Source organism: Varanus komodoensis, unplaced genomic scaffold (assembly GCF_004798865.1).
Source record: "Varanus komodoensis strain SLA01 unplaced genomic scaffold, ASM479886v1 scaffold28, whole genome shotgun sequence".
Taxonomy (NCBI): domain Eukaryota; kingdom Metazoa; phylum Chordata; class Lepidosauria; order Squamata; family Varanidae; genus Varanus; species Varanus komodoensis.
The window spans coordinates 1,121,174-1,263,420 of record NW_025335727.1 but is presented as its reverse complement, the minus strand read 5'-3'; the positions used below and the strand labels follow the sequence as shown (position 1 = coordinate 1,263,420).

The window sequence follows — 142,247 nt, the reverse complement described above, 5'->3', positions numbered from 1 at the left end:
TGTTCAATTTTCAAATGTGAGCACAGGTTGGAGGATCTGCAAACATTTTGGAGAATATGTTTTGCTCATTCTTGAGACTCCAAACGCAGCACGTTCGATCCTTTTGCAAGTGCAAACAACCCTACACAGCCACTGAGACTTAGGAAAAGCATGTAATCCTTTTAGAATGGGCAACAACTGCACAAAAGCCCAGGAAACGCCAACTGATTGCAAGCTGGAGGGGAAAAAAGGTGGGGGGGTGGCATCTGGAAAACTCCCAGCCAGCCAGATTAGGAGCTCAGGTGGGCTGAATGCAACCACAGACTTGAGAAAAGGAAGAGACCAAGTCTCTGTTTATCATACTGCGTCAGACCCTCTCAGCATGAGAAGCAAAACACTTGGATCTGGGCAATATTCCGGGATAGGACAACTTTCTGCAGCAGAAAGAGCCAGAGGCTCGCTCTTTCCTGTGGCAGTGGAGAAAACAGCAAATTCCATAATTTGCACAATTAAGAAAGGAATAGAAACTGGAACTGCCAAGATCTTCCTGCCCTTATACAAACCACTCCTATCTGCTGCAACTTCACTTAGGATATTGTGCACAATTCTGGTCACCGCACCTGGAAATGTTATTGTAGAGTTGGGGAAAGGGTAGGAAAGTAATTGAAATGATGCTGGTGCATTAGCCCTTTAAGAAAAGGTTACCATTGCTGGGATTGTTCAACTTATCTAAAAGGCAAGTAAGGGAAACACAGTAGGGATGTTCAGAATGATGTATGGTGTAGGCAAAGCATTCTGATCCAGGTGGGCTCTGCTTCTGTTCTCGGCGGTAACCTGCTATTGCTCCATCAAAGCTACCTTCAGAAAAGCAGGGAATACAGGAGAGCGCCTGGCCAGAGCAGCTTCACTCCACCGCATCCCCAGCTACCTGCCTCTAGGAAAAACTCTGAGGTCCCACCTTCGTGTTTTCTTCTAGCGTCCCTTTCAGGTTAACACCCTGGTCCGCAGGTCCGTGTACACAGCAGTGACCCACAAAGGTGGGGCCAGAGTGAGGTTGTGGATGTTTCTCTGCCAACGAAGTGAGCGACTGACATCTTGGAAAGGAAAAAGTGTATAGACAGATGTGCAGGACAAGTCTAAGAGGGTTAAAAATGGGTTTCGCCAAAAGCAGCACCAGCAGACAGGGGAAATCAGAGGGCTGGTGCCATCCATGTGCCCAGGGATGGGAATTTTGAGTAAGCAGGGCGACAGGGGAGAATGGATGACCCACCGTCCATCCAGAGGGTCTTGTGAAAAGCCCCCTTGTTTCCAGTCTGCTATACCTGCGAAATGGGCACAGGGCTCCCAACCCTCTTCTGAGCCCGCGGTGGCACCTTGAAGTTAGCAGTGTGTGAGGAACCTGGCTTGAGGGTTGGGAATCTACCAGATTTCCCCAGCTTGGCTCCCTGGACTCTGGCCCTCCTTCTGCCTGCTCTAAGCCCACTTCAGGCCGAGCGTTTGCATGGGTGTCTGGCAGAAAATGAGCCCAACTGAGCCCAGTTTGTAAGAGTGCTGCAACCGGACACAGAGTCGTAGAATCACAGAGCAGGAAGGGGCCCGAAGGCCATCGGGTCCAACTCTCCACTGGTGCAGGACACCACGTTGCACCACCCCATTTAGATGACAGCCTAAGCATTTTCTGAATGTCTCCAGCAAGGGAGAGCCCACGGCTTCCCCAGGTAGTCGACTTGCAGGCTTTATATATTTTGCACAAAGGACTGCATCCTTTGAGCAAAGACGCTGCTAGCATCCCTGGGCATTTGTGGACTTGATTTCAGCTTGGCTCACTCTCTGGCCAGGACTGAGAGTGGGAAAGAAAAGTCCAGTGAGCGTAAGAGAAGATTCCAGTCTGATCTTTGCATCCCTGCTGGAGGTTTCTAGTGATGGGTGAACGAGCCGTGCCTTCGTTCCCACAGATTTTCTAGCCACCTGGTTGATGTTCTTGCTTCCAGTGGCCATTGGAGATCTCTGTTCAATTTGCATGAATGACGGATTTGCACAGAGGTAATGCACTGGAATGGACCGTCGTGCAAATCCGAAGCAATTTATCAGAAAGCCATCCTAAAAAATGTCTGTAGTTGCACCATGTTGAAATTCCACCACTACAAACTTCACATTTGATAAAACACTGCAGTTTTCAGATGTGACCGCATGCTTGTCAACTTCGGAATATTCTTCCAAAGTCCCTGCTACTGTTGGCGTTTGAGGTTAAAAATGGGACATCCGTGACACTTCTGCAAGCTCAGCTGCTTCTCCTGTGTCCCTAACCATTCCCTTCTTTCTTGGTTTTGCAAAGGGCAGGCCCTTGAAGTTCTTGCATGCATCCTGCAGCCCCGCTCTGCTCCACCCCACGGCCCGTGCCGGGCAGTGAAGGACAGTGTCCTGCCACAGCCTTGCTTCGCCCAGGCTGTGCGTCCCATGGGAACCCAGCGCCGCAAGAGGGTGTGGGAAAGAATCTATTTGCTGTGAGGCTGGGCCTTTCTTTGATGAAGGCTTGCTTGATTTGTTTGGGATTTGGTGCCAAATCATTCCCAGAAGGGCTGCAGCCCAAGCCAGGGCAGCACACAACAAAGCAAGACTTGCCCCAGCTGGGGTTGCCTTCAGGTGCTGCCCTCTTTCTCCTGCTGTTTCAGATACAGCCCCAGCGTCCACCTTCATTTTGCCCTGGAATCTCCAAGACGTCCCCTGTGCCTCTCAGAGGTTTGCAAAATTCCCCCCCCCACCTCAATCTCTCCCCTTCTCTCTCCCTCTCTCCCCCACCCCCTCTCCTGTCTCCCACTTCAGTCTTGTTATGCCAAAGGAAAACAGTTCTCAAGTCAAATCTCGGAGTTGCAGCATGCAGGCTAAAACTCATTTGACTTTTAAATCAGTGAGAACCAGGGATGGATCTTCTCTTCTGATGCAAACAAACATTTTAGGTAGAGGCAGCTGATGTCAGGCAGGGAAGGTGGGGGTGGGGGTGGGAAAATGCATCCATTTTGACCCTTTCTTTCAGTTTTGGGATGGGAAAGATGCTTTTCTTTAGTGTTTCCATCTGGTCCTTTAGACACACGGAGTGTGCATTCCAGCTGGAGTGATTGGCACCTCTGCTTTCCTTTTTATTTGCTCTTCCTCATAGCTGGGCTCTTTCCCTTTTAAAACCGATTGACTTGCAAAAGCTCAACAGGTGACAGCTTTCGCTTTTATCATGGCTGCAATTCCCTGCCTGCACACCTTCTGAATTTTCACCAGATATGGAAAATGGTGGCAACCGCACCTCAGCTTACCCTGGAGCCCGTGCCTAGGCCAGTGGTGAGGAACACCTTTCTGCCCAAAGGTCAGTTCAGTTTCGGGGAAGGTGGGGGCTACCTTCCCATAATGCAGCAAGGCCAAATTTTCACTGCTCCTGCCAGTAACTGAGCCTCAAGAGAGGCATTTTAGCCTTTGAGAATGGGGAAATATCCGCAAAAGCCAGGAAACCACCAAGCAATCCACGGCTGGGGGGAAATGGGCAGAGTCATGGAACGAGGAACCCAAGAAGGCTGGTTTCGATCCTCAGCCTGCAGTTCCCCACCCCCAAACCAGGATAACACTCTGTAGTCTTTGATTACCTTTTTGAGATAGAGTTACTCATGGAAGCCTCTGAAGAGAGCCCAGTTAGTTGGAATGGATCAACGCTTTGTGGAATCCGCCCTTCCAGCATGCATGAATTTCCTCTCATTCTTGGTCCTGCCTTAGAAAGCGAGCTGAGAGGAAGTCCGTGAATGCTCACAGAACGGAGCTCGTGCAACTGGCAATCATGTGCAGCAGTTCCAGCAAGAGAAGAGGGGTGCCCCTTGTGCACTGCACACGGCTCGGTTCCTGGTGACTGTTGCATGAACATGCGGTGTGTGTGCCAGGATCACAGCTACATGAAACGGACTGGAGTCTGGGGAGCTGAGCCCAGGGAATCGGGTGGCTATGCACCCCAATGAGATTCCTCTCCTACGTATCTCCACCTGCTACATAGTCCAAGGTGCCATCTGCATGCACCCATTTCTTTTCGTCAGGCACCTGTTTTCAGTGGAGGCTGGAGGTGCCGGTGCCAGTGGAGTGGAATCCCCACTCTGGGGTTTAGCCTGGACTTTATAGGAGCTATCCCTGGTGCTGAACCCAAACTAGGTTCCACTAACTCCTTAAAATTTGGACTGAACCGCTGAGTGGCTACCCAGCCTCCATTTCTGGAAGGAGCCAATCCCGTGGTCGTTCTCTCTCTCCCTGGGGCAGGGATGGGGAACCCAGCAGGCCAACTTCTCTTTCTCAGGGGCTGCATGCTGGTGGTGGGAGGAGCTGAGGACAAAAGGGGCGTGGCCACAGTTAAAGGAGTAGAGACAGAAATACTCCCCGGCCTACCTGCATATGGCAGCTGAGAGCGCGTCAGTCTCAAGAGAGGCATTGCAACCTTTGAAAATGCGCAGGAAACATGCACAAAGGCCAGGCCGTTGCACACGATCCGTGACTGGGGAGGAAAGTCAGCTGCAGGAGAGACGTGGCCTTCTGGGGAACCTGGGCAGGATGCCCAGACATGGCCACTGGGCTGAGATTTGCCACCTTACCCAGGGTGCGGGGCGTCTTCTTTGCATCGGACTGGAACAAGCCTTACCCTGTGCTCACCAGCTCCTCGTGGGAAGCTGTGCTCTCACTTCTGAAATCAGCAGACATTCTTTTCCCAGTGCTGCTGCAGAGTGGTTATTTTAGGACAAGCGATAGCAGTGTTCTTCAAACACATTCCGGGAGGAGTTTTTATATAATATGTTTAATTTTTATTTTATTTTTCAAAATTTTATGACTAGGAGACAGAGCAATGAAGAAACAAGAACGCCTAATCACATTAAGGAACCTTGCAGGCTTTGAGGAAGCATTAGATAACTTTATTAAGGATAATATGCTATTTTATTTTCTGATCATTCAGATAATTTATACCGGAGGATCCTTGGGGCAGAGACCTGCCTTTTATGTAGGTTTCTCTGTCAAACTGCACAAACATCAAGGATACTATTGTCAGCCTTTGGGTCAAGCATAGGGGAGGTCTTGGGAGCCACCTTTTCTATCATGGCTATGCAGAAGGAGGGGAGCAGGGGGAGCGAGCCAGCCCGAGGATCATTCCTGTAGCCCCAAACTGTGGTTTAGCCTTATGTGTGAATGCACGACATAGGTTTCCTTCCCAAATTGGCCACAGTCTTGGGATTTGTTTGTTGTTGTCTGTCTTCCCCTACATAGCTTGCCTTATTTGCATGAGTTGCATATAGGGACATGCGTGCATACATAATTCATGCAAATCAGACACTTGTTTATTTATTCATTATTTATTTCTAGGCTGCCCAAGAACTGAAGGTCTCTGAGTGATTTTCAACAGTTCTTTAAAATATGTGCACATGTGTGCAAGCATTTATGCATAGATACAGAAATATATTCATTTTTAATCCATACGGACTAGAAATTTGCTTTCTTAAAAGAAAGAAGAAAAACCTTGAATGCAGAAATCCCGTCTTTCGATTTCTTGACTTGGGTTTAAAGAACTATAGCAACTGCCTCGAGTCGTGTGCACTTATACATGGTTTCAGGAATGTGTCCTTACTAAAAGTATAACCAACTTACCTTCACCGTACCTCCCATGTAGCAGCCATACAAGAGACCTCATGGTGGTCAACAAGGAACGAGCAGACCGGAAGTGACCCTCCCGGAGGCCGAAGAATGGCAGGGCGACTTCCCAGGAAAAGTGCTTGGAAATCAGCTGCATTCCCCAAAGACTTCCAGGGGGTTCGTCTCCTCAGCAGGGTGTGTGGGGCTGGGCTGTGGTTTTTTGGAGCACAACCTGCTTTTCCCAGGACTGAACTCCACTGTGCTTGAAGGGTTTTATGCCTAAGCAGCTCATGCACTTAAGTTAGTGCGAGAACTAGGAAAGAGAGTTAGCATTTAATTACTCCCACAGCAAGGCAGGAGATGAAAGTAGCAACTAGTTGGAACTAGTGGGTTACTTCCATTTGTAGCTTGTTTCTGACTCATTCTGGATAAACTGTGTTTGTGGGGTGGGGGAGTGATCACATCAAAACATACCTGGAAAGAGGAGTTGGTCCCTGCCCCTCCTCTGCCTCTAGTTTATTACCCCTCACTTAGGCGCAGCTTTTGATATGAACATTAGGCCTCACCCTCTGCTTAGTCCGGAGGTGGCTGGCTTGCCAGTTACAAAAATAACTCCCTTCTCGGGATGTGTAAATCAGCAAAATTTGAGCTCATTGTGGTTCTCCAAATTCCAACTCGAAGTATGTTCTGACTCATGACTTTATCAGACCACAAGCTTTTCTCTTTTTTTTTTTTTTTTAGGGTGGGGGGGGGGCAGAAGTTTTGCACAAAAACTCTGTACATGAAATTTCATGCATATGCACATGCATTTCTGCACATTGTGAAAGGTACACATTTTTCTCCCATGGGTTAAAGTGTGGTTCTGCATTCCCCCCCCCCCCAAATGTCAGCTTGCCCTTGGGAACATGTGCATGGAGTTCACACAAGCAGGAGCAACAGCTGTATCTGCAAGGACTTGTGGCTTGTCCTGACCGATTTTGCACCCGCATAATTAAGATGAGGGAACATCTCGGTTTCCCCTCTGTTCTTCCCCCTGGACGTTCATGCATCTCTCTAGCTTTGCCCTTTCATGTCTGGGTCAGACCTCCAGGAAGTGCTTAAGCTGCACCAGACGTTTTTGCCAGCTCTGTGATGCCTGATGTGTCACCAAGAGCTCATCCCGAGCCTTGCACAATTTCTGCAATTATTTCCTGGATTTCCTCAGACCAGTTCCAGCAAGCCTTTTCAAAATGCTGTGGGTTTTCCCCAGTATTTACCCTCCACATGTGCTAAACTTGTGGTACTGTTTGGGGGCCAGGAGGAGTGGACTCAGTAGGCTGGTGAGAAGGAGGAAGGGTTCTTTGGAGCTTCAGCAACGAAGCAACAACCTGCTGCTGATTTTCTGTCTCTTGAATTTTCACGCCCCCATGGCCCATGACCTCTCTCCTCCCCACAACTGGCCAATACAGTGCTGGCTCCCCATCACCTCCCCTGTCCTTCGCAAAAATAAATTTTGCAATGTCTTTGCAAGTCTGAAAATGTGTGTCTGCTCAGGAGTAAATTGTGCACTCATCAATGGCCTTATTTACAAGTAAATTAAATTGATGTGGCTGGAGCGAACTCACAGAAAGCCAGTCCAGCAGAAGGGCTGCATTTGCTTTCTGGAATTGCTTTTGGCGGGAGGGGAAGGGGAGCGCTGAACTGTCTGGCTTCACCCCATGGAGGGTGAGAGGAGAACACTCCACCTTTGCAATGGGGTTGCAAGGGGGCTGTCTTTGCAAGGGGGCTGTTGATTTTCTTTTTCTTAAAAAAAAAAAAAAAATCTGCTCCTTTGCAGAGGCAATTAGGCTAAAAGCAAACAAACTCAGACAAAAATGAACCTTAAAGGACCATCTCCATGCACACATCCCCATTCCAGTCTCTCTGATGTTTCCGCCAGTTGCATTTATGTGTATCACAAGATTGCTCTCTCTGTCTCCATTCCCACATGCCCTGACTCTGATAGTGGGATGTGCACCTTTGAAGGGCCCCTTGGAAACACGGGTCCTATCCCATGAGATCCAGGGTGGTGTGGTGGTTAGAGAGTTGGACTGGGAAGATCGGGGTGGGTTCTCGTCCCCTCTTGGCCACGGAAGCATAAAGTAGAAGAGCTGGAAGGGACTAGAATGCCATCGGGTCCGAGCCCTGCTCAGTGTAAGACACCAAGTTAAACCATCCTTGTCAGACGGCTGTCTAGCTGCATCTTGAATGCCTCCCACCACCTCGCTAGGTCATGGGCTCCACTGTCAAACTGCTCTAACACTCAGAATTTCCCCCCGGTATCTAGCTGGAATCTGGTTTCCTGTATCTTGAGCCTATTATTCCATTTCCTGCACTCTGGAGATCTTGATGAAGAGATGCTGTCCTTCCTTTGTGCGACAGCCTTTCAAGTACTTGTAAAATGCTATCATATCTCCCCTCAGTCTTCTGTTCTGCAGGCTAAACATGCCCAGCTCTTTGCATCTCTCCTTGTGAGGCTTTGTTCCCAGTCCCTGGATCATCCCCGTTGCCCTCCTCTGAACCCTTTCTGGCTTGCCTGCATCTTTCTTAAATGGTCGTGCCCAGAACTGGACACAGGACTCCAGATGAGACCTAGCCAGTGCTGAGTAAAGGGGAACTCAGACTTCATGTGATTTGGAAGTGATACTTCTATTAACACAGCCAAACTAGCACCTGCCCTTTTTGCAGCCATATCACATTGTTGACTTGTGTGCAGTTTGCGATCTACAACAGTTCCAAGAGCCTTGTCACTCGTAGTATTTGTAGCCATCTATCAGAGATGCTTGGATTCGGAGGCCTGTTTCAAGCAGGAAACAGCCCGATGGCCTTTTTGGCCCTTCCAATTCTACTAGTCTATAATTTTATGATCTGCAAATCTAGGAAAACCAACCAGATTCTAAAAAGAAAATTAAGTGCAACCCTAAGCATAACATAAACTCCATATATGCCTGCCCGCCCCTTGAGATCGGCGGGGGAGGCCCTTCTCCGGGATCCCTCCGTGAAAGATATTAGGAGGGTGAGTACCCGGAGGAGGGCCTTCTCTGCGGTGGCGCCCCACCTATGGCATGCGCGCCCCAGAGAGGTCCGCCTGGCGCCGTCGTTATTCGTTTTTTGGCTCCAGGCCAAGACCTTTTTATTTAAACGTTATTTTAATTAATTTGTTTATTTATTATTTGGTTTTAACTTATTGCCTGGATGTTTCCAGTTTTTTATGTATTGTATTGTTATTTATTTGTTGGAAGCCACGCCGAGGCTTTGCGAATGGGGCGGCATACAAGAATCCCAAATAAATAAATAAACATTCTAATCACTTCAACAGCAGATGTTGCATAATCAATATCATCTCAGCACTGATGTCAGGCATTTCAACAGCTGGAACCACTTCTGGAAGGCCAGTCCATTCCCAGATCCAGCACCTGGGAATGACCATTGAAAAATGCCCATCAAAACCCAGTGTATAAAAATAGCCCATCATAGAAACTGTTGAAAAGTCCCATCAAAAGTCTCCCTTCATGTTCTTCTGGAAGGTCAATCAGTTTTCAGATTCAGATCCTGGCAGCAACCATTGAAAAAGATCCGTCAAAAACCAGTCCATTCAAGAAGGCCCATGAAAAGCTGGCTTGGCAGAAATGTTCCATCACAGAATCCATCAAAAGCCTCTATTTACGTTCTCTCGGAAGGTCAATCCAATTCCAGGTCCAGACCAACCAGGTCCAGAGCAACCATTGGAAAAAAACCCCACCAAAACCCAGTCCATGCAAGAAGCTAGGCAAAACCGTCAAAAACCATTGAAAGGTTTTCAAAACCAGCCCAGCAAAGAAACCATGGAAAAGACTTATGAAAAACTGACCCATCGAAAGCAGCAAAAATGATCTATCATAGGAAGCCTGGAAAGGTCATGAGAAGGCTTTCTCTACATTCTGGAACTCCAGTCCTCAGTCCAGAGCCTGGAAGAAACCATTGAAAAGGCCCATTATTCCAAGCCTCCAACTCCACTGCATGTGAGGTAAAGGGGAAAGAAACGTTTATGTGACTACCTAAACCTGCCCTTCTTGGCCAGGTGCGCTGGACTGTGCATCTCACCCATCCCAGCCAACAACTGAGCTTCCTCTTTGGCATTTCTGGAGGGGGCCAGGGCGGGTGGGGAAGGTGAATCCAGATGTTCATAACTGAGGACGCAGGCCTTCAAAATCCATCTAGGGGAGTGCAGTAGAACCTGTGACCCACAAGCTCAATTTGGCCTGGCTGGGGCTCCCCGGCTGGCCAGCCCCTTCAGTCCACTTTCCCCCAGCATCTTTACAGTCCCCCACCTCTCCTTAGCACCAGGAAGAACATTTAGCTAAACTTATTCTGGTACTTTGGTCCTGCCAACTTTTCCTTTGATCGCACAGCATTTTGCCAAGGGCCTCTCTCCATACTGGAATGCAGCCTCCAAAAGCTCCGGGACTGAACAGGTCTTTAACCAGAAAGAGGTGATCAGTCCCACTGAGAATCCTGGCAGCTGCAATGATGACCCTCCTGGATATGGGACTTCTTGAATAACGAATCAACAGAGACATCCTGACTTAGGTCATTGTGTTTCGAAGAATGCCCTGCATGTTTAGCTGGAGCTACCAAGCCGGCCTTCTCTCCATCCAGCGCTGCACCTGCCCCACATTTCCACTTGGAACCAGGATCCAGGTGGGAAGCCTCTGAAGTGACGCGGTTTACTCTGTCGTTCAGCGAAGGAAGGAAAGACTCGGCAGTGTCTGCCTTCGCTCCGTTTCTCCAAGCCTCAGCTTGGAGCTCTGCTCTCGTTCGCTTTCCACAAGCACTCACAATCGCTGTTTGATTTACGCAAGCTGCAGAACTGAACGTGATTGGAGGGGGGAGCAGTCCAAATCCTAGGGTGCATCACCCCTGCCCCAAAGATTGACATGCGAATTTTTAAAAATATGCATGTTCAACAGGCTTTTCTCTGTAATTTGTGTTATTTCAAGCAGTGGCACATGTCTGAGAGTTTGCAGGCTTTTTCTGGGCATGGGTTCTCCTACATCTGCTTGAGGTTGCCCACAAGGCAGGATTGCGTGTTTTGCAAGAGCAAACAACCTTCTCATATGTCCCTAGGAAAGAAATTCCTGTTCTGAGCTTGTAGTTTCCAATTCCTTTTAGCATTTTATACAACGGTTGTTTCTCTTTCCTTTCTCTTCCCCTTTTCCCTTTCTTGAGGTGGCTTAACATCTTCATGACATTTTCCCATCCAGCTAATCTGAAGGGATCTGGTTACTGGCCTTGTGTGTCACGAAATATATCACCGACCTCGTTGCGGTGTGGCGTGGCGTATTGCGTTTTGTGGTGCACAAGAGGATTAGAGGAAGCTCTTTGCCGACTGCCCAAGCTTGAAATCGGTTACTTTCAGGAATTATGAGCAGCGATTTTATCGGTGCTGCAGGCAGGTTGCTCGCCACAGTTTGACCGAGAGTGCTCCGTTCTTCCCACAGCCGCCTCACCCGCCACCTTCCCACGCCACCTCTTCCCCCTGATCTTCTGCTGTTTCACCAAACACACTCGGTCAGAAACATTCTCTTCCAGATTATCCCCAGTGGGTCCTTTCTTGTTGAGCGAGTTCATTCTGCCACCCCAGAGCGGGTCTACCCGCTTCTTCCAACTGCCAAAGAGTGGAAATCACAGCAGGTGAAAATATGATCGGCTTTTTTAAAGGGTGGGGGAGATAGAAAACCTTCCGCTCAGCAGCTTTTGCAGGCAAAGCTCGGATTGAGGCCGGGGTGTGTTGTGGGGGCGGGGGGGGGGGGGCCTTAAGCCTAGGCTTAACTACCTGGAAGTAGACAGCTTTGACGACCAGGATATTTACTTCTTGGAGAACGTGCATTTTGGTTGCATGTTTGCGGAAGAAACCTATCCAGCCATTCTGTCCCAAGAATGAGGACTCTGGGGAAGCTGATAACAATAATAAAAAAAAGCTCACAATAGAAGCATATCAAATGAATTAGATGAACACTTGAAAAAGCACCGAGAGCAACAAAACAACACCGCAGAGAGCACTTTTTGGTTGGAGGATGGCTCTCGCGCCGTCCTTTTCAATCAAGGCGTGCTGGAGTTGCAGAAGGTTTGCACCGGGATATTACCAACTAGCCGTGCTCCTGCGAGCTTCCTGCAGACAAGGCTTGAGGGCCGGATTTCCCCTTGCCTCGGATGATGGATCCAAGCTTGCCTGGTGCAGGGCTTCAGTGCTCACCTGACACACAAAGGTACCTGACTGAGGAACACGCGGTCTTCTCCTCTTCCTTGAAGCAGTGATTGCTTGGGGTAAAAGCAGCGTAGCAAACGAAGGCCTTGCCGAGCTTCCAGGGACCCTTTGAGGCAGGCCAGGCAGAGGGTCAGTGACTGGCCCAAAGTCACCCAGTGATTTCACAGCTGAGTTGGCACTAGAACCCAGCTCTCCCAAGCCCCCACCTAACACTCTAGCCACTGCACCACACAGCCTCCCAGCTGCAAAGTTGTACAAGAAAGCGCATGCACAGGTCTGCCCCTTAGCCTCACTGTCAGGCAAGCACCAGAGCCCTGCATGCTGAGAAAATTCTCCCAAGTCGCACTCCCGCTGTTTCTTTCCACCCTTGCTTCCCAAGGAAGGCTCAAAATTAATGAGATCGGGACATTCAGCATGGTGCTGGGTGCAGGCCCTGAGCTGATGGCCTGATGGCCTGATGTGACTCAAGGCAGCCTTTCTGTGAAAGAGAATAGCAAGCCATCTCCTCTTCTTTCTCTAGTGGGGTTGCCAACAGTTTTATCAGCCCCAGCTCCCATGCTTTTTCACAGTGGCCCAAGCGGCAGATTCATCAGCAAACATACTTGCCCTAGAACATGGCAAACTGAGCAGGTGCATCTTCTTTGCCAGGCACGAATGCACCCTCTATATGCACCCTTTTTGAAATGTGCATATGTTGCCAAAGAAGTTTGGGGTCTGTGAATCACACTGAGAGATTGGGAATGTATAGACCTCATCACATCTTTCCTTGGAGTCTGTTCAGTGAACTAGGTAAATCCTGTTCAAAGCTGAACTGAAATGCGTTTCCCAGACACCCCCAGGTTGCACTCATTTAATGGGGTTTTGGAGCAAGACAGAATTATGCAAACAAGCCTATTTAGCAGAGATATGGGCCGATTCCCCTCCCCAGGAGCTGTGAGTTCCCCATCGCAAGCAATCTTCCACCCACTCTGTCCAGACAATTGTGAACGAAAGTTGAGTGTCTTCGCTTCCTGTGGCTTGCAAGCAGTTTTGCTCTGTCCTACATGGGCCTAGTTGTGAGCAGAGCTACCCTTGTGGTTGGCTGGAAGAAAGCCTTCGAGCTACTCGACGGTGGACAAATTCCCCGCCCCACCTGCATGCATGTGCACTTTGGAGACAATCTGGTGTCTACACGTTTGTGACTGAAGGTTAACATTTGCTGCAGGTGACTCGCTGGAGTGAATATAATCTTTCTTGCTTTGCGTGTGTTGACTGTGTAGAGAAAGAGAAAAATGATGCTTGCTCTGTGTGTGCTGTTTAAAAAGATGGAAGGAGAGGGTAGTGATGCATGGAAGATGCTTTGTAAAACTCCTAGAATATGGCAGGACAATGACCCTGTAAAAGCCTCATCTTGCAAGTGCCCCAGTCATGCACCCTTCTGCTTATTTATTGTATTTATATCCCACCTTTCTCCTTTCAAGGAACCCAAGGTGGCTTACATCATTCCCCTCCTCCTCTCTGTCATACCCCACGACAAGAGCTCTGCTGTGTCTGGGACTGGCCCCAAATCATGCAGTTGCCTCCATGGCTGAGCGGGGACTAGAGCCCGGATCATCGGAGTCCCAGTACTGCAGTCTTAAGCGCTGCATCACACCGGCTCTCACGAATGACAAAGTTCTGCACTGAGAATTCAGGTGTGAAACATCTGCATTCAGAATCTACAGCCTGAGCAGTTAGAATGGGCGGGTTTGCACGATAGGATAACCCACATGCCAGTCTCTCTCCCTGCCACTGTGCCAAGCCCCGCCTCTGCCTGGGCGCTATAGACTCAAAATAAGCTACCCTGGCGAACTCACCTGGGTTCACATGATGCAACAACCCACTGTGGTTTCTATGAGACGCTAAAACTCAACTCCCTTAGAAGCCACGGTGGGTTGATAGGCATGTGACCCCCAGGCGATGCCTCTGAGCATTCCTGGCCATTGTGAGCCGTCCCGAGGCTATAAGCGATGGGACGGCATACAAAAATTCTAAATAAACAAACAAATAAATAAATTGCAGCATTTCAGCCAAATACCAGGAGAGGACCCAGTGGTGACTGGCAGGTGTGCCTGGTTTTCTATCCGCTAGATGATTCTTAAAACCCTCTTTTCCTCTGAAAGCCAAAGCTTTTCAGCCAAGAACGTGGACGAAGCAAATTCTGCCATACCCATCCTTTTCAGGGCTGCAAGAAAACAACCAGTCGAGGGGAATGCCTTTAATTTTGGGCTGTGCTTAGCCAAAGGGGTTTATTCGGAGCAGGGGAATGCCCGCGAGGTTCCTGTTTGGGCTGCAGAAATCACCTTCTTTTTGGTTCCAGGAGAAGGGGCTGTGCCTGCAGAACCGGGCTTCTCCCCACCTGGTCGCCTTTCTCTCCCCTGCCTTTGTGGGCCTCAGGTTTCCTGCTTGCTCATGCTTCCCCCACCCACTCCTCTCCCCTTCACCACTTCTGCCGGGCCTTTCCAGCCTGAACCAGGAAACTATAAAACTTTACAGAGTGCGGCTGGAGAGAAGCAGCAATCGCTGGCGCAGATGCCAGAGCGGGCCAAGCACGGCTCACACAAGATTTTCCAGGGCTGGGGCTCACCAGGAAGGGATTTATCCACCTAGGAGGAGCCATAAAAACTAAAATTAAATTCTTCATCTTGGAATAATAATAATAATATTTTTAAAAATGCCGACTCCACGCCAGGTCCCCGTGCACCATGGGAGGGATCTGATGGATGCACCTGCTCAGGAATCGTTCCCGGGTGGAAGCCCCTCTGGTCAGCGCGCTGGTGTAGAAAAGTGGGGGTGGCACACACACATCCTGTCCCGCTCCCCTGTCCCTGCTCCTGCCACTGATAGGGGACTGGTGGCATTCGAGGGAGGGCCTGATTCAGCCGGCACTTGTTCAGGCCTGCCTCCGCAGCGAGACCTCGGTGGCCACCTGGCCTGAAGCTGGGCAAGCGCTGTGAGACAGCCAGGAAAGCACCTGGTCAGAAGCAGGACACCTGTTCCGGTGGCAGCTTCAGGTTGGACCAACGGCAAGCGACTGGCTTTCCGATGCTCGCCGTTGCCCCTCCTTTGGAGGAAGAACCTCGACTCTCCCGCCGTGTCCCCAGCTGAACTGCTTTTTTGCCCTTCGTCCGCCGGCCAGCAGCGCAGCCGATGCAAGGCCCGTCTGCAGGCTCCCCAGCCTGCACCCCGCAGCAGCTTGTGGCAAGGCAGGGACTGGTCAGTTCCAGCCCCATATGTTGGATCCCTTCCTGTGGAACACCAGGCCTCCAAAGCGCACCGAGACAGCATTGCTTTGCACTCCTCCCAGAAGCGTCTTTCTTTTAGGAAGACTTCTTTGCTTGACCAGCCACAGTTTTTATTGATTCCTTTTTACCAAGATTCTTTTTAATATGGTCTTTCGATCTTTAAAACTTTTCCCTCTTCTTTATTGTTCTTCCCTCCAGAAGCTGAATAAATATAGAGTGGCATATACATGCCAGAAATAAATAAAATGAACTAATGAGCTGATTGCAGTATTTTTAAAATCAATTTCTTCCTTCTCCTTTTTCCTTGACCTCCTCCAAGTTCCTTTCAGACAATGCTGGCCTTCTCAAGCACAGTTGTGGAAAGACTAGGACAGAAGCCATGTTAAGAAGCAAATCCTCCCTCTGTTTTGCCTTGTTATGGCTTGCATGATTGTGCTAAATACACTCTCCTGGTGCATGAGATGTAACGCAAGCCCTGGTGCTGCTGGTGTGTCCACTCTACAGGGCTGGAGGGGACTGGAGACCACTAGGTGGCCTGAAGAGATTCTGTGACCTGCACCTTTCCTATCTCCCTCTGCCCCCCATCCCACACACAATGGGTGTGTGTGTGTGTGAGCTGTCTCCCTGGGCATTTAGAGATGAAACTCCTAGAGGCGATGCTGTGGGACGCTGTGTCCTCTTCAGGTTATAGTTGGAACTCTAATGAACTATCCATGGTTCTGAAGCTACTTTGGGTGGGGGAGTTAGGGGTTCAGCACTATGGATAGCTCCTGTAACTTCAGGCTAAAGCGCAGAGTGGATGCACTCCTCCCTCCCCAACTTTGGCATCTCCAGCCTTCATTGGTGTGATGATCGTGAGGAAGGGCGCGCAACACACCCTCTATGTGCAATGTTACAACATGGCTGTTGAGCCTCAGGCCTTGCCTAGCCCTCTGGAGGGTCCGGAAGTCGTCCTCCGGGGGTTCCAAAAAGGCCTCACCCCTTTCCCCAAACTGCTGATGATTTTGTTGTTCCCTAGTTTTGTACTTTTTTCTCCTGTTCCAAAAGGCTGAAATGCCTCTCCTAAAACTTACTCCCTAGCACTGCTTGAAGTTAAAATATGTTGGGAGTTTGGTCCTTTCCCTTTGATCTTTGACTCACACTCTTTTCTCTCCAGCCTGCTTACCATGAGAATGCAGCCCTGCGAAAGCTTCACTATAGTTCAGAGCTTCTGCAGATCTTGGGCTGTGAGGAAGCAGGAAAAAAGCAGAAAATAGGATGGGCTGTGTGGATAAGCAATTTTTCTCTGTGTGTTTGTCTCCCAATCAAAATCCAGGATCACGCAATCCTGGATTGGCTCAATTGGATTTCACTAAGCCCCTCGGCTTTCCCCATATATCCGACCAGGCCCATGGGCCCCGTTTCATCCCTGCAGGCCTCTGGAAGGGCAGGGCTCCATGCCCTGCCACAGGACCCTCTCAGTGGCTGCCCCAGGCAGCGCTTTCAAATAATATTTGCCTGGCCCTCTGGAAGTCTTGGAACAGCCACCATTTTAATTTCCCTCCATGCTGCAGATGCAGTGCTGCTGCCAGGGCATTCTGGGAAATCAAAACCATCATGGCTTCCACATCCTGCCCACCACCAGAGGGCAACTGCCACCAGGTAAGTCCTCAGAGGTGGCCCATGGAGATAGGAGGTGGCCCATCAGGCTGCACTTTTCTTTGGGGCCCCAAAAATTGACATCAATGTGCAATGCCAGTCAGTGGGGAGTCCCCACCACCTTAATTTGATCCCAGCAAGGCATGTGTCTGCATGCCAGAGCCAAAAACACAATTCTAGGAATGAGCAGCCACAGCTGGTCCAATTGGAGTCCATTCACCCACCCGGAATGTGATGCTCAAGTCTCTCAAGGTGTCCCTAGTTCCTCCTTGCAGCATGGGGCACATGGCTCGTGTTCCCAGACATAAGCGTCTTTTTTCTCATTGGGGCAGTTTTGATCAGGGATGATGTGCGTGTTTAAAAAAAAACAACCCAAAATACAGAAGGGATGGGGGGACATGCATTTTCAGAAGTGTGTCCTTGAACAAGTGCAAATTTTTGAGCATAATTTATTGTTAGCCATCCCGAGATGTCAAAGTGGTGGACAGGGTACAAAAGTTTTAAGTAAAATAAATAAAGAAACAAACAATGCCAGGTCAGGGACTTGCAGGAATTTCTCAGACATTGCTCACATGATCATTTGGGAGTGAAGGTAGGACTGCTTTGCATGGATTGCAAAACAGAACAGAATTCTCCTTCCTCTCTCTATCTTGCACATCTAAATCAAAAGACGGAAGTTTTTCCAAACTGCCCAGGGGCTCCAGCCAGCAAATGCCGTGTAACTATGTGCCCTCCATAATTTCATTTCTGAATATTAATTTCCGATTGCACTGACCCTCCCTTGCCTCCCTTGTTCCTTTTGTTGAAATTTAAATTGTAGGGTCCTTGGGGCAGGGATCTCTCCTCTGCTTATTTTGCTCTGCAAAGCACCAGTCACACCGATGACACCCGCTAAGTGAGTAACATCAAGCATGACCATAAAATCCTCACAGCAGCAGCACAAATTCCAGCCATACCATGATCTCGGGCAGCACACGGAGCCAAATTTATATTTCATCAAGCATGAGAGGAATAAATTGGACTTTGGCATTTCGCCCTCTGTCTGGTGTGGAAAAAATGTTTACGGGGAGGTTTCCTGCAGCTCAAGGTCGTGCCCCAATTTGGAAAGGGTTAGTCTGGGAATTAACCCCTCCTGTGACACTTCCTGGTTCTGTTTCTGTATCCAGCATCTCATTCATTGGGATTCTGTTTTATCCCAGCTGGTTCATCTCTCAGTTTCTCTTATTGATTCTGGTTTTCTCCCCTTGTTGCTCTCTCTCCGAAGTGCGCCCGTGTGCGCAAGCAGCCTGTGGTTATTCTCCGAGCGGCAAGGGGGTGGGAGAACCTGGAAACTGCAGGAATGGAACTGGCTGCAGCTGGAAACGCCTGTGGATGCTGCAGAAGTGACCCTGGTGCCGTGGATGATGGTTTAGTCAGGGCGGGGGTAGGGGAAATGGGGTGTGTGCCCCAGCTGCCACAGCCCAGCCAAGATGGCTCCCCGAAGGGGCTTATGTGATGCCGGGGGCAGGAGGCCCTCCGTGGGCCACGTCCTGCAGCCAGGTTTGCACTGCTCCTCCTCTTCCTCCTCCCTCCCACTGGCTGCTTGGCTGGCAGAGAGCCAGGTAGCAGGAGGGCCTGAGCACCCACCGCTCCAGCCCTGTCGGCTGGGTCGGAGCAACGGGCAGGTGCAGGTCGCCTGGGGGCAGAGCCGCTGCCAGGGGCAGTGAGTGCTTGTTAATGGGCCCCCACAGGGCTGGAAGGAATTCAGAACACTCGGTTATGCATCCATTTTATTATATTTCTAGCTCACATTTTTCCTTCCCTGAACTTCGGGCAGTTTACAAATCCTCGTCCTGCTCTCCATCTCACCTTCACAACAGCCCTGAGAGGTAGGCCAGGCTGAGAGTCTGTGACTGGCCCACAGTTACCTGTAAACCCTCTGGCTGAGTGGGGGCAAGAACCTGGAGCTCCCAGATCCTGGTGACAAGCACCATTGCACTGCACTGGCTCTCATTATGAATTGCATTCACTCAGCTTTGGCCCCAGGTTTGCAAGAAGGGGGTAAGAGGAACTGTTCTACCTTGCAGTGTTGTTGTATGCCCTGCTGCATGAATTCAGGGATTCCCAGAATAGGCTGCAATGAGAGTATTCAGAATGCCGAAGGAAGGAAGGGGGAGGGGGGAAAGAAAGAAAGTTATTTAGTTAGTTTCCAGCTCTGTCCTTACTAACCCTGGTGGCATGCTTTGTCTTACTCTCAGGAGCCGAGCATTTTAAGAAGGTCGTCTTCACATGGTGATGCCTGTCAGGATGTGATCTTATGCATATTTAGAAAGGAAAAAGTCCAACAAAAATTTCAGCATGGACTCTTTTCTGCCTAAGCATGATTATTACATTGCATTTCTGCTCCACCCTTTTTTCTCGTGGAACCCAAGGTCGCTATACAGACCCGCTCCATCCCATTCTGCCCATGCAACAGCAACCCCGTGAGGTGGGCTGGGCTGCAAGCGAGTGACTGGCCCAAAGCCACGGCCAGGTGGGGACTCAGACCCCCCAGGCCCCACCCACACCTGGGCCCTCCAAACACACATGGGCTGCAACCTTCCTTCACTTAATCCCGAATGCCACAGGCCAGGCCTGAGAGGAGCCCCAGACTTCTGCCCCAAAGTCCGGCTTAGGTGGCCCTGGTGCAGTTTGTGTGAGATTTTGGGGCTACAGCCCAGGGACACACAGCCCAGTGCCCTCCCCCAGCCCCATGACCCACCTGGAGCACATCAGGCAAGGCGGACGCTGGGGCTATGATGTGAGATTGAAATGAAAACCTGCCTCACTCAGAGCATGTGACTTGGGACCGGCTGCTTCGTTGCTGTTGGTCAAACATGCCGGGAACTTAAAAGTTGCTTTAAAGCATGGAATGGCTGTTGGCAGGGAGAAGGGAAAACTTTCACTGTGCACTTCACAACTGCAGTAATGCCTGTGGCCATTCGAAGGGAGACCCCCAAAGCCCCATAAGTCTAGGGTCTAAAGTTACTTCTCTGCACTGCTGCCACCTGATCCTTCAACTCGAGAAGCTGCGAGTGCCTCGTGGTGCTCAGGACGTGAGCTTTGCCACTGAGCTAAAGGTCCCTCATCGACTCCTAAAGTGGGCCGGGGAAAGAAGTGAGGGCTACGACTGAGGAGCTGAAAGGTGCAGGACGGAGGAGCTGGGCTTAAGGCATACGTCGGAAGTTCTGAAAACTTACGTTTGCTGGACCAAAGCGGTGGCGTGGGCCGTACGGGTAGCAATTCCCAGGCACTTCTTCTGCAAGGTTCTGGCATGCCTGTCATATTTTTCTGCAGGTTTGCAGGAAAATGGTGACATGCAGAGACATAGAAACATAGAAACAGAGCAAGTCAGAAGGGGTCTCCTGGGCCATCTAGTCTGACCTCTGGCACCAGCGCCTTCCTTCCACCTGCTGCGCAGCCCTGTGTGGTCCTCGGGCTACTGAGCTCCATTCCTCTTTCAGGCAAGCACAGCTAGGTCCGTCACCGTGGTTAACCCCTCAGACTGGCAAAGAGTACGGGAGATGACAGGCACTGCCAATGGCAGCCCGGCAAGGAGGCCATCGCATCTGACGGGGGACTGGAATTCCCAGCCTGGAAAGGTGTGTCTTGCTTCCCAGGTACTTGTGCCGCCTTCGAAGAGCAGGGAAGGGATGGGACTTGGCAGCTTGACGCAGGGGACTGCAGGGCTCATGTCCGCAAGGCCCGCAGTTTGCTCCTCGGTGCCCGTGTCCCATGTTGTCTTCTCAGTTTAGATCCAACCACAAGCAGCTGCTTGCTGCAGGAGAGATGCAGGGCTTTCCCTCCACTGGGCAAAGAACAGCTTGGAAAGGGTTTTGGTTTTCGCTGGGGAAAATAGTGCAGGGGGAAGGGCCCATCCCATCTCCCTCAATGCGGTGGTCCCCAAATTGCTTCTTGGGCGGCCCCTTCTGTATTGCTCCCCAAGGAGGAAATGCCTCGAGGGAAAAGGGGAGAAACGAAAGCCTGGGTTTGCATGACAACGGCATACTCTGAATGTGCAGGTGCTCTCTTAAAAGTAGTAAATATAATTCAGTCGGAAAACGGTGCATGTCAACATAGTTTGGGTGACGAAGACTTGGATCTGGACAAGGTCAATGGGACTTGAGTTAGTCATGATTAGTTTAAGCCTTATTAACCTCAGTGGATCTAATCTTATGACTAAGGCCAGATCCAGTCCCAGGGATGCCCCCCGTTTGATTGGCTTTCCAGATGTTAACAGCTGATGGGCAACTTTCAGGCTTCTGGTCTGCACTTCCTTTCTACTGGACCTGGGCAGGACGGTCCTTCTAGCAGAGGACTGTCCTTGTAAAAGAGATGTATGGCCACCCTAATCCCTTCCCAGGCTGATTTAACTTTTGTATCTGTAGAGGAAAGCAGTAGACGCTGTCCCTGGGGCTCCTGCATCGCATCTGGCTTGGCCCTGGGCAGCAGAGGGGGAGCTTCTCCCAGACAGAACAGGCAGTCCTGGGGAAGTGGGAATTGTGGCCCAAATCAGCAGAACCCAGCTTTGCACAGCGGGGGGTTCCTATCACTTCTGGGCCTCCTTGTCACAAGATGTAAGTGAGCAACAGCTCAAATCACATTTTAGGAGCTCAGAGCAATAGTCCTCAACCTCTGGGGAAATAACCAGGCCCCGCATTTAAACTGCAGTGGCCATGTCCTTAAAAAAATAATAAATAAAATAAAATAAAAGAAGGCCACCATTTATTTGAAGGGCTGTCTTGTCCAATTCTGGCTTAAGGTTAAAGAATTGTAAGCATGGTTGCTCATCCACCACCCACACCTGAGGAGGTGGGCAGGTGCCCAGGTCTGCTAGTCAGGATCCTCAGCACTATGAAGAGAAGTCCTGGACTTCTATTTAAATCATAATTATTATTTTTAATCCTTATAATTTTATTTTTAATCTATGCATATAAATTAGCATAGGGAAATATTGGATCCCTCCCTTCTCTCTCTCTCTCTCTCTCTCTCTCTCTCTCTCTCTCTCTCTCTCTCTGTCTCTCAGTGAGGCACTTCTCCTTTTTGGCAATTTGGAGAGCACCACCATGACATTAACGCAACTTCCCGCAAAGAGCATTTCTGTATTATTCGTCCTCCCTCAGCCCATCTTTCTTCTTTGTTTAAGTTGTCTGCAGGCCAGGGCCGCTCCACCTTTGATACTGCTGAAAGTGAGGAAGCATCGGAAGACACAGAACTCTGTGCTCCGGTTAGAAAAACCGCACAAGGATCTTGCCCCTGTCTCTGCGCCTGCTATGGGCCAAGAAGCCCTGCTGGCTTTTCAGCAGCCAGCCACCCTTTCAGGCATGGGCATGGGCGGCCCATGGGTCCCGCATCACGTGCAACACAAGTGGCATGAACAAGTCATGGGACACCACCGTGCCACCTCCGTCAGGGGTTTTCCTCTTCCGTTATGCGTCGTGCCAGACCAGTGAAGTTTCCCTGAGCTGACCTGCCTGGGCTCCAAACCCTCAAGGGCTTTTGCTTTGCTCTTTGGAAATTGACACGTGTGGCTGTGTGCGCATGTCACAACACTGGCGCTGAGGAGGAGGCTGGGGGGTTGTGACAAGGGAGCAAAAACACACAAGGAAAATTGCTTGACATTTGATCCGCTCGTATTGACATATGGCAAAATCAAACAACGGTGCAGCAAAAAGCAAATATGTTCTTGCGACTGGAAGAGGCGGCCCCTTTGAAAATTGGAGTGAGTCCTGGGATCCCGTAGAAGGCCAAACAGGGGATTTCAGAAGCATAAGGAACAATCAATTAAATGTAGTAAGAAGAATCTATCTATCCATCCATCTATAATTTGACTTGTGACTATTTTGTTGATTATTTTTAAAGTCATGAGCTAAAAGTATAGCATTCTACATTCTTATGAAACAGGCTCTAAGAATAAGAACACTTGTGGGCCCCAACTTTTTTATAACTTTTTTTTCTTTTATATTTTATATTTTTTATTTATTTTATATTGTTAATTTTAATTTTATATTGTTATTTTTGTATTTTATTGTATTTTATTGTGTTGTAAGCCGCCCCGAGGCTTCGGCAAGGGGCAGCATAGAAATGTTCTAATAAATAAATAAATAAATAAATAAACTTTCACCCCAGTGTCCTCTAAGCTGTGCTGTTTTCATTCCCATTTCACAGATGGAATAATAGTGACCCATTCAGGATGTGCAGACAACAACCCTGCCCTAATGGAAAGAAGCAGGTTTATGTACTCTGTTCCCATTCCTTGCCATTGCTATGTTGTTCCCCATTGTCTTCCACGGCCAGTGCGCCTGGCCAGATTCTTCGGAGTTCCCTCTCAGGACCAGACAGAAATTTGCTTCTAATCTATGTATAGCAGCTCTTCCTTCCTTCCTTCCTTCCTTCCTTCCTTCCTTCCTTCCTTCCTTTTTATTTTTGCTTTGCAGGAGATGTGATACAGATCATCCAAAAAGCCCCAAGCCACCTGCACTACCATTCCGATTAGCAGCCCGGCAACTGTCCTGCAGGGAAAACGCGGCAGGTGGGGTGCGGGAGATAAGACTGCCAAGCACAGGTTGTAAGAAAGATTCTGTTCTAGCCCTCAACTGGGAAGGGAAGCCATGGGAAGCAAGGGGGTAGGCAAAAGACTGCAGGATCTGATATGGATCATCCTGGCAAAACTCTCGCACCTCTACCAGGCAGGAATTCAACAGGTGAAGTCTTTGCACTGACTATGTCTCCGTGCCTGAAGGAGCGGCCTGCCAGTGGGTCCCCGCTAGGCTGCCTTTAATATGCACAGCATCTGTGGAAGCAGGCCTGCCAAACTACACAGAGCTGCAGGGGAGGTTCCTGGGTCCCCATGGGACACCCCGGGGCACAAGCTCGTGCTCGGGCTGCATGCATCACTTTTTGCCAGTTTTCTATTGGCAACTGGTCAAAAGGAGAAAAAGTCAGGTGAGCCAGTAAAAATTCTGACTGGAGGGCAAGCCGAAATCAGGCTTCCATTCCAAGCAAGCAATGATTGCAAAGCAGGAATGTATTTTATTACATTGTGCAGCAAACATACAGATGCGGTTTCCAAATGAGCATGCGCGGTTCAGATACATGAAATACCTGGACTGAGACTTACCTTGCCATGAACTGACGAAGAGGATTCTTGCATCCTCAATCTCCCCTCACCCCACCTTGCCACCCTCTGCAATATGGGCACAATACTGGCCTACCTTGCAAGGTTCTTGTAAGAGCATGTGTTCAGATGTCAGACCTATTTACATAGAAACAGAGCGAGTCAGAAGGGGTCTCCCGGGCCATCTAGTCTGACCCCCAGCTCCAGCCGGCTCCGCTCATGACATGCCTCCCATGTGCATGTCCAGCCTGTCCTTGAGCGCCCTTACAGATGAGGCTTTTAAATGCTCTGAAGGCCCTCATGAATGCACAGTAGTGTTAGTACTCCTATGCTGAGTGTTTGCTATTAATTAATTAAACTATTCACCTAGGAGCCCCCAAAATATTTCATAGGCTCCCCCTCCTTTCTGAGAATGCAGGCATTCTCCGTTTCTGTTCTCAGCTACTATTTCAATGCTCCGCCCCTTGATAGGGGTTTTCTCTCCACTGCATGCTCCCAGCTAATCAGGGATCCTATAACCCCAGTCATTGCTGCACTTGCCAATTGGCTAGCCGGGAAGCTCCTCTGAGAGCTGCCCTTTGCGCCCTCACTCCACCTGCTGTATGCCTTAAAGATCTTCCCCGAGGCTGAAGCAGGTGACAAGCTGCACCAAGAGGCAGCCCCACTCAGCTGGCTCCCCACTGCCCCCTCCGACTCACTCCCACAGGGGACAGAGGCTTCCCATAAATGGGAATAAGGAAGGTGCCAGTGGGAATCAGCTGAGTGACTGTGCGCATCTCTGCCCAGCTGATCTTACCCCTCCCACCTGTGCGCTTCTTGAGCTGCCCCGTTGATTTCCCCCACTTTCCAGTGATCTCTTCTGGAGCCGAGGCAGGAGGGGTCCTCTCCACCTCCCTCGTGTTCTCTGCCCTCCAGGTGCCTGCAAGAAGCTGGCTTGCCCACCTGGGGAGCCCAGGTGAGCTGGATTCGTGCCCCTGGTGGGCAGACAAGGTTCTGCACCTCGGCCAGCGATTCTTCGTGTGTGCGCAGAGCAAACTGGCCCGACCCCAGCAGCCCAAGGTGGCTTTCTTCAAATCTACCTTTTCTTTCCCGTGACTCAGCCAATTCAATTTAACCTCCTTAGACTTGCTGCTGTAATAAGCAGATAACATTCAATGGAGGTGGCTCAATTAGAGGGCAAACAAGCCCTTGAGAGGGAGAGGGAGACAGAAAGGAAGGGGACCCATCTGCTGCTTTAAATGCACACCATACCCATGGTGTGGCATAAGCCTACCTGAAAGGAGACTAGAATCCACCCAGAGGCCCAGGGAGGACTTTCATGCACTGGTACAATGAAAAAAATTAAACTGGAGCTCAGCAGGTTTTTCTTCCATGTGGCAAGCTCAGTTTCCTCCTACCTACCTTTGCCATGGGAAGGACGGACGTACTTAACAATGGCAATGAAGGACAGACATACTTAACAATGCAGCTTCACAGGCTGATTTGGTTGTCAGACTTGCCTCTGTATTCACGCTGCCATGTGAGTTGATTTATTTACTTCTTCATGTGTCACCTTGTTATATTTTCTGGAAAAGCACAACTAGTTAAAACTGAGTTGCAAAGCAGAGGAAGGTAAGTTGGTGGTGGCTCAGGTGCCTGCCAATCAGAGCTGTGCATAGAAGCTTGCAGAACCAGTTTGCCCTGAGCTTGGCTCTGGAAAAGGGTTCATTTTGCACCGAGACATTGAGTGTGCTCTTGATCATTTCTGCACACACAGCCTAGGATGTGTTCCTTCGCATCCACCCCCAGGACACACACCCAAAAAGGCTGGTGCAAAGTTCACCTTGTCCTGCATGAAGCCATCAATCACTGCTCCAATTCCAGGTTTATTGTGGAAGAACTGAGTTCCCCCTTCAATGGGATCACCATTTCTTGCAATATTCTGAATAACATTCTGAACACGTACTGGAAAGATCAAATTTGCATGCCGGGAGGCCCCAGTTCGTCACCAAGCCCTTTCCAGTTAGACAGATCTGTTGCACGGGATTAGAGTAGGAAGCCAGGGCTTTCGCTGCAACCATATCTACTCGTGAGTAAGCTCCAAAGAGAAGGGGGAAAATATTGTTTAATGCACATACCTGTAGTCAGAATTCAGAAACATGCCAAACATGAAATTCCCAATCTTCACATTTGTTTCTGAAATTCATGCATAACTTTTAGATTCCTGCAACCCTTTAACTGAAGCTACCTATCAAAAGAATTGAGAAGTCATAAAAAAGAGGCCACAAATTTAAAGATCCCATTAATTGCAACAAGTTCCTGGAAAACTGCCTGACTCTGTTGTTTGGGACATGTTACCACAAGAGACAAGAACTCTGAACACGTCACTTTCTGATGACACAATTGTGGTGCTGCAGAGGATGCAAAGCAAAGCAAAACAAAGCCGAAACCGTGAGGTCCTGAGTCTTCTAAGAGTGAAGAAGGAAATGGATTTCGGCAAGTTTGTCTTGCAGTCCCAGAAAGCTGCACCAACAGGAAAGAAAGTTTCTGCCTTCAACACAACGAAAGGAACACCAAGAGCCAGGATGTTAGGCTGGGAGTCTTGGGTTCAAATCCCGCTAAGCCAACAAGCCTACTATGGGATGGCCTGTGGATTTCTGAAGGACCTCCTTCGCTGAGATAAACCAGAGGTTCACTGGAATCATCCCTGAAGCTAGAAGTTCAAGGCAAGTGCCAGCTGAATGCTGACAAGCAGCCCAAACGCCAGGAGATTCTGATTGTGGCCCCGATCCAACAAGCTCCATAGGCCCTTTGCATGTGGGGTGCTGCATGATGTGCTGACTCCACCCCCCCCCCCCTCAAATCTGGGAGCAATTTCTCACAGTGCACTGCTAGAAAAGGGCCAGTTGAAGTATTTCAGCTGCAAAACCTTTGGGCCAGATCCTGGATGATTTCAATAACTTTTCCAGGAGCTTTGCAAAGTCTTTTCTAAGTGATTTTCTGTCCGTCCTTTCTTCCTTCCTTCTTTCTTTCCTTCCTTTCTTCCTTCTTTAATTAAGGGGAGAATTGTATGAACCATCAGAATTTATTTCCACTATAAGACTTCCTTGATTATTTTGCCACTTTGCAAATTGTATTGGGTTTCTCCTGCAGTCAAGAGATTTTGCATCTGAATAGCCTGGGAGGGGCTCCTTTATCTCTGGCTAATTGCAGTTGGCAAGCAAATCCAGGGCTGTTCCGCAGCCTCCTCTTCCTAATGGCACCCGGTTTTGTCAGTTTTACATTCTTACTGCCACAAGAGGAGTTTGCACTGCATCGAAATTGCCTTCATTTCTCTATCTTCGTGGTTCTTTCCTCTTTTTTCCTTTACACTTCTTCTTTAGATCTAGCACTTGCTCCATCCACATTAGAACATGTGAAATGCCAGTGAAGGAAGATATAACAGGCTTAGCATTTATAACTTTGCAGCCTTTAAAACCCTACACAGAACCCCGATATCGCAGTAGCCTGGGGTGAGGATCCTCTTTTGGCCCGTGGGCCGCACGGCAGCCGTGCGATGCCCCTCCTGCAAGAAGTAAATGGGGTCAGCCCTAAAGTGAGTGGAGCCACCCCACACACAAACACACATTCATACACATCTGCAGAACAACACACATGCACATTCCCACATGCAGCATTCATTCAGAGCCAGTGTGGTGTGGTGGTTAAGAGCGTGGGACTGAGACGATCAGCCAACTGGGTGACTTTGGGCCAGTCACAGACTCTCAGCCCAACCTACCTCACAGGGTCATTGTTGTGGGGAAAAGATGGAGGAGGAGAATGAGGTAAGCTGCCTTGAGCCCTTTGTAGGAAAAAGGCAGGATATAAATCGAAAAATAAATAAAAATAAATAACCATTCATTCATTCGCCCATTTTTGCATGCAACACATACCAGGAGATCCATCAGCCTATGCAGCCACTGGGCTTTGAGCAAGACTGCTCTTAGCTTCCAAGACCAATTGCTCAGAAGCCATTTTTAGAAGCAGGGTCACAACACTTGCTAAGGAGCTGGTCAGTTCTCCCTTTGCCAGCAGCAACCTCCCCCTCAATGCATCCACTCAGAATCGGGATCTTAAACGCCTCCATTGGTATCGGCAAAGTTTTTGGCAGATCAAGTCGTGACACAGCGAGGGACTCGGACTGTAATCCTTGCAATGGCTCCAGGAGTTCTATCATATCAGCATTGCCCGTGGCGTGAGGCATGTATCAATCTGCCACTAAAGGGTTAAATAATTTTGCCGGTAAAACCCTGAAGAGGCAGCATCACACTGAAGACGGATCATTTGATCAGGAGTGGTTGAGTGGATGGAGCACCTACAAGACAAGCCCCCAAAAGACTCAGCTTGAAGAAGTCCGAAGGCCAAATCCACCTGCAGGTCGGCTCTTGCTAAGGCTACCTTGAGAGTTCCTAGCAGAAGAGACATGCTCACACTGGGGGTTTTGGGAAAGGAATCATCACAGCTCCATGACGCTCCAGCTTAATGTGCTGGAGGACTCAGTGACCAGCAGTTTCAGCTGAAGAAGGAGCCAGGAGGAGGGGATGGGAGAGCTGGCCAGAGAAGCGATCTTGGGCTAGTGCCAGGGATCCGCCAGGAGCTGGAGAACAAGCCAGGAGCTGGGGCCAGGCAGGGAGGACTCAGCCTTGCCACTGGGGCTGACGGGAGCTTCCTTATCCATTGCATTCCTGTGCTGTTCTGAAGCCGAGCAAGGTCGCCACAAAGCCCGAAGAAAACAGCCACCCTAATCTAACAGAAGCGTCGCAGCACATTAACATCAACTTTTGAAAGCCATTAAAAAGCCATTGAAGTTGGAACTGAACCTTTGCTCTCTCCTATGCGAGAAGCAGCAAACCAGACCACAAGAAGACCAGACTGCTTGTGCAGGAGGCCTGTTTATATGCTTCCCATCCAGGAGGACCCGATCCGCAGCTAGGAGGGTGGAACCATCTGGGTCAGAGGCAGTTTTCTGGGAGATCACCCCCTGCATTTCCATGACTCACCACAGGTGGCAGCAGCTTTTCAGTGGTCCAACACGCTTCTGGCCGCCAGAAGGACAGAAAAGAGTACAGATTATATTGTGAGTTTTATTAGAAATCCCTTTCAGTTTACTTGGACCAGGATTTACCCACTTTGCATCTTCTGCATAGAGCAGCTGAAGTCCCGACTTTTCCAAGATTGCAATGTGATTTGTGACCCAAGGAAACAAATGTGTTTGACAGCATGTGTACATTTGAAAAATGCACATGAACAATGTGTTGTTTCAAAAAATGTTCATCAGTGAGCTTTAATCAAAGGGAGAGGAGTGTGCGCCGTTCAAAGATGTGCACGGTTGGCGTGCACAACTGGGAAGCACACCAGCTGTTTTCACGTGAGAAGGGAAGAGCTTTGCAGTGGATACGGATTTGAGCCAGAATGAGCATCAAGACAGAATTCGGAGAACTTTGGAAAGTCCTAGTGCTGCTGATGCACACATCTCTAGCAACAGGGTTGCTGCTTTTGTTTATCTTCTTCTGGAGCTATGCCTGAATCTTGTAGGGTGCACAGAGTTCTTCAGAATCTCTTTCTAAGACCCTGTGATCTCAGTGCCAGGACTCCAAAGTCGGGGGCCCTCTGCCCCCTTGCAGGCAGCATGGAAGAACCGTGCCAGCTTCTTGCCCCCGATGTTGCAGCTGGGCCTCAGAGGGAGAAGAAGGGAAGGGAGAGGAGGCGGGGGGGGGGAGATTGGAGCTGCGGATTCCAACTGGTACCCCAGCCTCCTTCCATCCTCCCCCAGTGCTCAGGGGGCCAAAAACAGCTGTCCGGAGAACTGGAGGATACGAGGCAGCTGAGCTGACTGCTGATGCTCCCTGCTCCTGCCACTGGGTGCTGGCAGGACCCCCGTCCCCCGGGGAGGCTTCTGTGCATCAGCCATGAGGAATGCCCGTAACCACCACCATTACCCCTCATCATTCGCTTCTTGTTTTCAGTCCTCTAGGCCAGTGCCCTGGACTAGCAGCCACAAGCTTCCATATGGCCTAAAGTGCCTGATGCTGTCTCATCTTGCAAGCTAAGTGGAGTCAGGCCTGGTTAGAATCAGGATGGGGGATGTGATTCCTGCATGGAACAGGGGATTGGACTCTGTGGGCTTTGAGGCCCCTTCCAACTGTATAATTCAATGGAATGATTTCAGGAGCATAGAACAGGGGTGGGGAGCTTGTGGTACTACAAATCCCATCATCCTTCACTAACAGCTATGTCTGTTGGGGTTGATGGGAGCAGCAGTCCAACACCATCTAGAGGTACGCAAGCTGTGCTCTAGAAAAGCGTTGGTGGCTCCAGCTGCCAGCTAGAGAGGCAGTCCGGCCAGCTTGCTCCTGTGTGTCCTTAAAAGCCATTTAATTAGTGGGAACCCACAGAGCATGATTTCCACCACATGGAAGAATTTTCTAAAAATATTAATTTCATATTGTGTTCATCTATGGAACAAAACTGTAAAAAGAAAAAAATCATGAGGTTCTTACATGGATTTGAATAAACTTTTAATTTGAAACAATCTGAATATATCACTTAAGAGAAATGCATATGAAATGCATATTTCTGTGTTTGTAAGTGTATATAAAATACAGCTATCAATAGTGACAACTTCAAGAAAGCAGACTAAATATCTGTGCATTTATCCATTCACAGATGGGGTCTAAATACCACCTGTTCAAATACTGAAAGCAACATTAGGTCTTCTATCCATTGTAATATAGGAGATGAACGTTCATCCTTCCATTGTTTTAATAGCTGTCAAAAGACCATGGAAAATCCATTTACATTGACCATGCTTTAACTTCCAGATAATTTAAAAGAACATATGTATCAGTAAATATTAAATAATATTCCAATACAAAGTTTATGCATACTATGATCTCCTCCCCAAAAGAGACAGCTATGAGGCACTGCCAAACATATGCTGAGAGAAGCATATTTTTCACTGATTCTTCTATTGTGAAATTCATTGCCTCAAAACAAAACACAAAAAATGTACAAATAAAAAAACACTACAGTTTTCTTACATAAAATCTGAATACATCCATTACAATAAATGCATTGCATTGATGCAGCTATATGTACTTGTATATATTTTGTGAAAAGCATATTGTATATATTTGGAAAAAGCACAGCTATGCATAAGCTTCAAGAAAGGCAGACCAAATATCCATGTGTTTATCTATTCATAGCTTATGAAAGGCCACCTGTTCAAAAGCTGAAAGAATGGTTAACTCCTCAATTCATTGAGTTATTGGAAGAGGCATTTGACCTTCCGATAGTGCAATCTCAGTCCTTCATCTGTCAAAAGGGCACGGAAATCTACTGATGTTGTTCCTGCACTAAGTTCCAAGAAGCAGGTAAATATTTAAGGAGAACGTGTACAGCAGTAAATATCAAAGAGCTTTCATACACAAAGTTTATCCATATTATCATCTCCACTCCGTAATACATAGCCATTGGGCATTGCCAGAACCAAAAGATAAGAGAAGTGTTGGTTGGATTCCATCAACAGTTAGCAGAATTAGACAAGCCCTTCTTAAAAAGTCATGGCTTCCAATGAACGCAGCACAATACGACCACCGATGCTTCTGGCAGAGACGCTAGAACAGTGATCCACTGATTGGACGAGGTCTAATTCCCCATCCCATTCCATGGCATGAAAGGTGTTTGCTGACCAGGTTTGCTGTTCCAGTTGCTGAGGTAATTTTGGCAGCCTACAGAATTTCCAAACCAGATGGGAAGGGAAAGATGCCCTTCGCCAGTTGAGTCTTCTTGAACATTGAGGTCACAAGAACTCGGCTGGATCAGACCAAAAATCTGGCCCAGTGCTGAAATCCCAGCAAGATGCCCATGGGGAGCTCATAAGCAGGGGAAGGAGCTCTAGAGCACCTTCCCACTCCCATTCCCAGCAAGAGTATCTAATGGCATGTCCCCTCTGCTACTAGAGGTAACATCTTACATGTCCTTCTTCAGGACTAGCAGCTTGAAGCTTACTGTTTCTACCAAGTAATGGATTTAGCAAAATGGGTGGAGGTTCTGGTCTTGCATCTGGCTGGCCATCAGTCACCTTTACTGGGGACAGTCCTTAATTCTTCCTGAAATTGTCCAGCCTGTCCTCCAGCCTTGATCAAGCGTGGGGAACAGATGCTGTGGACTCAACTCCCATCAACCCCAGCCAGCATAGCCAATATTGAGGGATTATGGGAGTTGCAGTCCAACATCAGGAGGTCCACATTTGCCCCACTCCAGCCTTCCCGGAGCACTTCACTCCCTGCCTTCCCTGACTACCAACCTCACTTGGCGTTTCCCAGCTGTGGCATTGCTCATCACCCAACCTAAAAGACTGAAACGCCTCTCCTAAGGCTCAGCTACTCCGAGTAACCCGAGTGCCATTTTTGGTGGAAAAGTGGGGTACAAATCAAAGAAGGAAACCAATCAAAGAAGGAAACAAGAGCTTTAGGCTAGAGTATGCTAGCAATTTTATCCCGCTTTAACCTCTGCATCCCTCTGGCACCGGGACATGGCCCCCGGGGGCTTCTCCTCCAAGGTGAAAGTGCCTCTGCACCCTTGCTGCGGATTGACACCTATCCTGCTGCACCCAAAAGGAGTCGAGCACCTGCCCCAGCCGCTTCCATCTTGCCTCCCAAGCGGACGGGGAGTTGAACTGGAGTTGTGCAAAAGGCAGCAGGAAGGAGAGGGAAGCGAGTAAGGCAGGGCGAGTCCTGCTTTACTTTAAGCACAAGCAAGCAAGATTGGCTGTGCCTTCGTCCCAGTCCCTATCAGAGAGTCGGAGCATCTTCTGCGTGGAAGTGGCTTCGGAAGCTGAGGCTTTGAGAAGGAGTGACAAGATGAAGGGAAGGAGGGCTGCGGCAGAGGCTCGCAAGACTAATGAGGGTGTTGAAAGACGGACTGGCTGGGGGAAATCCCCACAGAGCTCCAGAACCCACCATCCTCCAGTCAGATTGATTAGAAATGGGCACAGGACGCACAAAAGGAAGGATTTAATTATACAGTGCATAATTAAGTTATGGATTTTCTTGGCTGGGGTGATCCATTGTCGTGGTCACCAGCTCAGATAGCATTGAAATTGCATGGGCAGGTTTGTGGAGGGCTGACTGCCTGCAGCCAGTCAGAGGCGGACAGATGCAGGATTGGACCAGGGAAAGGCAGGTTCCTCGTCTTGCTCTGTGAATGAGGTTCCCGGAACCCTTGGCTGTCGGCTGCCAGCTGGACCTTGGCCCTGAACCAACTACTCTAAGCAAGTCTTGCCCTCAGTGACTTGGAAAGTGCCTTTGTGTATAGTTGGCAGCAGTGAAACCAGCAGGAAGAAAGAAGAAAATAACTTGTAGTTACTGCTAATTTGGGTTCAGTGGACTCACCTCTTTGCCTTCCTTGCCCTGGATCCAACTCCTGGTCTCGGCACACTGCTGGGTGAGGTTGCAGCCCTGCGCACAGGGAGAAATTAACTGTGCACCGAAATACAGGCCAGCAGCAAGACTTCCTCCCGCTCTTTGTCTTCCCTTGGCCCAGGAGAAACGCTGCTGGGGGCCTGCGCTAAGAGCTGTGCTGGGGAGCTGCGGTCATTTCCCAGTGTTGGAGGAGCTTGCATCCAGAAGCTGCCAGAGGGCAGCCCTCCTTGTGCAGGGCCCTTGGATAAGACGCCCTCTGTGACTCCTCCTTCAGCAAGTCCCCCTTCCCAGTTTCACTGTCACCAGCAATCGTGCTGGTGACCAAGTGGGTTTCTGGGGTTCTGGGGAGGGGATTCCCTGCCAGGGTATGGGCCCTTGGCAGATGCCCATCTCTACTGACCCTTGGTGCAGGATTAAAGATGGGCTGCTCCACCAAGCTGAATCCCACTGAGGGTCTTGGTTTTCCATCTCCACTGCCAAGATCATTCCATCCAGGCATTTTTTCTGCACGTTTTTCAAATGTGCACATTTTTGTACATATGCACCCATAAATTAAAGTGTGCTGGTCCACATTTTAGACTTGAGTCATTTTCTTGCAGGGTTTTGTAATGTGCACAGGCTGTTGAACAGGTTTTTAAATTATTTTTGCAGAATGTATCCTAAGCTAGGAAATGTATGGCTTTCCAGCTGGAAACTGTGTTCAGGTCTGCATTCAGCCCTAGGAGGTGCAAACTGGGTAAATCCCTTTAAAAAAGCTTTGGTGGAACACATTTCCCATTCATCCCTAGTCAAGTTTCAGCAAAAATAACACACGGGTCATTATTAAGACTTCAGTCAATACTCTGTTTCTGACCTTCCATTCTGTAATATCCATTTCCTGACCTGCTCCTTTTTGCCATGTGGTGAAAGAACGGTGTAGCCAGAATGCTCTCTGATTGCCCACAGAGCAAGTAGGATGTATATCTTCACCTATATTTATATTTACCATTTTCAAGTGATTCCAGGTCCTTTTTCAAGTGGTTCTCCCTTTTACCCTCACAACCCTGTGAGTGAGCCTGGGCTGAGGAGCAGTGACCGAAGTCACCCAGAAAGCTTCATGATGTTGGACAGAGCCGAAGCTCATTGTTGTCGCATGACATCAAGTCATCTCCCACTTATGGTGACTCCATGAAGGAAAGCCCTCCAAAGTATCTATCCGTGACAACCCTGCTCAGCTCTAGTACAGTCAAGGCGGTGTCTGCCTTTGTGAAGTCCAGCCATCTCTTATTCGGTCTTCCCTGTCACCTTCAGCCTTTGACTTTCCCTAACAGGATTGACTTCTGAGCCTTGCCCTGTGTCCAAAGTATGACAGCTTCGGTTCTGGCACTTTTGCTTCTAGGGAACGTGCTGGCTTGATTTGATCTGGAACCCTCTTGTTGGTCTTTCTGTTGGACCAGGATGTTTGCAAGGCTCTCCTCCAGCACCAGGCCTTGAATGCATCCATTTTCCTCCTGCCAGCTTTCTTCACTGTCCAGCTTTCACACTTTTACATAGTGAATTGAAATACAATAGTTTGGATTATCTTGACCTTGGTCTCCAGTGAAACATCCAAGCACTGGAGGATTTTTTTCTAATTCCTTTACTGCTGCCCTTCCAAGGCTCAATCTTCTTGGCTGCTGCCTCCATTTGAACTGATGACCAAGCTGAGGTATGCAAATTCTTTCATAATTTCGATTTCTTCCTTGTTGAAAGCAAAGTTCTATAATTATTCTGCAGGCTTGATTTTCATTTTTTTAATGTTCAGCTGTGGTTCTGCTTTTGTACTTTCTTCTTTCATTTAGTAGGTGATCGTCACCAGGATGCCAGTTTCGCTGGCGGTGTTGGCAATGCAGTTCAGGGGGCTCCCTGCTGCAGGCCTGGTGCAGCCAGGTGGCCTGTTTTAGACACTGTATGTGAAGGACTGCACCACCTAAGCCCCATTCAAGATAAAGAACCATTTATTTATTTATATTGAGATTTATATCCTGCCTTTTTCCTACAAAGGGCTCAAGGCAGCTTATATCATCTCTCCTCCTCCATCTTATCCCCACAACAACAACCCTGTGAGGTAGGTTGGGCTGAGAGTCTGTGACTGGCTCAAAGTCGCCCAGTTGGCTCCATGGCTGAGCGGGGACTAGAACCCGGATCCTCTGAGTCCCAGTCCCATGCTCTTAACCACTACACCACACTGGCTCCCGAGTGAGATGGAAAAGTCACAGGGTCTTGAATCTGTCCTGCTATACTTGCTATCTGGACAGTGGACAAACAGGCAAGCATCTGCCTGTCCACAGCCTCCCTCAATACGAAATTGCATTTCTTTTTAAATTAAAATATTTTTAAATGTGCATTTCTGCACAGTATGCATCCCACATGCATTTGTCCTACTCTAAGGCGATCTATTTCCTTGATCTGGATGCTGGGTGATCGCCAGCCCAGCCTTTGCAGGACCTGCTCCCTCTCTTGTGTGCAGAGACATATGAAAAGACGGGCCTCTCTCCTTTTGAAAGCTCTTGACACCTGGGGGCAGGAAAGCAAGGAAGTGCCCAGAACTCGCGCAGTGCCAGGCTGCAAGCCACGTCACGGGCACCTGGCAGATGGATGAGACAGGGCGGTTCCCGTTCGCCTCCGATGAAGGCAGGCTTCCGGGTGCTGTCCGGGCCCCCCGGCAGAGCCGGCCACGGGCGAGGTCTCCAGGAACAGCAGCCGCCCAGTGGCCGCTTTCCAGAAGGCCAGGCGCAGTTCCATCTTTGGCAGCCCCCCTGGAGAAGTTGGGGTGGGGGAGATACTCTCAAGCAACCGAGTGGGCTGCAGTTTGGTCTCTGCACGCGATTCCTAGAAAGGAGCCAAGGCCGAAATGCCACACGGTGGTGTCATTTGTCAGTTGCAAAGCAAGACCAACTTGCTGCCCATTTGGGAAAGACGCTGGGCTGGTCCGGGCACGTGTTCCAAGGCAAGGCCACTGTTAGTATGACGGCAGTGTGAGCCGCCCCGAGGCTTTGTCGCGATGGGGGCGGCACAGGAATGTTTTAGATAAATAAATAAATAAATAAATAAATGCCAGGGTATCTCCAGCGTGGCATTAGATGTGGGCCAGCACTCAGGAAACCTGAGTTCTAGTCACCGCTTTGCCACGAAGCTCTCTGGGTGACTTTGGGCCAGCCGTTCCTTCTCAGCCAAGCCTACCTCACAGGGTTGTTGTGAAGATCAAAGGGAGGGGAGGAGGAGCGTGAAGGCTGCCTTGGATTCCACATAGCTCTTCTAGGAAAATTATTCTGTATGTGTAAGTAAAGTTCCATTGGCCAGTTCACAGAAGGCAGTCTGGCCAACCAGGGGCATTATTCTCTTTCTGTCTCTCACTTTCCTTAAAAACCAAGAACTGAAAATGGGTCAGAGAAACAGAAATGGAATCCATACACACAAGCTCCCCAGACCAGTGCTCACCAGAAACCTTACCCATGCCTGAGAGAGATGATAGCATGTTATTTATTTATTTAAAACTTTTCAATACCATCCCATACTTAAAAGTCTCTGGACGGTTTACAGTAAATTAGTCCCCCTCACACCAAAAAAAAAAAAAAAAAAAAAAAAACAATAACAATTGCCCAGCATCCAATGTCAAAATATAAACCCTCCACTAAAACAAATTAGCAATTATTATTATTATTATTATTATAACATTTCTATGCCGCCCCTTGCCGAAGCCTCGGGGTGGCTTACAACACAATAAAATACATTGAAATACAATAGAACATAATAAATTACCACTAAATACAAAAATCACACTGAGATACAAACATAATAATATAAAATTAAAATTAACAGTATAAAATAAGTAAACAAAGAATTAAAGTACTGGGAGAATAAAAAGGTTTCCGCCTGACGCCGAAAGGATAGAAGCGTTGGCGCCAGGCGAGCCTCTCTGGGGAGCGCGTTCCACAACCGGGGCGCCACCGTAGAGAAGAGCTGGCAGGGACCAGCAAAGTCACTCAGCCCAACCTCTGCCCTGTGCAGGAATCCTGAAACGACACGCTGCTCCTGAAAGGCCTCCAAGCCAAGCAGGACCCACCACCTCCCAGAGAGGTCCGTTCCACTGCTGTGCCACAGCTTCCGTTTCAAGTTTCTCTTGCTGCGTAGCACAGGCCTAGGTCCTACCTGCTTCTCTCACCTGTCCTTGCCATGCCCATTTTTCTCTCTGCTGCATGACAGGCGGTTGCGATATTCGGGGACCACTGTTGTGAGTCCCCTTCTCTCCTCCAGGATCTTTCCACGGGGTTTCTGGGCCCCTCGTGAAGGGCAGCTTAGACCAGCGAACACACTCACCCCCCCAGCCAGAGATCGATGCTGCTCCAGGCTTCCGGGGGAGCAATGGCCCCAGGGGGCTAGCCTGAGCTTTGCCGGCCGCTGCCGTCACGACACATTCCCAAAAAGCCACAGCAGAGGAGGCCTCGTGAACAGTGATTCACACGAGATTTACAAACACTTTCGGTATCGGGGATCAAAAGGGGATGAGATGGGATCTGCCTGGCCCTGGCTTTCAGGGAGCAGGGGCTGAATCAGAGCAAGCCCGGTTTCTCTCGCTGATGCACTCAGGAGAAAGCAATGCATGCCAGCAGAGGTGGGGCAAGTCCGTGTTGCGCAAGAGGGAAGAGCACAGCAGACCCTTCCAGTATCTGTCAGGGCAGCAGGTGGAGCTGGGCCAGAGGAGCCACATTCAGATGACGTGTGTCAGTGGGGTTGCATTTCCTCCACCTGCTGTGTCAACCTGGTCCAAGGATGAGCTTGGCAAGTTGCAGCGGGAGGAACCTTAGGCTTCTCCCAGGTTTCATTGGCCATCTAGATGCCTCAAAGTTTCTCTTGGCTTACCATGTCTCCTCCTGGAACAAAACGGAGGAGTTCCTCTGAGCATGTGCAGGGTACTTTTCCCTCCACCATTCGATAACTACATTCCCCTTTCCCCAAGGTGAAGTGGAACCCTCAGTCCACAACTGGAATAGAATAGCTTTTCCTTTCATCTTCTCTTGGTTCGCTTTTCTCTCTCCTGCCTGTCCTCTCACTCCGTAATATTTCCCTCCTCACTTCATAGGCTGCAATTATACTGCAAGTGCCTCAAGGCAGAGGCCAGTCTTTTGTTTATGTTACCTTGGAACCTGCCATCCCTGTACAGTTGTGGCTGTATGTAAAATAGGGAAAAAGCAAAAACCAGGAATTTATGATGCAGAGATGGACTTCTGGGCAGGATTTAAATTTGGACAAGGACAGGGCCTAAAATCCAATCCCTGGCATTGTACTTTAGAGTCAGTTTAATCTTGGAACCAATGCAGTAAGCATGTGATCTTGCCTCTGAGCGTGTACAGGGTAGTTTTCCCAGCTGGAAAGGCCTGCCTGCATAGCTATCCATCAAGCTTGCTTGTCAAGTCACTTTTGCTAAACTGGAAAGGTGCAGGCCTGCAGCCGAATGGGGGACTCCATGTGGAAGCAGAACTGGGGTTAGACCTGATGGCCTTATAGGACCCTTTGAACTCTACTCCTATTTAATTCTGTTTTATCCATGCTGTCCCGGGGCATTCTCTTCTGCTGAAAAGATGACCAGAACAGCTTCCTACAGCCTGGTACCCTGTTGGCCTACAACTTCCATTGCCCATGCTGGTGGGGTTGATGGGAATTGCAGTCCCCACATTTGGAGGTCACTAGATGACCTATCCTGGGACTAGATGGAGAAGTGATGAGACTTGACAAGTGCTGATCTGGTACGGAAGGAGGGGCTGTGTCCCAGTGGCACAGTTTTCCAGCTATGATTTTCAGCTTCTCCGGGGAGCACAAGGAGAGAACAGTGCCTGGAAGCCTAGTGTGGTCAGGGGCTGGATAGACCGAAGGTGGCTAAGCATGTTTCCCACAATGCTTCCACATGGGGCGTTGTGCACGCTCCTTCAGCACACACCAAGTTGACAGCACTTCTTCCACACTCACCGGTCCTTTGCTGGTGCACAGAACTGGCACGAGGCTTGCAGTTTGTGCTACTGCCTCCCCAGGAGAACGGTGGAAGGGGACTCTTCCCTACGATGCTTTCCTAAGGAGTGGGGGGCGGGGGGCTTCTTGCACCTGTGTTGAAATGCAAACATGGGGAAGCCTCGTGTGCTCTCCGCTCCAGCTCATACCTGCCTGGCCGGGATGGCTGACGAGCATCGGCAGGGGAACTCACAACAACAGCACACCCGAGGAACCGGCTGCCAGATCACATCTGCCCAATTCAGCCTCGCATTTCCTTTCTTTGGGAACAACTTCCGACTCTTCCCTTTCCCAACCTGATGCCTGTCAGATGTGCTGGCCTACTTTTTCCATCACCTCCCAGGCTGCACAGCCATTGGCTGGCTGGGGATGATGGACGTTGCAGTCCAACGCAACTGGGAGGTGCCAGGTTGAGGAAGGCAACTCTAGTTTATTCGATTGATCTCTTCCCCCTCCCCCTCCTCTTTCATCCTTCTTCTATGAATGGGAGTGGAAGAGCTGTACGGGTGGATAATTCCACTCTCAGCCACTAGGTGGAGCGCTCTCCTCGCTGTGCTCCTACTTGGCCAATGGGGGTGGATGAGAAAAGAAAAAGGGCGGAGACAGCTCCCGTTGATTGGCGTAGCGTCCCCGCCTCTTCCAATTCAACTTTCACTAGAGCCCTGCCCCTTGGCCCGAGCCCCGCCTTCGAAGGCGGCAACCCACCGAGAACCCGCCACCCAATCAGCGGGGAGCTTAGCGTTGTTAGGGGCGTGCCCCCAGTCTCTCTCTCGCGCCGAGTGGGCGTCAGGTTGCCAGGGGCGCGTTCGGGCGCGTGATGGGCAGCTGCGCCACGCCCCCTGGGTCTGAGCCGCCGCGGTGGTGCTGGTACCCCCAGTGCGAGAGCGTGCGCGGCTGCGAGAGGATTCCGGAGTGCGGCCGGGGCCAGCTGCGTCCGGAGCTCGGGGGTCGCTGGCAGCCACTGTGCACGCAGCCTCCCGGTCTGTGCACGGCGAAGGACCTACCGCGGCGGAGGAAGCCTCCCACGAGCCCGGGCGAAGGCGCGGGACTCGGGGCCGGGACCGCTCCAAGCCTCCCAGGGATCGGCGCTTCAGCCCCGCCGGCGCTCAGGATCGGGCCAGTCCAGACCGTGCACGAGGGCCCGGAGAAGCCCGCAGCGGGACTGGCCCGGAACGACCGCAGGATCAGCGGCGCTTTTGCCCCCGAGCGGTCCGGTTTGCAACTGTCCCGGATTGAGCAAAGCGGCATGTCTGGCTGGATAAGCCCTTGAGCGGCACCGGCCTGGACCGCTGCAAACGCGCCGGACCCAGCCGAGAAGACGCGGCGTGGGCTGGGCTACCCCGGGCGGCTCGACCTCTCGGAACCGGCGAGTCTCTGGGGAGGATCACCAGTTGGGGAAAGCCCGTCGAAGATCCGCTTGGCAAGAGGCGGGAGCTCAGCTCCGAGGCGCGGGGCTCCGTCCAGCGGCAGGGCTGGCGAGCGAGGGAGACGCTTCTCTCGCGCGGAGTGCGAGCCCCCGTGGGCAGGCGGGCGAGCGAGCGAGCTCGGACTCGGCCGGAGTACCAGACCGACGCCGGAGGAGTGTAATCGCGGGAGTTTAAAGCTGGGAGACTCGGAGCCAGGAGCGGAGGCGCATCCTGCGCTCCCCGCCGCCGCCGCCGGCCGCCGCCAGCAGCAGCGGCGCCGAGATCCGAGCCCACCCGGAGCTCGGGATTGTGTCGCTGCCCCGCCGGGCTTCGGCCTCGCGATGGCCGCAGCCCGTCCGGGGGCGTCCCAGCTGCTGCTCCCGGTGCTGCTGCTGCTCCTCGTCTTGCCGGGCGGCGGCCGCGCCTTGGAAGGTGAGAGCCGCGAAGGGGAGGCCGAGGGTGGGGGGGCCGTGCCCGACCCTGGGCGGAAAATCGCCCAAGTCTCCGCTGTTCGCGCACTGATCCCTGCGCGCGTTTACGTTAGAGTAAGTCCCATGGGGCTGAGCAGCACTTTTTTTCTGAGTGGACGTGCGTGGGGTCGCATTGTGAGTGCCCAGACGTCAATCAGACCCCGCATTTATTCTGCTTGTGTGCATGTGTGTGGGGGGAGGGAGTTGTGGGTGAACCCCCTGGGAATGGCAGCGCCTCACTCCTTCCCCGAGAGGGACATCTCCCTTACCTCTCCCCTTCCATCAGTATAGCCTACTTTGGACTGAGGGGTGACCTCCAGAGGTAAATGCTGTCCAGTGTCCATATACATGCTCAAGAATGCGTAGCCATTGTCTAGGACAGATGCCTGAGAAGAGGCCATTGTCTGTCTTTTGGGGATGGGCAGTGGCTGCCCCCCCCACACATTCCCAAGAGCACCCCATACTTGAGCATTTCTTTCCTTTTCCTCTGCTCCGTGGACTTAGCAGCCCTATTGCAAGAAGCACCCGTCAAAGCAGTGATCTCGGGAGAGGCTCCTGCAAATGTGAAGCTTGGCCAGAGATCCAGCCAAATCCCATCTCTAGTTTACTTGGGCTTTCTGGGTTCTTGCAGGCGAATGGGCACTCGGGTTTCGCTTCCTGACCCCGTGCAAAGAGAGGCACTGGGGAGGGCCCCATCCTCCCATAATCACGAGCTTTTGCTTTGTGACACAGTATTAAACAGCTAGCTTATAAAGGGTGCAAGGGAAGGAAGGAAGGAGGCAGGCTAGCAGTCCAGGACCGAGGCAATTAGTTGGCTTCCCATTGTGTGGGTGGTAGAGTGATGCATTCGTTAGGTTTCGGAGGTGATCGCGCTGTAAGTGGCAGGTGAGAGAGAGGCCTCAATCTGTTGGCATTATCTGTGCATCATTGGCTTACTGTATTTCAACCATGAGCAACGCTAGACTTCTCTGTTACTTAAAATTCAAATTATGAAATGGGTAGATTACTGTGCACTTAGCAGGGCATGGTGTGTTCAGACCAGAATGAGGGAGAAATGAGGAGCGCTGCTACTTTTCCTACATTAAATAGGTGAAGCAAATCAAGTAGTTTATCCTGGGCTTTAAAACAAAAATAGGACAAATTCAGATGCTTGTGTTTAAATTATACTTACTTCTGATGCTCCTGTGAGTTGCAAGCAAACCTCAGAAATAGAAGCTGTTGAAGAAAGCTCCTGACTTCATTCTCATTGTTGATCTTTGTAGCATGGAGAGGACAAATGAACGGATTTTTCTGCCAGTGAAAGTTCAGATTGGGCTACCTGGAGATGGTCTGTGCCATGGCTCTCTCTCTATCCTGGCTCCCTCCCATTCCCATTTCAAGTCCAAAGGACACTTCTGTAAAGTACAGAGTCATTTACTTGAAGCAGGGGGGCTTACGTTCCAAATGGAGACTGTTTCTCCTAATACTTATCTTATCCCCACCAAAACAGCAATAGTTTTATTGCTGGCCTCTCTTATACACGCAGTTAAGTTCAGATTCTTCTCCCTTCTGTTTCACTCAGAAGGCCAGCAGAGATGGTGATGCTCACAAGCCTTGCTGAAATCCAGCGGGTTGATCCTTCAAGAACTGGGAGAACACAGTTTTAACTCCGTTGCATGCTAAACGGAAGCGGTCAAGATGGTGGTGGTCTCTCTTTGCCTCTTACAGTGCTGATGGAAATTTTTTAAACATTAGTGGCTTGAAGGATGCATGCCAGTGAGCATTGCTGTCGGAAAAGGTGCTGGTCATCAGATTCAGCTCAGAAAATCTCCTGGCACATCTTGTTCTTTGTGTGAAGCTGAACCTTAAAGCCAGTGCCACACAGGAAACAGGAGAGTTGAAAGCACGCCTTCAACATGTTGAACAGCAGTAATACAGGTTTTAAGATGTCTTTCGTGAACATATTTGATGGATTATCAGGCCCTGGAACCAGTTTTTAAAGCTCAGCTTGTATTCTCCGGTTGCACACCACCGCCGCCATGGAAGGTTGCTATATTAAAATTGGGTTTGTGGGAATTTTCTGAAATACATCAAACATATCTCGCTGTTCACAGAAAACATCGTTAAACCTTTCAGTATCAGTATTGTTTTGCTTGGGATACGTTCAAACCACGCTTTTGAATTCTTCCTTTTCCCTCCCTGTTTGACACTGGCTTCAAGTTTTCTTTCCCAGATGCATTCTTTTTCAAGGGTAGCAAAGGCACTGCATTTGTGGTGAAATGGACGCCCGTTCGCTTGTGCATGGCAGGGCTGGAGACCAGGCAGAGAGAAAGGAACTTTCTTCACTTCTTCCAAGTTGTCTTGTAACTTAAGAGTTTCCAAGAAAGAAAAGAAAAATGCTTCCAAATTACCTTGGCCGTTGCACAGAGTCACGTTGGAGCTCTTTCTTTCTGTCTAGAAAGAACACATTCTCTACGCATCCAGTCAACGGGGCGATGAGGCTTCAGCGCTGGCACCCCCTTTGTAGACTAGAGATGCCTCCCCCCAGATATTTTCGGGCCTGTGAGAGCATTTCCCTGCAAGGGCCCTTCTGTTTGTGCCTGGCTGGCAGAGTGCTGGAAAAGAAGAGTTTTCCTCATTGTTATCTGGGCCTGGGGCGTGCAAAGAGCACTCGTCCTAGCTCTTACGGCAAAGAACATCTGAAATTCTCCCTACTCCCAAGTGTTTGCTGTCTCTGTGAATACAACACACTGCACTTCTAAAACTGGTGTTGGCGTTTTCTCCTCCTCCTCCTACTTTATACGGCCTTGTTTTTGTCCTGATTCTGCTACATTCCCTGGTTGGCGTGTGTACGGGTATGACCTGTTCCATAGCTTATTGCTTTAATGCTGCGTCTAAGCTGACATGTTGGGAGGCAGACCTGAATTCTTCCTTTTGCCCTGTTCAGTGGGTTGATGGCAGTAACAGATCCGTGAGGGTCGGGGTTTGTGGGCCAAACTTGTTGTCCCAGGTGAAAAAGCGGTGAAGGGCAAGTTGAAGAATATGGAAAGGTCCAGCAATACAGCTGAGCTCTGCGAAAGCTTGTGTTGGAGGTGCCAATTTGGAGGCTATGAACGTGCGCAGGGGCACGGTTCCAAAGTTTGGCTTTCTAACCCACGCTGCTTTATCCAGCTTTTGTTCCAGTCGGACTCTGTGTAAACTGATGGAGTGTGTCTATGGCAGCTGCTGTGATTTCACTTTATGGATCGAGGTTGCTTGTCCCTTAAACCAGCAGGAGTGTCTTGCACTTGCATTTTTTCCTTTTTCATCCTCTTTGGCTGTTTTTTTTTCCCTTTTTTTTTTTTTTTTTTGTACAGGTACCCACTTAAAAAAATGAAAAGAAAAGCTTTTCACAAAGCTGCTTCCTGACGCGCAGTTGTAGCACTGGAGCAGTTACTGTAAATCTAGTGTATACATTACTTTTAATGCTAATAATAAATCCACAGCAGCCATAAATCCATGCGCACGCACTCTGTATAAACCGCAGCTGCTTAGTAACCGAGGATCTCGTCACTTCACTCTGCCTTGTCAAGTTTGGGTGCCAAAAATGTGTAACTCCGAGCTAGTTTTGTTACCTCCTTGCCTCGACCCGTGAGCCCTGGGACTTTGTGGTCGGGGTGTGTGTGTGTGTGTGTGTGCGCGCGCGCACAGTTTTTTGACTCGTCTGGCATTTTAAAAAAATCACAGTGAGGCTCTGTGGCATTGTGTTGCTTCACTGCCCTACACAAATGTCATAAGCTGACCTGCAAGGGTGCTGCGGGGTGTCCAGTTCCTTTGCAGAGGGAGTGCAAGAGTGGGGGGCAGTGGAGGGGCTTGGAGGGGGACCCCCTATCCGCGGCCACTCAGTGAGGGCTTTGTACGGCTGGGCAGAAAATGGTTTCTCCCCCTAGGTTTCTGTCGAAGCGTGCTGGCTCTGTTTGAAGTTACAATGTGTTTTTCTTCTCTGGTTCAGCAGCGCCTCAGCCTGCCGGAGAAGGAATGTTCTGGCCAGAGCAACAGCAGTGGCTTTCTCTGGCAAAGGTGCTTGGCTGGGGAGCCGAGGGCCCCCTAGGAATACGTTTCTCTAGCTTGGCCGGAGAGCCTAGGAGGGAACGGAGCTAGCTCTCCATTTCAGTCTTTCCAGGGGGAAAAATGCAAGCTTTCTTTTTTTCGCCCGCTGTGGCTGGCTCCCCCCTTCAGGCCGGGATCCCCATTCCCCTGTCCCGGGAAGCCAAGCCTCTGGTCTGAGAGAAGAAAAACGAGATGGTATTAATTTAAAGTGCATCAAATCACATTTTCTATAGCTCTTAGTGCTTTTGATGCAATTTCCAGCCGGTGGAGTGGGCCCCCAATGCCCTCGCTCTCCCCGGGCTGAGCACGAGGGAAGGAATTAATGCTGCTCCGGGAGCAAAGGCAGCCGTTCCTGCCAGCTCTTCCTTTGTGCCCAGGTGGGCAGGTATGCACGGGGGCCGAGAGAGAGGCCTGGATCTCGAGGAGGACAGGCAGGGCAAGAACCGCCGTCTCCCTGCCTGATCCTGGCGGGTTTCTGTCCTCCTTTGTCTGGGCTAGCTTGGTGGGACAGGTTTCCGGGGCTGCGCTTTGCTGAGGTTTCCTGTACTCCTGTGAGTGCCTTAACAACTCCTTGCTGGAGCACTGGGAGAAGGTGGCTCTTTGGGATGAACTGGGAGAATACAGTACTTTGATCTGTGTTCCCACGGGCCTGTGCTTCAAAGCACCCACGCAACCCCTCTTAACACCAATAAGTGATATCTTAAGATCCTTTCACCACCGTCACCGTGTTGTGGCAGTGCTTGAAAAGGTGGATTTCCCTTCAATTGCCCAAAACATATTTGTGGGCAAAGCAGGATGCCAAATCAAGCCGCCTTATGACAGAACGGAACTGGGTGATGGGAGAAACGATTCCAGGTAAGTTTAATGCTGAGTGTCCCGGTGGGTACGCGACAAGAGGGGAGATCAATTGCCCTTCTGTGTCACCTCCTCCAAGTTTTGTTGGGGTGGAAATTGAACAGGGAGGGAGAGAAAGATGGGGCTAGGCTTGAAGGAAACATTGAGCCCTGGTAAGTCTGATTCTACAGCATTTTCACTTCTGCACTAAGAGAAATCCCAATATATAAACACGCTTGCGTGTCTTCGTGCACATTAGATTTGGCGAACTGTGCGTCATGTATGAGATGGTACCCTCCCCTCCACGTATCGATGCTGTCAGGTATTTTCTTGATGGGCAGAGATGTGCTTTCTTTTTAATTACAGTTCAGCGAACTGTCTCCTCTCCCAACAGGGATGAGAGGCCTGCTGTTATGTTGATGCTTTAGGATAAAGCTGAGAGAAATCTGGTCACAGAACTCTGGAAGTCCAGGCCGAGCTCATTAAATCTCCGCTTCTTTGCAAGCTGGTTCATCCATATGGGGAAAGGAAGGCTCTTCCTTTGTGCCCAGAGAAGCAGCCTGCTAATTGGCGGCGAGGGCAAACGTGCAAGGCGTATCGCATGCGTTTCTCAGGCCTGCTCCCCACATGCTGTTCTCGGTATTTTTCTTACCCCCTTCATTTTTTGGTGCCTAACGAAGCTTCACCTCGGGTTACACGGGCAAGCACTGAGCCGCCTAGCGTGCTGAAACTCTGGCTAAATTGTCATGTGTTTTCTCCTGGCGTGGCGTATGACGGAGACCTCTTGCTTCTAATGATTCCTACCTCAGTGTTTTTGCTGTGAACTTCATTGAAGGCTGACACACTGCACAAAGCATTTCTCTTTCCACAGGTTGGTTGGGTTTCTGTCGTTGCTGGCGGTTGGGTACTTGGGAGCTTTTAATTAAACATCCCAAGGAATCGGGATGATAGGCTCAGAGGCCGGTGTGTGTGTGTTGTTGTTTTTTTCCCTCCCTGCCTCTGTGCAATTGCAGCTCGGCCTGCCTTGCCACAACAAACTGGTTTGTCTGGAATGAGTGTCTCCTTTTTTGGTGCCAAGCGGGAGGAGAGATGGAGGCAGGTGTCGGTGCGCATGTGTGCGCAGCCAAATTCTTGTCGGTTGGGCACAGGGAGGAGAATGCTTGAGAACCAGCTCGAGTTGGCCCCTGGGTTCCTTTGTTCTCAACAGTTGGGGTTCGCCGTTCTTTGCCAAATAGGCCAGTAGGTTAAACCACCCAGTTTTCCACTTAAGGCTTTGAGCCAAGCTGTGCTTTGACCCTTTAAAGTGGCTGATGGGAATCTGAGAGGTTTGCCAGGACTTGCTGGATTCCCTTATGGGAGTTTGGATTCCCAAACCAGCTTCCACAGGAAAGCTGTTGTCCTGAATGGTGGCTAAGAAATACATTCAGCAAAGAAATGAAAATACTTGGCATGTGTTCCGGAGTTTTATTCTGGGGGATCGAACAGGGATTTTTGTTTTTTTCTGCTTGTTTTTAAAATGTGGGGGCCCTTATGTGTGCTTTTGTGTGCAACACTGCTTTGAGGAGGTATGGTATTAATAGAAAACCAGGTGCCTTATTAATGCACTGGGGATCAAAAGATGGTGGAAATATTGGTCTTATTAGAGGTTATGAGCAGGTAGTAGAGCCGGAGTATGCATGTTTTCAAGACTTGGCACTTTGCTAAAATTAAAAGCCAGAAAGTAGGTAAGAGCCCACTTCGCCTGCTTTCCCCCTGGCAGAGGCAAAGAGATTCTGGAGCCAAAGCTATGGAGGACAGAAATAACAGAGAAAGGAAACACAATCATTTTGTGTTTCTCCGTGGCAGTGGTCTGAATGGCACCACAAGTTGTGTTTGGTTCAAGGAGTACGGGGAGCTTCCAGGAGGCATCCAGGTCTCTTTCTCTGTGGGAAACTGTTGGCAAGGGAAACATTAGTTCTTTGTGGTCTTCGCATCACACACATGGAACTCTGCACTTTTACAAGGCCGGTTGTCGGAAAGATTTCCTAGCTAGCATTGTTTTGCCAGTTGTAACTCGAAAGCACCTATGTTGCGTTTTGCATTGAAATTACACGAGGGGCCAAAAGGTGCATCTCTGAGAGGCCCCTTTGCGTGATGTTTGTGGAATGAGGCAAGTTCCATGGGAAAGGCTTGCTGCTGGGACTTAATTATAGTTCCAGGGTTTCAATTTGGATGCCCCATAACCGTGTTGGCATTTGCCGTGTTTGCTCGCTCATTTACTAAGAGCCACGCTTCATGCATGGAAAAGGAGTGTGTGCGTTGCTCCCACCGGTGTTCCTTCATTTCCAAGCCTTTCCTTTTGAGGTGGGGTGGAGAGATTGCAAGGAACTACAAGTGAGATTTCATGTGGGGGAGCTGGGGGTCAGGGTTCGGAGGCGTAGCCCTTGGACCCCAGTGCTGAAAGCGCAACTTAAGCCGCGTGTTCTCGGTCGTGCCGTTTTGCATGAGCCCTGCATGTGTGCGAGTGTGTTTGCGGTTCCCTCTCCATGTTTCTACAATCCCACAAGCTCCAAACACCTGTTCTGCAGCCCCCACCTTGGAATGCAAAACGTTGGAAATGTGTCGGAGCAAAGACCTGGTATATAATCAGCAACACGCATGTGCTGCACTGTGTTTGGGGGAAGACTGCCCTGCATGGGAAAGTTGCATGGATTTGCCCAGGGACTCAAAGTAATCTTTATACTTCTGGGCAGCCCTCTGTTCCGCCCCCGCTCCCCCTCTTCAAAGATGGCTGGAGAGGCCCGTCAGTCACGGCGGGCCTTGTCATCCCAGAGCCTCCTCTTTCCTTGTGCTATGGGGAGGCGGAGGCAGCTGCTCCGGCATTTGCTCCGGCTACTTTGAGAGTGAAATCCTTTCTGGGGTGGGGGGGGAGGATTTCCTTGCATCCTGCGCTCTTCCCTAGCCTTCTGCCTGCGCCTGTCCAATTTGCCCCCGCAAGAGCGAGAGGGGGAGAAGCTGTTTGTGGGACGCATGGGCACGGGGAGAGCAGAGGTGTTGGCGCTGATGGTGCCGTTCTCTTCTGCACGCACCAGCAGTGTGGAATCTGAGGCCCCCTCTTTCCCCATCCCCCCATTAATGAGAAAAATGTGTAGGGTTTGACCAATTGCCAGGACCAGATTTATTCTAGTTCCCCAGAAATTAAACTGAAAATGAGGAGTGGGGAGAGAGCGAGGGACACAGGCAGGCCTGGCACTCGCCTTTCCACCCCATCTCTGTGCTTGTTTTAACTTTGGAAGAATCCGAGGTTGGACTGGGGGGTGGGGAAGAGAAGGATATTTAGGTTTAAACAGTTCCAGATGGGTTTAGCGTTCGCACATTGGGAGGAAGTGAGCTGAGCGCCGCGTGGAGATTTGGGTAACTGCCCCAGGCACAAGACAGGGTGTGTGGGGGGAAGGCTTGGCAGAGGGTTTCTCGATCCGTGTGCTTGCCAGCTCGGCATTGCCTTGCAGAGCCACGCTGTCTGTGGGTGAGCTTTCTGATAAAGTCTGCTGGCACTGTCTTTTCCTTTCCCCACCTAGAGATGCCTTTTTTGTCTTCCTCCTCCTCCTTCCCTGGATGGTTTCCAGGCGAAGAACCTGCACAAAGAATTGGTGAAGGCAGCCTCTCTCACCTTGCTCAGAAGTTGCCAAGGGGCTGGTAAAGCAGAACGTGGCCAGTGTCTTTGGTGGCCCTCGGATGCCTTCCTTTTGGGTGGCTGTTTGCATGAGCATGAGCCAGGGCAGTGCCGGAGAGTCCTCTGACGGAGCTGGGTGGACCAGGAGGTGTGGATGGATGGATGGGTTGATTTTCACCTGCACAGCCAGCTGGGTGCTCGAGGTGGCATCCACACTGTTCGGGCTTTTAGTCGAACATAATCCAGAAGCTTCCTTGGTGCCTACGCAGGTCAGGCACAAATTGTGACCCAGCTCTGAGAGAGGAGTTAATAAGACGAAGCAGAAGGGTCTTGGGTATACTCCCGTGCTTTGAGGGCATGTGTGACTAGTGGAAACCACGTCTTCAAAAGAACACGGGGTGGTTTTGCAGCATCAGAATCTGCTTCCGACCCTTTCCTTGATTTTGCACCCCACCCGTTGGAGCAACTTTGCCCCAGTTTTGAGACGTGCTGAGCTACAGCACCCATCATCCCCAGCATGCTGTGTGCGGGTGTTGGGAGTTGCAGCCCATCACCTCTGGGGGGCACCAGGTTTCAGGAAGGCGGCATTCGCAAATGCAGGGACTTGGCGCCGGAAGCGTCCACGCGAGTTCTCATGGCTGGGCTCCTTGGATCAGTTGCATCATGCATGGGTCGAATCTGCCCTTGGAGCTGAAAGAGAAGAAGTGGTCGGGGGCCACTGGCCATGGCTGTGTCTTGTGGCAGCAAAACTGGGGACCTGTATTCATTCATTCAAAATATTTCTTACCCTTCTTGCTTCTGTAGTTCAACTCAGTATAATGACATGTATTTTCATGCAGAATTTCCATCGCTCATCTTGCATCTACTGGATGATCAGTATCTTTGTGTGACTCTCAAGGTCTAGAGCTACAATGGGGATCTCTCTGTCTTTACTTTCTCCACATCATGTATAATTTTATAAATCAATCCTCACGGCTGCTCCATGTTCTCCCAAGCAGACTTCCTCTAAATGCGCAGAGTCCACATTCCCTCTTGAGGCTGGTGACGCAGCCCCTGATCCTTGGCAGTTGCTCTTTTCTACCCCTTCCCCTCTTGAACAGTGCTAGAAAAAGCCTTCTGCAGCCTGAATCTCTCCAGACATTTTGTCCTAGCAATGGACGCGTCTTTCAGAGATGTTGGGAGATTTGCCAGTAAGCTCTGTGCACTTCTCAGTAAGAAAATCCAACAAGGGATCTTGTACAGTGCCATCTGTATACCTTTTCTCAGAAAAAGTCCTACTGGGTTCAGCAGTGCTTTCTCTCTATTTAAAGTTCCTTGGGATGGCAGCCCAGGTCCCTTGGCCATACATTTCCAACCCCTCACACCTGTAAGGTGCCCGAAATTTCTGCAACACACCAACCAGAACTGCGCACAAATGTACCCTTTCTGAAGACTGTTGTTCCTGTAGAAATTCTGTCCCTCTCAAAAAGCCCCCAAGCTGGCTGGTGGCAATGAAAGAAAGAGCGAGAGAAGCAAATTGGGAACAAAACAGGAGCAGTGTTAAACTTAAACAATGAAAATCGTTAATGAGGATAACCAGTCAGTACAAAACAGTCTTCCAGCAAAATATTAAATTAGCTAAAAATAGCTGTAAATGCGGCAGCCGGCTACCTTAAACGCCTTCCGTGTTCTCTTTTGAAGCGTTGAAAAGAGGGGGCTAAGCACCCCTTTCGGTTCCAGAGGTTGGGTACAAATACAGGACAAAGCCCAGTCTGCCGCCACCAGCTGGGTCTGGGGAGGCTGAAAGCGTTTCGGCAGGGCACTTGCCCACGGCTGTGGTGCCGTTCCTGTGCATTCATGGCCTGTGTTTCTCTCTTGGCCACCTCTGTGTGCCTGGCCGAGGTCACGTCATTGAATTAGTTCACCCTGGGAAGAAAGGTGCGTGTGATATGCAAGGAGGGGGCCGGTTTCTAACTAACCCCAGCGAAGCAAAATACGGGCTCACAATCCCCGTCCACCATCCACCGTCCACATCCCCCCCCCCCCAATATGGTTGGCGGTGCTACCGTAGCATCGTGGCACGTTCACAGTTCTTTCGACAATTATCAGCTACAGAATGTGCTGTTTCTGCAGCTGAAACCTTAAAAAATGCAGCTTTGTCAAGGGAAACACTCTGCACGGGCTGCAGAGTCAGGAGTGTACTGCTGGCGAGAAGGGGGTGGTGCTGAGTGGCGAGGTTTGGGGACGATGGGGTCAGAGAGCCGAGCAGTAGCCAGGAAGGCCACACAAGTCAGGGTGGAGTGGAATTCCGCACACTGATTTGAATTAACGAGACAGAAACTTGGCTCCTAGTTTCTGATAGTTGCTTGTTTTGCCATACAGTCGAAACAAAATGTGGTTTTGGTGAAACTCGCTGCTTTTGCACCTGCTTGGGTTAGGCGAGCTGTTTCTGTGGTAGAACAGGAGGGAGATGGTGGGGTCGTGGGGTGTTTCCAGCGTGAGGATAACTGCAGATCTCGCTGTTCCTCCGCTCGCCGGCCGGCGCCTGGGAGGCCTCCGGTGCTGGGGAAGGTGGAGAGATGCAGTCTGAGAGAACGAGGGAACTGGAGAGAGGCGCAGCTCCTGCCTGTCTTCCCTGCGGTGCAGGGGCAAGTCTGTGATTGATGAGTTGGAGGTGGTGGTGAGGTCAAGCAGGGGAAGCCACGGGTCACTAAGAAGAGAATAGCAGGAGGGAGGGACGGGCGGCTGGAACCTGACTCTGCAAGCCAAGACGAGCACATGAGAATCGGGCTTCAAGTTTCCCCAGCCCCGGCCTGCTTGTTGCTCCGACAGGACCTGCGGGAATAAGGTGTGCTCCCAGGCACACCCGCTGCTGGTCTTGCCTCTTGAGTCTTGACCAGAAGAGGAAAAGCTCCCGTTCTTCTGCACAATTTCTCTCCACAAATTCCAGGGTATGTGTGGTAATGCAGTCGGTTTACACAAATATGATTCACGCTGATGGGGCTTCCAAGGCACTGAGGTGCATATCTCATCTTCTTTTGGGGCCATGTTTTGACATCCTTGTAGCTGTTGGAGGAGCCCAAAATGGCAGCCGGAGCGCTGCGCTGGAGAAACAGTTAATGGCGGCTAGAGAGTGCAGCCCCGTGTGTGAGCCAGGAGCATTGGCGCGGTGACGTTGGGAGTCAGAGGTTTCAAGTTAAGCCTTGCTGGGGTTTTGGAAGCGGAATGCCAGTTGCCTGGTATTTATGGTTTCCTAGGTACCAATTGGGCCGCTGGTGCAGAAGTCGGTTTCCCAGGAACCTGCTGTGCTTGAAGCTTTCTGGATTCCTTTCCAGTGTTGCTAGAAATTATTTTAAAAATAATACGGGTGAAAGGAAGAGCGTTTCCGCTTTCTCTGTGCTCCTTCAAAGAAGGGCACAGCAAGGGCTCATCTCTGCTTTGGGAAGGACCCTCTTTGACTTGCCTGGATTCCGTCCCTCTGTATTTTTAAGTGATTACTGCTCTGGGGTTGCAGAACTGCCAGCCGTGGTGGACTCCTAGATGTATTCTATGGCATATTCATTTTAAAGCATTGTAAGGCCTTTGAATTTGAAGCTGGCGCTCTGTAGCTGGAGGTGTGCTAGTGCCGGACACCTTTTAGGGTCTGTTTCTTTGATACTTCACAAAGAATTTGCTGGAGGGCGACAGATTTAAAGGCTCGTTTCAAGATATTTGGGTAGCAAATTTTTAGATCATAGAGTAACAGCAGTGCTCATCTCAAGCTTTCAAGGTACCCAGACTTGCCTGAACAGGGCGAGACTGTGTGCTTTGGCCCCTTTTCTATATTTTAAATACCAGTTTGGAGTGTACATTCGTTGTCGTTTTGTGTCATCACATCATCTTCGAGTTATGGCGACCCTGTGAATGAAAGCCCTCCAAAATGTCTTGTCCTTGACAGCCCTGCTCACCTCTTATAAATTCAAGGCTGCAGCATCCTTTATGGAGTTCATCCATCTTCTATTTGGGAACGGTACATACTGCAGAAATTACTTCTTGATAGAGCTCTGTTTACCCCAATAATCTTGACCATAAATAACATTCTGAGTCTGATTCAATATCTCCCAAGTCCCCAGTCAATTCCCATTCCTGGCTCCTCTCCTATAGGAAAAAGAAAAAAAAACCTGTAATGGGAATTTTCTGAATGTCATATGTTCCCGTGAAAAATATTTCAATTCTTTTTTAATGCATTGTTTTCCAAAATTATTTATTAACACAAAGAATGGCTATGGTTTGGCTCAAATGTTAGTGTTGTAGCACTGAACTTTTGAATAAGAGCAGTTTTAATGGGTTCTCTCCATTTCTAGCAGTCCACAATTGTTCCAGAGGGTCTCCCAGTCCTCAGGAACGGCTGCATTAGGTAGGGGAATCGCCAAACTGTGGGTGCTTCGCATGGGAAGACCTGAAGTGTTTTCTGTTAACACAAAGCCATCATTAGAGGCAACCCATAATTACATTTTATTTAGATGAGAATCCTTGGGAAGTGTTTATAGATATTATGCTCATAAATTTAATGCCCAGTCTTATTTACTTGTACAGATGGGATGGGATAGAATATGTGCTAAATTAAAATAGGAAGGTTATGTACTGAGGACATGCTTAATCCCCTTAGTCTAGTTATCAGTCTTTCCCACTCCGGTGCCCTTCACTTCTGTTGGACTACAACTTCCAGCATCCCCCTGACACTCCAGCACAGTGGGCGGGTACCAGCTTGGGGAAGCCTTGTCCAAGCAGGGGTGGGCAGAAAGTAGGTCCCCAGATGTTGTGGACTCTTGGTCTTCCTGACCGTGGGGCATTCTAGCAGAGCTTCTGGGAGCTGGAGGCCAAATCATCTGGAGGTCTTCTGGCTGCCCATCCTGCTGCTCTAAAGGAAGACACAAGGTGCTGCACAGGAAGGATAATTGTTGGCTTATTACATTTGTATGTTGCTCGATCTCTGAACCTCTCTGAGCTTTTCATAACAATTAAAACCATACAACTTAGGATATCCTATAAAATGTAAATGTATAGTATAAAATAGAAGTAGAAATCAAAGTAAGCCCCAGCAGTATGGAAAGTTTAAAAAATAACAGATTTATAACATTGAGATGAACCTCCCCAGGAAACCTCATTCCACCACTGTGGTGCCACGACTAAAGAGGCCCTCTTCTTGGTAGTTCTCCCCGTCCATTCTTTTGGCACAGGCACTTGGAGAATTTACTGATTTAGGGCCCAGCAGATACATGAGAAAGGTTATCCTTCAACTGGCTTGGACTGAGCTTTAGTTTTACCACCTCTCCCTTGTGCCATAGCCCAGATTTAGATGGAGCTGCTTCCTCCAGCTGCTTCTCGTAGGGGAAAAAAGTTACTTCAGGGATTCCCGGCTCAGAATCCCAACATAACATTTGGTTTGCCTCTAAAGCCAAGATGTACCTTTTGTGACCTCTGAACGTTGGTGGAGGGCACTTCCCACCCGTCCCAGCCTGTGAGTTCCAATGGAAGTTGTAGCCATGACTCCTGGAAGAACTCGTTTGAGTCTGATGAAAGGAATGGTGAGTCATGTTTTCGGTCTTCCCCAGCCTGGTACCCTCCAGATCTGGTGGATTAGAACTCCCATCATACACAATCATCATGAGCCGTGGAACTGTAGCATCTGTAGTCCAAAACATCTGGAGGGCATCAGGTAATGTCTGTAGGTCTCTGGTGACTATTTCCAAGGTCTTGACACCGAGGTGCAGAAGGAGGAAATGGCGTCTGTCCAGATGGTACCAATTAAAAGAGGCTGTGTGGTGATCCCATCTTTTCCTCCTTAATGGAATTTTTGTGGAGCAAAAAGGAGAGGGAAGAAGCAGTGGGGAAAGCAGGGCAAGAGCCGTCAACTGGAGATGAGAGCATTTGACCTCCCATAAAACTCCAGGCACCTGCAGTGTGTTTGTCATTTCTAGGAGGTGGCTTCTGCCAGGGTTCAGAAAACACGCTCCCATGCTCCGCTCTTCGCCTCTGACTCTAGCCATGGCCTTGGGCAAGTAACTTAGCTCCTTTTTTTTGCCCATCTCCAGAGCAGCTACTAATCCACCTTCCCTTTCTTTCCTCTGCCCATTGTCCTGTAATTAAGAGACTTAGATGCAAGCACTCATTGTTTCCCCATAATGGCACTCTGCCTGCGCTGGGCCCTGTGGGCACTGCTGTAATACGAGAGGGCATGACGAAAGAGCGCTTTTAAAGTGCTCACCTTGTTTATAGCTCTAAGTGGAGCGCGATCTTCCCATGCTGCAGGTGGGGCATTTGGGCTGGAGCCGGGCCAGCAAAGGCCTGTGCCTGGGACGAGGGTGACCTCAGCGGGGCCGCTGCCCTGCCGAGGGCCGGCTAACCGGCAGGCAGGGCACGCGACGGCCGCGCGTGCAAGCGGCCCTCGGAATGAGCGTGACCTCGCCGTGGCCGGAACACGCCGGGATCCGAGGCGCCCCAGTGACCCTCCCTCGCGAAGGGTGCAGCCGGAGACAAGGGTGTCTTCCAGGTGAGAGAGCGCGCCACGCCGAGCTGTGCGTCTTCTCCACACGGTGCTCGTCGTGGATCGCGCTTGGGGGCGTGTCTCCCTGCCAAGCCTGCGGACGGCCTTGTTCCTGCTGATTGGAACACCGTCCAGGAATGTGCCTACGTGGGCATGCATAATTACAGGGACGGAGCATGTGAACAAATACTGTTAAAGCGTGCACGCCGTACGGGGACAATTTCTCAGCCCCATGCATAACCTTGTGAAGTCAGCTTGGAGGGAGCGAGGCCTGGATTTAAGGGTGTAATTTTAATGCCCTGCCAGTCCCCAGACTGTTTCCCTGTTTCCAGAGGCCAAGGCCTGGCTCCAGACTTATTTTCATTTCTATACCACCCCATAGCTGAAGCTCTCTCGATGGTACATCTTTCCTTCAAGCCTTTCCTTCCACAGCCTGTCCTTGCATCACTCTGACGATTAACTGTGGCTTTTAGTCAAAGCCATGACCTTTTCCTTAGAAATTAACCAGGGATGGGGGTGGTAGTCAGCCAAGATTCATGGTCAGAATTGACTGGCGTTCTTCTAACTGGAGCAAGGGATGTGGGATCTTGTCCCTAAAGTTAGTCTAAAATTTGAAGGTATTTCAACAGCAAAAGCTTTTCTAACTCATTCTCACTATGAGCTGGGACAAACTTTGCTGAGGCGCTCACCAAATAAATAAATAATGTACTTGTTGCTGGCAGGTGAGGTTGGAGACCCCTTGCTTTCTTTTTCTAACCCCCTGAAGGCATCTCAGCCCTAGGGCGGTTATTTAGCACATTTAGCACATCGTCAAAACAGAGGAAATGCATTGTAGGCATTGATACGGAAATGAGTCGCCACCTTGGAGCTCTTTATCTTCTGTGAGTTTGTCTAATCCCCCTGAAAGCCATCTAGGTTGGTGGCCAAGTCTGCATCCTGTGGAAATGAATCTCAGCAAGTGCCTGTGAAGAAGTCCTCCCTTCTATCTGGGCCGAAGAGCCATTGGTCCAGCTAGGTTAGGGTGTCTGCACTGGCTGGCAAGGACTCTCTCGGATCTCTAGACAGGAAGGTCCCCCAGACGCACTTGGAGATCCTAGAGATTGGTGCAGGGACCTCGGGTTCTCTGCCATTGTGCCACAGCTCCTTCCCAGCGACGAGATGGCATCAGGGTAGGCACAGCCTCCTCTCCTCCCAGACATGTACGGGAACTCCTCTTTCCGGGATCTTGCAGCCGTGTCATTGCAGGCCTCGTGGCCCTGGCAGACACCCTAGCCAGGGCTTGCAAGCAAACATGTTTTGCCTCTTAAATGTGGCTCTTCTCCTTTTCTCCATCCTCAAGGAGTGGCTCACAACTCCCCAATTCGGTCTGGTTTGTGTGTGTGCAGAAGCTGCTCTGCAGAATAACAAGTCCCTATCTGATGGTATGTATTGTTGGGAAAGGAGCAGGCGTCACGCCCTCGGTGCTGAGTGATGCCGCGCTCTGTCTGGGTAAACACCATCCAGTGCTGCAATGTGGCTGTGAGGAGAAGCAGGACAGGTTGGGGCCTATTTTGCCTATGCTTTACCTGGGGGGTGTGCCAGGTGGTTGCAGGGTACCACCTGGGACTCCGATGCCTGCTCCCCGTTTCCCATCGTGCCAAGAAGGGATGCCCAAAATGCAGAGGATGGAGGATTGAGGACTGTCTTGACCCTGAATGGGATATTCCAAAACATATTTTGGAAAAATGATTATTAGGTATGCAGGGGGCAGGAACAGGTGTATCCATCAACCTTGATAGTGTTCTGGCTCTCACTTTTCCATGCTTCCATTTGTTCCGCCCCCTTTTCACATCAGCTTGTGAACACAGATGGTTTTTGTCCTGTGTTTTTATGACCGTTTTTCAAATATACACATTTGTTATACACATGTGCTTAAATGCAGCCAATTTTTCTGCATTTCCAATATACACATTTTCATGGAATTTTCTTCATGGAATAAGTGTTTTGGTGTGCATTTTTAAAGAATATTTATATTTTATGTGCCTCTTTTCAAAAGTATAGTTTTTGGTGAACGGCATCAACAGACTTCTGAAAAATATGGATTTCAAGCTCCAAATCCATTTTGATTTGTGTTGAGGCGTGGGGGATGCTGATTTGGTAAATACACACAGAGAAGTGCAAACTGAACAAATTTCTCACCCATCCCTAACTGGGGAGTGAGGAGGTCTGTTTCTGAAGAGAGAGATGGGGAATGTGTTGCCTTTGGAGGAAGTGGCTGAACCAGCCGTCGGTGTCTGTCCGCATGCGTGTGCGCACGGGTTTCTTTCAGTGCCTAGCTGGCGACGGATGGAACTGGGTCTTTCAACAGCATTATAAATAAGTCTAAAGAAGTTATTCATTTCGTTCATTTGTTTCTAATTAGCCTGCTCAGAGGGCAGTAGCCTTTGTTTCCGCACTAGCCAGAAAGAAGGGGGGAGACCTCGCTTCTGAGAAGTTAGGAAAAGAAGTTAGGAAAAGAAAGCCTTCTTCCAACTAGAGGGGCGGAAGAGACGCATTCCCTCATCCTTGGCTGCTCCCTGCGTTTCTGGGCTGCTTGCAGAGCAGGTAAGCCCCCTCCTCAGCCAGTGTGGAACCCGCTTGGGGAGGAGGGACAGAGCAATGCTCCCCTCCTCCCTGGGAGCCCACCTGCATCCAATTCCTGGTTTCCTGTGACAACCAGGTGAGTTATTGAAAAATATTGATTCTGGCTCTTAGAAATTCTCAAATACTCCTGCAGCTTTGGCCCCAACTTCTCTCCCCATCCCTCTTGGCCCCTGGGCAAAACCTGTGTCTCACCCACTGCCTTGTTTATTTTTATTTAATTAATTCATTTGTATACCTCCCAGTAGTCGAGGTTCTCTCAGTGGTTATGGCTCCTAGTACTCAGTTAGGGTTTCGCAACAGAGTCGTGACCTTGAGCGGATGGAGTTGGCTCATCAAGAAAAAGGCCAGTTTTAAATCACATTAAATGACAGATTCAGGAGGAAGGAGACAATCCGTGGCTGCTTGTCTTGCTGGCCGTGTGCTCCTTCCTTTACCAGAGGTGGGCCGCCTGCGTGCACCAGTTCCTGGGCAAGGGGAGGACTTGCACCCATCCTGGTTGAAGGATCCTGTGGCCAGCTCTTGGCCACTGTGTCTATGGAGTGCTGGCCAACATGGACCTTTGAAATCAAGTGTTGCTTTGGTGCTTCGTGGGTTTGCTAAACAATGATGCATACTAACAGATTAATCTAACCATGAAAACAGGTTAAGTGAAAACTTAGCAGAGCATTTATGCTCTCTGGGAAAATATGCTTTGTATAATTTTACATATATAATCTTGATGTTTTTACTAGCTTTAGAATAGGTTAAACACCACATTGCTTATTTATTGGATAACTTCTGATTATGTGCATTAAGCTGCAGTGTATTAATTGGAAGTAAATTGCATGCACAAATAGCACATTATCTTTTATTAATCAAATCAAACTTTTCACATGGTTGTGTTCTTTCTGCTGTTGCAGCAGTCTGATTCGTTTCTGTTCTTTCACCTGTAATGCATAATTATTGCTACTTCCCCCATCCCAGAAATTCAAATTAGCAATATTTGCTCATTGAAGCTTGTGCATTTTGCCTTTCTGTAGACAGAGGTCTTTTTGTTGGCTTGCTGGCTATTTTTTTACCAAGTGGAACAATGTAAGCATATGCATGGGTCATAGGAATCCTTGAGACTTACCTAACTACAGTACATAAAAATGATAATTAAGGTGGGATAATGCAGGATGGTCCGTGTTAAGCTTTCCCCACCCTGGTACCTTGCAGACAAGTTGCACTTCCAGATGCCTGCATTCTCCAAGCTAACATACCATAATGCCTCACTGCAAGAAGTGAACCCTAACCCCTTGTTCTTATTTCCCTAAAAAAAGCAGCCTTTAATTTAAAGTTTCTCGTGCCAGACAAGCGGTCCAGCTCTTCTAGCGGTCTGTTGGCCCAGTGACCAAGCTGCTGCTGGTGAGTTCTCTCAAGCAGGACAGGAGTGACCCTCGCTACATCCCCTGGAAGTGAATTCTCTGGTTTAGAGAGAGATGCATTCCACTTTGAAGACCCTCTGAGCATGGCTGCGACCATCTCTCCTTGTTTAGTGTTAATCAAGCTGTTGGCCTTCTTTTGTTTATGAAAGAATAAATTAAGAAAAATCGGTGTTTCCCCCACTTTACATCTGCCTTTCATCCACACTGCTTTACCTAGGAGTAGCCAGCCTTTTCCTTTCACAGCCTCACCCCTGTGCTTTGGAGCAGGCTGATGCATTACCATTTCTCTCCCTGCCAGGAAAAGCAGGTTTGCCTGCTTAAATTTATGTGTAGAGGATTGCTGTTAAAGGCAGAGAGATGGGGGAAAAGCAGGCTACCCTGAGCTCAGCACGAGAAACGCCTGGGTGCTCTTGTCTTTGCTAGAGGCAGGGCCTGCTCTTTGTCTGTCGAAGGGCCCAGGACCTCAGTGCACAGCTGGGGAAACCCGGGCTTGAAGCCCTGGGAAGTTGCTGGCACTGTGGACAATCCTAGGCTAGGCAGACCAGCTTCTGGCTCCTTGCACTGGCTGGCATGACCTGGAGGCCCGCTTACGAGAGCTATGGAGGCGCTCGCACTGGGCCAAACAGCAGCTGCCACCGCTTTCGCACACTGCCCGTCTTGCTGGGCCTCATCAAGTCATGCTGCCCAGTTTTGCACTCGGCCATCTGCATTAGAGCACTTAATTAGGCAAATCCCACCAGCACCGACCAGAACGACGACTGGGAATTAAGGCACCGTGGCTTTTTTCCATTGCTGCGATTGCATGATCCGGTCAGTAAGAAACTGGCATCCGTGTAGGTCCCGCGCTGCAATTTCGAGTGATATTTATTAGGGCCCGGGTTTTTTGCATTGCCTTGCGCTCATTCAGCTGTTCCATGATGACCTTCCGCACTGTTGATTTTCCATTCTGAGCAGCATTTTCTGCGATAAAGAGACCGGCGTTCACTTTTCAAACCGAGCTGCGCGTGTGTGTTTGCTTTTGCTTTTTTCTCCGTGAATGAGCAACGCTCCGGAGGCGGCGAAGGCTGTAGTGGCCTCTTGCCTCCTGCAGGGGGAGCCGGCACACAGGCTCTGTCCGAACAGCAACCGCGACCAGCAGACGGGTTTTCTAGGCCCCCTTTGGAAGCCTTTCGCAGAGGGCCGGGGCCGCAGCCTTTCACGGGCCTGGAATAGCTGTGCCCCGATAGCTTGGAATCTCCAGGGAGTGCCAGGCAAGGAGCACATGAAATGCGCATGTCCCGCACGCTTAACTGCACTCGCCTTTCTTTGCCCCCCTTCTTTGCCTCTCCTGACTTGGTGGGCTTCGCTTGCTGTCGCAGGCCTCGCCCTGGGCTTTCTCTCCCAGGGCCCCGTTGCCTTCCCTCTCCTTTCAGCCCCGGCGCGGCTGCTGCCCCGCTGAATCTTTCATGAGCGATGCATTGTTAGAGTCCGCGCTGTTCCATCCAGCAGGGTTGCTCGGTGTAGCCAGGAGCATGAGTGGGAAGTGGGCAAGAGGGTGCTCTGCTTCGCTGAGTAAGGTTCGTTTCCAAGCTGGATCGCAGGCCAGCATGTGGGCTGAAGCAAAGTTCCTCCAGAGCTTTGATCCTTTTTAAAAATGTATATTTCTGAGATTCCAGCAGAGCCCTTGCAGGTGCAAGGCTGAGTTTGCTAATAGCGCTGTCCTCATCTGTGTAGGTTAGGCTGGATGCCAGATTTGTGGGTGCTCCACCAGAACCACTGGCTTTGTAGGGAGTGTACCTGGAAAGTCGTGGCACAGCTCTTCATCCTAAAAACCAAGTGGGGATGGATTTGTGCTAGAGATGGGAAGCACACAAAAATTGCCCCCTTCTAATTCAGGGAATTGGGGTGCATGGTTGGCAAGCCATGGTAACTTTGCTAGGGCTGTGCAGCCCTTTCAGAAAGTCCTCCAAGCAAGAGACCCGGTGTAAGAACGATTCTGTGAGTGGATGCTGTGTTTACATCGTGAAAGCTGGTGGAAGGTTTGACACTGGTGCGCTCAGGAGGACTGTCCGGTTGGGACCTGCACTTCTTGCGCAACCGCATTCCACACGTCGCTGTCAGTAACTCAAGGAAGAATCTTGTTTTTCAGTTTTGCAGTACAGAGGGAAAGGACAGTTTATTTCTCCTAAAGCCAGAAGCATTTGTGTGAAGCAAACAGTCTGGAGCTGCTGCCCCACCCGTCAAAAGAACAACACACCTCCTGTGCATGAGATACCCACTCATGAAACATGCTGGTGGGTGGCCCTTGGCCACAAAAGTAGCCTTCTTGGGGGACATGAGGGCTCGTTCCATCCCCAAGGGCAGAGCAGTTGAGCATCTGCATATGGAACGTCGGTGGGCATTTTACCTTTTGGGGGAAGCACATGGAAAAAGTCTCCCCTCTGGGGCTGAACCCTGCTCTGCCATCGCTCTGTGTGGCAATGCTTTTGTGTTTGCAAAACGCATGTCAGCGGGAAAAGTGCAACCTCAGGTTCACTGCCACAGGCAGCTTTTTGTCTCAGACAAAGGCCCTCACTTCATAGCCCTTTTGTGCCGCTGTTCAGAATGTTGCTGGGATTAATTGTACCAATCGGTACCTGAATGCAGAGTGCAGAAGGCTGCTTGCTCCAGCATCATCATCTCCTGAGCCGGGCAGGGAATCAAAATGTGGGTAGGGGAAGTTTCCTCCCTGGTGGCAGCTTTACCAGTTTGACAGCGGCCTTGAGATTCCTTGGCTTGCAAGCCGTTTCCATTGTGGTGATAATGAAACCTAACCCGTCTGTCTCCCTCCCTCCCTCCCTCCCTCCTTTCTTTCCTTTTCCTTTCCACTTTCTTTTTTGGGGGGCACCCAAACTATCCCAGTATGATCAAAGCACCAGGACTGCTTGTACAACTTTCTCTGCACTCTGTCTTGTTTCCACGCCATCCCTGGCTCCAAGTTGTGTCTCCAGAAGAGGTGGCAAAACCTTTATGCTTATCTTCGTAGATTTTCTTTGAGACATGCATTTGTAGCCCATACTCGTAAAGAGCAGGACCACACTTGCTTTCTTGGGTGCAGAGGCCAGGCCACTGTGGTCCCGGTTGGACCTTTTCCAGCCCAACAAGCGGTTTTCAAGGTGGGAATACCGATTCGCTGCTTGAGATAGCAGGCTGCAGCCTCTCCTCCTGAGGCTTTTACCTGGGCCAGATGCCCCAACCAGCCATGTTAATCGCCAGGAACATTGCAAAGGTTTGTGATGTCAGTCCAAGGCCTTCATTCCTCTTAATGTGGTTCTGACTTGCCTGCAGTAAACTCTGGAGTCAGCGCTTCAATCAGGCGCCACCCAAAATGAGGTGCGCATGCCTTCCCCCGTTTCTTGGCTTGGGTCATATCCCAGGAAAATTGTCTGGTTCAGCCGTATCTTTTGCTCTACGATCAGTTTTGGCTTCCTTTCCTCTCCTTGAGCTTCCCCTGCCCTTTTCTACTTCCTTGCTGTGGCCAAGCTCTTCCATTCCTGTGACTCCTGAAGGGCACTTCCAGGCAGACTTCTCTGTGGGTTTACCTGGCATCGAAGCCTTCCTGTTCAGGCAGAGCAAGTCTTTTGAATCTCTGCTGGGTCACGTCAGAGTCTGGCCCAGCATTCACAGCCATTGCGAAGTCTGCCAACGTGCGCAGAGTTCCCCTTGACTCAGCTTGCTTTCCAAGACCCAGCCAAGCATGACAGGGGCCGAGTTCCCCACATGTCGGCGCACAGTGTGGGGTTCCCTCAGCTTGGGGAAGGTCAAACCGTCTCTTCCTAGAACACTTATTTGCTTGAGGTAACAGTACAGGAAATTCCTTCAGTTCCAAGTCTCTTTGGATGAGATCCACCCATCCTGTGTTTCTTCACCTCCTTCACCAGTTGCATGTTTTCATTGCATCCCTGTTAGTAAACGCTTAATTTCTAACAAGGGCCACCTTCTGAACGGAACAGACGCTAGAAGGACTTGGAATGCCTTTTCTGTTCACCAGCTTGCTCCATGGAAACCAAGATTCAGGCAAAGGGGCTTTATAACCCCTTTCCCCATGGTGGATGGCAATGGGACCACAGCTCAGTGGTGGAGCCTTTGCTTGGCATGTAGAAGATTCCAGGGTCAGTCTCCAGCCAGGGATATGTGGGAAATCCTTTTGGGAGTGGGAATCCATCAGCTTCCCCAGACTCAGGCCCAGAGCCTGATTTCCTGGTGAGTTCACCCAGTGTGCCCTGTTCACTCGGCAGGAATCAGACCCCACAAGCTGTGCAGGCAGAATCTCTCTTCTACGCCAGATGTTCCTACTTCATTTCTACTGCTGTGCATGACCTGGAAGAGGGTTGTTCATGTGGGATGGAACTCCACACAACCGCTGTGCAAGCAGCATCCCTCTTTCATGTCCCTTTTTCAGCAGCCTTTTTTCTGCGGCTGCATGTGGAGAAGAAGAAGGTTGCCGGTTGTGTGGACTTCATTCTGTGGCTTCCTCTTGACTCGGCTCGCCTTTCTTTCCGAGACCTGGCCAAGCAGGGCTGAGAGTCCTCAAATGGCAGAGGGACAAATTCCACTGAGTTTTGTCCCAGCTCTGTCTTCTCCATCCTCTCTAGGTAGGAGAGGCCTGAAAGCCTGGAGACCCACTGGCAGTCAGTGTCAACAGTGGTGAGCTAGATGGACCAAAGGTTTGAGTGAGAAAACGAAGCCCTCCTATGTCATCACGGTTCGTCTGGAAGAACCTCTGCCCCCCCCCCCCCACCTCTGCATGCCTCAGCTGCTTGTTCCCTGTGGACTAGCTGAAGGCCTGGTAGACATGACTGTAGACATGAAGCTCCCCCCCTTCCCATGACAGGAGCATTGCAGCAGCTTTATTATTTATTTACTATTAGAATATTTTTATCCTGTCTAATTCGTGTCATCTCTGGACTGCTTACAATATAACAAATACCTAATCGGTCTTTCAAACCTTGACAAGATAAAATGCAACAGAGGATCTATCAATAAAAACATGATTAAAATATTTAAACTTTTCCAGTTTTCGCATTCTTGGCTTGTTTCGTGGTTGCTTACATCTGCCCTCCAGTCCACATTGTGGGCTGCCCATTGCTAGCACGGGTCTGTGAAGAACGGCATGCTGGGATGCTGCAACAGGAGGTACATAATGCTGGATGTGCCCCCGACGGCAAGGAGACAGAAGAGCCAATGTGGTGTAGTAGACAGAGCGTTGGACTGGGGACCTGGCAGATCCAGGTTGAAGTCCCTGCCTGGTCATGACACTCACCAGGTGACGTTGGACCAGTCCCTGAGTCTTAGCCTAACTGACTTAATTGGTTTGTTCCTGTGAGGTTAAAACAGAGAGGAAGCGAGCTAGGGAAGCCAATCAGTGGTTGCCATATTTGGTTTGGCCTTTGGGGAAGACGGCAGCAGAACCTCTGATGAAATGAAGGGAGAGGAGGGATAAAAGAGTCCTCGGTTTGTGTTGTATCTCAGGGAAGACGCATCTCAGTAGCAGCTGTGCTGCCAAGAGGTAGGGAGCATCTGGGTGCTGGATCAAGCCCCTCCATCTGCAGCTGCCCACCCTGTGCTCTGTCCCTCGCATTGACGCGTTTCTGGAATGCTGGCCTGGCCCTTGGAAGGTGTCCAGATCGCCCATGCTTTGCACCCTCTCCTGCCATCACCTTGGCTTCTCACTCAGCCTTTTCTTCAGCATTCACCAGAGTGCTCCTTCTGTAGTTACTCATCCAACCACATCTCTCTCCTTGTTGCCCACAATGCCAACCCACTTAAGTATAGATGGGTGTGCCTAAAATGACAGCAAAAATCCCCCGTTTACTCTTCCAGCTGCACCAAAACACCAGTCCTGCCGCAGGGATGAGCGCCACATGCTGTCTTGGAAAGCTGGAGAGCAGGCTGTGGTCTGGCGAAGACTGGGGAAAGGAGGCTGAGAGACTGAGTGTGCAGGATCGCCACGAGAGCCCCAGCAAACCATCCTCCTCCACAATGTATCCCCTGCATGATGGATTAGGATGCATGTGATTGATTTAGTTTAGCCAGTTCATAGATAATGCTTAACCAAGTTGTGGGCTATGTCAGTGCTTGATTTATGGGTGCTCTGTCTCCTCCACAGCCTTCTTTCTTTCATGTGCTTCTTTAGTTAGTTTCTGATTTGCCCCAAACTGTAGCTGCTCCTTCAGCTGTAGTGGCAGACCTTCTAAACCAGGTTTTGGATGCTATTTGTGCGCACCTTGCGAACCAGGTTTCGATGCAGAGTAGGTGCAAACCAGGTTTGCTGATTCAGATGTAATGGCAATCCAGGGAATAACCACTTAAACAGGGGGAAGGTCAAGACGAAGGACTCTTTATACATCCCAGATAATACACATGTGAACATTCTCTCTCGCACATCTTTCTTTCATGCTTGTGCAAGAGACACATTTCTTATAGTCCAGTTTTGTATGTACATTATTATTATCTTTTAAGTAAAATGACTGCATTCGGTTGGAATGCTTGAGATAGAATGCAAAAGATATAACTGTTCATAGTCTAGCGACATAAAATTTCACTCGTTGACCTCCGCCCACGGCTTCTTCAAGAAAAACTTTGGATTCTGTACTTGTACAAGGGATACAAATTCTGCTGGTGTTTCTGTCACCCTCTCTCTGTAAAATATGTACACGTAATTAACGAAGGCAGACAATTGCACCTGCCGTCACACATACAAAATATGTATTTTGCAAAACCGTGACATCATTGTTGGAAAAAACAACTTGCACATTACCCCAAGGGCTTAGCAGTATGTTGGCTTTAGAAGGGCCGAGCTGAATTAGGGCTGAAGGAGGATGCTTTTTGCAACGGCTTTCGCCTGCCATGGCAAGAGAGCTGCTTTTCTGCAGTGTGGGTGCAGAGGGCTAAAGTGGACCGACATTTCGTGCTTTCAAGGTCAAGGCAGAGTGGGCCTCCTTTACTCCGAATTGGCTTTTTCACATATTTGTGCACCAAATTTGGTCGGAGACATTGAAGTTATCTTGGCGTCTCTAATTGGCTGAAATCACTATGTTCAACAAGAAGAATGTTTCTTTTTTAACAATGCCGAAGTGGCTGCGGTAAAGTGTAGTGGACAAGTATGAGCCAGGGAGGTATTTGGAGGGCCGCTTCTGAAAGAATTCTCCTCCCCTGACCCTCCCCAGACCCTCCCCAAGCTTACAATTGGGTTGTGTAAATGTTTGCTTGCTTGATTTTAAGGTCCTTGAATGGCTCTTTGCTCAAGTCATAGAGAGCCTTTGCCGATTTTGTGGCAGTGTTTCTTAAAAAAAAAAAAAAAAACTCTGCCAACCCCCTCCCCTTTTTGCATATTACACAAGCCCTACCTGAAATGTAGTTTAAAATGCGCCTTCAGTATGGATTCGCCTATGTAACAAATAAAACTTTGCAGAATATGCATTCAAAAGAGAATGAAGGAATTGGAGTGGGATAAAGACAGAATATGCAAGTCTCTGGGGTTCGACCTGGGGGTGGCGAGGGCATCGGAAAGGATCATAGTGTTGAAAGCCCCTGAGAGTCTGAAGAATAGCATTCTCTTGCCCACTCAACTAAAGATCTCTTCTTTTATGGGGTGGGAATGCTAGTACAGATCCAAGCCCGTGTCGTCTTCACTTTTGCTCCCAGAGCTCTGCAGTCGTTCCCCAGTGAAATCCGGATTGAGAAGGGCAGAGGAGATGGACAGGACTCATAAGCTGGGGATAAAATTTACCCATATACCAAGATTGGGTACCTTCCAGATGTGCTGGGCCACAACGCCAGCATCTCCAACCCGCATAGCCAAGGCCTGATGGGCAGGTAGAATGACTGGAGGGCATGCACAATTTTTGTAAGGAATCTGACAGGCTTCTAAATCTGAATTCTCTTCTCCTCAGCTTTCAGATTAGAAGTGACCACCTTAAGCAAGCTTCTTTCTTAAAAGCACAGGGGCTCTGCATATTTATGCCAGGAAGGGGTTTGCGTTTGCTGATTCTTTGCCTGAACCTTTAAAAGCAGAGGTGCCTCGCCAGAAGGGGAGATGGCCACCTTGGAAAACGTTAGAATTGCCTTATCCTTCTCTCCTCTCCCCCCTTTTTCATTTATTGTACGAAGTGATTGGAAAGCTTCTTGCTGGCTTTTCCTCCTTTCCCTTTCGGAGTTCTTTTTGTGGTTGACCGCTCACTGAGATTTCTAATTATTGTAAGGCTAGTTTTTATTTTTAGCTCTCTCTGTAGGCCTCCTTGCGCAGCGTCTGTCTCTCTCTCAGGTGAGCTCATGAATCCTGACACATTCAAACCGCACATCTCCCGTCAGAACGCCACCTCCGTCACGGGTCAGCACGCTCCGTCTGAGGGTACTTCCAAGAAGGGCATTTCCTGAGGGGACTGCACCGTGTGTGTGTGTTGACTCCTCACTTTGGACAGGCATTGAACATGAAGCCGAGGTCAGCAGGAAACCTGCATGTTTCTGTTCCTTCCCTCTGGTTCGCTCTTTCAGAGCAGGCCCTACTTGCTCCAGAGTGAATAAAGCGAACAAACGCACAAACGAAGTTTAGCCAGCAGTTTCTGCCTCCGGGTGGAATGAAGATAAGAAGGCACAGAGCTGAGAGTACGCAAATCTCCCATTGTTTTGGAGTGGGGCTCAAGCTGCCTTGGCTTTGCAAATGGGGGCCCACCAGTGTTATTAGCCCAGGTTTTCAAGGGCTGCAGGGCCAGATAACCTCAGTGGCCCCTTTCTGCAGTGAGTTGACCTTCTCGCTAACGTGGTCACCAGTCAGTTGTGTTCCTCGCCCTCTTTTGCCATCATAGCGGCCGCCTGAAGTGGCTGAGTCCACCCTGGCATCTGCTTATCCTCCTTCCTGCCACCTCCGTTGTTTGGGCCAATTGAGCGACAGGTGGAAACCGCATTTTGCAAGAGCAGAGGAGAAGCAGGTCCAGGGGGGTGTGCCAGGGGGCCCCTGCTTGGGTGTGGGTCCTTAGCAGCTGTCCTATCCTGTATACTGGCCTAGGTAGCGCACAAAAATATAAAATTGCCTGTCTGCACACGAATTCTGGCACAATCATGATCTTGCAGGAAAACAATATTCTCCAGTTATGGAATCTTTCCTTCTTGGTTGTCCGGCTCACCTTTCTGAACCTCCATAGGAGACCACACAAGTGGCTCTTATTTACAGCTCTCCCTTAGGAAATTTCCAGTGCTTTATCTTTGGGCATTTCCATTCTCCAGGACTTCTCCCAAGTTATATTCTGTGCCAAGGACTGCTGCTGCTGAACTGTTACTTGGAAGAGCAGATGCAGCATCGGGGCATGATAGAAAAGCCCCAGTGAGCATGATGGTTTTATAGTGCAACCTGGATTACCAGTATTAGTGTGGGGGTTCATATTTGGATAATTCATTCTGCTCTTTCTCACACCTTTTAAAGTATTTTCCTTTTATTTTATTTTATTTATATTTCAGCTTACCCTAAACTTCCCTGAGCCTGAAGATGATAATTTTCCTCCTGTACCACTGTTCTTATCAGTGTGATGCATTGCAAATGCCCATCAGGAACCATGCTTTGGATTAAGGAATACTGAATGAATTAAGGGATACTGAATGAATTAAGGAATACACATTCTGACATATGTGGCGTTGCAAAGTAAAGCACCATTTACAGGTTCAGTCCAGGCAGGTCTTCCGAATGAGCACACCATCTCTCAGAGAGTAAACTGGTCTGGGAGATACTTTTGCCAGAGATTTCTTTCCTCAGATAACAGGATACGTGTTCCAGGGCCGGATTAACCACCATGCTAAGTAAGCCACAAAATGAGTTCCCAGTCAAATTACAGCCTTCCGCCGTGTAATTATTAAGGAGAACTTCTGTGAACAGATTGGGCCTAGCCTGCCTCTGCTACTCTCCTTTCTGGAAGCTACCACAGGCCAAAACAGAGGAGCTGTTTACGACATGGCAGACACTGCGTTTTCTGGCTGGGGAGGCTGAAAAACACCTACAATTTGGCTAGCACAAAGGGCTGATTTATCGGTCCTCTTTCAGTCATGCTGGATTTCCGCCAGAGCTGATATTCATGCCCTCTGAGTACTTTTGTTTGGTTTGACTTAAAAAACAACAGCACTATATACTTGTCCAGACAGGGATTTGAGAGATCTGGGTTCTAGTGCACACTTGGCCAGCTAGGTGATTTTGGGCCGGCCGGCCACTCTCACCTTAGCCTACCTTACAGGGTTGTTGCTTTGAGGATAAAACGGAGAGGAGGATCCCCTTGTGAGCCACCTTGGGTTCCTTGCAAGAGGAAGCAAGACAGGGTATAGTCTAATGTAATATAACATTAACACATGAATATCGTTGCTCAGGCAGAATCTCATATAGCGACCAGGCAGTATTGGGCCTTCTCTCTCTGTTTCTTTCTCTTTCACACACAGGTGTGCACAGTTCAGTTTCCAGTGTTGTTGTTGATGAGCACACTATTATTCCTAATTGTAGCATATTGTGGTAGCCTCAGAGGTTGGAGGGAAGGGAGCAGCAATAGCCAGAACTGCAGTTTGGCCTGCTATAGGGTGAGACAACAGTCCCAGCCCTGTTGGATGTCGAGGATGTTTGGGGGCCCAAGATGGACACACTGGCTTTCTGCACCTCCCTGTGGGAACCGGTGTGTTGTGGTCAGACTATTAGGCTAGGATTTGAGGGACTTGGGTTCCAAGTCCCACTCAGCCATGCGCCCCCAAAGGTGACTTTGGGCCAGCCACGGACTCTCAGCCTAACCTACCTCACAGGATAAAATGGAAAAGATAAACATGAGGATAAATGGAGAGGAAGAGAATCCTGTGTCACGTGACCGCTCAGGTTCCTAGGGGGAAAGGCAAGAAATACATCTAACAAATAAAAATTCACCCAGGGTTGCTGCACAGGCGTACCTTTTTATTTTACTGCAAGCTGCAAACCGGGGCTGGTTTAGCAACAGCTCTTGCCTCTTGCTGCCCGTGTTTTGTCACCAGTGTGGTTCCCTCTCCGATCCCCCAAGACTCCACGTCCTGTTATGCCCATGTTTGGTTCTGCCTGCACCAGGACTCAGAAGTCTCCAGCAGGCTGCAGAATTGCTTGGCGCTGCTTGGGGTCACCCTCATCTGCTTATGGCCCCGGCAGCGTTCCTGGCAGGCTCTTCGCATGTGCTCTGAGAGCGCGTGCTCGCTCTCCCCCTGCCTGCCGGGCTTCTCTTCGCCCCCAAGGCTGGGGCCGGGACTTGGGAGGCTCTTCGGGGAATGCTGACGGGGAGGTTTGGCCACTAATCCGCTGCAGGAATGTTGGCCAGACGGCCAAATTCTTCTCCCCGCTTTTAAAACACATGCAAGTGAGCAACGTGGAGCCCCGCTCGGAGAAGCAGCCTCTTGTTCCTTCGCTGCTGGATAAACCTGCTTCAGGCTGTGCCGCCCTAGTCGGAGGGAAAAGAGGCTTTTCAGCCGGAGCAGCAATAAATACACAGAGGTGCCACCAAAGTGTGGGACAAGGGCGGCAGAACGGCAGCCCTTTCTGCCTTTGTTTAGTGCAAAGCAGAGGACTGGGATCGGTGTTGCGGGGGGTCACTGGCCAAACAGACAGGAAGGTGGCAATACATTCCCACAGCCGCAAAGCTGAAGCATACAGGGCATCTCTCGTCACCTTTGTCTGGTTCTTTGGCCCTTCACGTTTTTCTCAAAGGCCGCCCTTATCTTTTGGTGGTGTTGTCCCGAAGCAGCCTTCCCTGCCCTGTGGTCTTGGACTACAACTCCCATCAGCTCCAGTCAGCATGGCCAAGGCTTGGGAATGCTGGGAGTCGCTATGCCAAATCCTGGAGGACAGCAGGTTGAGAAGGCCATCCCAGAGTTTTGGGGTCCAAGTCTGATATTCATCTGGATGGGTGGGCTGGGTTATGTGCCCCCTGAGCTTATGCAGAATGCCTTCCCCTGACCCCCGGATCACCACAACCCAGCCTTCCCACAACTGGCTTTAGTTTTTAAACCCCAACTTGCTAATCGCTCCATCACGTGTGGCCTCCTTTTCGGCCCCTTTTTCTTTCATGGGGGCAGAATTGTCTTTTGCAGTGTGTTGTATGCAGTGACCTTGAGGCTGTGCTTTATTTTCCCTTCCCTCTTCTTCCCACCCTCTAGAAACGCTGATGGATACGAAGTGGGTGACATCGGAGTTGGCCTGGACGGCTCATCCTGAGACCGGGGTAAGACGTTCCTTTCCCTTAAGGTTGGGTCCGAGAGGGGGTTGAAGCACATAATAGATAGAAAGAGCAACACTATTTTTAAAAATGGGGTGCCTCCTGGTTTCCTTGTGAATTTCCTAAGTTTTGTGAATTCACTTGCAACCCTCAGTATTTCTCAGAGCAAGTGACATGAAGCCCCAGCATTTGCAAGGGGGTTGCCACTGTGAAGGTCCTGAACTCCAGAATGCCTTACTAATCCCAGAGGTTTGGATTTGTAAAATTGATCTAAACAGACATTTAGAGAATTTGCCTTTTGGGGACATCTGGCATAATGACATCTGAGTGATACTTAATATGTTCTTTGTGGGATATTATTAAAGCAGAGTTTCGAACTTGGTGGCTACTAATTTTGTAGCAGTGGCTAGCAAAAGCCTGGTGGTATGTATAGGGAGATGCCTCTTATCTGGAATCCATGTATGAAATGGAAGGAGGAAGAGGAAACAGGCTTACTTTTTCCACTGGGAAACAAGCTTTCTTTGCAAAAATCGCAGGTGCATTTTGGAAGACGCCTGTACATCTCTCGGAAGTTTTAGAGAAATGCCCTGTGGCAAAGGTGCCTGCAGGAGGAGAGAATGTTCTGCCATTGTCTCTGTGCTGATTGGGGGGTGTGGAGCCACAGGACGACATTGGAGAACTCCATAACTATTTATGTGGATGTTCATTGCACCTTCACACTATATAGAGTGACCAGTATACCAGACCCACGATGGGAGTATTTATCAAGAATGTGTTGGTGATAGTTCTTGGCTGGCTTGAATGATAAAATGTTTCACATTTTTATGCTTCAGCTGGGTTTGTATTCCTAAGGGCATCCCTGGATGTTAACCTTTAAAGTCGGAGGACTGTAGATCCCTGGCCAAGGGCAAGAGAATGTGGGGGAGCGGTTGCCCCGTCTTTCTCCATCTTGCAAAAGACATCTAAGTCTTTTGTCCTTGTGCACGAGAAGGAGGGGATGGAGCACCACTAGGATTCCTCGTATCCTGGTGGATCTTCCCTCCTTCTCTCCCCAGCACTGGCCCTGAAGTCACACGTGCAATTTGGCAGCTGCAGCCAGCATGCGAAGGCCCATGTCAGTTGTGTGGGAAGAGGCAGGGCTATTGAAGTTGGAACCCCGGCTCTGGTCTTGGACTGTGTTTCTGAAGTCAGAACAGGGGGCTCCAACTTCTCCCGCGGCTCTCTAGCACAGCCTTCCCCAACCGGGTGGCTTCCAAACACATTTGGGCTGCAACACCCAGACTCCCCAGTCAACGGCCCTGCTGGATGGGAATTCTGGCAGCTGCAGTCCAAATGCCTCTGAAGGTCACCAGGGTGGGGAAGTCTGCTCTAGAGGATTGTATGCTAAGCAATTCAGTTGCTACTGGGCAATAGAATATGAATTAATTAAATTAATAATAATAATTAGCAAGCTGAATGAGATGAGCCACCTCCCTGTGAAGAGCCTCAATGTACCTGTATAATTTTTCTTTTACATTTGCCTTGTTTCCATCCATTCCTGTGAAGAAAACTAAATTGCTTCTTTAAGGACACAGTGAGAGCAAAACTGGACAAGGATCCTACACAGGGCAGCTTCCAGGGTAGATAAAAATAGATTATTTAAAAATAATAATAATTGGATTTTTAAGTTTAATCAGTCTCTGAAACGGTCAAATAAAAGACTAAATTTCTCTGACTTAAAAAAAAGATATCTACAGCTAAATCTCATCATAAACATGGCAAAGCTACATTTATACACCCATGGAAATGAAGTTACCTATCACGCACACATGGCATTAATTCCAATTTTTTATCTCATGAAAATGGCCCTGGCCAGCCCGCCTGTCAGCCCTTGATTCTTGGAACACAGGAATTTATTTTCTCTGATTCAAGTCACATGTACAAAAACACGGCTAGGTTTGTTTTTCCATGCTTATGTGATGGTGGAATTGGGCCAAGCAAAGCAGAGGGGTTAGTTAAAACAGAAAGGCAAAATAAGGCGAAGTGAGATAATAAAATGATGGCTGAAAAATACCGAAATCAGATCTTTTCACAATTCATTTTTTCTCTGCACCATTACTCTCCAACCTGGCTTTACCCTTTCAGTCATGGTTGTTTTTATATGTGTTTTTTGTGATGACTGTAGAGCAAAGCAGAAAAAAACAACACTGGCAGGAAGAAGAGAAGACAAAGTGTCTAGTGTGCATCTTTTTCCCTTTTTTTAGATGCGTGTTGTCGTTGTTTTGGGTGCCGTTTTTTTTTTTTTTTTTTTTTTTTTTTTTTTTTTTTGGGGTCCTTTTTTTTTTTTTTTTTTTTTTGCTTCACTCTCTGTAAGCCATCCAGAGACTTTTTAGTAATTTGGAAAGCATACAAAAATCATAAATAAATAAATAAGGCACCATTAAACCCAGTGGATTTTCTAAAGAATTCATGTATATGATTCTACTATTAAATGGAGACTAGCTTGGGTGCTGGTCATAAAAAACACCCTTTATGATAATATTTTAAAGAAGGTAAAAAGAAAGTGTAAACAATACTCAGAAAATCCTACGGTGTACAACCAGCATAGGCCAGTGTGGTCAGGTCTACACTTTTGTTAAGGAAATAAATGAAAAACTTCCAGTGGGAAACATGATTTAAATCATTGATTTAAATTTATTTATTTATTTGTGATATTTGTATGCCGTCCTATTGCAAAAAGCCTCAGGAAGGCTTGCATAATAAAAATAATAAAAAATAAATCCCTCCTTTAAATAAATCCATAAATAAATCCATCCTTTTTTCTTGCTGATTTAAAACGAGGATTGAATTGGTGAATTTAAATCACCTTGACTTAATTCCGCCCACCCTGCTGACCTAACCCCTCACTTTGAGGGATTCTGCAGCAAGAATGAGATGAATGCGCACATCCTTTCGTGGCATGCACACCTGTACTATAGGCAAGCGTGCAAATGCGCGGACACATACGCATGCCATTCTTCTACAAATAAGTGACAACAGCAGATTGTGCTCTTGGGACTTGCTTCCGCGGGACATCGAAAGCTGCCCTGCGGGTCCTGAGTGACTCTCTTCATTCATAACTTTAGTTTCTGCATGAAGCACAAAAGGTCTCTAGCAAATTGACACAGGTAGATGTTGCCTGGTTTAGTTCTTCGCACGGCTCTCCTTCTCGTTCATTTGCTTTGGTCAGAATTGCTTTTCCATGCCACCTACAAACACTTGACACTTGATGTTTTGTTTGCCAGCCCCACTCCGGCTCCCTAATAATAAAAGCTTTGTATGTGTTCCCATACTCAGCCTTCTTCAGCACATTACTGACCGAGCCGGTTTTGAGATTCTCACCTGCCTCTCCTGTAAGTGCCTAAGAGCCATGCTAAAGGCCTGCCTAGTGCAGCACGTTCACATTATGTTTCCACGTAACTGGCTTCCACAGGCATCCCAGTAAGCAGCGACTGGTACCGTTTCCCCCCATGAATTGGTCTAAATTCCTCTTTAAAGTCTTTGGAGTTGTGGCCGTCACTACAGCTCGTAGCAGCGAATTCCATTGCTTCAGCAATGTCGTGGGTGAAGAAATCCCTCCTTTTGAAGAACATGCCCTAAATTCTATTGCCATGGAACAGGATAGGCCTTATTCTCTTTCGAGAATTTATTCAGGCATTTATGATACTTTTAAAACAATCCATTGCAGCTGTTCCCTGGGCCACAATCAGTTAAAAGAATACAAAATGACAAATGGCACCAGAGTAGATAGAGAGTTCTAAAGCCTCCAGAGTTGATAAATAGAGAGTTCTAAATCCTAAGTCTGCAGCAAACAGTAACTCTCTGGGTTTGCCAGCATTCATATAACTTTCAGTTTAGGCTTCATTTTCCACTGCCCTGAGTCTGAGACAAGGTCACTAATTGATCCTTATGCAGATTAAGTTTTCATTTTGCTCACCTTGATCTTCTAGGGTTCTGTGTTCCTTTTTAATTTTTTTTATTAATTTTACAATATGAAATACAGTTAAAAGAAAAATGTACAATTAAAATGAAAACATGCCATATTAAACATGCAGTTAAAATAATTCATAAAAACACTCTGCACCCCATCATCAGGAACATTGGATATATGTTGAACACTCATTCAAAAATTATTTCAAGAAATTTCCTCCTTCCAAAATTGCAGTGATTCAGATTCTTGAGCCAATTGTCTGTTGTCATGAGTTTTGGTGTTTGTTTTTAGCTCCTAAACAAGCCCTGGTGCTTGAGTCTAGATGATACCGAGTTGGGGCATGAACAGGCAATCTGTCAGCTTTGTAACTTAAACAAGCCACGGTTGGTCGGGGGGGACTTGTGAACCAGGTCATTATGGGACAAATTGGACCATTCATGTGGCTTTTGTGGAAGTATGGCTGTGCCTGAGCAGAGCTGGTAGCTTTGAGTGAAGAATTTGGTATTCTAAGCTTCTCAGATTGAATTTAAAGGGGAAATCCTAAGTTTCTAGTTCTTAAGCTTTAGAAGGCTGTGCATAGCTATATGGGGTTCTGAAGTCTGAGAAGTCAGAGAGTTGGCTAAAGCCCATTCCCAGTGGCTAGGCACAGAGATTTAATCCTCTTCATCTCCCCAGTCATGACTAATGGAACCAAAATAAAGTATTTGCAGTAAGGACAATTGCAGAATAAACAATTCAAGGAAAGAAAAAATTGTGCGAAGTTGCTCTCTTTGCATAGTTTATATAAGGTCTCAAAGCCCACAAGTTGTTGTTCTTTCTTTTTCTTTTTCTTTTTTTGACTGTCTGGTTGCAGACTTAACATGAGCCTGTATGTGAGCCAGTATTTCAGTATCCCTCCCTTTTTTAACCAATTAGTATTACTTAATTTTGCGCAGTGGGAAGAAGTCAGTGGCTATGATGAGGCCATGAATCCCATCCGGACGTATCAGGTGTGCAACGTTCAGGAAGCCAACCAGAACAACTGGCTGCGCACCCAGTTCATCCAACGCCGGGACGTCCAGCGTGTTTACGTGGAGCTGAAGTTCACCGTGCGTGACTGCAACAGTATCCCCAACATCCCGGGTTCTTGCAAAGAGACCTTCAACCTCTTCTATTACGAGTCGGATACAGACTCCGCTTCTGCCTCCAGCCCCTTTTGGATGGAAAACCCATACATCAAAGTGGATACAATTGCTCCTGACGAGAGTTTCTCGAAGCTGGAATCTGGTCGGATGAACACCAAGGTGCGCAGCTTTGGACCCCTTTCCAAGAACGGCTTCTACCTGGCCTTCCAGGACCTGGGAGCTTGCATGTCCCTCATCTCCGTCCGTGCCTTCTACAAGAAGTGCTCAAGCACCATCGCTGGCTTTGCCATTTTTCCCGAGACCTTGACCGGTGCGGAGCCAACCTCCTTGGTGATTGCTCCGGGGACCTGCATCCCCAATGCAGTGGAAGTGTCCGTGCCCTTAAAGCTGTACTGCAATGGGGATGGAGAGTGGATGGTACCTGTGGGCGCCTGCACCTGTGCTGCTGGGTACGAACCGGCCATGAAGGAGACGCAGTGCCAAGGTAAGGGGCGGTTCTCCATTGTGTCCTTGAGACCATCTGGCCGAGGCCCAATGGCTGCATATGCTGCTGGTCCCAGAAGTCTGAGCAGCAGTCCCAGGACCCCTGACCATTGGCCGTGTGGGCGGGAGCTGAGGGGAGTTTCAGTCCGGAGCATCTGGCAGACACCAGCTTGAGGGAGGACGATAGAAACGTCCTGGTGTTCAAACCAGAAAATCCCACTCCGTCTGCCCACGATAAGCCTGGTTGCATGTTGACGGTTCATGCCGTTTCTTTATTTCTAGTTGCCACATTCCGTATAATGCTGGGCAAGCGCCCTGAGGCTGCGGCACTGACCAATCCCACCAGCACTAAGGACTGCTGGAGGACTACAGTAATGTCAGGGGAAGAAGTACTAGAGCTTGAAGGAACCTTCCAGAGAATCCATCCTTTTTTTAATCTTCCAGTCTCAGGCCTACATATCTTAGAGTGCAGTCTTTCTCAGTGTGTGAAGATCAGCTGAGAGAATCGTTTTGGAGACGGAGCAGGGCCTGTTCTGTTTTGGCCCCACCTTTCAGAATTCCCTACTGAGATAAGCATGTCATACATTGCAGGTTTTAAAACACGGGTGGGGAACCTCAGCTGCAGGGTCCCAGTATGCCCCCCCCAGGGGACCCTGGTGGACACACCTTTTCTCCTGACCCCACCTCCTTCCCCCAGCCAACCATGGTTTGGTGATTTTGCAGCTTTTGTGCAATCCTGCCCCCCCCCCCCGCCCCCCATTCTGAAAGGCTGAAATGCCTCTGCTAAGGCTTAGCTTCTGGCAGAAAGCGCTTGAAGCTACAATAGGCTATTTTTTTTTTAATTGACCCACCTCTGCTGCCTTCAGCCTGGCCCACTGCCAGAATGCAGCCCCCCTGTTTTAAAGGAATCGGCAAAGCATTATTTAAATCGCTTTTAAAGATAGGCGTGTGCGCGCAGTTGAATAGATTTCAGAAATGCTGTAAAACATTCTCTCTGTGTTTGTGTATTTTACTTGATGCTGATCTGTTTCAGTGTAGAAGATACCTGAATGTTATGAGTCACTCGGTGCTCTAAATTGGTAGAAAGGTAGAATGCAGTCGGTTGATTTAAATACATGAAAAACCGTTGCACAAAGCTGAGAGCTTCCAAAACTCAGGTCTGCAGAAAAGCTGAAACAAGACTCTGAGGTTCTGTCTTGAGCTGTTCCATCTTAAAGATCACAGTGGAAGGGAACCGAGGCAGCGGCCTTTCACGGTATCTAACACCCCTACTGTCATTCAGGGCTTTATATAATCAAAACCAGCACCTTGAATGATTCTTTGGAAAGATGCCCCAGCTCCAGCTTCAAGGCAGCTTCTCTCTGTGCACATGGAAATAACAGCTCACAAGCACCAGCCCCCTTCCGAGCCTGACCTCCTGGCCTCCCTGCTTTAAAATTAAAAGATCTGTGTTCCTGGATCTCTGCCTTGAAAGCATTAAAGCCTCGAAGGTTTACGCAGGCCTTGTCTAGCTAATATCTTTTGTGGCGGGGTGTCTGGTGGGTGCATCAAAGTCCAGCAGGTCGTTGTCGGTACCTCTGGAAGCAGGTGTTCTCATCCTGCTTTCTTACCTCTCTCTGAACCCAGCCCAGCTCTCCTTCCTCCTGCTAATGGAACGCTTGTTCTGCATCTGGAGGCCACCCCCCAAAGTGTAAATCCAGTTGCTTCTGAATCCAAAAAAGCCCAGTGGTTTCATCATGGCCAAGGTGCCATGAGGAGCAGTGAGTCATGGAGCAGGAAATGGCCTGGAGAATGGGCAGGTGAGGCTGTGAACCTGTTAGAGGTTTCTTCTCTTTAGAGTATCAGTGCGGCACCTACAAGAATTCCTAGTGCCTGCTCTGCTTCTCATGTCTGTCTATTTTGTGCTCTTACAGCAGAGCTAGGGCATAGAGGACAATGTCGAACTTTCCATTCCAAGTTCAGGCCTGCTTGGACTTCCCCAGAATTTGGTACTTGGAGGGAAAGAAGCTGCTGAAAAGTTAGCAGAAGGAAAAGCGATTAAAATGCAGGAGTGCCCAGATGGAAATATCCTTCATGTTTTTGAACTGGCCCGGAAGCTGAATTAGCTAATTTCTATGATTTTCGTTTGGTTTGGTTAGTATGTTTATTTTAATTTTCCAAATAAGGCTTGTTCAGCAAATTTGTTGTTCACGTTTTGTTTGTACAAATGAGGAATGAGGCCAGCTCTGTGTTGTACCCAGGGATGCCAAAGGAAGCCTTTGGCTGCACGCTTTCGGGAACTGGGTACCCACCGTTTGCACCAAAATCCCAGGGGTTACTGTTTGACCCTGAATACCCCTAAAAGAAACTTCTTTGTTTGTTTTTTCCTCTCCAACCAAGCCAGATAGTTTATGTCTGCTATAAACTTGTTGTGACTTTTTTCTAAGCCTTCCGGAGTGAGCAAGCTTGGGCTGCTAAATCAATCACTTCTGAAGAGCCGTGTTGGCAAGGGGAGAGAAATAAAGCATGCCTGCCGGGTGGACTACACCGACAAGTATGCGAGAGTGTTTGGCAGTGGTGGCTGCCAGCCATTGCCTCTGAAGCCTGCAGGGTTTGTGCATATAGGAAGAGAACTTCCGAGAACCTGTGCGTCAGCCGTGTGTGATCCCACCCAGGTTCTGCCACACAGAAATGATGTGGGATTAAGTGCTGGCATTGAACGTTGCTGTCCCTTTGCTTGTGAAGTTTAAATTTTTGCAGACGAGGTGGGAACAGAAGAAAATCTCATTGGGTTAAATCTGTTAGGTTTCCTGCTCCTTCTTCAATAATGACACACCAGTTCCCTGTGACGGTGCACTAGAGCAACACAACAATGGTGTTTGACTTCACTTTTTGTCCTCAGTAGCTGGTATGTTGCATCTCATAGTGAATTTTTGTCATAGCTAAGCTCTGTTGGTGGACCGATTATTAATGAAAACTACTAGCCTTTGCAACATCTTATGGCAACGCGTTCCATAAGTTAGTGATACTTTCGTTTTCCTAATGGAACTTTCTATTCAACTAGATTGACTGGGTTTATGCACATCTGCAGCAAATCTTTGATTAATCATGCCATCATTTGCCAGGTTACATGCCACTTCCACTTAAAATACGCAGTCTTTGAGTGGCTGAACATAGGCTGGTTTGCGATGGGTGAGCAAGGACGCTTTGCGTTCCACGTGGGCAAAAAAACCCGAAGTTGACCTCAGAACTAATAGGGCTGTTAAAGCCACAGATCCCCCATAGTGTCTGGTTCCTGTGTCACGAAGCAACCACTCGTCGGAGTGGAGCTTGCTTATTCTAATTGGAAGCACTTTGTGCCTAGCACACAGTCCAGCAGAGCGCTCAATTTGCCGCCGTTACGTGTGAATGTGCCCAAGGAGGCAGCACCCAACACAGTTCTGTTCTGGTGATGATGACTTGTTGAATGGCTATGATATTGCACAACATTTCCAGGTAAAGACTCAAACGTGAGAGCTGTTCTGGATCAGCCCCAGGGCCTGTCTAGTCCAGCATTTGTATCTCCAACGACCCATCAGATGCTGCAGGAGGCAGTCCCCAAGCAGGACTTGACTATCACGGAATCTTCTGCTGATGACCTCCAACTACTCCTGTGAAGAGGCATACAGCCTCTGATAATGCATAGGCACCATAACCATTGGAAGCCCTCAGCACCATCCTGAATTTGTCCAGTCCCCTTCCAAAGCCATCCTAGTTGGTAGCTGTCACTGCACCTTGTGGAGGTAAATGGAATATGCGCTGTGTGAAGAAAGTCCCTTGATCTCTCCTGAGTTGCTCACCTGAGAGCCCAGTAGGAGGGGCACTCATGCGCCATTCTCTCTACGCCCCGCAGGATTTATGGACAGCTCTGACTTCTTGCAGTCTTCCATCTGGTCTTCCTGGGTGCAGCCGTGCTGTTGGACAGAGCAGTAAAAGGACCATGCCATGTGCGTTCGGTCTGTTCAGTCACGTGCTCACAATTTGGCGGGTGGGCACTTTGCTGGGGAAAACTAGTTCATTAATCAGGCGGGTTCTTGGTGCGGAGCCGATATGAATCTTCATTGCCACCTCGTGCGTTGCATCAGTTAACAGCAACATCAAGAGAAGGCCAGAGTGTGTGTGTCCCCTGGCACTTTTTGGGCTGGAGACCATCCACGTGAGGTTTTCACATCCGTAAATGGAAATGGTTTTAAGGACTTGCCGCAACTTGAGGTTAGCCAGATTTCCTGTGAGTTGAGGTGGGGCTTTGAAAAAAATTCATATACACCTTGGGTAAGTCTGAAATGTTTCTGGCTCTCCACTTAGCCTTTCATTCCATTCTCTTAAGAGGGAGGCGTCTTTCTCATCTGGTTATGCGGCCTTGAAAAACCCTCCCATAAAAGGCTTGTGTGCAAAATTGTAATCTGTAGACCAAACCTTTCCAAGCCCGTCGCTGATGGAGACGAGGCTACTGGGTCCGTGAGAGCCATCTGCTGTAAAATAGTGCTGGTTTTAAAACTGCACTGCAAAGTTTTAAAAATGCACAGTCCTGCAGCAACTTTTCTAGTCTGCATGTTGTTTATAAAATAACGGTTTATCTTACCCTTCCTTCAGAGCCTTCAAGGCAATAGACCTGGATGCAGAAATCTTCCTTGCATGGAAATAGAAATGTGATTCCGACTAGCCAGATGGACACAATTGGCCTCTCTCGAGCCTCCTTTGCTTTATGCTCACGTTGGAGGAAGAAGTAGATTCACAACTGTGACATGGCTGGGAACAAAGACTGCCAGGTTGTGATACTGTGGAGTGTGAGGCTACAGGCTTCAGCCGATGCAGGGAAGCACGTTTCTTGCTGAGCCTCTCTCCTGGAGTCAGACTTTACCCCTCAGAAAAGCTGTCAGCGATAGAATAAATATCATAGCTTTGTTCGGTAAAGGAAACACTAGTTTCACTCCGAAAATACTTTCCCACAGGGTCTTGAGAACGGGGTTTGTGTGGATTAGCACAAAGTGGGAAGGGGACTTAAGCGATGCGGTACCCGGAAGCCAAGGGGCTGAAGGAAGAATGGGAGGCTAAGGGGTGGTCTGAGAACTGGGGAGCAGAGGACAGGAAGGGACTAAGAAAGCGTAAAGTGAAGTGGTCATGGCTCAAGAAGAAAGAGGAGCTCATATTCGTCCGAACCAGCCAGCTGAATTTGGATCGCAATCCTTGTTCATTTGCAAGGACTTAGAAAGTGCGGAGCCCAGGCAAGGTGCTTCTCCCACCTGTTTCTGAGCCACCAGTGAATACGCTGCAGCCTTAAACCCGGATCCCGCTCTGATCCAGGGCAGAGGGTTCGCCCATATGTCCTGGTGACTCTTCAGTTCAGTCCAGTAAGCCTAGGTTCTGAAGTTGGGACCCACCAGCCTTGTGAAGTGGAAAGCTGGCGCGATTCATGGAGCCCTCTGTGTGGTCCCCTGTGATTTGCTTCTGGATTGGGTCGGCTCAGTGCTCGCCCCTTTGCTGGCCATTGAGTAGGGTGAGGGGCATTGCTGTGGGTCAAGCCTTCAACTCCCACCCTGGAGGGCAGTTTCTCACTTCCGGTAACTCCTGCACTGTTCTACTCCACTCCGCACCTTCCAGCAGCTCCGAGAGGGCCTGCTCAAATGCCAATAAAGCTGAATTGCAGCTCAGAATGGATTTACAGCAAGGTCCTCCCGGCTCCTTTCTCAACTTTCTGTCTTTTGAAGATTCTCCCGCTTCCCTTTCATCTCCCAGCCCTCTGTAGGCGATATGGGAGCTGCCTTTTCTTTCAGAACAGCTTTCCTGGGAATCTCCAAAGGGCCGCTTGGATGCAGGGGCCACCATCACAGGCGTTTCTATAATGTCTTTTGTTGTTTTAAGCAACCCACCTTGTAAGGCTCATTAGCACTCATTTAATTAGCATGTCGCCCTCCTCCTGGGGCTTGTCTTGGTATTTTCAGAGTGGGCAGCGGGAGAAGATCCAGGGGGGCAGCCTTGTCTCGGGGGGAAAGCAGAAGTGGCAAGCCGTGCGTGCAGACAAAAGTTCAGTGTGCGGACCTTTTATGTGTACATCCCACAAAGGGGAAAATGAAGCAGGGATGGGGAGATGTTGACTGAAAGAGAAGATGGCAAATTCTTAGCGGGTGGAATTCTATACTCCGTTCCACGCTTTGTGCTTTTTCTGTGTTCTTGTCCAATTGTTGCCTGGAACGGGTCAGGGGCAGAGATTAAAGAAATCCGTTCTTGTATCCCGTTTTCTGGGCTGGTGGAGAAATCGTCCTCACGTGCATATTGATCGCTGCATAAGCTCCAGGAGGTCCATTTGCACTACGCTGTCTCCACCTAAACGCGACTTTTGCTCATCTTCCCTTGAAACGTGGTATTTCCCAGACTTCCCACAGGCCAGCCAGATCTGCACCTGAAATGATTCTGCTTTTAGAGGTTGCAAAAGGAAAGAATGGCCCAACCACAGAGAAAAACAGCTGCCATCTTATTGCATGATTCACTGATCGGGGCACATCTTCCCAGGATGGCTTCTGTGCACCAGAGATGGGGCGGCCGTTTCCTTTCTAGAAAACAGAGCAGAGGAGAACTCTGGGGTACCGTCGCGTGATTTCAAAGAATAAGCTGGAACAGTGGTGACCGATCTCTTTGGTGAATGCACTCCAGGGCTCCTCTGATTTGTGCTGCAGCCTGGCCCAGTACGTCTTAGCTTTGCTTCTAGCCAGCTTTATTCATGAACAGGCCACACAAGCTTACCGAAATCTGCAAATTTCTTCCTAAACAAGAGGGAAGGAACTTCCGATTTAGAAACTGTGAATATAAGAGAAAAGAACACTGACAGTTCCGTTTATTTATTTTATGTCTGTCTGCCCTCTTTCCATTCAAGGAACTCAAGGGAAATCACATATTTCTCCTCCTCTCAATCCCGCGCTACAATCCCAATCCAGCCATCTAAAGTCTGGGTTTGGGGCCAGCATTCAGCCATCCTGAATTGGGGGTATCACCCCTTTTTCTGCTGGACTCCTAATCACAAGCAACCACACGGCGGGCAGGTCCAGCAAGTTTTTCCCCATGCTTGGAATAGCTGTACCTGTTGAATTTGGTTGGTGCAGGTGGATAAGAATCTTGCATAGCTCATTGCCTGAGGCAAGCCAATCAGTATCGGAGCAATACTTCATCTGCAGCAAGGGTGAGCAGTTTGCGGCCTTCCAGATGTGTTGGCTTGCAGCTCCCATCATCCAAACGTAGGAGAAAAACAAAAACAGATGACTCCCTCCGTCTGTACAGGCCTCACTGCTCCCGTTTGTGCATTCTCCTTCGCATCCCAGCGCTGCCCTGCACTTGCACTATTGGGGGGGGGGGGGTGCAGCTTGTACTGGTATCAATAGCAGAGGCATCAGCCAAGGCTTTCGAACTTTTGTCTGTCTCCGGGCCAGGTGAACACAGCACAGGTGATGGGCTATTAAACCTGCTGTGCCTTTCAGAGACCTTCCCTGGCTTCCATGCTTTTGAAATCATTGCCACCTCATTACCTCCGCGATAAGGCTTTCATGTTGATGTTTCCATGGCATGTGTTTCCGTAGCATGTGTGTTCCTTGATGCCATCTAAATGTTCAATAAATCATATCAGCACCAAGGAAGATAATGCACTGAATGTGTGCAGTGCAGGTTTGTGCTTCCTCTCAGTAGGGCTTTTATCCCAATCAAAAGCAGAAGTGGTTTCAGGAACATGTTTTCTTCGCACACAACTCTCTTTACTGGGTTCATTCGCGTGATCCTTTTTAACCACAAAATATGCGCTGCATTTATGGCTGGAGATGTATATTCCACACAGCAAATTCTTTTCAACATCTGGGTACTAGGGAATTACCTTTTGAGGTGCGGGTGAAGAAATAGCTGCAGTAGGTAGATTTCAAACCATCTGTTAGCTGTGGTATACTTGGGGCTTGCAAATAAACCAGCAAATTTCCAGCTTGACAAGATTCTCCAGCCATGAGCTTGCTGCTTGTCTCCTCCATTCACACTCCCATTTGCAGTTGCTGTTCGTTCTGTGCAAAATTGCTCGGAAGAAGCATCCATGATCTGTGAAATTGGCTCAAAAAATCCTAAATTGGCCCCATGATTAAAATTTTGCACTTTTTCAGCAAGTTATGTACTTTGAGAAGGTTGTGCATTTTCTAAACACAGTTTTGCAAACCTGAACACAAATTCAGGAATATGCAAACCTTTTCAGAGAAATTATGTTCCCATTCATATTTTGGTTTGTGAAAGGGGCATTTTTGAATGATTTCTGAACTGAACTGAAACTCTTTTTCCTGTAGTGTGTAAAACCATGATCCTTCAAGGAATTCACACTGTGTCTATGTACATGAGTCATTTGATCTGGGCATGCTCTTGATTGAAAGGAAAAAAGACCCAGAGCATTGACTCCCACAGGGATACATCAGGTATACTCTTTCAAGTAAGTTTGTAGCATTTCAGGATTAATTGGAAGCTCTAAACACACCCAATGCTGAGGTGGGCCTGGATTACTCATCTCCTGATGGGCAATTTAGGAGAAGTCAAAGCTAGAATCTTTGACTAATGCAGAGACACAACAGGCTCCCTCTTCCTTGGGCCGGTACTGTTGAACTTCCAGGGTCCTTTAGCTTTTTAATGTTTTTTTAACACCCCCCCCCCAAAAAAAATCTTACAATCTTCTAGCAGTTCTCCTGTGGCCTATTAGGATGGCCTGGCACCTAGCTTGGAAATTAGTACTCTAAATGCTTTCAAAGTTTTAGTAGATCGGTAATGCATGTATTATATAAACATGTGATTGGTTCATGCATATGCGACTTTTGAATGCAAAATAAATTATACTTAATGAGGCATCTGATAGTAGTTGAGCTGCAGTTATGATAACATAGCCTTACAAGTAAGTACATAGAAGCAACCAGTGCTCACATCATCTCGCTTGACTAGCCCGCTTATACACTAACGGCAGTGTTAGTCACTTATGAAGCATGGGACTGTTTATCTTGGAAAAGTGTTGCTCGTCAGAGCAGAGTTAGGTGGGCCAATGTACTCAGACCTCTCCAGTCTCCCACTGGATCTAAGCGTAATGGTAGGAAAACCGTAACTTTGGGGCAGAATGTGTGCTTTTGCATGCCACAAGACTGAGGTTCGGTCCCTGCCGGGTGGGTTTTCCTGGGCAGCCGGCTGTCCATGGTGTGAACAGACCTCTGGACTCTGGTCTGAGCATGGCTCTTCTTAGTTCACGGACGATCCATAGCCCCACTGCACTGCCGTGTGGTGGCACCTTTATCAGAGCCGGCATGCCTGCGTACACCAGTCGCTGAGGAGCTTGGGCAGGCAGAGGTGTTGTGCCCAACCTGCTGGAGGGATCCTGTGGGCAGCTGGTTTGCTGCTGTATGAATTGATGCTGGACTGGGGGGAAGCAATGGTCTGAACCCCTGGCTCCCATTCCTGGCCTGCAGAAGGCCCCAGCTGAAGTCCATGGCTCCTCCAGTTGAAACAATCTTCCAGAGCCACTTTTGGGAAAGACCTCCACTTCCAGGTGGCCCAGATTTCCAACATGGCAAAAGACAGCATCCTGTATTCCTCTTGGTATCCCATTGTCCAAGCATCTCCTGAGGAAAGTCTCAAACACCAAGAGGAAGGCCATGCAAAATGAGAGCGGTCTCTTGCTGGCTGCGCACCTGAGCAGCTGGTTTAATTCACCATTGTGCATGTAAACAGAGGTGTCTGTATCCTACCTCCAATACTGGAAATGGAATGCCTTAGTGCTGCAGTTGCTGGGGAACATGGATAGGAGGGTCCTGCCGCAGTCTTGTCCTGTTTTGAGGGCTCCCACAGGCAGCTGGTTGGCCACTGTGTGAGCAGAACATTTGATTAGATGGATCCTACAGGACCCTTCTTAAGTTTGCAAAATGCTGGATTTATAGTTGGACATAACTTTGTATATTTTTACATAGTTGTACAAATACTCTCAGTACAAACCGACTCTGTTCCAGTTTACAAGAAATCTGTTGCCTGGAAGTAATTCCAACTTGCCCCAGGTGATCAGGAAAGTAGCAGGTTAGGACCTTGTAAGAACATGATTTAAGCACACAAGGTAAATTCATTTGGTGGGCAACAGCTCGGGGGCAGTGGCTCCTCCTACTTGCAAGTTCGCAATCAAAAATTTACACAAAAGAAAGGATAATAAAACTAGAAATCAGAGACTTGGGGAATTAAAGTTCCGGTCTTTTTTGTTTTGTTTTTCTTAAAAAAGAAAAGTACTGGAGGAGATAAAAGAGCCATAAAGGATTAGTAGGGAAGGAAAATACTAATCAATGATCAAGGCCGCACGCAAAAATTAACTGGTGAAAGCAGGACTGAAAACATATATTTTAAGAGAATTAAAAAAGAGAGAGAGAGAGAGAGAGAAGGAGGAGGGAAGTGCAGGCCAAGAACGGATGTCAGACGGCAGCCTTGCAAAGGACTCTGTAATCAAAAGTAGCCACCTGAAGCTTAAACTCTCAGGCTGGAGGGTTGGTCCAGTGTGGGCGGGACGATGCAGAACAGCTGGTGAAGGGCGGTGGCGCTGGAGGTGCAGATCAAGCAAGGGGAAGATCCAGAAGCAGGTGAGCCTTCTCCACCGTCTGCCAGGTTTTTTCCACGGAGCCACCATGGCATCCGAAGAAACAAGACACAAATAGTGTAACGGGAGTGCAGATGTGACGTTCCGGGGTTGGAAAACCGGATGATCCGGCTCTCGGCATGCTTGACCTTTTCTGCGACTGGTGGGAGTTGCAGCCCGCCAACATCTGGAGGTAGGATCTTGCAGATCTGGGGCAAGTAGTGTCTCCCCCACCGTCCATGCCAGGTAAAATTTGGCATCAGAACTGACTGTTTCTGGCAGAAGGAGCTTTGCTGTCACTCCAGTTGAGGCCCAAGCCAAAAAAGTAGCCTCAGCTTTTCGATGCAGCTCTTGTTTGGACCAGATACTGCAGGTGCACAAATTCCTCCATCCACTTTCCAGCCATTATATTTGCAGATATATCTGTGGAGGTGTTGAGAACTCTCAAGAACTGCAATAGCCATACAGTAAGTATCCCAAAAAGGGGATACCCAATATCTTATTTTCTAGCTGGATCATTAAGGAAGTGTTGAAAAGATGGAGTCCTGTCCATTCTACTGGTAAAATCAAAGAGGATTACATTGCTGAGAGAGAGAGATTGTCCCATTTCCCTTTGGGCAGACCTTCTCCTGGTCCTTTTCCACTGACAACATGGCCCGAATTAGCCTGTGCACAGTCTCACCTCCTCAGCCTGTTGCTTCGCACTCCCTTTGACATCTGAAACAGACGCGGAAATTGGCAGGCAAGTTTGCACATCCTAGACAGTGGTAAGAGTGCGCTTGCAAAAAGACGGACAAAAGCAATAATCAGTTGCACAACTTTCAGGGGCTGAAAAAAGGCAACCTCAGTTGCAGTTTTTTGAGGCTCCTCCCAAGGCCAAACACAAAGGAACAGTGATTGGAGAGACGTGTTCTGGCATGAATGTGCACCACAGAACTAATGGGGAAGGAGAAAGGACCAACCCACAGTAAGCGATGCAGCGGTGCAGTGTAGAAATGATCAGCTTGATACCTGTCGACTGCACCATGGGCTGTTTCATGACCAACCCACCCTTTATGATTTACTCGTAAAGTGGCTTAGCAAGGCAAGTGGATGCACCCCGTGAGTCTTGTCCCCAGACTTCAGTGGTCTCTTGCAGGCCTGAGAGCAACCGAAGGGGTGTTTTCAAGCAGCAGGAAGGAGTCAAGTTCGCAGGGTGTGTGAGTGGATCTTGGGGAAATGAGGGTCTGCAGCCGGAGAGCATAATGCAAGGAGCCGCACCCATTGCTCAGTGCCAGAAAGCTCCGGTGGTCTTCAGTAGAGAGAGAGAGTTGCACTTCGAAGCAGGAGCTCTGGGTTCGAATGTCAAAAGTTGGGTGAAGTGTCCAAGTTCAAGTAGGTGACTTGGCCAGCTGTTCCTGTTCCCCCTAACCGACCTCCCCTGATGGTTGTGTGGGTAAAGATGTGCGAGAAAGATGTGACGTGCCCAGAGCTCCCTGAGAGAAGGGTGGGACAGAATGCTATTTTTAAAAGCCCAGAGGCTGTCTTGACTTGGCAGGCCAGGACAGAGCGAGCTGCCGCGTGGCTGCATTTCCTGCAGGTGTCTGTGAACACGCGTGAGAGGCTGACGGGGCGATCGGTAGGAACGTCTTGCCTGCGCTCATCCCATGGAATCCGGCTTTGCTGACTTTTCAGGAAACTTTTAAGAGTTTGATCTCCATGGCTCAGCTCTCCTGCACTCATCAATGCACTCCTTTTGCCCTTTGGTGTGTTGATTATTCATTAAGTGTGGTTAGACCAAGCGTTACGCGCCAGCAGGCGTTTGGGCTTTGCCAGCATGTTCTTAGAAGAGATCTGTTAACAGTTCCTTCTTGAAAATCCTGTCTTCCCCCATCGGGAAAGAGCAACAGGTTGGACCCCATCGCCTTATTGGCCCTTTCCAACTCCATTAGTCTGTGATTCTAAGTTCCAGACAAGGCAACCGAAACTGGAATGATGGGTGGCCATTGAAACAGTGACTTGGTCCTGCCTGTGGGTGGTTCCACAGATGACTCCGTAATGGAGAGATCCAGCCTCCCTTGTTTAGCTTTTGTGAGCTTACTTTGCAAATCAGTAAAAAAAAATGTTCCATTAGGAATCATGAGATCTCTTGTCAGAACTACAAATCCCAAGAGGCCTTAAAGAGCAGAAGCGGTGGTGAAACAGAAGCAAGGCTTTGGTGTAGGTACGACTTTAGTGTCCTGTGAGTAACTTAACAAAGTTTTCTGACTTTCAGAATTTCTTCTCATTGATGTACATTGAGTAGTTACACTCCAGTGAGAAACCTCAATGCAATAGGAGACCTTATTTGTTGGTTTGGCCAACCAATGGAATGAAAAGGTATGACCTAGCTTTCTCCAAACTGCCACCCTGCAGATATGTTGGACTCCCAGAATTCCCCAGATAATGGTGGCTGGAGAATTCTGGGATTTCATAGAATCATAGAATAGTAGAGTTGGAAGGGGCCAGAGGACTGTTGGATTCAACCTCCTGCTCAGTGCGGAACTCCAAGGTGAATCATGTATTTATTTATTTATTTATAAAATTTGTGTGCCGTCCATTACTTGTGTCTCTGGACAGCTTACAACATAGGTCAAGATAAAATAGAGAAATTGACAACTCCACCCTGGCTGCGAATTAATAAAATATAAACAATAAAAACCAGTTCCCATTAAAACATATTAAAATATTGATTAAATAAAAAGGTCTTGACCTGGCACCAAAAAACATATAATGATGGCGCCAGGCGGACCTCTCTGGGGAGCGCATTTCATAGTCGGGGCGCCACCGCAGAGAAAGCTCTCCTCCGGGTACTCTGTCATCCCTTTCAGATGGCTGTCCAGTTGCATCTTGAATGCCTCTAGTTATGGGAGAGCCCACAGCCTTCCAGGTAATGGTTTCATTGTCATACTGCTCCAGCCACCTGGAAGTTTCTCATGATGGCCTGCCAGAATTTGGCTTCCTATCGGAGCTTCTTTCCATCCCATATTTCATGTCCTGTACTCTGTAATGAGCAAGAATGGCCTTTCTCTTTGTGACAACCTTTCAAGTACTTGAAGAATGCGATCCCATCTCCCCTCAGTCCTCTCTTCTCAAAGCTAAACATGCCCAGATCTTTCAATCTCTCCTCACGGGGCTTTGTTTCCAAAAACATCCTTGTTGCCCTCCTCTGAACCCTTTCCAGCTTGCCTGCATCTTTCTTCAACTGTGGTGCCCAGACCTGGACACAGCACTCCAGTGCTGACTTAAGGGAACAACTAGTTCACATGATTTGGAAGTAATAGTCTGATGTACCTGAAGGACACCATGTTGGGAAGGGCTGAACCATGCTGTATTTCAGGGATGGGCCATTTGTTGACCTCCAGATTTTCTGGCCTATCGCTCCCATCACTGGTTATGCCAGGCAGGGCTGATTGAAGTTGGAGATTAAAGCATGCCAAGGTGTCCATTCCTGATATATTTGAATACAGCATCTCACTGATGATACAATCTGTCCCCAGAAAGAACTGGCATGTATTCAGCTAGATGGTGACGGAGGGTCTGCATTCACGTAAGCAAGACATGGGCCAGTTCATCTCTCTCCACCAATCCATTGTGCAGAAGAATTCACACACTCCTGAGATTCTCATGAGGTTGAAAAAGGGCAAAGAGACAGGCCCTTGGACTAAGATTGTGAGAGCTGATGACCCAGCCAGCCCATTGAAAACAAGAAAAATGAGAGTGAAAAATGAGTTCACTGACAGTAGCAAGGCAGCACAGGTACCATAGCGGTGGTGGTGCCAACTTTCCTTGACGGGACGTGCATCTTCTTTTGTGAGATCTGTTGTTTGGTATGATGATGTGGTGGTTGGAGGAACTGTCTTCAGAAAACTCCCTGAGTTCTGAGTGGTCCAAAATGAACTGGTAAATTGGCAGATCAAGTATTTTACAAAATGACTTGGTTTCTACAAGAGATGAACAGATGATCCTTTAAAAACAATAAATCCATAATTTATCACAATAAATCTATTCAGTTATTTCATTGTTTCAGGTGCCACTTTCTCTCTTTTCCTGTGATTCATGTGTACTTAAGAAAACATTTTATGCATCCTATAACTCACCCCACTCCTGAAAAACACTTTCCACGGACTCTAGGGTTTTACAAAGTTTAGAAATGAAATGCAGAGAAGATAAGAGTCTACATTTAGACATCATGCTAAGCTATGATTTAGTGAGATGTGAACTAGCTTAGTCCCCGCTATATCCCAGGCTTATGTGTTTTCCCCCCTCTCCCTTTCTCCTTCATCGTGTCCATGAGGAGACATCCATAAGCTTTTGCTTCTCTGTCAATTCACTAATTAACCATGTTGTGTAAATGCAGGACAGTGTTTAATGTGTTTATTTTTGTAAGCCGCCCCGAGGCTTCGGCGAATGGGGTGGCATAAAAATGTTTTAATAAATAAATAAATAAATAAATAATCTTAACCATGGTTAGTTTAAACAAGCCAGTTTTAGTAGCCATGATTTGAAGTTAAAACTCATCTGGAACTGGGCCTGGTGAGGATTAACCCATTTTACTGGGTTTGGTCAAACTGATGAATCCAAAGCCAAGCTTCTGAACCACTTCGTGGCCACTCTGTAAGAGGAGATGGGTGTTTGAGAGCCCGGTGGGGGGCAGTGTTTGCTCATGGTCTACCTTAACCATAGTTTAATGTGCCATCCAAACTCAGCCGCACTATTGTTAATTTTACCTCAGCCGAAGCTGGGTCGGCTGGCATTGAATCCAGTCTCTGGGCTGGGCCTGGATGAAGCCATTGCCAGTTAAGCCTCCGCAGTATATATGGGCAGTGGATGAAGTGGATGAAGCAGCAAGAGATGAATAACCTCCAGCCGTGGAAAATGTGCGAGGCAAGAAAATGAGGCCACGGAGGCCTTGGCTTGGCTTGAAGTGAATTTCACGAGGAATTTCTTGGATCTGCATTTAGTAAGATAATAGGCACCAGCTGAATGATGTGTCATTGGAGCGCCTTTTCAGCCTTATTTGAGTTCTCCAGTCTCCGCCGCCATCCACCGTTCCTCGAATTCTCCCGGTCCCTCCTTCCTTGCTCCCTCCCTTCCAAAAGCAGTGACAGCAGCAGCTCTGTGAACGGAATTTGAGACGGCAACCTACGGGATAGCGCCTGCACAAATCAGAAGGACCTTGAAAAATACTGGACAGAGGGATGCCACTGGTGCTTTTCCCCATCTGCAAGCACTTACGGAAGAAGGATGGGAGAAGCGGCTTAGGTTCATAAAGCCAAACCCAATGGCTGCCTTTAACAAAATTGCAGGGTTGCCGGACAAAGAGATGTGATGGCTTTAATTTATATCTAGGACTCCCTGTCTCTTGCTCCTTCTCTCCCCACCCCTCACCCCCCTGCCCTGGGAGAAATGACGGAATTTGGAAAAGGCACTGCTTGGGTTTTAAAATGCTGGAACAAGGGACGAGAAGCGAGTCAGGACCTTAATCGGGACATTATTTATGTTGGATTGGCAGTTGTGAGCAGGAGTTTTTGCTGACGGTTGCAAACGGAGTCTCAGCCTTGCTAGTGATGGGTGGCCTGAATGCCGTGGAACCCCTCTCCCTTTCGGAAGGAGGGGACCCCAACATTTTGGTCGAACTTGGCTTTCAAAGATTGAGGGCTTGCATGGCTCTCCATGCAGCAACTAACAATGTATGGATGAGTCACTCTGTGTGTGATTTTCTGAGCTGAATTATTTCAGGGTTGCGTGTGTGTTTTTAGAAGCCTACGGCTCCCACCCTTGGCCTTTATTCACATGGGCGAGGCCTCTATTTTGTAAGAGAGGCTTCCTCAAACCAGACCACCAGTGCGCTGTGGTCCAGCCCAGTTGCCTTAGCCTAGCAAGTCGGGCTGGGTCAGTGCGCGGCAGTTGCTCAAGGAAGGCCCGGTTTCCTGCAAAAAACGAAGCTGTTGTTTTGGGGCGGCTCCCTCCCTTTCTGGGATGATACTGAAAGAATAACAACTCTGTTCGGTGTTCTGATTCAGAGAAGGTGTTAAACTGATCTCTTGGCCTGACGTGGCCTCTTGAAGTATTCTCAGATTGTTGATCGGAGCTACATCTCTCTCTATGCTCTGCTCTTCCATTGTGCCAGGTGTTAGAACATGCCTTTCCCGACACAGCTCCCTCCCTCCCAGCCAGCATGGCCAATCTAGGGGATGGGAAGACTGGCAGAGTATCTGCTCACCCCCATTGTGTTTCTGCATGAGTACCTGCTCCGGATATGCAGATTCGGAAGTCGGGGAACCAAATTTCTCCTTTGGGAGATTGAGTGATCAGACACACCTGATGCAGGGGCACACAGAAATATCTGCCTGCCTCCCACCTTCCCTGCAACAAAAAATGATCAGACACTGCTATGCGCAGAGCAGGAGATCATACAGAGACACTGCGGGAAGCCACTTCTGTGGATAGGCGATTTGGACTCAGGGGAGCCTTTAATGTCAAAATTATTTTCTTGCAGCATAGACACTAAGGATTCAGTGGTCCAAATTAAATGATGTGTTCAGGGCTTTGCTTGTTATGTCATATAAATATCTGTTTCAGCCCCTTCTACAGACACACACCCTGCCAACAGGATTTCTTCTGTTAGAAATGCTGCTCAGCCCAGCTTCTGCAGAGTTTCGGTAGGGAACGACTGCCACTCCCTGAAGTTTCTTGAAACGGCACAGAATATTTCTCCGTCTCTGGTTTCATGTCGTGCTTACCAAACCCTTGTAAGAGGCAAAAGGACAACGAGGCACCAGTACTTTTGAACTTGCTTTAATCAAGGATTCTGTGAATCACAGGCACAACTGAAGATGGCGAAACGCTCTGTTCTCCCAGTGTTTCTTCCCTTGCCGCATTCCTGGACCCGTCGCTCCTTTCCCTGCACCACCTTGTTTACCCCAGTAACATTCCGTTTCAGTTTGCTCCTTTCTTCTCTAGTTGAGCCGATTCCACATCCCCCAAAAGTTTAATAAGAAGCAGGTTCAGAAAGCGTCTGAGACCTGTAAAATACCAGCATTAAATTCCCACACAGATGCAGTGCAGCGAACACTTAACTATGGCTAAGAAGTTGGACGTATGCCACCAAGCCCTCCTCCTCCTTCTCTTCTAGAGAGTAAATTCCACCCTCCTTCCTTAGTCAAGGGGAAGAAATATCAACAACACTGTTGGTTAAGACAGAGCTGGCCTGTAACAGGTCTTTTAATTTCATGGCGTATCCAAAGCACCCCTACTTTAGTGTGGTCTCGGCTGCTTTCCTGATTTTTCTTTGTGGGAAAGTTGTGTGTATTACAAAGAAGTTGCCTCAAGGCCTCAAGGTTTTAAGGTTCTAGGAAATTAGAGAACTTCCAAGCCTTGGGAGCAAAGGTGCTGTGCAACTTTGAGTTTTCCCAGCCAAGGTGACCCAGCCAAATCAGTGTTCAGAACTGTTTGCTAAAGCACAAAGCACATTCTCTGAATGTTGTTGTTTTAATTAGCTGTTCAGCTAACACAGCCTTCTCTAACCTGGTGTCTCTAACCTGGTGTGCTGGACTACAACTCCCATCATTCCATTGGTTATAGTGGCCAGGATTGATGAGGAGCCCACCATATCTGAGGTGGCTGTGCTCATTTTGAACATGTCTGTTTGCACATAAAATCAAAACTGATGGATGTTTTGGAGATCCAGTCTGGCATAGTGATTTGAGTGTTGGGCTAGAAATTGGGAGAACCGGGTTCTAGTCCTCCTCGGCCATAACGCAGCTCTCTGAGTGACCTTGGGCCAGTCACTGACCCTCAGGCTGGCCCCCCTCACAGGTGATTGCGAGGATAAAATGGAGAGTGAGAACACTGTGTAAATTAGGTTGGGTTCCTTCCAAAAATAAAGGCAGGATAGAAATACAGTAAACGGGTAAAATAAACAAAGCCTTCTCCTTTCATCTTACAGCAAACACAAGTCCCGTTACACCGGAGCTGTCACCCAGGATATCTTTGTTGATTAAGTGTATGCATTTTAATTGATTGGTTAATCAATTAAATTTTCACATGTGTTAAAACAAAAGTGAAAAGCACAGTTCCATTGATGCGTGCGTGTGTCATAGCAGGAATCATCTTCAAAGTGGCACATACTCTTATGTGAGAGATAAAAAGGAAATGTCTCTTTTTAAATGGATCTTGCCATGTTCAATTTTTTAAAGCATTTGCATTTTTAAAAACAAAATGTAAATTGGCTACCTGATTAATTAGGGGCTGCTTTTTCTCCATTAAAATGTTTCATTGATTACTCTAATGAATTAATTTACTAAGCACTGCACTGCTGCTATCTGCAACTTGAAACGGGTGTCCAGCCTGGTCCCAAATCCTCCTCAGGTAGGGAGCTCTGGTTAGATTTAACAGTGGTAACAGTAGTGCTAGGAAACATGAAAGCAAAAATTCCTTCTAGAGAAGCGACAGACGGTCTTGCGGTCCATTTCAGAAATGTGGGAACATCAGAAGATGCCTGCAGGATCAGACCAAGTCTTAATCTAGCCTAGCTTTTTGTCCAGTGGCCAAGCAGATGCGCCAGGAAACCAAACTCCCATGATCCTCAGCAACTGATATCGAGAGGCATGGTGTCTCTGATCCTAGCTAGAGTAATTTGACAGTCTTATGCTTTCAACAGTGGTGGAGAGATGAGCTTCACTAGACCATAAAGTGAGATGATCCGTCCCCAACAGCCAGATAGCCATCATCCTGGGGGTAGGACAGGAACTTAGGCAGTAGTTCTGGCTGGAGGATGCTGGGAATGGTAGGACATTTCTTTCTGCCTCAGCATGCACAGGATTGTGCCCTTACTGTATTTTTACTTTGAACACTTATCCTCGGGGGTGGTGCTTGCCGCTGATTATTGTGTAGTCTCAGTTCGTCACAACCCAGCCCAGTCTGCTCAAGCTGAACCAGCCTGACTGCTCTGCTGGAGCTGCTGACAGGATTTGCCTCATGCTGCTGGCAAGTCATCCTGACGGAACTGGGTGCCACAGAGCATAATTGGCGCTGTCCCGTTCACCCACCTGTTGTGTCACAACAACACAGGCAGCAGAGTTAGTGGGACTGCAGGCAAGCTGGCTGGTGTTGGCAAGCGGATCCCCTTTGCATTGTTGATTTAACCCCAGACCAATGGCCATGCCATGGGAGAACAGACGAGCTGGCAGCAGGCACCTTGCAGGAGAAGGAAGCGAGATCACGACTCCATCTTTTACCTTGTTGGACCGTAACTCTTTCTCTTCTCGGCAGCTTCTTCTCTTGCTCTGTTCCCGACAGCCACTTCATGGAGGTTTGTCAAGAGATGAAAGGCCAAGCTTAAAGTATTAAGTAGTGATAAGCATCCATCCGTGGCAGACATCTGGTTGGATTCTCAGTTCCTATCGTCCCCAGCCAGTGTTGCCAATGGCCAGCAATTATAGTTGTTGTTTTCCAGCGATTTCTGGAGCAGCATGGGGGAATGTGAATCTCTGCAGATGTAGATGGACTGCAACTCCCATCACCTTGGCTGTCCTTGCTGGCAGGGAAGCAAGATGTCAACTGGAGTTCAACAAAATGTGGAAGGTCACAGATTCCCCAATCCCCGGGTGGTCCGTGTGATTGCTGCACCCCAGCCCCATTTTAGCCATTGAGTGCAGGGACTGGTCCTACAACATCGAAACAGCAAAGACCAGATTCTGCCAGTGTGATATGGCCCCTTCCCACAGCCTGAGGAGAGCTGGGTGAGTTTTATGCCAGTCCAGAAAGACCTGTCTCGCCCAGGGTTGCAAAGCAGTTTTCGCACTCTGAAGTGCTTGAGCAGGACTCTGGGTTGGCATGGATGTTGCCCGTCCCTCTTCAGGTTGTGGGAAGGGGCCATATCTGAGCGGCAGAAGTGATCTTTGTGAGACACCCCCAAAGCTCAAATCCCCTCTCACCTCGGAAAAACTCTTGAGTCCCTTTCAGGCGTGTTATCCTAGTTCTCTTAAGTTAAGCACACACTGCTCGAGAATAACACGGCGCCATTCTATGTGTGATGCCCTGAGCTACCATCCCCAAAAGAGTCTGCAGTTTGGGGTGTCTGGTTTTCCGGGGGGCAGAGATACATTCTCCCTCCAAAGAATCTGTAAAAGTATATGGCAAAGAGGAGGAAATGTTTGCTGACAATGCACCTGTGCAGAACTAGATTCTTGCCAGATGTCTTTTGCTTTTGTTTTTCAGGGAAGTGAGCAGTTTGTTGGGGGATTTACAAAGTTTAATCGCACATCTTATGGTTCATTTCTTGTCTCCAGGCCTGCCTCCCTGCCCCCGGTCTGTCACCCCACACATCCGCATTTGAAGCACCTGTTTTACAAACCGGTGGAGTGATCATTTTGTGTAATTGTTTCACTTATTAAGATGCCATAAACAAGATGGCCCAGCCTAGCCAAAATGTCCCTGATTTCTAGCCATGGTTAGGAAAGTAGGAGCAGTTCCAAGATTGTGCAACTGCTTCCCAGCTCAGCACAAACTCCCTGTTCTTTCTCCTGATAGGCTCAAACACGGTTTAGCAATATGTTGCATCTGATTATGTCTGCATTATATCCATGGCTGAGCACTCGGTGGATTCCCTCTTGACCCAAGTTTGCAAGAGTGACTCCATCTTTGAGTCCGTAACTGGATTCTCCAAGGAACTTGGGTTGGCATTCAACTTGGCCTAATGTCGGCACAGGCGATCCAGAACTATGGCGCAGACTGCTAACAAGAAGGCAGAGGAAATTCAGTTACGGTGAAGCAAGGCCTGGGGAGAAAGCATCCTTTGGTTCACTTTTGGTTGTAACCATGGTTAGAGAACCAGCTCATTGTGCCAGAGCAGGGTGGCCAGAAGGTGAAAGCCCAAGAACATGGTATCAGGTAGTGATGAGCATCCATCTATGTGGGGTCTGGCCCCATCAAACCCAAGGGCCAGGCAGTGCCAGTCTTTACTTTATGTGCGAGTCGCTGTGTTTTTACACATCATGTTCCTCTAGGCCAACAGGCTGCACAACCTGGCCTTTTATGTTTGCTTCTTGGATGGGGTTCAGTCCAGAACTATGTGCTGAGTTGTTTGTGGTTTTCAAGGGGAAGCCCCAGTGGCTGAGCGATTTCAGATCAAATTAAAGCAGGGCAGGTGTGGCACCCCAGCAGGGGAGTCTGACTGCCAAAATGGGCTCGGAGCCCATTCTAGGTCCCAGATGGCCAGCATCTCCAGGCTGCCCCGGTGTGCAGAGGAAATTGATGCAACATCTGGGGAGAGGACTTGCGGAGCATGGAGATGTTCCTTTCAGGTAACACTGCTTGGGAAACCCCAGCCTCATCCAGGTTTATCATCTGTCTGCTGGTCCCTGCTTAAGCGGTGGAGTAGCAACCCGAAAAAAGCAAAGTCAGCTTCCATGGAAGATAGTGATCTCTCTCTCTTGCTCCCTCTCTGCCTTTATATTTCAATTATATTTTTTTCCATTAGGCAGAGCCAGCCCCAAACACTTGATCCAGCTGTTCTTTTCCCAACATCTTACCCTGGCATGCAATCCAGCAGGAAGTTCTCCTGCGCAAGCCTCATTCTTTAGAAACTGCTGCACAAGAACACGTTCAGTTCTTAGTCATTTCATTGTTTGTTTCGATCATATGGTGCTGAATCAAGCATTACTATTTATTGCTACTGGTTTTCTGCAACTTAATTGTTACTGGTTTGGATTAGTCTAAGCTGAATTTAGGAAACTGGTGGGAGATTGTAGCCACGGCTCAAGTCCCATCGATTTCACTTGGAACTAAGTCGAACTAACTTCGACTCAATCCAAGCCATTGATTTTTACTACAGTTTTTGATGCTGCAATAGATACGCCGTACCACATATAGTTGTTTCGTCTGTGCTGTGATTTTGTAGTTATATGATGGAAGCCACTTAGTGAGGGCTTTGCTATAGAAGATAATTAAATAAATGGTGGACCGTTTTTCTGAGGTGCCATCGAGCCCTGCCTCAATTGTGCTTGGGCAAAGACACTGTATTTATTTATTTTATTTATTTATTTTCCGATTTATATCCTGCCTTTTTCCTACAAAGGGCTCAAGGCAGCTTACATCATCTCTCCTCCTGCATCTTATCCCCACAACAACAACCCTGTGAGGTAGGTTGGGCTGAGAGTCTGTGACTGGCCCAAGGTCACCCAGTTGGCTCCATGGCTGAGCGGGACTCGAACCCGGATCCTCTGAGTCCCAGTCCCACGCTCTTAACCACTACGCCACACTGGCTCTCACTGTAGGCCCCCCCCCCCCCGCACAGTCTACTGGGCAGGCAGTGTGGAATCCCTGTAGCTGAAGGGGATAGAGAAACCAGGCTGAATCCAGAGAATGAAGAACGTGAAGAGCTTTGCTGAGCCATAAACAGTCATCTGGCTAAGTAGCCGAAGTATGAAACAACAGAGCAAGTCGGGTCAAGTTTTTAACAGAATGAAACCACCACTACTACGCAACATGGTGTTTATGGTAGTCTTCTTATACAGGTAAAGCCCAGGTGAAAAAGGTGAGTTGTTTGACCTCACCTGGCCACTTGGCTATATTCTTACAACCCGTTTTGTACCTGATGCGTACAAAGCTCTTACTTAGCTGTGTACCGTGAGTGGGGTGTGTTTGTGTGTGGTGGTGGGGGAGGGTCCCCCAACTGAATATGCTTTTGCATACACAAAAATGCCCTCCGCATAGAAAACCAGCTGGTCAGGAACAAGGCAAAGGTAATCACTTCCTCCTTGACATTTAATTTTCTGTGTATAGGGAGTTCTTGGAAAGAGAGGAATGTCCAGTTATGTGAGCTGCCCCTGTGTGCAGCCTGAAGTGGTACAGCCCTGAGAACTAGGCCAAAAAGAGACCATCCACATTATCTGCCAGCAGGGCAGGAGTTAATTTGAGACCCGAGAATGCGGATTGGGCAAGCATTTAGGGAACCACTGAGCAAGCAGATCTATCAACAAAGCTCTAGGAGGACACCATGAGGTGAGTCAACAGAGCTTGCTGCTTTCATACTGGCTGCCTTTATAATACAGCGGCTCTGTTTCTATGTCAGGCTATAGACCCAATGGGGAAAATGTGTGGTCTCCCAGATGTCGGTGGACTGCGGCTGGCTAGCCAGCACAGCCAGTCGTGCGGGATGATGGGAGTTGCAGTTCCACCTCATCTGGAGGGCCACACATTCCTCTCAGTGTTGGTACACAGAAGTCCTTCTCCTGTTCATACCCAAATTGCTGCATTTGGGCACCTGCTCAGAATCATAGCCAGCACGTTCTTCCTCTTATTTCACTTGGCCTTCCCCCTGGGTGTTGCCTCCAGGGTGGCTTGGACAGTGAAGAATGCGGGAAGTAGTCGGATGGTAGGTTGGACGTTTGCTTCTTCTCTCTCCATGCTGTCTTCTTCTGACTAGTGGTAGCTCTCTGAGGGCCTTGGCAGAGAGTCCCATCCCCAAAATGGCCACTGCAGATGGTTTCACATGGAGAAACCATGAAGATCCGGGCGTCCTTCTGCATACCGAACCTGTGGATGTAAGCAGAGCTCTTCTGGATCAGAGCAATGGTCCATCTAATCAAGCATTCTGTTTACACAGTGGCAAAGCAACCTGCTGCCCACAGGAAACCCACAAGTAGGACTTGATTGCAACCACACCTTCCCACTCATGTTCCCCATCAACAGGTGTACATAGCCTGACACTGCCTGTCACTGGGCATAGCATGCTGCCTTCAGGACCCTTGGCCTCCAGCAATTTGTCTGCTTCCCGTTTAACCCCTTCCAAGTTGAGGCAGCACTACATCTTCCTGTCACAAGATCTTCCTTTTAGCTACCTTGAATCTCAGCTTCGTGAGGTGACTCCTTCAGAGGTTCTAGCATTATCAAAGGGAGAAAAAGCATCGCTATTCTCCACACCTTGCATCATTGTGTTCCACCACTGAGCCCCAGGGATATGCCAGTGTCCCTGGGCTACAACATGGGGTGGTGATATGGGGGAACGGGACTCAGAATTATGGGACCGATAGGAAGTTATATCTTAGTCTTCTGTAGTGGAACCCTTTTCTGTGCAGGATGAAAGCCTCCTGTCTGAGAAGATTCATATTCTGGTTTGGGCTTTGCAGTGGTGGACTCCCCACTGGTGTTTGCTTCCTGGCCCCAGCAGAGAGAAAGAACCATAGCAGGAGGCCTCAGCCTCAGGTCCTGGCTTCTCCACATAAGGCTGTGAGCTGCTGCCAGCCAGTGCTAACAGTACTATATAAGACAACTCCCCAAGGATGTTTCTAAGGACAGGCTGCGTCTTCGCAATGTGATGGTTCTCTTTGCGCTTGGATCTTTCGTGCATGGAGCAGCCTTCCATCCCTCATGCTCCAATCTGTGGCCAAGCTTGGCCTTTCCACCTCAGGAAGAGCTCTGCCTTGGCTTTTGAGGTGAACCTTCAAAGGCCCTGGCGCAGGATCAGGCCAGCTGATCCCACTGCTTTTTGATCAAACAAAACTGAGACAACGTCAGGTGTGGTTTTCTCAGGATAACAGGTTGTGCAAGGGAGCTTGCAGTGAGCTGCCTCAGCACTGAAACAGCCTGAAGAGGGTTGTGGCAACCAGTGAAAGAACCTGAGCTGTAGGTTTCCTTTCCCAGGGCTTGCTGGCTTCAGTGCGACTGCAAACCTCCCCCTTGGTTTGGGGCTGGACGGAGATGCTCTTGGAGGCTGCATGTTCCAGATCTCTTACTCAGCCAGGGACTTGGGGGAAGAGGAGGGAGGGGTCGATATCCGTTAAGAATGTTGGCTAATAAACTGCTTGAGGTCATCTGGTGGGATTTTTCCAGAGTGAGTGGTCTGAGAATTGCAACACTTGTACGGCATCCTGACTGATTGGCTCTGTCTTTCTTGGCAAGTCTCTTTGGACTGGATCACCCAGAGAAGTGCTCAAGCATCTTCACCCATCCACGTCCATGCTGACTTGTCTCTGTGGGAGGCTTTCACTGCATGTGTGTGTGAGATGCGGTCCAGATCTTTTGGACTTCAACTCCCATCAGCCCCCAGCCAGTTTGGTCAGTGTAGTCCAAAACATCTGGAGACCACCAGATTGGGGAAAGCTGTAATCATGTGTTGCGTTTCACCGTTTGCTTCCATCTTTCAGGGCTGAAGAAGGGGCCATGCTCTCCCTGGTTGATCCTGAATGCTTGATTGTGGTTAGGAGAGTCATAAACATTACATCTCTCCTGGCCCTGAGCAACATAAGAAATGCAGAAAGCTTCCTAGTATTTCATTAGACCCCTGCTCCATCCAGCTACGGATTGCTGTCACAAATGAGCAACAGATTTGGGGGGTTTCAGGAAAGCGTTTCCCCTGCTCTGCCCTGAGATGCCAGGCCTCAAATCTGGGATCTTCCAGAGGCAAAACACGTGCTCTCCCACTGAGCCATGGTTTCTCCATCTCAGCTTGTCTGCCGTCTTCTTTGAGCCTTCGAAGAAAAGGACGAGTGAAGCCCATCCTATGACCCCCACTTGCATTAATTCATCCAGTTTGAATCTTGCTTGGGGTGGGCATCTTCTTCCCCCTCGCCATTGCCGCAATCGTGTCTACAACAAAGAGGTTGATTAACGATGTGAATGGATGACTGTTCCACGGTTTGGAACCAGCTACCCACAGCTGTGCCCTCTGGCATTTGTCATACCTCTGAAAGAAGGTCACACAAGCAGCTTTGTTCCAGCCACCAGAGCAGGCCGTGGCCTTGGGGGCTTGGTGCTGGCGTGTTCCTCAGGGGACCAGAGGAGGCTAGTTGGTCTGACAGCCCGTGGTGAGAAGGGAAGTAGCATAGCAGAGTTGAAAGAGGCCTGCCAGGCCATTGTGTCCAGCCCCCTGCTTGATGCAGTTAAAAGCATCCCCCAAGGTGGCTGTCCAGCTGCTTCTTGGATGCCTCCAGCCACAACTGCCCTAGGAACTGCTTCCATTGCTGTACTGCTCGAACAGTCACAGAGTTTTTCATTTTGTCCCCTGGAATCTGGCTTCCTGTAACTTGAGCCCGTTATTCCATGTCCTGCAGTTTGGGGTGATCAAGAGAAAGCCCTCGCTCTCCCCTGTGCGACAGCCTTTCAAGTATATGAGAAGCGCCATTCTGCTTCCCTTCAGTCTTCTCTTCCCCAGCCAGAGCATCTCCAGTTCTTTCACTCTTCTCAAGGGGCTCTGTTTCCAGGCCCCCGATCGTCTTTGTCGCCCTCCTCTGAGCCTTTTCCAGTCTGTCTACATCTTTCTTGAAGTGAGATGCCCACCGCTGGGCACAGCACTCAGAATGGGGCCTAACCAGAGCTGAACGGAGCAGAACCAGGACCCCATGTGACTGGGAAGCTATACTTGTATTATTGCAGCCCCAAATAGCATTTACGCTTTTTGCGGCCATGTCACTTCGTTGGCTCATATTCAGCCTGTGCTCTACAACAACTCCAAGATCCTTCTCACTTGCAGTAAGGTTGAGCCAGGTACCACCCATCTTGTACCTGAGCATTTGGTTCCCTTTTCCTAGGTGCAGAACCTGGCATTCATACCTGCTGAATTTCATTCTGTTGCCTCAGGTGACCAGGCAGGTCAGAGTGGGGGCAGATCCAGCACCGGTCTCCCTCCCCCAAAGCTCCACCGATTCTCAGTGGCTGGAAAAGCGCTGCATTGCCAGCCAGGCAAAGGACAGGCCAACTCTTTCTCGTGGCCCCTGCACCGTGCCCGATGGCTCTGAATCTCAGGCATACGGCGGCGCCTCTCTCTCCTTTGGCACCTCCTCCCTTGGCTTCTGTCAAGCCAACACGTACTCTGCGTGCCTTGGTTAGGGCTCGAGGCAAGTTGCAGAGCCTTTCTTTTGATCTAGACCTGGGTAGCCAAACGGCTGGGATGGAACAGTGTGAACTGGGAGGTGCCCCATCCAGATTTCACCTCCGGCATGTTCATACCTGGTCATCTGAGGCATCCTCTCTTACTGTGATGACAGCCTTGGCCTGCCCTGTCATAATGGTCAAACAAGTCTAGGTGGCCACAACATTCCAAGAACTTATCTCCCATGAAAGCAAAGCTGCAGGGGAGAAGCCGTATCTCAGCAGCAAAGAACACGGGTTGCAGTTTGGAGCCTTCGTGTTCAGCTCCTGGAATCTCAGTTCCAGGACTTCAGGTAGCAGAGCTAACAAAGACCTGAGCTGGCCTGAGTCAGTGCCGTTCGGCATGGCTGTCATTCCTCCAAAGGAGTGTCCAAGTCAGGCCCTGGTATGAAGAGAACACGGAGCCATTTCCGGCTAAAGGAACAAGCAACCCAGTGAAGTGCACATACAAATTATTTTGCTTAGAACCTTCCTCCAAAGCTTGTGTAGCAAGGGAAAAAAACAGCCCAGAAAGTCGGCGGCGTTCGACATCTCATGGGCGTTGCCAGAGATTTCAAGACTGGTTTCTGTCAGAGTTGCAGAACAGCATCACTTCTTAAATTGCTGCGGTTGCATCTCCTTTTTACCTCCTCCTCCTCGCCTTTAACCACAGGATACCTTTATCCAAATATGATGATTAAAAAAGGAAATAAAATGTAAATATCCCAAGGAGTGTCGAACCTCTATCAGCCTGAAGGCTGTTTTGAAGACACGCTCAGGGGTCACCTGCCACTATAGAGTCATGGCAAGACCAAGGGCAAAATGGACCAAAATTGCTGGCTTTTTTGGCCCTAGGAGAGACGTTTTAGAGTGGGGGAAAGAAACATGCAAAAGCCAGGGAACTCTGGAATAATCAACACAAGGGGGATCTCAGGAACCCCAGAGGGCTGATTCGGCACCAGGAGGCCAAATTTGATTCACAAGCCTGAATTGCTGCACCCCTCTCATAAAATACGCAAATCATTTCCAGGCTTATTGATGGGGAATGGAGAAGGTGGTTCTAGTTCACTGTAGACCTTCTGGGTGTCAAAACTGATGCCATTAAAACTGTGGATGAGCTGGGCCAAAGCTGTTGAACTGATGAAGCGGAGCTGAGCCGAAAGGGTGTGATTATTTGTTTGTGCATCGGCAGCAGTCTAGACTGCATTATATAGAGCAGCACCTCCAAAGGACGACTGCAGATTCATGCCAAAGCTCCCCAAAATGTAGCCCTGTATCAGCACCTCACCGTCTTGAGGCCAATTCTGGTTACCCTTTTTGTGCCAAGTCACACTGGCCAGCAGGCGTAAAACTTAATTACGGTGCTGTAGGATCAGCCCCTAAGTCCTAAGAGAGCACACAGCCTGCCCAGTTCTCCTGGGAAGCTTACAGATTGGACCAAGGGAGAAAGCTGTGCTTTCTGGCCCGGCCTTCCTGTGTTCCTAGGAGAAGTGATTCATACTGGCCTGCTTCCCCCGCATGTTTGTCTAATGGTTAGAAACAAAACAAAACAGAACAGAACACCTGAGCCAAGTGGCCATCCTTGCATCATGTAGTAATGAATTCCAGAAGTTAATGATTGCGGAGGTTTGGGGCCATAAGCATTCTGGAGAGCCTGCAAGGTAGGAAGACGGAAGCACGAGTGGCTGGGAACGGACCCTGAGGGCGATCTAGCAGACAAGTGTAGGAGTCAAGGTCAGCCCTGGGTTGTTGCCCAAGCGGAGCCCAGCCCTGACCCAGAATTTTTTTGTTTGCCTCTTTTTGGGGTTGAGGGAAATGACTTCCTGAGCTGGGAGTCACGCAGAGAGGCGTCCAGAAAGGTGATGCAGCCGTGGAACCTGTCAACCCCTAGCTCTTCAGGGAAGCAGGGGCCGGATCTGGTGGTTCCTGGTTCTAGGGCCTTCGTGCCAACTCACGCAAGAGCCTCCCTGGCTCCTTTGTTCCATTCAGCTTGCTCCATAGTCACTGTGCCAACACCTGTTAAACCACTTTTGGAACCTGGCACTGTGACTGCTCTGCAGTAACCTCACAGTGAGCCATGACTTGTGCGTCCAGGGCAAGGCAAGACCAGGAAACCTCCCCTCTGGTTTGGTTGGCACCACATGTGCAGGAAGGAAGGAGGAAGGAAGGAAGATAATTACATGAACATGACATGTTAAAAGGTTTCTGTGAATTGGGCTGCATCCATTTCAAATAAGAGCTACGCCTCAAGGCAGACCAGCACAGTCAAGAATGCAAAATGCAAGAATGTAAAGTGCAAATGTTTGGAGCTGTTTCATACCCAGCAGGCTATTCTTCCATCTCATCCAGTACGGCCTACTCCAAGGAGCAGTGGTTCTGCTGAGTCTCGGGGAGAGAGACTTAACCCCGGGAGATACCAGGGCCTGAGCTTCAGAGCTTTAGCACTTGGGCATGGTTTGAAGCGTCCTGTATACCAGTCCTTCCCAATCTTGGTGCCCTTCAGATGCTTTGAAATTCAGCTCCCATCAGCTCTAGCCAGCGTAGCTTGTGGTCAGGAATTGGGAGCTACGATTACCCTGTGAACACATGCCTTCCAAAATGTTCTCTCTCTGCCCTGCTCCGCTCTTGTCAGCCCAAAGTTGTGCCTCATTTTATGAAATCAGTCCATCTCACATTTGGTCTTCCCCCTCTGCCTTCAGCTTTCCCTGGTGTTGTTTCCTTCTCCAGGGAGTGTGGCCTCCTCGTGATGTGCCCAAAATAGGATGGCCTCACTTTTGTCATTTTTGCTTACTGGGCACGTACTGGCTTGATTTGACGTAGAAGCCACGCATTTGCCGACTCTGCCAGTCCCGGCGCTCTCTGCACTCTCTCCCGCCAGCTTTCTCCACTTGTCCTGCTTTCGGTGACACTCATGCGAAATGGCACTGCCAATGTGAGATTGTTGTAAAGCCAAATGTACCAGCCACTCTCAAGAGAAGTATCCACAGGGCTGAGGGAATCCCCAGATTGCTGGAAGTTAAGAAATAGATATATAAGGGAGAAAGTTCCTGAGGTGACAGGGACCACTCAGACACAGCTGAAGGAGAGCTGGATGTGCGAAATGTGGGCTGACTATCAAGGCAGAGGAGCAGAAAAGCGGGGTGGGGGTAGGATGTCTGGAGCACTTCCCACTGGAACATTTTGTGCTGGGCTGTTAGTCCTTCCTCACCGAGAAAAATGGTAAGCGTCAAGACCACTTCCCTGCCTTGCCAGCCATTCCTGACATGCGTAACTGTGGTTGAGCGGTTGCACATGGGTGCTCAGGTGCACTGTTCCTCCATGCAGGTTGGTGCAGGGATGTGAGATGCCAAGTTCCTGCCATACACTGATGGAGCGTGCAGCCTGACCCTGAGCCGCCTGTCCACCACGGCCGTTCCCTGGCTTCTTTTATGAACCCCGATCTCTTTGGCAAGCAGGACGGTTGAAGGCCGTTGATTGGAACCAGGCAGTTCTCTTCTGCTGCTTGGAATCTGGCCTCACGTGATCCCAAGAGAAGGAGAAAAGCAGGGTGGGCCTCGAGGGCTGGGGGGAACTGAGGACAGAAAAAGACTAGTAAGGGCAGGCGTGTTCAGGATGATCCTCCCTGAATTCTTTGGTGGACATCTTCCTTGCTCAGCCCTGGTCTGGGGAGCGAGCTGAGAGGAACCCTGCAGAGGTTTGTGGACCTCTGCTTGCGCATCATTCGCGTGAGGCCTGATTCCAGGCAAGTGCCTGCTCAGACACGCAAAGCCAAGTCGGACTCAGTGTTCAGGACGGACCAAAGTAACGCTGGTGTGCTAGTTTAGAGTGCCAGACTGGGACTCAGGATATCTAGGTTCTAGTCGCCATTCAGCCATGGGTGACTTTGGGCCAGTCACAGACTCTCAGCCCCACCAGCCTCACTCAGTTGTTGTTGTGAGGATAGGTTTGAGAGGAGGAGGAGGAGGAGAACTATCTAAGCCACCTTGACAGGAAAAGAGGTGGGATATAAATTAAATAAATAAATAGCTTAATTTGGGTGGCTTTAAAAGAGGATTAGAGAAATTTGCAGAAAAGAAGACTAAATCCATGGTTTCTACTCCTAATGGTCATATGCCACCTCCAGTACTAGAGGCAGCATGCCCATTATACAAGTTGCTGGGGAACATGGATGGGAGGGTGCTGTTCCACTCATGTCCTTCAGAGGCAACCATGTCCATGAGAACTGAGTGCTGGACCAGATGAGCTTTCAGTCCAATCCAGCAGACTCAGAGTCCAATCCAGCAGCCTTCTTACGTGCTTATGGGTTTTTCAGAATTTCTTCAAACAGAAATCAACATATTCACGAAGGGTGAATAGCTGGAGATGAGGGAGAGTGAGGAGGCTAGCAATGAGTAATGCGGGCCAGAATCACACACCTTGAGGGTAGACCAGGCCCAAGGCCATCTTCCTTCAGTCCAGGGGAGGTGAGGGCCCACGTTGCTAGTCCCTGGGCTTCCTCTGCTGTCAAACAACTGGAAGGAGAATGCGGAAAAGTCAAAAGGTTCTGTGAACCATGTGCAGGGCGGGAGGAGAGAGAAGGAATGTGGCAACTGCGTGTCTGACTTGAGCTTGGCAAGCAGCGAGGAGAGGGCTGCTGCCTTTGGATCCCACTCTGGTTTTGGTGCTGCCCCGGCAATTTCCTGTCGCACTCCGAATTCCTGTGGTGCTTCTCTGTGGCTAGCCAAGATGAAGAAGGCTTTGCTTTGGCAGTTACGCGTTGGGACAGCAGACTTGGGCTGGGCTCCCAAGCAAACCGCACGTGGGGAGGGTTCCATGGCCCCTCCTGCATATTGCTATGCAATTTCATCCTGCCCTGGGTGGGTTGGATTTGTGTTTTTGCCAAAGGATGGGATTCAGGGAATCCTACATGGCTACAGTGACGCACTGTAGGTCTGCTGCATCTTTCTGAAGGCCTAAAATGTATGAAAATAGAGCTACAGGGAGAACGGCTACAGATAGCCTGCTGAAAGTGGAGTGAATCCCGCTGAAATGATGTCTCGGGTGTGAGCTGCGTTCCTTGCAACCCTCCTTCCCTGTTGGCCTGTAGCATCTGGTCTTCCTGCTCTGCACATGCACTGCTTGCCCACACCTTTCCTTCTAGCACCTTTCTCTCATCCTCATCCCCAGCACTAGCAAAGTATCAGTGCTACAAAATGAACCAACCTGTTCTGCAGCCAACTGAACTCTGGAGGTGAAGCATCTTTATGCCGATCTTCTCCCAGGGGCAGGACCGCCTTGAATTTTCTTTCAGGAATGGTCCTGGGGTCCCCTAAAAATACTTAGAAACACAGAAACAGAGCGAGCCGGAAGGGGTCTCCTGGGCCATCTAGTCTGACCCCCAGCTCCAGCCGGCTCCGCTCACGACAGGCCCACCATGTGCATGTCCAGCCTGTCTTTGAACACCCTCACCGATGGGGCCTCAGCCACCTCCCGGGGAAGCCCATAATGAACTTGCATGTTCATTGCCTTCTGAGTTGTCTTTCTTTGCCAGGGGAAGGACTGCAGAGAGGGAAGGAACTCGGCTTCCCTTGGCACATGCTAGGAAGCTGTGATTGGCTGCAGGCTCTTCCATGTAGTTCTCACATGAGGGACATGCATGGATGGGAACACCGGGGCGAATTTCACCTGCCATGTGAATTCTGGCTCCCTGTTGTGCCTCAGTGTCCTGGGAAGCTGTCCTAATAGTCGTTGCAAACCCAAGATTGTCAACCAGTGAAAGATGCTTTTCACGGCTTGATCCTCTGGGTGTATTTGGAAGTCTTAGCAAATCCAGCAGGACTTAGGCATGTCTACTCAGAAAAGCCCCATTCTTTTCCTGATATGGTTCACATGGCAGCTTTAGCATGCTTTCCTTTTGATTGCTCCTAGCACCAGTAATCAAAATAGCAACTGTGCAGCGATTTTGGCTTTTCATTCTGAATAGGTTCTTTATAGAAAGAAAGAAAAAAAGATGGAAGAATCAGTGGGAAAAAGCAGGGAGATGTGCAGTCTAGCTGGCATAGTCCAGAGTTCAGTATCATGTGCAGATCAGCTCTGAAAGCTGCAAAACTGATGGAAAGAGCAGCTGTGTTTGGAGCCATCCTCTTGCTTCACCTTTGAGACTTTTAGCTGGACATCCTGTTCTTCACACAAGCAAATGAAGCAGGAAGCTGTCCACTGAATGCTGTTTCCCATTTTATCCCAACTAGAAACTGTGGTTAAGGGCTTGGAACAAGCTAGGACGTTAAGCCAACTTCAAACCATTCTGAAGCCATCTACCATAATTTCTTGGGTTTATTGCAATGGGAAACTAGAGTTTCCTGGTGTTCTGATTTCATTGCTTGTCCACCACACAAAGCAAGCAGCAAAGCAACTGTGTGCTCAGCAGAAATGCTCATCCACATCTCTGCTCATTAAGCTATGATTGGAAAGTCCAAATGTGCAGTCTTTCACAGTCTCTCATAGGGAGTTCATGCATTCATGGGATTTGGGGGTCCATATGACTCTTGACTCACCATGTTCAGTTGCACTGGTGCCATTTAAAAGTTCAGATCTTCAATTTAAAAGTTTCCGTCAATCACTCAAATGATTTGAACCAATTAAAGTAGTCAGCAGTGAAGTTATTAAAGCAAATGCATGTTGTCCTCCTATCTGTCCATTTCTACTTCTTTCTTCTTGCTCTCGTGTGTGTGTGTGTGTGTGTGTGTGTGTGTGTGTGTGTGTGTGTTTATTAAATGCTTTTCTATCCCATCCCCTACAGAATGTCTCGGGGCGGCTTACAATAAATAAGTAGAATAAAACAAACCCCACGGCATCTGGTCATGAATATACTAAAGCCCTAGTTAAAAACAATTAAACATTAAAATAATGGGAAAATCAAAAGGTTTTTGCCTGACACTGAAAAGAATATATGTATGTATGTATGTATGTATGTATACATATGCATGTATTTATACATAAGAATATATATGTATGTACATATATAACAATACAAATTAATGTTAACCCAGGGCAGGAGGAGAGAAGAGAAATGACTCATCCAGCCCTCCAGGCAAACCTTGCCATGAATGTGGTTGGTTGTTCCGGGCCTTGGGGACTGGAGGGTGAAAAGGGAAACCTCTTGGCACTCTCAGTCCAGTGGCTCAGCAGCTGTCAGTTTGGTCCACGGGGACAACACCGAGGTCAGAAGGCATCCCAGAGCAAGCAGCTTCCCTTCTCTGCCGGGATTTCTGCTGTAGTTAAAAAAGAAAAGAAACCCACACCCAACCCTAAACAGGCCGGGTGCTTCTACCAGTGCCTCTGGAAATAAAAAAGAATCTTTCCACATGACACAGAGGAAGATTTAAGGGCCTCAAAATGTTCTAGCAAGGCAGATTCCTCTGTCAAGCTCCCACTAAGTAGAAGCTGACCAAGATATAAATTTTGTGGATATGGGGATTGGCAGAGGAGTGCAGCGTGGGGCAGGCGCTTTAAATCAGTATGACGGGGCGGGGGGGACATTGGGATGGGGGACACCTGGGTCCAGTCAGCCTCTTACGGATTCTAATTTGCAAAGAGTTTTGCAATTTTCTTTTCTTGTCCACAACAAAACTGTGGGTTGAAGCCGCATCTTATTTCCATTTGATGCATGGCAGACCTGAGTCAGAGAATGAGAGTAGCTCAGGGCCACCGCCACAAATCCATCCCAAGATGACACAACTGTGCGAAAACTAGCGGAGACTTCATTTTGCACAGGGATGTGTACCGTAAGGGCTCACGGGTGAGGATGAGGGGGTTTGGCGAGAGATGTGAGTGAGAGGAATGCTAGCAAGGAGTGTGGATGAGAATCTTGTTTCTGTTTTCAAATTGCTCGAAAATGCCCCGTTTGCAATGCCAAGCACAAAAGGGAGCCGTGTTTGTCCAGAAATCTTTGCAAATTCCTGGTTTTTGACTTCATGCCAAGAGAATATTTAATTGAAAAATCTGTAACTTTCTCAAAATGCCCAACACTTTGAAAAGGCACAGCTTCTCAGAATGCATGGCGTTCACCTTTTTCAAAATGCACAACTTTTTCAAAATGCACACATTTTAAATCATGCATGCTTTGGTCCATGGAGGAAATTTGTACAGATTTGGAATTGTGCATGAATTTGGGAAATGCACGAGTGGCTTTCACGTGTGATACCTGCTCATTTTGTGCAGTTTTCCCATTTGTGCAAAATGAACAGCAGTTGCAAATCGAGATGGTGACTGCCAACAGACCTTTTCAGAATCTTGGCAGTCTCAACGAGTGCTCATTTGCCCATTCTTAGCAAGCAGAGCCTGAAATATGGGTTGTGGAGCCAAGAGAATCTAGGGTTTGGGGCTGAGATATTGAGCAGACAGAAATCGAAGACAAGTGGCATCATTTTGCTCTCTCTAAAATTTAATGGGAAAGGCATTTCAGCCTGAGAGGCAAAGGGACAGAGTAGGAAAAAGCAAATAGGAAAAAGGAGTGAGGACTGGCACTGTATTTTTATTTTTTTAAATAAATTTTATTATTTTTCTCTACAATCTAACATTAAAAACAACAGTTATTTAAGATATCGGATATACTGGGTTGACATCTTCCTCTTTTTAACAGTCAATAGCCATATTCAAATCTACGCATAGTCCCGTTTCTTTAACTGATAATAAAGAGAGTTCCAAGTTTGGTAGAGATACGCGTCCTCCTTCTCCTTCAGAGACAAGGTCAATCTGTCCCTTTCCATGCAGTCCAAAGTCCTTTTTAAGATCAACTCTTCAATGTGTGGCTCTTCACTCCTCCAGTGGTGAGCAAATAGAATCCTCACCACAGTAATTATATGTAAGATCAAATATATAGCCTATTTATCAAAATCATTAAGAATGATATCTAATAAAAAAAGAGAAAAATCTTCAGGTTTAAATTTGTGTTTACATTTCCAACATCTGTTTGACATATTTGAGAACATTTTTGCTTATCTATTTAGTGATAAATACTATCTGTAGATAGTATTTATTATTTATTTATTTATTTATTAAAACATTTTTATGCCGCCCCGTTCGCCAAAGCCTCGGGGCGGCTTACAACAATAAATTAAATCCACATAAATAAAAATTTAATAAAAATTAAAATATATACATTAGAAAAAAATGCAATATAAAATAAATATAAATATTTATCGCTAAATAGATTAGCAAAAAACAGATGCTTTATAGATGGCACTGTATTTTTCTATAAGCCACTCTGGGGTTCAGCAGGCTAAAATTTCCAAAGAAATGCATGTGCTTTGCACATGAAGTACTTAGCACATGACCACTGGAGCCGGGGTTTGGTTCACATGAGTGGCAGGCAAGGCGGGAGGGCACTGGGGCAAAGGAAACAGCCTTGCTTGGACTGGGGTTGCCCGCCCCCCATCCCCAACCCTGGCAAAATACAGAACTATGCCTGTCCTTGCTTTGAAATGAAATTCTGACTCATCCGTTTGTCTTCTTTGCTGGCTCGCTGTTTGCAAGGCGCTTTGAAGTTAGGGCAGATCAAAAGTGTCACCCCTTCCACCTGCAGCTGGAGCGATAAGATCCTTTCTGCCAGTTCTTGCCTTTGAACGCGTGACTTGACATCAGGGCTGCGCTGGAACGGCTTCTCCACTTTTGCCACCATCCACAGGCTGTACAGGAAGGGCCCTGCATTTCTGCCGAGTTTGCACGCCTGTTTGCACGTGCGTCGAACCCACAAAATGCCAGGGAGAAAGCAAAGAGCCTTGCCTTCAGCTTGATCTGGCTGTAGGTCAATGCCGTGTGGGTAGCCAGTGAGAGTTGGACTCGGAAATAGGGTAATGTGTCCCGCTCTCTCTTCAGGACATATTGTGGACACAAAACCCCCCAAACCCCAGTACTCAACAGCAGAGTTAGGATACTGTAGGACAGTGCAGTGTGGTGGCAAAAATCCACAAAATCCTTTCACAAAATCTTCCCCACTATCCCCATCAAGGCTTCTTTCAAACTAGAAAAATTAGCCAGGGAACTTTCCATTCAACACGAGAAGCGATGCCACTGAATCTTGGATCTGACGTAGAGATGGGCAAACGTTACCTTGAAGATGGCAAAGACGCTCTCAGCATTGCCGTGCCTCTTTCCCTGTGTTGGGTCCCTGTTGCTCCTCGGCACACTAAATTTATGCAAGTCGAATCAGAATGGTACCAATTTCCCAGAGTTGGCCCAGATTGTGAAATTTGTGTCAAATGAACTGGGGAGATGGGATTGAGTCGAACCCAATAACATGTTTGACAGTTCGCAAACCTTTTCAGCAGGTGTTTGCTCCCGTTCAGAGCTCTGAACCAGGCAGACCCACATGCTTTGGAAGTAAAACTGACATTCTGAATTGGTTTAAAAATGTTGTGCCTGTGCTTGATCTGTGAACAGCTCATTTGGGACATGGAAGTGGCCGCTTAGTGGTCACGATTTTTCTGTTGATTGAGGGATTTCATCGTGAAAAGCTGGAGAAGTTGGTACCAAAAGACAGTTTGCAAGAGGGACGGATGTTCTTGTGAATCGTCCCTGAGATTCGACCGACAGGCCGCACCACCTTCTCTCGCGTGCTGGTAGCTAAGGTCGCTTTCATTGTGCTTTCTCTTGCAGCCTGCGGTCCGGGTACCTTCAAGTCGAAGCAAGGGGAAGGAATGTGCACCCCCTGCCCCCCCAACAGCCGGACCAGCTCTGGGGCAGCGACCCTCTGCACCTGCCGGAACAACTATTTCCGGGCGGACACGGACCCCCCTGACAGCGCCTGCACCAGTAAGTCGCTCCTTAGAAGATGCACATGTGCTCCTTAACAGATTCATTTTTGGCCTGTTATTCCATTTGGGCCTGAGAACGAAGTGTGGGTGTCTTTAAATAAATATAATCTCTCAGGAATCAAATTAGAGACCCACTGAACACAAGAGGAAGCGTGTGCAAGCACGTAAGCGGGCTGGAAGGGAGAAGTGCAGGTTATCCGCACAGAGGCCTCTTTCGCATAGTGTGTTTGGAGACAAACATGGACTGGTCACCAGTGGACACCCAGTAGGAAGTGAGTGCAGCCAGTTCTGGCTCTGTGACAGGTGTATTTGCATAATACACATTTGAGGCTTTCACCGCTGGGGCATGCTGGGAGTTTCAGGCCTTTTTCTCATCCAAACTTACATAGGAGTGCGCCCTACCTTGCTTTTTTAGAGGGGTGTTCATTGCACATCGCCATTGTAGGCCTAATAAAATGTAATACATGAAATAGCCCAGAAAGGCAGGTTTGGACTCTTTGGAAGATGTTCGGCTTTTGATGAGTCCTTGAGGGCAGGAAAGGAAAGTCCCTGATTTTAGAAAGGTCCTTGCAGTTGTCTTTATACATGACTGGTTTGTTGTACAAAGCAGAAAATGGGTAATGCTAATCACTGAGGCTCTGGGTTGCTTGAGAAACTCTCAAATGAAAATGAGACTTTGGATTGATTGATTGATTGACTGACTGACTGACTGACTGATTAATGGATTTCCTATACCTCCCAAAAGGCAAAGCTGTCTGAGCAGTTCACAATAGTACTTAAAGCAAGGCCAAAATACAATATAAAATGCAATTAAGCAACCATAACAGTTTTTCAAAATAAACACTTTAAAAACACTTTAACAATTAAAACCATAATTAATATGGAATGGACCTGTTAAAAGCACCTGATGTCGATGCCTGCATCATGCCATTAGATATCCTGAAATGCCTCTGCTCTGGGGACTGTCTTGCCCTGGTGCCAACAGAATGCCAAGGTGGGCATTTGGGCCAGAGTCGGTGCTTGGGAGTTTTTAGACCGTGACTTCAGAGGTCCTGGGTCCAGACTTCCCTGGGTCAGTTGGGTTTTTGCCCTGTTCTTTATGGGGACTGCCTTCCCTTTCCCCCAACCACACCCTCATTATGTTTTAAAACTCCCTGTGGGTTCATTTCTACCCCCGTCCATCACCTTATTAAAGAATCCCCAAACATTTCCAGAATGCTTGCATATTTGGATGGCATGAATGGGGTTGGTGAAGCCATCAATGCTACCCAGTAGGTGCTTCCTGCAGCCACTCCTTCCTGGTCCAAACTAAACCAGCCTTCCCTGACCCCTGAGGGTTCCTTTGCACAGGAAACCCCGAGGGAGGTTCCAAACCACTGTGAATGTTGCTGTAAAGGCTTTACTTCTGTCATTTCCCTTTCAGGATCATTGTAAAGCCTGCAGAGATAAATGTGATCTAGGGCAGGCCCAAATTTTATCAGAAGATAAATGTTTGTCTATGTTCTGTTTCAAGCATCTCCAAAACTGAGAATTTCCATCCTTCCTGAAAGAATATTCAGCAAAATCTCATCCTTGGTTTCCTTGTCAGTAAATAGGGTGGAGAATTTCCAATGTAACTGTGCATTATTCTAATATTGTTGAAGGCAGCAAAAGGGCTGTCCCTTACTCTTCCTAATCTACTGTCTTAGCCTACTGCTTCTTTTTATCCAATAGTATAAACTAACGATATTGTTTCATTCAGTATTAACTGAGCCTACATTTCTTAGAAGATTATTTGCTTCATTTCCCACACACACACACATTTGCAAAACTCTGACTTGACTGAAAGAATATTAAACAAAACTGGGAGGGCTCCTGCACCTAGAAATGTTTTAAATAAATAAATACGCATCAGAATTTACAGCCCAGAAAGAATCTGGAGAATGTGGGGAGGCAGTTTTCACTCTGGCTTGTGGAATTCCCACGCAGCACTTAAAGCCCCATCAGCTTCCAAGTATGCTGGTGGAGAAGAAAGGGATGAGAAACCCCGTTCTTGAGCCTCAGGGGTGCAACCCTAGCCTGAGTGCCTCTGACCCCTTGCAGGTGTCCCCACGGCCCCTCGCAGTGTGATTTCCAACGTGAACGAGACGTCTCTGGTGCTGGAGTGGAGTGAACCGCGGGACTCGGGCGGCCGAGACGACCTGCTCTACAACGTCATCTGCAAGAAGTGCAGCGTGGAGCGCCGGCTGTGCATGCGCTGTGACGACAACGTGGAGTTCGTCCCCCGCCAGCTCGGCCTGACGGAGAGGCACATCTACATCAGCAACCTGATGGCCCACACGCAGTACACCTTCGAGATCCAGGCTGTGAACGGCGTCTCCAACAAGAACCCGCAGAGCCCCCAGTTCGCTTCCGTCAACATCACCACCAACCAGGCAGGTGAGTGCCTCGTGGGAAGTGCTGCCTCTCCCCTCGGTCCCCAGGAAAGGGTGCGAGGACCCCCCCGCTGAGCCAGTGGCGTCGGGGTCCCACCACACTGGGTGCAGCCTTGAACTTGAAGCCTGGTCGTCGCCCTGGAATCTGGCTTTTGGTGTTACCGATGCCTTGAGGCTGATCTTGCAAAGAATGCAGATGTGTTGGTGGAAGGGGTGCAAAGGTCTGGAAGGGGTGCAAAGATCTGCCTGGGATCTGGATCTCTCCCGCTCGCTGGACTACTCTCCTGCCCTCGGCCCTGTCCAGGAAGTGAGCTGAGATCAAGGCTGCAAGTGCTTGGGAAGATTAGCGGCTTCTTTGTGCAAAGTGTGTGATGCTTCCTCCAAAGGATGCAGTGTGCACAAAACCTGCAAGTCGCTTGTGTGGAAGCAGAACTGCCCTTGCACGGTAGACAAGCAAGCAGAGCTAACTGCCCAGAGAGCCGTTTTGCTGCCGGGCAAATAAGTAAATGAACGAAATAAGTTAATAAATAAGCAAGCCGTGTGTGTGCAAGCCAGCATCACACGCCTCCTAAACTCATGTCCCGGCAGGCACTCATGCAGATTCTTGGTGTAAGGCAGGCTCAGAGCAGAGAGAAAGCAAGCGGGAGTCGGAGGAGCTGAGCTCAGGAGATCCAGCAGATCCCCACTCCCAGAATGGGTTCCTCACACATTTCTAGTTCGGGGTGATCGTCTGAAGCGTTCAGACATGCGGGCTTTGCTCCTTATTTCTAAACTCTTGGCCTTGGCAGCTCTGCACCAAGACTGATGGTTTATGCATTTGGGTGAATTTCTGTGCCTGCTCTGACACCGTCTAGTTAGTAGTCCGAAAGCTGGCTGAAAAGGAGAAGGATCCAGGAACAGATAGAAGTCAAACTGCTGCAATCCCCATTTTTGTAGGGCAGTCTTTCTGTAAGCTGCCCCCCCCCCCGATGGGTTGGATTACATGTCCCAGGATCCCCCGACCAAGCTGATACACAGAAGCTTTCATTTCAGTCCCCATGCAGTTGTTGGCAAATTTTGTGATGGGATGCCAGCTTTTCAGAAGCAGGATAGTCTTGGGATATGTGCCTCAGAAGAGGCTGAAAACGGCTTTGCTTTGGGATGATGGATGGACTTTTCCTGCCAGGCGGCTATGTTCTCCTGCCTGTTTCAGGAGAACTTTTGGATGTGCTCAGGTGAACTCGAGTTGGCTCTTGAGTTCTTAGCAGTGGCTGTGCGGGAACCAGCTTATCGCAAGGGCTCGCTCAAGTCTCAGCAGTTATCTTTATTATTGATTGGTTGATTTCATTTATACCTCCCAATACTTGAAGCTCTCTGGACAATTAACAAAAGTTAAAATTAAATAATTGTGAAAAAAAGCACACAAAAACATTCATTTAAAAGAATAAAGCTGTACTGGCAATCGCAATTGCTATGACTCAGCACAGAAGCATAGCAGAGGGACTGAATAAAATGGAGTATGTACAGCAATATTTAAATATTAAACGATTAAAATAGTGGGATGTATTCACTGGTGCTGAAAAGAATACAAATTGGGCACCGGGCACACTGCTTGGGCAAGCTCATGCTACCACGGGGGTACCACAGCCAAAAGCCCCCCTCCTGGTAGCGCCCACCTCACTTCCTTTGAAAGGAGCTCCTGGAGAAGGACTCCCAGAGTTGACCTCAGGGTCTGGGCACATAGGTTCCTCGAAGAACCTTTCCTAGGACAGACCCGGCCCAGTGTCTGTGCCTGAGGCAGAAAGCTGCAGGTGCCTTTGTAGGCCATGGGGGGGGGGGTGGGCAGGACTGGTTGGGGTTCCGTGCTCGGCTGTTCTTCCTGCTGCGATTGAGAAGGCTGACCAGCTTCCCCCACACTGTCCTGCAGCGCCGTCGGCTGTCCCCACCATGCACCTGCACGGCAGCACGGGAAGCAGCATGACTCTTTCCTGGGAGCCGCCCAAGCAGCCCAACGGGATCATCCTGGACTACGAGATCAAGTACTTCGAAAAGGTACCGCTTCTCCTGCGGCAGGGACAGGACTCACGCCAGCATTAGGGTTCGGGTTCTCTTCAGTTTCGCCAGTCCCGAACATGCTTCCTTTCTCGGTGAGAAGGGCAGGAGCTTCATCCTGGCGTAGTGAAGAACGGGAGCAGGCAACCAGAAAGGCCCCCACGCCTCACTTTTGGCCCCTCAGCGATGCGGGGATAAGAAGGCCAACAAACTCTGCAACAGGGATGGAGCGCCTCTTGCAACCCAAGGGCTGGATTCTGTTCCAGAGGCACACTCCAGGGCTGTGCTCCAGGAATGGGTAGGGCCGAAAGTAGGAAGACGGCCAGCACATTTAGCTTGAAGTCCTCCCAGCCCTGAAGCCCTGGGCAAGGCATTTCAGGCGGGGAGGGCTGTGCGGGAGGGGGCTGCCCCAGTGCTGGTAAACCCCCAGTCAAGTCAGTGGTTTGCGGAGAGGGATTATGGCCAGGGGAAGGAGAGTGCTCACTGGAGAAACCCAAGTAGGCTGGGCTGAGACTCCCAGAGATCCCCAGCTCGGCCTTACAGGGGTTGCCATAGGGCTGGGATGACTCCTACGGGAACCTGTCCCTCTTGTGTCCGTGAACATGCTCAGCCCGGCCCTGCAGAGCAAGCTGAGCCGAGCGGAAGCCCACAGAGGCTTGCGGAATGGAAGCTGTGCAGCCAGCAACCCTCTTCTGCATCCGGTGGAGCAGCGCAAAAGCTGCTGCAGGAGGACGTGGGAGAGGGGCTCTTCTTGCCAAGCAGGGCTCCGTTCCTGGCGAGACCTGCACCACCGCCAGCAGCGTCCCCTTCCGTGCTGTGTTGGGGCTTCCGCAGGTGGTGCAGCAGAGGACCTGCTCAGCACATGGGGGCTTGATTCCTCGCAAGCGCTGCGCAAAGGCTGGGCCGGCTTGCCAGGAATTTGGGCGGCTGCAAAGCGGACCAGAGTCCAGGAAGCCGACGCCAGGGAATCCGACAGGTTCCCACTTCCGATTAGGTTCCTCAAGCATCCCCAGTTGTCACGATTATTGGAATAATACGTATGAAGTGCTCTTCTGAATGCTTGAGATAGGAATGATGATGATGATGAAGGACTGGAAGGAGAAGCCCCTATTTAAAAGTTGTGCGAAACTCTTTGCCTCTGTTAGGGTTAACCAGAGACATTCAGAAAGAGGCTGAACGGCCGTCTGAATGAGATGGTGTGAACTGGTGTCTGACGGCCTTCATGGCCCCTTCCAACTCTAGCATTCAGTGCTTCGACGATTAAGGTGCCCACACGTGGGCCGGCAGTACAGGAGGGCTGGACCAACCGAGACACACCTTCCCTACTTTCCCGCAGCAGGGCCAGAGCGACGGCATCGCCAACACGGTCACCAGCCAGAAGAACATGGTGCGCCTGGAAGGCCTGAAGCCCAACTCGGCCTACACGGTGCAGGTCCGGGCACGCACAGTGGCTGGTTACGGCCAGTACAGCTTCCCCATGGAGTTCCGGACACCAGTGGAGGACGGTATGAATTCCCCGCCCTCCCTCTCCTTTCCTGCACGCCCCTTCCTCCCAGCCCCTCCTGGTGTTGTCCGCAGCTGCCCTTCCAACGTTCTCCCGGTCTCTTCTCCCCCTCCGAGCAGGCTCCAGCAGCAAGAGCTTCCAGGAACTGCCGCTCATTGTGGGGTCGGCCACCGCGAGCCTGGTCTTCGTGATAGCGGTGGTGGTGATCGCCATCGTCTGCTTCAGGTACTGGCTCTTGGTGGGGTGGGGGGCAGCGGGAGCACACGCTCCAGGTATTCTCTGGTATCCCCAGGGCGAATGGCATGTATGGCTGGTGGTTCTGGTTTGAAGATATTATGCAGGAAGTGGGAAGAATCCCAAGCATCTGTGTGGAAATCGAGACACTGGCTTTTTTATTGACTATGTTTCTCTCCCACCTTTCTCCCCTCGTGGAACTGAAGGTGGCCACATGTGGTTCCCCAGGGGTCTCCCCTCCAAGCTCAGGCCAGCCCCAGACCTGCTTAGCTTCAATAGGGTGGAAGCCTGGTGTACCTTCAGACCACGCTCTGGGCCTAATACTGACATCAGAATAAACATTCAGCTTTTCAGGAAGGGTAGAAACACATTATCGCTGTGTGTGTGTGAGAGAGAGTGATTGGGTGCATCTATTTATTTATTTCCCGCCTGTTGCCAATTCTGAGGCTCAAAGCAGCTTACAACATTAAAACATAAGCAATTAAAACATAAATAGAAATATGCAAAATTTAAAGTTATAGTTAAACTACTAGAACATTAACATTCTATAAAATGCTAACATTGAAAGCACTAATAATGGCATAGAATAAAACTAGTCCGACGCAGTCTCACGGGTCCAGACGGTTCCTGAAGGACTGCCAGAACGGAAAGATGTTTGCCTGCCTCTGCAAACACAGCAGGGGGCGGGGTACCAGTCTTGCCTTCCCTAGGAGTGGTGTTCCAGAGCTTAGATCTTCTTCGCAAGATGCCTGGGAGGGAAATGACGCTGCAATGCATCTGATTTCACGTTTCTTTCTTTTTTGGGCAGGAAGCAACAAAGCAGCACAGACTCAGAGTATACAGAGAAGCTGCAGCAATACGGTGAGCTTCAGCCCAGCCAGGCTGCGTGTGCGTGCTGAGGTTTTGTGTGTGCGTGCTGCGGTCGTCCCCCCACCCCCCCCCCCGTGCTTGCTTCCACTCGCATTTGCTGCAGCAGGGCGGGGATTCTGGCTCCTCAGTTTTGCATGCATGCACAGCAAGGAGCTTCGCAGCTAGGCTGGAAGTCTGCATGGTGCTATGGAGAAGCGGCTCCTTGTGGCAGTCGCCCGTGGCTTGCTTCCATTTCTAGGATTCTGTTCATTCCGTTTTGGAAAAGAAGCACGCTTCTAGTCTTCATCACAGTGAGGAAAAGCTCTGCAAGTTACCACTTTTCCCTTTAGGAAAACCATTTAATTAAAGACTTCTGAAGTGTATGAATCATCTGCCAATTCAAATTGTGTTTATATTTGCATAATTTTCTACCAGATTTCTAAACTCAGGGATCATCAGGAATAACCTAGGAGAACGTAACTTGCATGGCCTTTAAGTATAACCCTCTTGTGCATCTCACTTGCTTATGCAAAGCTCGTCTTCTCCCTGCCCTTGCAGTCACTCCAGGAATGAAGGTGTATATTGATCCTTTCACCTATGAGGACCCCAATGAAGCTGTCCGGGAGTTTGCCAAGGAAATCGACATTTCCTGTGTGAAAATCGAGGAGGTGATCGGAGCAGGTGAGCCAGCCTAGTTCAGCCAAACAGATTTTTGCAGAAAGAGGGGAGAAGGAAAGGCAGGCTGCAGCAGAAGGTCTGGTGCGTGACCATTTTTCCGTTCTCCTCTGCCTCCGCTCCATTCCAGGTGAATTTGGGGAAGTCTGTCGGGGCCGTCTCAAGCTGCCTGGCAGGCGGGAGATCTTCGTGGCCATCAAAACGCTGAAAGTGGGCTACACGGAGCGGCAGAGGCGGGACTTCCTGAGCGAGGCGAGCATCATGGGGCAGTTCGACCACCCAAACATCATTCACCTGGAGGGTGTGGTCACCAAGAGCCGGCCAGTCATGATTGTTACGGAGTTCATGGAAAACTGCGCCCTTGACTCCTTCCTGCGGGTAAGGGAAAGTCGGTGGCCTTCCCAAGAACATGTCCAGCTCATGGTTTCCTCGGTATGCAAAACATAACCCTGTTTATCTACATAAGCAGGTTGTGGTCTCCTACACAAATAATTTCCTTTGCAATGGGCTGCAGCTTTAAAAACTCCAGACAGAGCTGTGTATATTCTGGAGATAAGTAGGAAGGTAGGTAGGTAGGAAGCCTGAATATATGTGCACATATATTCTTCATGAATATGTCTTCATGCATATTCTCTGCTAAGGAGAAAAACAATCCTGGCACAAACAGTACAAATGGAAGAACTTTACCTAACTCTGCTTATTTTACATAACTGACTCCACCTTTGCTAGTCATGGGAGAAAGAGCCCTGACTGAGGTTGGCATTCGGATCCTACAAGGAAACCTCTCATGTACTTTCTTCTGATTTTAACCAGGCCTTGTTCCCCCATTTTCAATCATTTCTTCCTGGCCCAGAAGAAATATGCCTTTCTTTTCAAAAGAAAAGAAGCTGAGATGTTGAACACACCAAATTCTGCGCCAGCTGTCTATATTTCACAGAATGAGCGCATCTCTATTTGTGGCAGTGAATGCTTTCAACCCAGAGTCATGTTATTGCTGTGTTGCCCAATGCAGGACTCCTCTAAAGCACATGGAGTCCTTGCTTCCAAACTTAGTTTTTGCTGCTGATCAGGTGGACCATTAGCTTTAAAAACTCCCAGGCCATCACACAGCCGCCCTCACGCTATTCCAGTGGCTTCCTGAAGGAGAGTGCGCACCCATTGATTTGATGAGGAGTCATCACTCTGTTGGGACAAGGAGCTCGGGACCCTCTGGAGCTTCTTCCTGGAGTTGCCCCAGGTGGTGAACCGTTAGCAAGGGCCCTGACTCCAAAGCAGCACATGCCAGCAAGATGCCCGGGTACCTAGCTAGATGCTGCTGAGCCTTGTCCCACCTGGGCAAATGCAGAGCTATTGCTCAGAGGCAGCCTTGCCCACCCTGGTGTTCTCCAGATGCCTGGGCTGGGAATGCCGGAGGTTGCAATCCGAGACCTCTGGCTTTGGAGAGCACAGGATGGCTGTTGCCGGGTTTGCCATCTCAAATACTGTTCATCAGCTCTGGGCTTCATGGGGGTGTGGAGGAACCGTGCAACCGGATTGCTGTGGAGTTGCGGTGCCGGAAGCCGGAAGAGTTGATGGCAGGCAGTCTTTGCAGCCCCTTCCGAGGGCTTCCTCCCGGCCAGACTCCCTTGACCCACCCGTGCTTGTTGCCCCGGCAGCTGAACGACGGGCAGTTCACAGTGATCCAGCTGGTGGGCATGCTCCGCGGCATCGCAGCGGGAATGAAGTACCTCTCGGAGATGAACTACGTGCACCGAGACCTAGCAGCCCGCAACATCCTAGTCAATAGCAACCTGGTGTGCAAAGTGTCGGACTTCGGGCTCTCGCGCTTCCTAGAAGACGACCCGTCAGACCCCACCTACACCAGCTCCCTGGTATGTGACCGTCTTGTTGGCAGACCCGTCTCTTCCCTCGTGGCAGCACCGGCGTCCCAGCTGCAGTCTCGGGTTAGAGCTCTTTAGCAGAGGAGGCCCACCGCCGTTCGCTTAAAGGCGAGGACGGCGGAGGCCTCGGACGATGAGATCCGGCCGGGGGTCTTTGAGGGACACGGTTGGTTCAGGACAGACTGAAACAGGGCTGTCCAACCTCCCATAGGAGAGGGACGAGAAGGGAAAAGCCAAGCAGGCCGTGCAGCCTTCCTTGGCTGCCTTGTCAGACGCACCACCCCCTGAAATCGCAGCAGGAGCAGCAAAAGAAAAGGAGAAAGGCAGAGATGGTGCAAGGAGTACAGGGGGCTGAGTGCCGATGGAGCAGCACACCTAGAAATGCCCCGGGCGCAGGAGGCTGCTTGCGGGCAGGAGTGCCTTGTCTCTTTGCAAAACAGGCGCCTTTTCCCTGCTGCTGCTGCTGCTGCAGCTCCCACAGCTGTTTTATCAGCAGCAGTTGGAGGTGTGCTGGGTTGGAGTCCCCCTTGCCCTGTAAGGGAGAAACCAAACGTCCCATTCCCCCACCAAAACAGCACAGTGGGACAGTCCAGCAAGGAATATGTCACACGAAGCTGCTGACTGCCTACTTGTCTCGCACGACACGGCCTCCTTTTCCACAGGAATACCTGAGGGAATATTAGGGAGCGGCCAGGAAAGAGCAGTGGGGGACCTTGCAGCATTCCCAGCTTTTCTGGGAACACAGCCGTTCCCTCGGATCTGCTGTGCTGGTGCCACGTGTAGGGGCGGGAGTGGGGTCGAAGTGTGGAGGGCCCACTGTCCCAGGAGTGCCAGCCGAGGCTGCAGCGAAGACCAGAGGTTGGCACTAATTAATGGGGTCAAGTGTATCTTCTCCCAGGGCGGCAAGATCCCGATCCGGTGGACTGCCCCAGAAGCCATCGCCTACCGCAAGTTCACTTCGGCCAGTGACGTGTGGAGCTACGGGATTGTCATGTGGGAGGTGATGTCCTACGGCGAGAGGCCGTACTGGGACATGTCCAACCAGGACGTAAGTATGCCCGCGGAGGCCGAGGACCGCTTGCAGGATGGAGGACGGCAGCGCCCAGCTCCGAGTAACGGCGACCCGCTTTTCCTTGTCCGTGCAGGTGATCAATGCCGTGGAGCAGGATTACCGCCTTCCGCCGCCCATGGACTGCCCGACGGCCCTGCACCAGCTCATGTTGGATTGCTGGGTGCGGGACCGCAACCTGCGCCCCAAGTTTGCACAGATCGTAAACACGCTGGACAAACTCATCCGCAACGCTGCCAGCCTGAAAGTCATCGCCAGCGTGCAGTCTGGGTCAGTGTCGTTTGCCCCCTCACCCTCTCCAAGCACAGGCAACCTGCTGTGTCTGGACTAGTAGTGCCAAGTCGCTAGCTCTCATGGTTTGTGGCAGAAAAAACACTGGATGTAACCGTGGGGGCTGGAGGCAGGCGGCAACCAGGGCCTGAGCGAAGAGCAAGCAGGGTGGACAGGGAGACGGATGGCCCCTTTAGCGTGCCGCAGGACTTCCAGGCTTGTCCCCGTGGCTCGGCCACCCGCAGCCCCACCCCCTGCGCCCTGCCTGACCTCTGGGCTCTCTCGTCCTTCGCAGCGTGTCTCAGCCCCTCCTGGATCGCACGGTGCCGGATTACACTACCTTCACTACTGTGGGCGACTGGCTTGACGCTATCAAAATGGGACGGTACAAAGAGAACTTTGTCAACGCAGGCTTTGCTTCCTTCGACTTGGTGGCCCAGATGACGGCAGAGTAAGTCGGGAAGGGCATCCGAAGGGCTGGCCAGCGGTGGCCCGGAGTTGCGTCCACAGCCAACGGGATGGAATCTGCTCCCTTCCTGTGTTCTCGGGAAGGCTCTTACTAGCCACGGCAGCTCCCGGGAGTTCAGCCCCAGCCGGGCTGAGCAGCAGGAGCCCCGCAGTGGCCCCACAGAGGGAGGGAGCGTGGGGCTGCCATGCTCGCTGCCCTCCCCTCGCTGCAGAGGAAACGCGGTGGCTGCCTTTCTGTAATACTGGTCTTTCTAGGCGAACCAGCAGCACAGCAGTGCTGAACCTTCCTCAGCCCGCAGGCCAAATGCCATTTCAGAGGAAATCCCAGGGGTTGAATTCTGGTGGTAATTGGAGCCGCAGGCAAGCTGCCAGTCACTCGAGGCTCAGAAGGGGCACTTCGCCCTTTCAGAATGGGCAACAGTCTACACAGAAGCCAGGAAAAGATGGAGCAGTCCATCTCTGGGGAATAAGGCAGTGTGTGTGTGGGGGGGGGGGGGCTGTGGGAAATCCCCTCAGGGGGATACATTGAGATCCCCTGTGGGTTAGGCACACCCCCGCAACAGAGCAGTGATGACTTTATTGCTGTACCACCAAAAGCCAGCGCTGTCCAGGCAACACATGAAATGCAACAGGACATAACATACAATAAGAATGCAGTGTAAAAATGCAAACAGTGAAGCGTCTTTAGAATTTACAACAGGATTTGGAAACTGATGTAAAGCCAAATTTATACAAGGACAGTAACTAGCGCAAATTAAGGCATAAGACCCCTTCAACCCCCAAAATGCTACTTGGACTGATAAAGTGTCCTTTCAGCGAGAACAGCCTTATCCTGGTACCGAAAGGATAGCGGAGTTGGTGCCAGTGGAGAGCTTGTTCCATAACGGGGGGCCACCACTGAGAAGACCTTCTTCTCGGTTGTCGCAGCTGAGCCACAGGCAGGCCCCAGATCTTGATCATAGCCTGAGGAAGGGACCAAAATCTGCAGGCATCTTCTCTTGGCTACGGTCTTTTTAGGAAACCCTTTTAGGTTGCATGCTGCACCCCGCCAGGCAGGGGGCGGCTCAGCTGGAGTTCTCTGGTCCGCCTCTGGCGGGCCACCCGGCGTGTGAGGAATGCCGCACTGGGTGCGCCTCAGCCTGATCGGCAGGGCGCTCCGGGTGCGCCTCAGCCAGGAGGCAGCTGCGGTGCTTTTGCTGCAGGCCTGCTCTGCTGATCACATGCCCTTCAGGGGGCCCAGCGGGAGCGGTGGCAGCAACGAACAGGCCTGCCGCTCGCCTGCCTCTTGGGGCGTTTGCGGAGCCTTCGTGCACAGGCCCCTGAAGCAACCCAATAGCGTTGTCGTCACCCAAAACAAAAGACGTTGAATTAGCCTTTTGTTAAACCAAGGCCCTCCCCACACACCCTGAACGAAAAATGATTTCCTCATGTACGGAGAAATGTCCTCTGGGTGTGGAGACACATAATTGCCCTGTTCACACACACAGCACCCCAGCTCCTTGGAGGTGGCCTTGGTACTCTTTGGGGTTTCCAAAAACCAGGGTAAATGAGGAGGACAGGAAAGGTAGTGTGTCCTAGTGGTTAGGGTGTTGGAGTGGGACTCAGAAGACCTGGGTTCTAGTCCCCAGTTGGGCACGGAGCTCACTGGGTGACTTGGAGCCAGCCATGGCATCTCGCCCAACCAACCTGGCAGGGCTGTGAGCACCTGTGTGAGCCACCTTGGGTTCCCCACCAAGGAACAAGGAAGGACATAAATGGAGTGTGTAACAGGAAGCAGCAGCAGCACCGGGAGGCTGGCGCTTCTCTGGAGAAGCCAGTTCATAAGACAAGCCAGTTGGTGCCACTCCGTAATCCTTGGTATTTGTGTGGCCTTTGGAGCCCTGGAATCCCCAGCTTACACTCCTTAGCCAGGACGCTTCTTGCTGGTTGTTCTGGTTGCCCTTGCCGGGGGGATTCTGCGCACCCGCTGCACGTACCATTTGCAGAAACCCCTCCCCCTGCATGCGCCCTCGGCAGCGTGGGTGCCTTTTCGTGTGTCGCTGACTCCTTTCCTCCTGTTATCTTCTTAGGGACCTGCTGAGGATAGGGGTGACACTAGCCGGACACCAGAAGAAGATACTGAGCAGTATACAGGACATGCGGTTACAAATGAACCAGACACTGCCAGTTCAGGTTTGACCGCCAGGGACTCTGGGTTTGGCATGGACCCACCGGGAACTCTCCCTAGGATTCTAGTTTGTGGTGCTGCCCAGTTTCCTGAGTTTGGGGGAGGAGGTCTCCTGCCTCCTCCCCTCGCCTTCTTATTTTCGCGTGGAACTTCCTGGCTTGTCAACAGACCTCTGGTGGAACGCACGAGGATGATCCTAGCTTGATGGAAGGCATCCAAGGGGGAGGAGAAGCAATCCCTCCCCGCCCTCTTTTTCTTCTTGTGCTGTGGCACGCCTGGAATTGTGTGCCGGCAATGCCGTCTTCATATTGAAGACAGATTATGCGAGGACGAACTGGGCCTCTAGGGATGTGGTGGCGCAGTGGTTTAAACTGCTGAGCTGCTGGGCTGTTGATCGAAAGGTCGACGGTTCGGATCCGCAGACAGGGTGAGCTCCCGTTGCTTCGTCCCAGCTCCTGCCAGCCTTGCAGTTCGAAAGCCTGCAAATGCGAGTAGATAAAAAGGTACCACTTTCGTGGGCAGGTAACAGCGTTCCGTGCACCTCGGTGTTCAGTCATGACCACGGAAACATGACCACGGAAACTGTCTGCGGACAAACGCTGGCTCCCTCGGCTAGGAAACAGAGATGAGCACCGCCCCCTAGAGTCAGGCATGACTGGACATTAATGTCATGGAGAAACCTTTACCTTTTTACCCGGCCTCTTCCTACCCTGGACTCCTTCGCTCATGTGGAAGTTTGATTTCACCACCTCCTTCCAAGAGTGCTGCTGGCGTTTAGATTTCTGCGTCTTCAGGTTTCTCCAACCCGGTGCCCTTCTTTGGCACACCCATCAGAAGCCGCTGCCACGGCGCACCTCTCCACCTCTGCTCCCGGCCAGAGGAAAGGGGGGCCCACACCAGCGAGGAAGACACCTGCTAGAGCCACACCTCACCAGGAGATGGCGAGGACGGGGGGATCCGCCTGGGCCTCGTCCCTCTGCGTGGTCGGAGACCGGGCTTCAGCTGAGAAACGGCTGCAGGGCAGAGCACCGGGTCCGTCTGGGCCCATCACACTGGGACTGCACAGCCAACGGCAGCTTCTCTGCAGGGCGTCGGACCAGCCGCCTCCACATCATGCGTCTGCCGCCGTGATGTTTCCAGAGGCCCTTCAGCGCAAGTTTGCACAGAGATCACACGGGCAGGCAGACGGACATGGAAGGCAGCCTGCCTGCCCACCCGGCGGGACCCAGGAGGGGAAAGGCTGAGCCCTGCAGCTCCCTCCCCACCTCATACTTTATGCAGGAAGGAGCGGGCTGTCAGCCGCGTGCCCATCTCTGCGGATCCGCTGCCTGACACACGCTGTGATTGCTGCCAAAAAGACTGGAACTCTTCTCTTCTCTTTTCTTCTTCTTCTTCTTCTTCTTCTTTTTTTTTTTTTTCTTGGTTTTTGGTTTTTTGCTTTCTCTCCGAAAGCTTCTGCAGCCCTGAGCAGAAGGGGCAGGAGGGATGCTCCTGGGGCGGGCAAGCTTGCATGTGTAAGAATGCGTGTACCGGGCCGTCTGAACCATGCAAGAGAGCATGGGCAGAATAAAGACAATAACGATTTTACTTGAGTTTCCTTCAATCGATCCCTCTCTTTATATCTCGTGCTCTCCTCTGCTGTACAGTACCCACAACAAAAAAATGTCAAACCGCTGCCCTTGTTTTCCTTTGTACAGGTTTTTTTTCCCCCTCGCCTTGCCTCTGGGAGCAAGACTGTGTAATCCTTCTCTTCCAGCCCCAGGCTAGAAATAACAAGACATTGTTTTCAGCAGGGGCAGGGAGTGGGATGTGCTGAGGCTGCTGTAGCGTGGAGCCCTGCCTCTCCCTCCCTCTGGCCGCGGATGCCTTGCTCTCCCTGACAGGCTGCCTGGTGTAGGTTCGTGCTGCAGAGCCACGCACACACTGCCCCCTTCTGCTTCCCACGTGGGTCTGTCCAGGCCCATGCCAACTGACCGAGCAGGAAGGAGTCGGAGGATGCCCACCGGCCAAAGTCGAGGAGGGTCTGGGTGGAACAGGAGTAGGTTTGGCCGGAGGACTCTGTGCCACTCGGGACGAGCTCCAAGGAAACGAGGCGAAAGCTGGGAAAGCTGCAGAAAACGAGGGAGCGTTGGGAGCCCTGTTGTCCCCGCAGGAGCCCACACTGATCCTCTGACGGGTTGCTTGGCTGCAAAGCAAGAGAAGGGAGCGGAGCTGAAGGGGGGCGTGGTACCTGCAGCCGCGCTTCACGTGTTGCCCACCCCGGTGCAGTGCACAAGCACACCCGAGTTTCTCTTTGCGATCGCTGCCTTGGCTGTCCTGGCCATCCTTCCTCCAAAGCTCAATCTTGAAGACGACCGGCAGATGGTTTGCAAAAGAGTTCTCTCTTCTCTTTGGAACAGTGCAATGGCTCGGTGTCCCTTGCAGTTTGCTTTCTTGATCACAGTGGGAAGCAGAAGTTCAGCACAGTTTGCTTGTATGCTGTGTTTACAGAGGAGCTAAATCTCTCCCCGTCTCCTCCATTTTCCCTTTCTGGGTAGCTTAACTTCTTTCGTCAGAAGCAGGCATGAGTGCAAACTTGTGGCTGGAAAATCCACATCATCACCACTCAAAATGAGGACACCTTGCATTTGCCCCAGATAACCCAGGAGAGACGGTGCTCTTTTTGTCCTTCCTCCTGAGAGTTCGCCAGCTCTCCGGTTGCACAGAACGCTTCTTCCAAGTGCTTTTATCATCTCTCCTGCAAAGGGAAGGCAGGACAACCAGCTCAGGGCCGCCAAGTGAAAGAGGGGTTTCGTTCAGTGGCAGAGCGTGTGTTTTCACGCAGAAAGTGCTCAGTCCAGCCTGGTATCACCCGTTCAAAAGATTTGGTGTCATAAGGTAGGAAAAAACTCAAAACCTGAGAGAGCAGCTGCTTATAGGGGTGGCGGGACCTGCTTTGCCTATGGCAGGCTCAGTTCTCAGCATCTCCAGGTGAGACTTGGAAAGAACACTTTCTGAAGCCCTGGGAAGCTGCTGCCAGTCAGAGCCTAGCTTAGATGGACCAAGGGTTTCCCTTAGTATAAGGTTTCGGTTGTTTCTAGTATAGGGCAGGTTCACCAGTAGTCCCAGAATCATGTTGTGATTGTTAGGAGAACATGAGTGCCCAGTAGTCCTCAGAGTCAGTCCTTCATAAAGACACTGCAGTTGAACACGGAGTCCATCATGCAGTAATCTTTGATCTTCGCCGGGCTTCCTCCGTGTTTAGGCACAGCATTAGACAATCGGCATCCTGACCTCAAAAGCAAGCGCCCAGTCCCAAAATGTGTCCCTTGAACTTTTCTAAGCATGAGCATCCTGGAAGAACTAATTTGGGAAAGTTGGGAATGCAGGCTACCCTCTTAGAAAAGTCCCCCTCCTGTAACATTCTTGGCACCGTGTTTGGCAAAATCAAAGCCTTGGAGAATTCCGTGAGCTGCGTTTTAAAATTAGCAGCAAAGCTACTGTGTTGTCCCCACGTTCAGGTATTCATGGTCCTGCCGAGCGGTGTTCTTGGGTTCCTTTGATGAACTCAAAATATCCTAATTTTCTTTTTTAAGAATGGGAAGAGACATCTGTATTAAGAGCATAGCCCAAGCTGGACCTGACCAAGATCTGCCTGGCCTGGTGTTCCCCTCACACCATAGCCACACGGCTACCTGTGGGAAGCTCGCAAACAAGGCATAAATGCAACCGCACCCTCGCACCCATGTTCCTGGGCTGTCCCTGACACTGGAGGTGTTCTGTAGTCATCGGGACTAGTAGCCATCGGTAGGCTTCTCCCACAAGGATGCGTCAGGTCACCTTTTAAAGCCTTCCAGTTTGGTGGCATTACCTCTTTTGGAAGCGGGTTTTTAACTTAAGTGCTGTGTGAAGTCCCGTCTTCCATCTTTCCTGAATCTCGCACTATTCAGCTTCTTTGGGTGACCCTGAATTCTAGCGATAGAAGAGGAAGGGACAAATGTCTACATCTGCTTTCTCCACACCAGGTATCATTTTAACTCCCCTGCCCACACCAAGGAGTCTCATAGATTAGTAGAGTTGGAAGGGCCAAGAAGGCCATTGGGTCCAACCCCCTGCTGTTTCAGGTCACTAATCTGCACAATCCCACTCAGATGACTGTCCAGTTTCACACACAAGATTGCTGGAATACCGATCTGAATTAGAAGACTGCCCTGTAATCCGGCCATGTTTATTTAACCTTGATCGTTCCAATGTGGTTTCTTAAGCCTTGGTTTCGATGGAACTAATTCTAGGCTGTGGCTTATATCCACTTCTTAGCCTGGACATAATGAGCTTGCCCTGGCATAACTCAGCATCAGGGAAGGGCACCTTCTAACCTTCCATGCATTATGGGAGTACAAAGAGCTTCTTTCCTACCATAAGTCTGTGCTTGCTTGTCTTTGCCCGGCGTCTTAAAACATCTACTCGAAACATGTTTGAGGACATGCAGTCCCTCTTACTCTGTCTTCTCTCTCTGATTTCAGACTTGCTAATACCCCGAGCTGCCAGCGCCCTTCTTTCAATTTTCCATGACGCTGTCATTAGATGCTCTGAGGTTGCATAGTCCAATCCCTTTCTGTAACGCAAGAAATTCTGTGGGGCTGGCCAACCTCTGTCTTGGCATTATTAACCCCATTTTACAGATGACAGCGGAAACATGGGGGCATTAACTGACTTGTCCAAGGCTCCCCATCAAGTTCTTTGGGTGTGTAGAAATTGCAGTGAGCCTTGTTGGCTGCCTGACAGAAAGGACTTTTCATTCACCCACAATGTTTCTGTGCGTACGGAGGGCAATTACAATTTCAGCGCTGGCTGTGGCCTTCCTCACCACAATCAGAGTAGAAAGTGGCGTTTTTGCGTCTTTCTGTGGATGTCGACTGTTCTGCTCTAGTAGAATGCAGAATAAGAAGTCCAACAGCAGCTGTTGGGATGGAGGACATGGCTAGTATGAGGATAATGCAATAGGGGAGCGATACAGGTTGTCGAAAGCCCTGACTCTTGATCATGGAAAGTTCTGTCCATGGCTTTCTCTTGGTTTCTGAGACATCAGTGATAAGCATTGCCTATTTGTTTCCAGCCTTCTTTTCGCAGTCATGAGGACTAGTAACCCTTTTGGAAATGAAAGCTGAGACCCCTCTGGCATTATGAGTACAAATATTTGCAGGCATAAAAACATTTTGGTGGAGCTGGTATATGCTCTGTGTGGTTTCCAGACGTAGCCCTGTTTTTAATTTTCCACTAATTAGTCAATTAAGCCTGCTCATAATCTTGTCTCCTTGCTGGAGTCTCCAGGATTCCTTCCATCGCCACAGTTTTCCACACCGCAGCCCAGCTTTGAAACAATATCTTCCCTTCCTTGATTTCTTTGCAAGCCTCCGTTCCATTCTTCTCTCTGAAGGAGGCTGGAATTGCTTAGCAGCTTGTCTCCCCAGCTCTCATCGGCCACTGGGTCTGGTTAGGCTTTCAGGACCAGGACCTGGCCAGCCCAGGAGCGCTTGCAGGGAACAGCAGAGAAACATCACGCGGTGCAGCTGGGGCTCCGGGAACCAGCATGAAAGGCCTCTGCGCGCTGCTGCTTCCCGCCGCAGCAATGCAGGTTGCCTCCATGACTCCCTCTGCATCACTTCACCTTGAACCCCGCTCCTTTTGCTCCCACTTGCTCCTGGCTGCTCCCGCAATCCCAGCTGCCTCTTCCACCCCAGCCTCACCAACTGTGGCTGCCTTCCCGCTTTCATAGGCGGTGCTGCCTTTCGGTGTGATATCCGGCTGTGCGATTCCCCCCAACATCGAGCTCAAACTGGCACCCAGTTCTTGCCTCCGAACCCAGCACCTGGTCTCGGCATTCTGCCCTTCCGTGCCTGCCACCCGTGCCCAGACATTACATGGGCATCCAGGGTAAGGAGAATGTTTTCCATCCAAGAAACGATGCCAGTGTTTTTGAGGTTCTGGCTCCACATTTCTGCCTTCCGTCCCACATGGAGGGAACCCGAAACCACTTCCATGAGGTGGTTTGCTCTTGAAAAGCTTCTGCCTGACTTAGTCATAAAGAAACCATTAGAAACTGTTACTCTTCCCAGCCCAACAAGCTAAATGCTCAGCATCCTCCCGGCCATGAACCGTGGCCTGCTGGGTGCTTAGGAAGCGCATGGGAGCTGTGGAGTCCACACCCCATGAGCCGTCTCCAGCTCGAGGCGTCCACATCGTGTAGGTCTGGAAGAAAGCCGGTTGCAGTTGCTCAGCAACCCCAAGGCCCCAGACCTCCAAGGACCACTGCCGCCCACCCCACAGAACTGTGCACCTCACACCTCAGTGTGGGCAGCGCATCCAAAGTGCTCTGCGCGGCACAACATCCTTTCTGTGTAGGCCACCCCTGGGTGCCCCATTCCCAGTGTTGCTCTGGGAAGCAACCACTCAGCACTTCCGGCTGTGTGCGCATTTGCTTTCAGGCATCCAGTGTTCAGATGGGCTGCCTGCACATGGCTGGCCAGGTCTGTGCTCTGGCCCAGATCAAACCTGCCCGGCCTCATCCAAACCGGCCTCAGTCGGGCGCAGGTAATGGCTGAGCCTTTCCTTTGTGGTCTGATTTTCTCCCTGTCCCCTGGATCCTGTGAAATGACTCCCTGGACAAGCTGGAAGGCCGCTGTGTTTGGCCAGGCAGGCGCCCCACCTTGGACTTAACTCCCATCACCTCCAGTCTTCCATATCTGATGGGCACGGGGTCAGACAGGTCTACCCCAAGAAGGAAGATTCAAGGGCTTCCTAGGTGTTCTCTGCCCCATCCTAAAAGTATGGGTTGCTACGCTTAACATCTAAACTCAAGCAAGCCCTTTACTTGCAGGTCCAAACAGTTGCCAACAAAGGTACAAGTCACATGCCAGGACTGAGCAAATCCTCAGCCCTGTTTCTTGACATGCGCTTTACTTGAACACATGCTGTGTGTTTTCTCTGTTTGGACTCTCAATACCAAGGAGTCACTTACAGAGGTGGTTGTGTGAATTTTCTTGCTTTTGCAGAAGCATTTAATTTGGCATGGTGTGGAATTTGGCAGTCTCAACATTTTAAAAAACTTTGCAGTCATTAAGGTTGTCGAGGTATACGTGCAAAAACAGTTAGACTGGATGTGCATTTCCATAGTGGAGTGGCAGGGTTTTTTCTCAGGGGTTCCTTGGCTTACTTCGCTGCATCTTCCAGTTTTTAGAAGTATAATCCAATTTGCAAAATACAATCAAGCACATGCAGATTTGCATGATGTGACAGATCACCAAATTGTGCAGGAATTTGAGTAACCAGAGTGCAGAATTTGAATTTTTAAATATCAGAATTGAGAAAGCACTCTGCCCTGAATACAGGGCTGAATCTTAGAATTAAATAGGTGCCATCCAACTGCAGCCCGTGTCCCAGGTCCTCCACACTCAGGCAGAAAGATTTTAAAGTGATCTTGTGTCTTTGGTATCCCACTCTGTAGAATGTAGTGATTTTATGTTCTAGGAACAATCATGTATTAAATTGATGGCTAAGGAATGCACAACACACATTTTGTCTCTTCCCCTCTCCTTCACACTTGCCCATTTTGGAACAAAAACATTCCTCCCACCCATTCAAAGCATCTTTCATTCTCCATGGGTTTGCATGCACCCCATTCCTTTCATGTGCCTCACACCAGAATAACAGGCTTCTAGTCCTCATGCTTTGATAGAGGTGTTTGGATAAGGGCAGGGAAGGGAGTTGCTGTCTGAAGGTTCAGAAACCGGAAGGGAACTGGATCTCCATTGGTGATTAGAAAGGGTTTCCGTGCCTTACTTTACTTAACCAGAGCATAGCCAATTCTATCAATCCCCAAGGGACAGCCAGGTTGTTCTCTTGCAGTGGAAACAAGGAAGGAACTAATGCAAACCAATTTAATCAGAAACCTTCACAGACTTTGTCAGACATGTGGAGTGTTATCCTTAGTCGATAGGCCAACCTACAAACAAATGCGTGCAAAGTGGGAAAATGTAAAAGGTCCAGGAATGTAAAAATCAGCCGTAGCTCCCTTGCATTTCTATGCTGAGCCCAAGTGCATACAAGATTTAAAAAAGCAGTCCCTTCAGTGCAAATTCAGTAGGTCGGTGCCTCAAAAATGGTGAAGAGCATTCAATAGATGCTCCATGGAGTGGAATTTGCTGTCAGTAATCAAGTGGTGATGGTGGTGGAGCATTTAACAAGTACCCTAAATTAGAGATCGGGGGAAATGTCTAAGATGGGGAGGGTTTTTCCCTTTTTTTCCCTTCCCAATGCTCCTGGCCACTGTGGGTTTTAGCCCAGTTTGTGGGCCTAGCAGGGGAACAAAGGGGGCTTTGGGTCCCATGGATCTTCAGCTGCCCATGACCCCCCAAACTACCTCTTTTCTGCCCCGATGCCCTCCAGGAGGGCAGCTGCAGCAGCAGAAGTCTCCCCTGCTGTCTGTGGGCCTCTTCTTGAATGTGTGGGAGGAGAAGTCCACACATAGTACCCCATGGCTGCTGATGCCCTCCCAGGACAGCTGCACCCACAGCAGGATGGCTGTGCCTTGGGGGTGGGAGAATACGGAACCCCCTGAAAATATGGACACTCGTGCCAAAGGCATGGCATGGGGCATTGTCTCAATGAGGGATGCCCAAGCTCATCTCACACCTTTCCCTGTGGGTGCTCTGGCGGGGAAACGAGATTCCAACCATGCTATATCCTGCGGGCCCCAGAGAGAGTTAGGCAAGCTGCAGAATGACAGCAATAATGGGCAATGCGATTGCTGGCTCAGGATACTTTGGGGGGGGGGGGGAGCTGGAATGGAAAGGGAGCACCTTTGCTTGGCAAGTCGCTCTAGACTCCCTGCCCCTGCCCCTCTCCTCCAAATGGTGCCTTCTATTTCTCTGGTGCTCCAGCAAAGCCTTGCGGGCTGAGTTTGTCAGCCTTGCTGGGGGTTTTTGCTCTCTTAGGGCCTGCCATTCTGGGCTTCCTGCTCCCTCTGGCACTCTAGCATCCCGTGGTCCTTCCGTTCTTTGCATGGCTGCTCCCTAGCCCACCTGGCAAACTGCAAAGTGCGCACAGAGACTGCATGGGGGGGGGGAGGTGCCTGGCCCCCGTCTGAACCAAGGGGACCTTACGTCTGCCTTTCCGCACTGCGTCACAGGCTTCGAGCCATGTGGGACTTTCCAGAATTAAACAATCGCCCGCCGCTTTTGTTGTCTGGGACAAAGCAGAGCGTATCTAGAAATCCACATTGTCGTGATCATTGGACAATGCAATGAGTCACAGAGAGCTGTTGGGTTGCTTTTGCAAGAAAAGCAAGCTCCATGAACTGCTGCAAAAACTTCAAAAGCATCAAAGTCACAGCTTGCTAAAAGGCTTAGAAATGTCAGAAGGGGTGTAAACTGGGAGCAAAGGAGGCGACCTGCATACTTAGCACCCAGGTGTAGGAATTTCCCCAAGCTATGCAGTACCTTGCTTTCCCACTCCCATAACAGTACACACAGTTCTTATTGCACCATGTGTCTTCCATCTTCAAGCCTTCCCAAGCCCCTAAATTCTTGCATTATCCCCCCTATTCTTTTTTAAATTGGGATGACAAAGACACACCAGGTATCCATCCTGTTTTAGCAGAATGGGCTTTTATAACGGCACTGGAGTTGGCACCTCTGCCGGGAATTTCAAGACCCGTCCCCCTGTTCCCAAGTTCATTCACACTTCTTTTGCCTCCCCGGGACAGACATGGGAGGGCGCTTAACAGCATCCTTCCTCGACTGGCTCCCCGGCTTGGGAATGATGGGAGTTGCTGTCCAATGTATCCAGAGGGCACCTGGTTGGGGAAGGCTGGTGTCACACGACACCAAACTGGTGGTCCATAACCGGACCATTACTGGTGGATGCCCCACTGTGTCCTCATAGGTCAGACCTCTTGCCCCGGGCTATGAAGGAGGACTGTAATGGTGGAGGCTGGGGGGCATGTGGGGCGGGGGGAGGCAACAGTTGGAGGGGGCTAGATTACCTATGCCTGCCCCCTGCTGACAGAACATTGCATTGCAGGGTCTCCCTGCGCTATTTTGCCGGCATTCCACTCTGCTTTTCCCTCTCTCTGGTTTCAGGCTGGCTCTTCCTTTTCTTTAAGAGCTTTTCCTTTAAAAACAATAAGCTTGGCTTGCTCCCAGATTGGCTTCTGTGACTATGGACAGCTTGTTGATGCAAAGGTTGTCATATTCTTGCTGATTTGCGTGTACTGTACTTGCAACGTATATATATATCCACACACACACATAAATATATATAATGAGATGTATTTAATGGTGAAGAAGAAAACAACAAAAGGAAAGAAGCGACTGCATTTGTAGAAATATTTTTTAAAAGAAATACTTTTTTCAATTAAATTATTTAAGAAATTTATAGCTCCCTGGAGCGCATGTGTGTTTATTCAAAATTTCAGGAGTGGGAGGATAAGGCCTTGAATTCAGGGTATGTGAATAGCGGAGATTAATTGTATGACTGATTAATTTATGATTAATTGTATCCAAGAGACCACCATCTCTGGCCATTAAATCAGCTTTAGTCCATCGGGGTTACTGACTGAGTGGCTGTTTGAACTCTCCAACATTCGAACTAAGGACAGAAACATTTGCACCCGCAGTCAGTGTGGCTTCATGCTCATGGGAAGTTGGTTTACTTAGGTCTTGAGCCTGACGGAGATCCTAGAGAGAGAAGACGCAGAGAGCTGTTGGTGGATTAGAGAGACTGGGCATCTATGTAACCCAGAAGACTTATCTATTTAAATCCGGCCGGGTGTTATGTTTTCCTTTAAAAGAACCTTTCCCATCTTGGGCTGCAAATCTTGGGTGGATTGTTCGTTGACATTTCAGCTGATGACTACAACACCTGAACATGTTGTTATGTTTTCAGTGCTGATGTTAATAGCACCCTGGGTGATTAACAACAGATAAAACAGAAATCAAGCCTAACCCTTTTCAGCTGCTCTGCATAGATTTTAGCAATGAGATGGTCCCTTTGCGCTGGACTTGTCAGCTAAAGACACACAAGTACACACACACCCCTGCAGGGCTGTCGAATCCAAGTCCAGCAGGTAAACGTGATTAGTGGTAGAGATTTGAGAAAAACTGAAGGAAGACCCTCTTCATCCGATGGGTGATTTTTATCTCCAGCATTCACGCCCACAAACTGTGCTGATGCTAGTTTAGGTCATTTGAAAACTAAAAGGATGAGCCAGATCCAAGGAGCACATGTCCATCGGAGCCCTTGAAAGAGCAAGGAAGAGAGCCTCCATGTGAAAAGGCAGTCTAACCTTTGAGTTCTAGACTGCTTGGGGAAAACAGCACAGCCGCCTCTCTCGGGCCAGTGAGTTGCTGCAGGCCACTTGCTGGCCATGGCCAGAAACGAGATGGCAGCATGCCTCGGTCGAGAAAAAGAACTAACTCACAGATAGGAATTAATTCAGTCCAGATCACTTGGCACGGAGACACCGCAAGGGGAAAAGCTGGATCCTGGGTCAACATTTGTTCTCGGAACTGCAATGGCTTCACGTTTCGCTGCTTTCCCTCTCCACTGGCCAGCCAGAAGCAGAACGCTTTGATTTTGGGTTCAGAAGAGAAATGGGTTTGTGAAAACCTCAGCGAAGTACGGAGCCTGTGTATGTGTGTGTGTGTGTGGGGGGGGGTGTCTTTGTTTCCCTCCAGCCCCCCATCTCCAAGGGATCTATGGACACTGAGCTGGGGATTGTGCTATTCTCCAGGGCTGGACTGTTTGCCTCCCCGCCACCAACTCTGTAAAGAAGTTCTTAGTGCTGCTATTTTCCCTCTTAATCTTCTGTTTAAGACTTAAGTAGGGGAAACAAAGGAAGGGATTGTCTGAGTTTCTGGAAATCACTTGGAAGCTGCTGGAAACATCTTTGGGAGAAGGAGGAGCAAAGATTCTCCAAAGAAACCCCAACGGTGGGGCTCCAGCCACCCCCCTCACGACATCCCCTTCCCCCACACAATGTGTTGCCTTCGGAAAACAGAGTTGAGAATTCTGGCAGATGGGAGTTCTTCCAACATTGGAAGTTGCTGGGAAACATGAGGGTGGGTCCTACAGCTCTCATGCACCGCTTATGGGGTGGCCCCTATGTGGGCATAGCGACCAACTAAGGCTGGACCATGGAAGTGAATCTCTACCTACCAAACCCAACAAGTAATGGCTTGACAAACCTCTATCAGCTTTCCCCAGTCAGTGCTCTTCAGATGTGCCAGGCTACAA

The 142,247-nt window shown here is 49.4% G+C and overlaps 1 protein-coding gene across 2 annotated transcripts; it reads left to right on the top strand.

Annotated features, from left to right (window-relative positions):
• Nucleotides 1-40,684: 40,684 nt before the first annotated feature.
• On the top strand, nt 40,685-130,422 carry EPHB3 (EPH receptor B3). 2 transcript variants are annotated; one of them, XM_044434456.1, is made up of 16 exons: nt 40,685-41,225; nt 72,510-72,574; nt 77,453-78,125; nt 116,256-116,411; nt 118,496-118,831; nt 120,734-120,858; nt 122,198-122,363; nt 122,482-122,587; nt 123,405-123,457; nt 124,004-124,126; nt 124,251-124,498; nt 125,776-125,991; nt 126,899-127,048; nt 127,146-127,339; nt 127,635-127,790; nt 129,877-130,422. In XM_044434456.1, the coding sequence occupies exons 1-16, from the start codon at nt 41,135-41,137 to the stop codon at nt 129,983-129,985; spliced, it is 2,967 nt and encodes a 988-aa protein (XP_044290391.1). In that variant the 5' UTR covers nt 40,685-41,134; the 3' UTR covers nt 129,986-130,422. The 2 variants fall into 2 exon arrangements, with proteins under 2 accessions (XP_044290391.1, XP_044290390.1); XM_044434455.1 differs by having other exon boundaries at nt 122,195-122,363.
• The last annotated feature ends 11,825 nt before the right edge of the window (nt 130,423-142,247 follow it).

Coding starts and splice junctions, on each gene's coding strand:
- EPHB3 (XM_044434455.1), top strand. CDS start 41,135: ATGGCCGCAGCCCGTCCGGGGGCGTCCCAGCTGCTGCTCCCGGTGCTG. Junction 78,126..116,255: donor GAAGGAGACGCAGTGCCAAG/GTAAGGGGCGGT, acceptor TTTCTCTTGCAG/CCTGCGGTCCGGGTACCTTC. Junction 125,992..126,898: donor CCACCTACACCAGCTCCCTG/GTATGTGACCGT, acceptor ATCTTCTCCCAG/GGCGGCAAGATCCCGATCCG.